At 42.1% G+C, this 139,073-nt stretch overlaps 4 protein-coding genes across 5 annotated transcripts; 2 read left to right on the forward strand and 2 right to left on the reverse strand.

Moving 5' to 3' along the window:
- The first annotated feature begins 15,798 nt into the window (after positions 1–15,798).
- ncln (nicalin) lies at positions 15,799–32,328 on the forward strand. Of its 2 annotated transcripts, none has more exons than XM_080769480.1 (15): positions 15,799–16,119; positions 17,148–17,338; positions 19,081–19,225; positions 19,892–19,986; positions 20,853–20,933; positions 21,295–21,398; positions 23,375–23,463; positions 23,812–23,951; positions 24,368–24,594; positions 25,129–25,216; positions 25,332–25,370; positions 25,591–25,754; positions 26,093–26,146; positions 26,643–26,721; positions 27,056–32,328. In XM_080769480.1, exons 1-15 carry the CDS (start codon positions 15,945–15,947, stop codon positions 27,116–27,118), a joined length of 1,734 nt encoding a protein of 577 aa, XP_080625606.1. In that variant the 5' UTR covers positions 15,799–15,944; the 3' UTR covers positions 27,119–32,328. The 2 variants fall into 2 exon arrangements, with proteins under 2 accessions (XP_080625606.1, XP_080625607.1); XM_080769481.1 differs by having other exon boundaries at positions 24,368–24,546.
- Positions 28,713–84,703, reverse strand: cers1 (ceramide synthase 1). The gene is made up of 7 exons (XM_080769482.1): positions 83,295–84,703; positions 54,665–54,824; positions 43,324–43,504; positions 41,075–41,236; positions 40,449–40,596; positions 39,925–40,082; positions 28,713–33,559 (listed from the first exon to the last, which is right to left on the reverse strand). Exons 1-7 carry the CDS (start codon positions 83,568–83,570, stop codon positions 33,517–33,519), a joined length of 1,128 nt encoding a protein of 375 aa, XP_080625608.1. The 5' UTR covers positions 83,571–84,703; the 3' UTR covers positions 28,713–33,516.
- A 490-nt stretch (positions 84,704–85,193) lies between these two features.
- On the reverse strand, positions 85,194–95,490 carry cope (COPI coat complex subunit epsilon). The gene is made up of 10 exons (XM_080769966.1): positions 95,372–95,490; positions 95,144–95,206; positions 94,610–94,710; positions 90,733–90,885; positions 89,737–89,790; positions 89,338–89,419; positions 88,492–88,647; positions 87,171–87,239; positions 86,012–86,086; positions 85,194–85,495 (listed from the first exon to the last, which is right to left on the reverse strand). The coding sequence occupies exons 1-10, from the start codon at positions 95,471–95,473 to the stop codon at positions 85,436–85,438; spliced, it is 915 nt and encodes a 304-aa protein (XP_080626092.1). The 5' UTR covers positions 95,474–95,490; the 3' UTR covers positions 85,194–85,435.
- A 1,679-nt stretch (positions 95,491–97,169) lies between these two features.
- On the forward strand, positions 97,170–120,966 carry tnfaip8l1 (tumor necrosis factor, alpha-induced protein 8-like 1). Its single transcript, XM_080769319.1, has 3 exons — positions 97,170–97,452; positions 118,163–118,442; positions 119,847–120,966. Exons 2-3 carry the CDS (start codon positions 118,171–118,173, stop codon positions 120,133–120,135), a joined length of 561 nt encoding a protein of 186 aa, XP_080625445.1. The 5' UTR covers positions 97,170–97,452; positions 118,163–118,170; the 3' UTR covers positions 120,136–120,966.
- The last annotated feature ends 18,107 nt before the right edge of the window (positions 120,967–139,073 follow it).

Raw genomic sequence — 139,073 nt, forward strand, 5'->3', positions numbered from 1 at the left:
TGGAGTTCAGATGAGGATATGGAAGAGTTGATCCAGGAGGACCCGACTGAGAGACCAACACTTACTGGCTGGTTTGCTGGCTGGGCGCAAGAATTATGCAGCCGTCTGTTTGTCTGGCTGCACGTCTGATTGATTATCTGCACGCTACCTGTCTGTCTGTCTGTCTGTCTGTCTGACTTGTTGACTGACTGGTTGGTAAACTTACTGTCTGCCAACTGGGCCATTTCAAATGAAGAAACGGTCGTCAGTGCCAGGGGCTCCCTGAGAAGTAGCCTACTACTACCAGAGCCACCCTGTCCTGTCCTGTGCTATCCTGTCCTGAGCTCTCCTGGGTGGTTCCCAGAGCTCAACAGTAGAGAGGAGGGAAGGCTGAAGATTTGTTCCCCATGTTCCCACAGCTCACCAGGAGGAGAGGAGTGGAGGCTGCTCTGTTCCCATAGAGGTCAGATGTGGAGTTAACACACCCAGCCAGCTGGCTGGTAACTGCTGCCTGCCTGCTACCGGAGTGTGTGTGTGTGTGTGTGTGTGTGTGTGTGTGTGTGTGTGTGTGTGTGTGTGTGTGTGTGTGTGTGTGTGTGTGTGTGTGTGTGTGTGTGTGTGTGTGTGTGTCTCTCTCTCTCTCTCTCTCTCTCTCTCTCTCTCTCTGATAAATCACTCTGGAGACACACAACAGCGTCCTACTCAGCCAGTCGCAGCCCAGAGACAGAGAGAGAGAGATAGAAGACACTTTCAGCGGGTTGTCCCAAGAGATCCACTGTCCATATAAGAGAGTGTGGAAGCAGCGCTGAGCGCTGCCAGTTCTCTCTCTCGATCCTTCCTTCACTCATACTCCCTCCCTCCATTCTCTCCTCCCTCGTTCCCACTCCTCTTTCATCCCCTTCTACTTGTTTTTTTTTCTTCCAGGCTCCGTTGAGACACTCTTATTGTAGCAATTGCATTAGCCTTTAGCCAGAGAGAAACGGCTCTTAGTGCCTAATGCACAGCTCTCTCTCTTGTTCTCTCTCTCTCTCTCTCTCTGTCTCACTCTCTCCATGTGTGTACCAGCTTGAGACACACACACACACACACACACACACACACACACACACACACACACACACACACACACACACACACACACACTGTACAGCTTTTCTTCTTTCTCTGCAAGTTATTCCTTAAAGAGACACTCTCTCTTTTCCCTCTCCGTCCACTAACGCACTCAGGTGTTTCTAACAGAGTCCAGGTGCACTATCATATTTCAGGCGGGGAGGAGGACGGGGGGACGGACGGGGAGGACGGGGGGGTCTGAGAGGCATTGATTGTGTTTCTCTGTGTGCCTTGTCATCACCCCAAACATTTACAGAACTGATGAACTAAGAAATGTGGTATCAATTAACTTTACAACCAACATACGGTAATGTTTGTAAAGACCATATTGTAACAGGCATGTATCAATCCTGTTGTGTTGTGCAAAACGTCCTTGCATACAAAAACAAAATGTGTACAATCTACAAATACACATCTACAAATATGCAGATATATAATTACGGTGCTAGCAAGAACATACTGTAGAGATCAGCTCCGCCAACAAAGACACACACCTCACTGTTGTCATGCAGAGACCTCTTTTCTCCATATTTTAAAAGAAAAATCTTCAAATTCATGAATTTGAGTTTGTACTGCTATTTTTGCTATTTTGGAATTTGAATCCTGAAAAATAAAAAAGGTAAATTGACATATAAGGTTTCCACCCGACAGCAACGATGTACATGTACAGTAGCAAGGACATTTTAGTTGATTGAATGCTTCACACCTCAAAGGCAGAACAGCAGTTGCCTGTGGCGTTACGGCGTACTGGCGTGACTTGTTCCCTGCAATAAAACTAGAATTATCAGAGTGCAGTCTTGAGGACTGTATTTCAAAAATATTATATTACACATTCACACTAATTAAACCTGCTGTGTTCTGTACTTCAGTAATGTCTTACTGAAGTAGTTTGCAGGGAGAGAAATGCAGTCCCTGCCATGTTCTCAAAATAGTCTTGTCTTCCTAAACGGAGAATCATACTGTTATGAGAGTGATTTTTCATGTGCTATATTAGAAGACAGAGTGTCTTTTAACCGCTTAATTTTCTAGTGTCTAATTTCTACACTTGTGAGATAATAGGGGGATTTATTTAGCACTACAAGGGATTGACATGGTGAGTCATCTCTCCAGTAAAAGACCAGCATGCAAGTGGCACACAGTCTGTCACTGTACTTCACAAATGAACAGTAATGGGGAGACATTAGGAAGCACTCTGAGAACGAGTAAGACGCGCAAACGCGGGAAGCGAACGCAGCTCGTACATATTTGGGTTTTGGACGTATAGCTGCTTTGGGGACTCCTTATATGGTGCCCCTTTTGTGCCCATATATGGAGCTGAGTGGACCTGGCCCCTTTTGTGCCCATATATGGAGCTGAGTGATTGCTGATGCAACACACTCCATATTTGGATAGCGGGACAGACACACGGACAGACAGACAGACACACACACAGACATGATCTGCTAGGTCTCATAGTAAGTGCTCACTGAGTTCGCAATCACTGGAAGTCTGCACGTAATTATGAGGACACATGATGGAATTGTAGTTGGGGAATCAGTACATGAGGGCATTTATCGTAATAGATATTTTCTCAGTACAACACAAGTTATTATATTTCATGTTCCAATCGATGACATCACATGTAGCCTCAAACCGACGTGCCCATGTTTATCCACTATCTTCTCGGGACTGTATTCGCTTTGTTTATCCTGGTGTTGATTATTCAAACTTTCCAGAAGTCTGCGCCAGGTCAAAGGAGAGAGGCAGCATCGCAGACAGTGATCCAACTCCTGTCTCAAATGACACGAGACCACACATCCACCAGTAGACCTGCTTCTATGTTATTTAATCACTCCAAAGCACATACAACATAGGGATTAAAAACAACAGACACTGTTGTTTTTCAGCATGTTTCCTACACTGCCATTGGCTATCGGTGCTGGCAAAACTTGAGATTTTGTAATACTCTGAATCGAAGCAGAAAGCTCTAACTAACAGTTGAGGCTGCTGCAGCAGTATATGACAGAGTGAGGGAGGGAGGCAGACAGCCTGACAGCCTGGGTCAGTTGGACTTTTCCAGGGTGGGCTGAACATGGTGCCAGAGGGAATGCCATGCACGGTGCAGTGCCGGGAAGGCAAGCCTACGCAAGCGGGCACCACTGAACCAGAAAGGGGGAGGAACACACACATAAACACAGGCATTTCACTGCACTCAGTCACAGTCCAAACAAATGTGGACACACACACACACACACACACACACACACACACACACACACACACACACACACACACACACACACACACACACACACACACACACACACACACACACACACACACACACACACACACACACACACACACACACACACACACACACACACACACACACAGTCACACACTATGCAAACGAGAGGTTCCATGGCATGTGGCAAATGCCCAGTTTCCCTGCCCACATCCTGTTTCCAGAGCAGACCAGAGAGCCTGCGTCTTCACATGGGGCAAAACGAAGGCCGCATGAGGAAAAATGACACCGATTAAATAGATGCTGCTTTCATTTTCTATTTAGCTTTTTTTGGAGGGGAGGTAAATATATATAGTTTGATTTCACCCCCTCTTTATTATAGTTTGTTTCACCATCCCATACTGTAAATCTCTGTCAGCGTTCTCATGAATGTGAATGTGCTATATGAGCTATGTTCAAAGTTACATGTTGTGTAAACCAGATCCTTACAGCAGGTCCAATAACACGCACATTAATCTGAACAATGTATGGTACAAACAGGGACTTTTAGCAAAAGCTGTTGGAGAGAATGCACATTGCATATTGTCTTTTTCGCTCTCTGACTTCTCATTCTGTTTAAGTGCAAAATGTCATCTTTCTCTTAGCTATGAAAGCAATATGCATTCATTTTGAATATGCTACAACATAACAATTCCAACAGTAGCCTTTTGTACTATACAGTAGACACCACAAGGCCTCTTTGGAAAGGTTCTTCGAAAGACTCAAATTAAAAACTATGCCTTCAGGGAAGTTCAGGCTGACAGATCAAATGTGTACAACGCAATATTGACTCATTAACAGTAGTAAATTATCTAAGGAACTCACCCGAAAAAGCTGCCAACATGCGCGCGCACACACACACACACACACACACACACACACACACACACACACACACACACACACACACACACACACACACACACACACACACACACACACACACACACACACACACACACACACACACACACACACACACACACACACACACACACACACCTATATCAAAGACACAGCACAACAAAAACACTTTACTCGCATGACCACGTCGCTCGACTAATTTAACTTTTTTCTTTTTCTTTGTTCGTTTTTTGTTGGATTTGTTCCCACATATTGTAGATCTTCCTCCTTTAACCATAACTCCCATAACCCACAAGGATAAAGACGAGGGATTGAGACGCTGCTGTGGAACAGCTGCGTGTCCTGGGATGGGTAGAAGGTACAGGAGGTGAGCAGGGCAAATGAGGGATAGTGATGGAGAGATGGCTGGAAAGAAGCGTTTGGCTTCCGGAGAGAGGAAATCCCTGAGGACTAGCTAGCCTCTCCCTCTCTCCTCAAGTTCCAGATGGAGGGAGATACCACATCTGGAGGCAACCAACCAACCACACCATACCACGCCACACGGCATCAAAGGATGGAACACGGTGGACAGCCAAACAGGTGGCAGGGCAGTCCAACACGCACACACGCACACACACACACACACACACACACACACACACACACACACACACACACACACACACACACACACACACACACACACACACACACACACAGTAGACAGATACATATACAGTAGACAGATACATATACAAACACTAACACATGTACGCACAGTATACAGTACATGTGTAAACCATTTGTATACTTATAATGAAGCCGGGCAGCAGAACATACTAATGACCACTGTTCATGATGAACTATAGTACTAGTTTGAACACTTAAAATTGTTATAGGCAACAGTGGCAGACAAGAAAATGCACCGGCCCATTTAATTGAACTCTGAGTTCAATTAATTAACCACTGTGTGTATACATGTATTTAAAAATATCCTGTCTGTTTCTTATCTCTCTCATCTCGTTCTACAGCTGCAGCGCAAGCGGACCGCACAGGATGAATCCATCAGCGTGAGAGACTACTACAAGACGTTTCCACGAAGCACATGTTGCGAGGCTCCCTGTTCCAATAAGCTCCACAGTGCAGCAGCCTATAGTTTAAACCCTGGTCCACCACCAGCACTTGTACTACATATGGCTGCCGATGTTGATGAAGGAGGTGTTTATGTGTTAAGTCCTCCTCAGATCTAGAACCTCTGGCCCTCAAAGTGGGGTCCGAGGACCCACAGGGGTCCTTGAGGTGGTTTCAGAGGGTCCCCAGCAAAACGAGGAACACTTTAAACAGCACGCAGATTTAATTACTTGATAGATTGAAGTTAAATAAAACTTGTCATTTACTGCCCTAAGCAAACTAAAGTCCATAGACTTTATGAAACATTATGTGAAAGAAAATGCATGGAGGTAGTCCTTGAGCATGAGCATGCACAATAAATTGATCGCTCCAGTGGTTTGCACGATTAGCCCCAGAAATACAGACAGATTCAGACCCATTTCTAGACGGCTCACCTCTTACAGAGCCCCAGCCACTTCACTGAAGTGAGGGGCCTCGGGCTTAAAGTCCATAGACTTGGCTGCAACGTGACGTAATCTTCAAAAGCCATACATTGGAGTGGTTAAGCACCCCTAAAAAAGCAAAACAAAATACTGTGCGTGTGAATATACTGTAAGACAAGTGATTCATTTTCATTCTCACAACTTGAGTCAGTCAGTCACTTTTTGTGCCCAAGGTGCACAAATGGGCAAGTTAAAATCACTGTTTGGGAACCACTGCTGTACTGTATGAGGTTCCAACTTCACACTCTTACTTTAATCATGGCAGCATGATTTCTTCATTTCCTGTGTGAGCAGATGAATCTGAGTTTGATCTGAGGCATGTGTGTCATCTGTACAGTGTGAATGCTTCTTGGTAGCTTCAAAGCCAGGAGATTTTGAGCTCTCTGAATCAAAGGGTGTCCTCAATATCTTGAATGCAGAGAGAGAAAGAGAGAGACAGAGAGAGAGAGAGAGAGAGAGAGAGAGAGAGAGAGAGAGAGAGAGAGAGGTTCTCGCTGAGGTGGTCAGATGATGCTTTTTAAAGTGTGTTCAGCCACACAGATGTTTTGCATTTTAACACCCTGAGCTGATAAAGTGTGAGCAGCTGTATTGATAAGCTGTGACTGACAAGAGGAAAGGGGGGGGGGGGGGGAGGAGGAGAGAGAGAGAGAGAGAGAGAGAGAGAGAGAGAGAGAGAGAGAGAGAGGAGGGGGAGATGTATGTGAGAAAAAAGTCTCAGTGCAAGCATAAACAGGAGCAGAAGGGAACCATTCGTTCCCTCCTGCATGCCTCAGACCAGATTACTTCCTGAAGGTTCGCTAGCATTTCAATCATGCTGCCCCCCTTCCTTTTATCTCTTTTGCTCACTCCTTTGCAATTGCTCGACTGGGTCTCCGTTATTTATATTCATAACAAACAATGTATTGAGGATGGGAGGATGGGAGGGCGAGTAGTATAGAACAGAGGAGGCTCTGTGGCTCTAAGGCAAACTAGTTTTTAATACTACCTCATCAACAACAATGGAAACTGCTGTGGTGGGTTATAAGCCGTTATAAGCTCTGTTATAAGCCTCAATCAATAGGATGGATGGAACACACCAAAGTCTGTCACAGTCACTTCAACCCATGGCCTCATCCTTCCAGCATCCTGGCCAATTACAAACCAGATGTGACTAAAGCCCCGGGATCAGGCCTCGCTGATTGGAGATGATCAGCATCACAGGTTTTGACTTGGTTTGGGGTCTGATGTCTGTGAGGTCTGTAGGAGGAACTAATCTGTGTTGAGGTTTGACTTGGTTTAGGGTCTGATGTCTGTAGGAGAACTAATCTGTGTTGAGGTTTCATTCAGAAACATCCGGATTATAAATATTGTACACAGACCATCCTGCATGTCTACAATGTAATAATGCATCATAAGATTTTACCTCCATCACCAAAGTATTTAGATGACTGACTATTTCATATGCGGTGTTGACAGGACAGTATGCCCCGATAAGTAATGTGACAGCAATTTGCCAATTACATCAACGCCTTTTGTCCCCACCTGTCTCAATATTTGCCATTGACAATGAAGGGAAAATGTACGTCATATGTAAACGAGCAAATCATCTAACGGCGGGGCTCCACCAGGGGCGTGTGACACGGGTCAAAAAACTAACCGGGGCAATTTTAAAGCAGTCACAGAACGCAGCGCAACGCAGGCAGTGGAGCCACCCTTCATTTGATTAGAAAGGGATAAGGGGTTTAGCATGGACAAAAATAGAGCCCTGTATGTATATTTGTTCAGACTATGACGTAAAATTCTCCATTCATTGTCAATGGGAATTTAATATTTGTGTAGGACAAAGTTTGTGGACAGACACAAAAAGCTGGATATAGAAGGCCCTCAAAAACGAAACAAGAGTGCAAAATAAAGATTTTCATCGCTGGCATCAATAATTGCTCTGTCATTAGTGTTACCCACCTCATGGCGCCTGTGGTATAGTGGGAGATGCAGGGGCTTCGAACAGATTCCCTTGGATCCATGGTCAGGGCTGTGGCCGGAGTAAGATGGCTGACGGGCTGAGCTATCCTGGCGAAGCACAGAGCGTTGGGGTCCATGTAGAGCTTGGCTGTGAGGTTTGCCTGATGATGTAGCGATGGAGGCGCTCTCGGAGGCAGGCCGGCCGTCACCTCGGACAGGGAGTTTCTGCGGGGTGTACAACCATTCATGGTTATTCTACTATGATCTATGTATGATAACTATGATCCAGAAATACTAATCCGTTTGTCGTAACCAACCCAATGTAGTATTTATTTATATTCAAAAACTTTTGGTCATTTGAATTTCATCATCTATTCAGGCTTATGTGAACACCCCAGACCGTGCTCCATTCAGTATTTAGATATTTGATATTCATTTTATCTGGAGTTTTAAGTTACAAGGGGCCTGTATAGGAATGGGACGGGAGCTAAAATGAATATCAAATATCAAAATACTAAATCGAGTTTCACACCCATTTGAAATGAGGGGCGCTGTAACCGTGGCCTAAACCTGGTCTAAATCATCATGACATAAAATAGACACTATGTCTATTTGCTTTGACGTAAAATTATCCCTGTTGGTCAATGGGAATTTAATGTTTGTGTAGGACAAAGTTTGTGGACAGACACCAAAAGCTGGATATAGGAGGCTAGCCCCTCAACAAGCTTCTGGATTCATCTCTATGCTTTGACATCATTCTTCCCATCGTCTCCGTGGCCTAAACCTGGTCTACACTTGGCCGACTATCAGTCAGTAATCAGCCCAATCAGGCCGGCAAACAACCAAAACAAACAGTAGGCGGGTGAGCGATGGTTGGACAGCACTCCTGTGGGGCGGACGTGACCTCAGGACAAGGTGGCCTCATGACTAATTGGTGTTTAAGCTCGATCACAGTCAGCACACTTCCTACTCCTGTGGGCCTGCTAAATGGCTCCATTCTCTCTGTCTGCCCCCTCCTCTCTTAGTCTTCTCTCTCCTTTTCCTCTCCCTCTCTCTGTCCCTCTGTCTCTCTCCCTCCCTCCAGGCCCCCCTGTAGCCACCCGTCTGTCTGTCTGGTCTGGAGGGAGGGAGGCACCGTGGGAGTTTAATTGCCTCGTATTTCCACGAAGCCAAGTTCATTACATTAACAGCTCTGGCCCACGCCGCATTCTTCTAACCTGCCGCAATTTGTTTTTGTATTTATTAGGCTGTCAGTTTCCCGCTCAACTCAGAGGGAGAGAGCGAGCGTGGCTGGGTGAGGGAGAAGGTCAAAGCAGGCTCTCAGGCACAGGCGCCCATTGTGATCTACTAGCCAGGCGGATGAAAACATGACAGGGAGGCACACAGGCGTGGAATGCAAGGCCTTCTCTGTCTGGGAGAAATCAGGGTCACTCTGAGGGGGGCGGGGTGGGCCGGTGACGGAGGGACATTAGGAGAGGAGGAAGGTCAACGGAGAGGTGTCAAGTCAAACTGGAAACATGACTTTGGGTTTTGATGGAGGATATCATTTTTCACAATTTAAAATTGTAACCTTCACAGGCTCATAGAACACATAACCCGCTAGCTGAATATAATACCGGTAGTTCAACAACATGGAACATCCTAAAGATGGAGTGCCGTGATTTTTGTATTTACCTGGAGGTTGAAACCTTGACAGTCAAACGTGCCAATGAAAAAAACTGTGATATAGTGACATCACAATATCATCGCCTCCCCTAACCTCTCCCCCTTTATCATACAACAACAGCTGTGGGTGTGGCTTCAGTTCAGGTGGATCAACGCCCATGCGGCCCATCACCATCCATCAGGCAAACCAGCATACTTAAATGCTATACTTATACTCTTATATCATGTGCTTGTGCATGTGCTTGTCTTAATTGGAGTTCCGCCACTAATGAATGTAATAAACCTGTGGAACAGGATGCTTGACCTACCAGATGACAGAATGGCAACTTGGCAAGTAGGATTTTCAGGTGGTATATTCTAATAGGAGGCTATTGGGCACAGAAAGTGTCTGATCTTTTCCAGGAGCATGGATTTGGGCATCTCTACATCCACAGACAGAATGTGGATGTGGGAATATTCAAAGAATTGGCCATGACAAAATACAGAGTTAACTGGTTGGAAGAAATCAATGACAAACCTAAACTACGTACAGATTGCCAGTTTAAAACTGTATGAATGTGAAAAATGTTGTGTATGATCTATCTAAGAGCTCTGGAATATTGCCACTACAGTAACAGGACAGTACACTGAAACAGATCAAAGACCATCTAGCTATTGTGAACTTGGTGAGGTTGAGGATGAAATCCATTTTCTATTGTAGGCTACTGCCCTTTTTATCATGATTTAAGAAAAACACTATTTGACAAAGTACATGTAGGTCTGTCCCTGGACAGCGCTTTAGTTAAATATTCATTTGATAAGCATACATTTGCAATCTCAAACATTATCCATAAAGCCTGGAACAGAAGAAAACATACAACATATGCATAGTGGCACTGTGATGGATCATACCAACTACCAACTCCTAAGCTGAGATCCGAGTTCTGTGTATATAAATGTATTTATGCGTGTAAATATATACACCTTGTCTAAGTTAAACGCAAGTCTGTCTTCTGTCCATTATCTCCTTATGTTCTTTTCTGTCTCTCTCCCTCCACTTTAGTCTAAATGGACTACTTGAATGTACTCTGATCAGAGTAATGTATATATTGTTTTGATATTTATTTTTGTTTAATATTTTGGTGTCAGCGTGTTGGCACAGGAAATATAATGTATTGAAAATTGTGTCCTATAAGGGATGGGCTGTGAAAGGCAGCCAGACACAATTAAATCAGTCATTCATTCATACTGACACTGTACACTTTTTAGAAGAAAAAAAATCTTCCTTATATAATAATACCTGATGACTAGATCATGCTGTAGGGTGGAAAAGAATCACGGCACTCCACCTTTAATAGGTCAGAAACCCTGCAGTATGTTGAATGTTTTGATACCTGGCTTAGACAGATAAGAAGGTCAAGGTGTATAGTAAGTATTAACCAAACTCAATAGGTATTCTAGAATAGCAATGCTGTGCTTCTATGTCACAGAAAAATGCAGTATGTAATCAATCGAGGGTCTCTGTGGTGTGTTTGTTTGATATAAACACATTGGTTTTATGGTATCTTAACTAGCAAAAGAGGTGGCTCTTAACATGAAGGCATGAAACATATGACCTATATACTGTATACTATATTCAGAACAGAGGTTTTGTTGCAGAGAAGTTGAGGTAACATAGTGGACATCCTTTCCTATTGCACAGTAGATTACCAGTACACATCACATCCTTTGCCCTTACAACCCTGGGTCTCCTTTCATTTCTTTATGTCTCACTCTATGTACATTCCCTGTCGTGGCACATGCAACTCTCCATTTCACAACCTTATTGCTTAGCTACATTTTGGATATGTGATTTCATAGACTGTCTTTCAATGAAATAGTCTCCTGAGAAAACAGGACATTTTGTGAAACTTCAAAAAGAATGACAGAAATACAACAGCTGTGGGGGGAAAAGGGGACATTCTGCTGACATTTGAATTGCAAAAGTGTGAGGCGGCCACAGAAATCCCAGGCTAAGGTTATTGAAGAAGAGCTAGTATCTTTACTCATCAATGCTGTGACGCCGACGGTACCGGCCCTCATAAAATGGATCAACTTAATTCTTCACTGGGGTCCTCAGGAATCATGGGGAAAAGGGTGAAGCCAAAAATCTGAATGAGTGCAAGTGAGACAAAGAAGTATTGTAAAAGGAAAAGAGAGTATTAAAAATAGGCAGGGATAATGAAATAGACATGGAAGAAGAAGGAGAAAGAATAGACTGAAAGATGGAGTGAGCAGGAGATGGGGCCGGGGAGAGAGAGAGGGAGACAGAGAGATATGACCAGTCCACGAGACGTATGAGTGAGCAGCTCTGAAAGTGGATATGAAGGCGGATGAGCCGCCACGCCAACCTCCTCTGACCACATTAACAAAACCTAATGGAACGGCTGGCTCCAATAGGCCTCGTCATCCATTATCTGACTGCTGCTGCACCAAATAGGCTCCCTGTCTAGCTGGCTGCAGCTCACCATCATACTGTTCTTCTCTTATCTTATCTAATTTCTAGTGGCCTTAATGAAAAAGATTGGTTGAACAAATTTAGTATCTAATTAGTAGGTACAGTAGCAAATACAATAATGCCTGTAATTTAGTGAAAGTGTAGTGAATTCAACTTTTGGGAATGCACCTAGTAGGCCTACTGTACCCATTGGCCATTGCAATCCCAGCCAAACCCTGTCACTCTTCCGCATACAAAACATCTGGGCTGACTAGAGATGAACTTTTTCCCCTTTAATCCGACTTTAATCCGAGTTTTCCCTACACGTGTGTAACTGCCAACACCTACTATACATTTGGTCATGTGCGAGGGTAGACGAGCACGCATCTTCTCTGATACACATACATTTGCCACGTATTTCATCTAAACAGTGAGGAGTTTTGCCAGGAGGGTGTAACGTGTGCAGAGGAGCATATGCTATGCAACCTAGACAGTTCTTCTCCATGCTGAACAGCCTCAGGTGCCCTGGCCAACCTGTGGGAGTCACTAGTGCAGCGACAGAGATCATCCTCCCTCCCTGCTCGGCTTCATCTATGAACACAGCCAATTGTCTTTGCTGGAGTGTCCGGCCAAGCACCGTGACACCATAGGATTCAAAGCCATAGTCTCTGAGGTGGTGGGCAGGAACTATACCCCTGCTCCAACCAAGTGCCCCTGACTGCTGAATTGCTTTCTAGGCGTCTGTGCCCGTTCACAGCATGTGAACTTTAATGCAGTTTCCATATTTATCATTTTAGTATTGCTTTGTATTATGAACTGAAAATTGCTACTCTTAAAGTATAAAATGAACCCGTAAGAGTGTAAGGTGTCTCAGAGCTGATTTGGGATTTTACAGTGCACCTACATTTTGACAATGATGTATTACGTTTATGGAACAAAACTATTAAAGAGAACCAGTGGTATCCTTTAAGGACCCCAATATGCTCAGTGGTTGAGCGACCTGCCAGTGTGCTGGGAAAATGACAGCATCCTCTGAGAATGAGAGAGATCAAGAAAGAGGGGAACACACACACACACACACAAACACACACACACACACACACACACACACACACACACACACACACACACACACACACACACACACACACACACACACACACACACACACACACACACACACACACACACACACACACACACACACACACACACACACACACACTACAAATTGCTTACTTTACTGCGAGCTAGCTAATCTCCCGTTAATCCATGGTACTTACCCACACACACTGACTGAACCTTTTGTGTGGTCATACAGAGGAAGTGTTTTTCTGTGGTCTGGGGTCAGGGGCAAAGGCTGGACTGATTCAGAACATTCCCAGGAGCAGTGGAAAGAAACGGGGACACAGTGAACAGCCCACACATTGTGTGTGTGTGTGTGTGTGTGTGTGTGTGTGTGTGTGTGTGTGCAAGTGTGCATCAGTTTTTTGAATAGCGCACTGTTTACTGTAAAGTACGTGGACATTCCCTGTGTCATACGATAATGTTTTATGTATTTGTACAAGGTCCGGTGACAGTAGGATGTTTCGGATATTTAATTTACCGTCCATCAGCAAAGTGACAGCTCACCAATCAAATCACCAGGTATAAGGTGCTGCCGTGCTGGAGCTGAAGATAACAGCAGCATGCGCTCACTCAAAACTAAAATCAAATTTTATTCCAAGCTTTCTATGACCGAAAGCTCACACTAAAATTAAATGTTTGCACTGGCTTGAGTGTGGGGATCGGGGGTTTGCTGCTTCTTTAATTTGACATGAGTGCTGCAGTGCAATGCAAAATCATACAAACAAAACATTTCCTACTAATGTGTTTTCATTTTGCCATTAATATAATCATAATGTTTTCCTGTGTTTTCGAGATAAGTATGTGGCTGTTGAAGAATCTCTTCAACAATAATAAAATAGCAGGCTGTCTGAGAATATCTCCAATTGATAACTATACCCAATAATGCAAAAATCATTACCACGAGTTTGTATGGTCATACCTAATTGGTTTTTCTCCTTTGTTTGCCTCTTGATCTCTCATAGGCCTGGGCAAGGATTACTCACACAACGGAAATAATGACGCCAAGGTCCATTAAGTGGGATGGCAGGACATCATATCAGCATTAATCTGCCACTTAGCTGAGGGGAGAGAGCTGGGGGCAGAGAGAGAGAGAGAGCGAGAGAGAGCGAGAGAGAGAGAGAGAGAGAGATGATTATGATATATATGACATCAGCTATAACCATAGTCTTTCCTCAGATTATGAGCAGCGTTCGAAATGTCTGAGGTGGTAATACTGTCTGTAATGTATTAACAATAGTGGGGTATTATAAAAGGGACACTTCACCCCTTTTGCAACCAGATCTTATTTGAATGATGTTTGGGAGACAAGAAACACTTTCCTATGGATTTTATGTGGGTAATATGTGTTTTTAGATATTTTAGAATTTCAAAGTGGGCCAACCCATAGTGATCCGGGTGGCGGGCCGGTCTGGGCCAAATGTTAAATTAGTTGTCAGTTTCAGTGTAGTTGCCTGTTGGTTGTGTATCATTTATGTTGTTCTGTAATAGTGTTGTATTAAGGGCTTATGAATTTCAAGTATTTGTATGTGCGCTCGAGTATCTGAGCACTGGTTGTGGTGGGCTAGTCTGGGCCAAATTCCATAGCACCTGCCCCTTAAAATGTCACGTCACTGCGGTGAAGTGTACCTTTAATGGATACAACACTAATTTTCTTTTCAACAACTTCAACCTAAAGCAACAATGTTAAAATAAAAATCACACCCATGTGAACTGAGTGGTGCAACTCCATGTGGGGGTCCCCGGTGGGTCCCCACTCCCCAGACAATCCAGACCCACAGGAACGTGCCCAGGGTGCCAGCCAGGGGTGCCAGCCTGGTTCCGGCGAGCTGCCCCGCGTCCGAAACGGTTGATAACAGAGTTACTGTGTGGGTAGCTCTGATCCATATCCTTCTACTGCTTCTACGATTCTGCCCTGCGCAGTACAAGGCTATGGGACTTCCAATTTTAAATCTCAAATCGAAATCAGACCAGCCTCTCCTCTTTGGCGTAAATAAAAAGAACGTTTTTGCTACTCACCAAAACAAAGGCGGGTTGTGTCAATAGAAAGACTACTTTCCTTAGTGGAAGCATTCTGAGCCCCCCACCACACGTATAAACGGTACTTTTTGGCCAAAAAGGGATATTTTTTCACCGGAGGAAAAATATCCTCTATGAGGCAGTTCTCTGGGCAATATCACTAGAGGGCGCAGCGGAGTAACTAAAAAAATTCCGGTGGAAACAAAATCCCTCTTTGCCCAAAACACTAAAGAGTAGAGGCTGGTCTGCATTCATGCGAGCGGCGGAAGTTGATAGTAACATGGACCAGAGCTATGGACCAGAGCTACTGTGTGGGGGAATTAGCAGACATCTCTCTCTCTCTCTCTGTGTTTCTAGCACAACAGCGCCTACTGGTACTCATAGGGACATAGGGATTAAGGACACGTACGTGGACTGTTCCTTGGAGTCAAAAAAAGAATTCTGCCTACTATCTTACCTTTCTTATCCATGGTGTGGTAATATCTGGTCTACAGCTCCATCTGCTGTTGGAAATGCATTGACAGTAAATAGCTGTCACAGATAGCTGTCCCAGATAGCTCCTGAAGGACCATAGATGTGCCATAATTCCATTGTATTCAGTTTAAAATATTTTAAAGGGGTCGTCATTTAACTAAATTAAATAAAAATGAAAGGAAATTAAACAATGCCCTTCATTGAGTACTTGTGCATTGCATGCGTGATAAATAAGCCCGCATGCATAGGAGATCTGTTGCAAGCTGAGGTGACAGTCATACGCCTGATCAAAAGGCGTGTGTCAATTGGTGCGGTTGGTTCCTCTTGCATTAGGGCTGCTGTTAGCAACAGTGGCTAACCTTCTTGTCAGTGCCTTCCTGGTTGTGGAGACAAACCGACAGCAACAAAATATACACATTCTCTCTGATTTTGTCGCGCAAATACAACCGCCAACATGTTTGAGGAGGCGAGCGAGATGTTCGACAACATGTTCAAGACATCGTTTCCGCTCACTTTCATTGTGTTCATCCCCGCGGTGCTGATCCTAGTGTCACCGCTCCCAGCCGAAGCCGCACATGAATTCACCGTGTACCGCATGCAACAGTACGACCTGCAGGGACAGCCGTACGGTGAGTGTCGCTCGCCGACAGATAGCAGATCTCATCTAGATGCTCACAGTGCGTCTCATCGTGAGCTTAAAGATCGGATACTCGTTTGGTGCTGGATAAATCATCGTGGCATGTTATGTGTAGTAACTGTCCCAATGACAGCTCGCAGTGTTAGCGTGGCTAGCCGAGTTAGCTTGGTTAGCCAATGCCTTCTGTCCTCCTGTAGCAGTCAGTCCCTCATGTGTTAGAGTGAGATTTATTTATGGTCAGCAGTGACAGCAACATTATAATTCACTTTATTCTCAGTATATGGGTTATTAAATCTCACATTTTATTTATGAACAAGAATCGATGGGATCTAATGGCAATTCAAAACCCAACTGTAGTGGTGGCTATTTTGGCTATAATAGTCAACAAAACCCACTGATGCACCTAGGGCTTATAGTTGTATAATTTATTCATTTTGGTTTGCATATTACTTAACTTGATCATCCATTAAAGTCCATTGGTACAACAGCTTCTCAGTTCCTTATGGCATGTTCTCTCTGTGCTGTGTGGCTCTCATAACCTGGTAAAAACCGTTTGTCCACCAATGTGCATACTACCAATCACCCAGGCCTACTTATGGTTTCTTTATCAATCAATTAGGCCTGAGGAGGCGTGCCCTTGGTGTCAATCAAATAATTGAATAACCCAATAATCTATCAAAACAGTAAGGATGACTTCTACACCAACCCTCCCCTGCCTATACGTAATGTCATCAAATGGAAGCATAGAATAGAACTCAGTAGCCCCTTTCAGGACCTTGCTAGCCACTCCAACTATCAACTATGTCTAAATTACTACGGCAATAGTGTTGGTTGATCACCAACTGTTACTGTTGAACACGCACACACACACACACACACACACACACACACACACACACACACACACAGCACCACTCAGTTCAGACGGGTCTTCCTAAATAAAAAACGTATAGGCTGCCGAATGATGCTATGACTTTGCAAACAAATGGATGTATTGAACAATATTTCTGTTGTCTCTAGGAACCAGGAATGCCATACTGAACACAGAGGCACGTTCTGTGGACGCGGAGGTGTTAAGTCGCCGCTGTGTTATCATGCGGCTAACAGACTTCTCCTATGAAAAGTACCAGAAAGCCCTGCGCCAGTCAGCAGGAGCTGTGGTCATCATCCTACCCAAGAACATGTCTGCTATGCCTCAGGACATAGTACAGGTATTTACCTCCAGTGGCATCATAAATGACTATCTTGCATACAAAAGTATAGACCATTGCAGAGATTGTGACTTGAAGTATAACTATTGAGTTACCACCAACAGAACAACAACCACTGCTCACATTGGGCTGCACTCAAATTACAGTTGGATTCATGGCGTGTCGCACCAGCCAATTTTGTTCTAGTCACCTTGCGCATTTAAGTAAATCATTAGAATAATAATATAATTTATATAGTGCATTTCATGAACCCAAGGATGCTTTTTACATCAAAACAACCAACAAAACAACAAATGGCTATTTGTCTCCATAATCCTGAGAGAATGGGTGTCTTTTCAAAGCAGTCTTAAAAGAGTCCAATGTTGGAGCATGGCACATCTCCATTGGGAGAGAATTCCACAGGGTGGGGGCTGCCACACTGAAGGCTGTGTCCCCAAAGTGTTGATTGCTTGTTTGGGGCAGAGGTCCAAGTCTGTGGACAGCAGGTTCCGTGACAGAGTAGTTTTTGAGTGGTGCAACCATAGGGTGCAGCCACTCCAATGCCCAGCTATGTCCGTCCCTCCCTATGTATGTATATATGTGGTGACAAAGTGGCGCTGTTGAGCTTCACACTGTGCACAGGTGCATGATGGGAAGCTGAGTTTTTTGCACCACTCACGTCAGACTGGTCTGATTTTAGAGTCTGCCTGAGAGTGAGAGGTACTGTGGAGCCAGGGAACTGTGGAACGTAACAGCAGACCACAGACTGTTGTCAGAGGTTGTACGTGCATTGTTTGTGTGCCTGACGAGGCGCGCTCTTGTGTACAACCACACCCTTGCAATTTGTGTTTTCAAGCGTAAAGTAAGAGCATGAAGGGTCGTCTTAATTGTAAGCGCAAAGTCTGTGGGGAACATAGCGTTACTTACAGCACAGTGAGCACACCCCATAAAAGATCAACAAAATTATCTTAACCCTCCATGTGCAAATTTGGCGCACAACGATGTTTTATCCCGCCCATTCTGGGCAGGAACCCCTTTTGGTGTTTTACCCCTTCAGGACGGGAACCTCTTTTGGGGTTCTTGTTGTATGTACAGTATATTGGCGGCATAACATTTTTGAATTAATATTTTTAGGTCAGTATTAAGGCGTTTTTAGAAACGGAATAGTCCTAAATGGGTTAAAAATCTTGAGTGCAAAGCAGTTGCGAGCAGTATATAACGCCTGTGCAAGTAACCAAGACACAAAAATAAGTGAAATAAGTTGGTTAATAATAATAATACAGCATTTTCTTTTTGGTTTGTGGACCTGCATTGTCAGGAAAACAGCTTTGAGCTTTTCTCTTCTATTATACAGTGATTTATGTACAACTACAAACTGAAATTAAACCAATGATGCTATCTCTTATCAGCTGTGCCCCACTCAAAACAAGAACAGGCAAAACCAGACTTCTAGGGTTCAAAGAGGCAAACGCGAAAAACGCTTGAATGTTTTCATTCCTTTTTATTGGTGTCATCATAAGCCCTTACGGACAAAATAATTCAAAGGAAATAGTTTCAGAGTTCAGAGAGACAATGGAGTCATTGATAGTTAGCACAACATGATTCAAAGGCACCGAAAGACATATTTGTCTCATACTCCATTTTGTATGATTAAATGGTGAACTACTCATTTATTTTCTTCATGTTTATTGAAACAGATTTTCTGTGATAACCATTGTGTACTAGTTGTCAAACCTACGCTCTTCTGTATTGTTCCTTTCTAGCAGTTCATGGAGCTGGAGCCAGAGATGTTGTCCACAGAGACAATTGTTCCTGTCTACTTTGCCATGGAGGATGATGAGCTGCTGTCCATCTACAGCCAGACCCTGACATCGTCCTCCTCCCAGGAATCATCCTCTGCAGCCGAGGGTAAGGACACTTCCATAGATTAGATAGACCTTTATTAATTAAAACCCATTAATACCCGAGGCCCATTCTACAAATGCCTTCTTTTCTGTTCTTGGGGGGCCTTTTCTACCTTTTTATTGATAGAGATAGAGATAGGGGGAGAGAAGTGGGGGAGTGACATGCAGCAAAAGTCGTTGGGATTAGTAGTCGATCCCGCAACACACTGTCAGGCAGCAGCCCAGACGGCTACGCCAGTCTAGGTGCCCAGACGGCTACGCCCGATCTCACACTTTCAAGATATTAAAAAAATGTTAAAGAGCAGATGAACAAGCTATTAGTGTGGCTAAGCATCAGATATACACCGATACTGTGCAGTTGTGTTAACTGCTGAATAGAATACATCAGTTTTAGAGTTCTGTGCTGACTTCTGTCTACTAAGCATAGAGGCGCTCTTGGGGTGGCGATGAGAAGTGAAACCATTTTCATCTGTTTTTATGTAACATAAATTATAGTTGTTATTATTACAGTATATAGAGAACAGCATATTTGTGAGAAATGTATTTACAGTAAGAAGATGTAGAGGGCACTGGCAAATGATAGTCATATCCTATCCTTCCACACCTAACAATGCATTTAAAGCTATTTTACTATTAATTTGTACTGTGTTCTGCTCTGCCTTTCTCATAGTGCTGATTCATACGGCCACAGCCAATGGCTTTCAGATGGTGACCAGCGGAGCTCAGAGCAAAGCCGTCAGTGACTGGGCCATCACCAGCCTGGAGGTGAGAATCCTACCTCCAGGCCATGCAATCTGAAATACCATAACCTTGAGAAAACATTATTACAGTACTTACGGCGTACTTACTTATGTAAGTATTTTGCCAAATATTTTAGAGAGAATAAAATCAACAGAACTACTGAGTTGCCCGCTGACATGTGTGTTGACCTAAGCAGGGTGTTAAACCCAGGGGGAATAAATGGGTTTTTAGTCCTACTGCAGGGGATTAGGAGACAGACAGAGGATTTCCTCTGAGGCCTAGTAGTGGGGGCAGGCGGTTACTCTTAGTTGACTGTAGACCACAACATTGCACAATAACGTTTTTTTTAATAGTCTACATGGTCCCATAATTTTAGGCTTAGTCACTGCTGTAAGCTCTCTATTCTTAACTTAATTTACTGCTTGGTCTCATGTGCCACATGCTTGACTTAGAACAGAGGGCACAGTAATTGAATTAAAATTGAATGTCTGGTGAACCCTAACTAAATTAATTATGTTACAAGTTTTCTAATCAACCCAAAATCTAATTTCTTAATGTATTGCATGGATATGTAAATTAACCACCTCAACAAGAACAAGTACAGTACATGGAGGCAAGGCCTATAGAATATTTTCCACACGTAGATACACATTTGTTTGTACTACAACTGCTTAATAGAAACTGTATTGTTCCTATAAATGGAATTTGGCTGCAAAGACTCAAACTAATCATGTCCTGAGACCTCAATGAAGGAGCTGTATCTTTCTGCAAAGTGCACCATCTGCTGTTGTAGTGAAGTAACAGCGCATTCTTTACTGAGCATTGCAGGATACCAATTAAAAAACATTTTAAATCTTTACAGTCTAATGATGATCTCCTATTTCTCTCAGGGTCGTCTGGCTGGGGTTGGCGGGGAGGACCTGCCCACCATTGTCCTTGTGGCTCACTATGACTCCTTTGGAGTGGCTCCGGTACGTCCTAGTCTAGGAATATTTTATTTTTGTCATATAGTCTGTTTCAGGGTTGTTTTTTCTTAATGCAAAGAATTTGAACGTTGAACTTTATTTCAACTTTGAAGTAGTAATACATTTGTAAAGACAAAAATATATATACATTTAGTTATTATACAAATTATAGTGTTTTTTACTTGAGACTGCAATGATGTGTTTATGACATTTCAGGAAAGCCTTCACACGATTTTAATATAGAATAAAAAATCAATCAATCCCAGTTGAACGAGATCTCGTAGACCTGACCAAAACGTTACTGTAAGGTGGAAGCATGAGGTTAAAATATGAAAGTTGACATCCAGCATAATGTTGTCCTCTCCAGTGGCTTTCCTATGGAGCAGACTCTAATGGCAGTGGAGTGTCCATGTTGCTTGAGCTGGCTCGTCTCTTCTCTAAACTATACACGTATAAGAGAACACATGCTGGGTGAGTAGTAAAACATTTATTCATTTTATTCATTTATTTGTGGTGACTAATAGTCAAGACATCTATATCTACTGTAAAGCCACATCTCTAGTGCCCATTGGCCTCATGGGGGAGATGATCTTTCCCCCCCCCTCTAAAGGTCTCGACAGAGTCCGTTTTGCCTTGCGTATGATAGAAAACACACACAAAACACAAGGTTATTTAGTCCTTACAGACTCCCTGCGTGAGTTACATTGTAGGCTTGCCTCGGTTTATAATGTGCAATCAACTTCATCCACTAGATGGCAGCTATGACATTAGATTGTACAAACTGTACTGACACATGTATATGAGTTTTACATTATATCATAATTGAAGTATATACCACTGCCTGTGCTGGCCAATCTACAAGCTCACACCTTGCAAGCCTGAAACTCGTTTATTACAATTTACAATTTACAATTACAATTTAGGCATTTAGCAGACGCTCTTAATCCAGAGCGATTTACATTAAGCAAGAACAAAAGCATTGGAATACATCACATAAAAGCATTTATCATGAAACATGCGTAAGCTATCTTATTCTAATTGAATTTACCTAGTTTGCGTCTTTTGCTAGTGATGTAATCGATTACCGGTAATCATTTGGCACTAGCTGTGTAAAATTCCATAGGATCTTTCTTTTAATGGCTTTCATATACTCTTTAGGCTACATATAAATATGTTGCGTCCACACGGGGCAGATTAAACAATGCTGAGTCTACCATTCATTGTCAAAGCATGACGGAAAACACGGTTTATTGGTCGCGTCTGTAAACGGCCAAATTGTCACCAAATGGAAGCATAGGATTAGGACAGAGACGATAAATTATACACAACTATTAGAGTATGGAAGCACTCGTTATCAGTAAAGCAACCTCCTGCTGCCTCCTGCATTATGTGCACATTCAAAACAGGTGGTACGCATAAGGCATGGCGCATTGAGTGATAGTCAACGAGCACTTCCAAACTCCAGCACTTAGAAAAAAAATCATCTGCAAGGAATTAGGTCATAAAATGTCTTATGAAACAAACACTTTACAGATTGAAAGAGGATAATTCAAGCTTTCCCTACAGCTGCAATGTTGGTGATTTTGACGTTGTTTAATATAATTGGAGAGGACTTTTCTGTTTGGATGAATGGGTTGTCAATGGGAAGTGTCGCCTAGGTATCACCTTGCTGGCAAGATGGCAGCCATGTGAATATCATCAATTTAGACAATTACTGTACACTAGAGCCCTCTGCTGGATGTGATGTGGAATGCCACTTTAGACTCACTTGAACTGAGAAGTTGCACACTTATCATTACATTACTTATCACATTACTTATTACATTACTTGTCATTACATTGAGGCTTGGACATATTTCTAAAAAGAAGCGAGGGGGTTCTATCACTCACAGTACTGCACATAAAGATGAAGTCTATCTATGCTAGCCTGTAGTAGTTCTGGACATCATCCAAACCCTTTCACAGAGCTTCATTAACTATGCACTCTACTGACAGGAACTGCATTGACTTCCACTTACAGTGGTCAATAATGTGGGATAGATGCTTTTTTGTTTACGTCGTAACCTACTTAGCTGAATGGAAACAGTTCTTTTAACTATTACGAGTGGCAGCTAGTATGTGTGTGTGTGTGTGTGTGTGTACTTTCATTTTGCACTGCAAATTGTCTTGTATCCCAGGACACTAACCTGATTGTGTCCATAATACTACAGATTACTAATTATTATTTGAACCTCAATGATGACTGTGACTGTTGAACGTGACAGCCTATAGATTTGGTGTTTCTATCATTCATCTATTCGTTATGATGTGGAGAGTCCGCCATCCATTTGAGTGAGAATTATTTTGATTATATCATATAGTGATCATCATTCTTGATGTGGAACTGTGGATGAGCCTTTATTATTACTCTACATTTGACTCATAATAATGTGTCTCTGTGTGTTTAGGTTCAACCTGCTGTTCTTTGTGTCTGGAGGAGGGAAGTTCAACTACCAGGGCACCAAACGTTGGCTGGAGGACAACCTGGACCACACAGGTACGGTTTGCGGGTTGTCAGCTGCCTGTTATACATTTGCTCAAACGGAACAGAGATTGAGTGGACAGTTGGACACAGGACAGTGTAAATTCTCAATCACACAGCATGGCATCTATGACCAGGGTGGTTATGGAAATCATCTAGGAACAAATGTACAGGAAGTTTATTATAAGCGCCAACATTTGACCAGTCACACTAATCTTCATATGGTGGCAAACTTAATTGGCATAAATCCCAGCCTCATTGAGCCCTATAGATATTCACGCAGGGCTCCGCTAGTCTTCTCTATACATAAACAATGCCTCATGTCTGCTTTTCACTCATTGTGTCTTTTATCTCCCTCTCCAGACTCCAGCCTGCTCCAGGACAACGTGGCGTTTGTGCTGTGCCTGGACACTCTGGGGAATGATGACACTCTCCACCTCCATGTGTCCAAGCCTCCAAAGGAGGGAAGCCCTCAGCATACCCTGCTCAAGGAGCTGGAGACGGTAGGAGACATGCTCCTCCTCAGAAACAATAGATTATGTTAGACTAGGAACCAGGAGACATGCTGCCTCTCAGAAACCATAGATGGACTATGTTCGATCAATGATTCTCCTTTGCTGAAGCCTCATTTTCGGATTTGATCTAAACGAAAAGCTTCCCTTTTTCAATTGACCAATTGCCATGTATAACATAAGGGCAAATCTGCTGCTGTGTGATATGGTCAATGGGGCACAATCATGTCCCAACTATAGTACACGCTTTTTCTTTTCTTTTTTAATCAATTTTTTATTTATTTTATATATTCTAACAAGACAAACATGTAAATCACCAATGCACATAGGTGGCCCAGGGATAAGGTACACGCATAACTAAACTCCTTTTTATATGTGATTGCTTTCTCCCCTCCCTGTGGTCCCAGGTGGTAGACAGCCATTACCCGGAGGTAAAGTTCTCCATGGTTCACAAGAAGATAAACCTGGCTGATGACACACTGGCCTGGGAGCATGAGCGATTCGGGATCCGCCGGCTGCCGGCCTTCACTCTCTCTCACCTGCCCTCACACCGCCTGGCTCAGCGCTCCAGCATCATGGACGTGCGGTCAGTGTCCCTCTCCTCTCGCCACGGAGCGGGAGAGCCCCCTGCTGGGTGGGTTCATTACTGCAAGTTTCGGAATCGCCGACAAACAACAAAAAATAACACGTGTCCATCATAATCACCATTATCATCTTGTTGTTCATTGTCGTGGCTTGTTGTAGTTGGTCGTCATAGCTTCGTCCAGTTCGTCCAACCTTTGGCCTCCCCACCTATCCCAACCCTGTCTTGCAGCACCATCCAAATCAATCCCCTTTGTACACTTGGACAAGCTGCTGTCATAGCTGTCTGTCTGTGAGTGTTTTGGTGAACCATTTATCTGTTTGTTAATGTGACATGGAACCTAATACGTCAGGCTATTTAATGGTTGTTCAGTATTGTTTTCCCTGGCAGGCTTTGTGTGTTTTTAGGCTGCCAATTTCACCGACTTATTTGAAGGTCAGGTTTATTTAAATATGGAAGCTCATTAATCATTCTCTCTTCCGGTTCTGACCGTGCTGGCTTAGTTTCTGACTGCCTTCTATTCTGTTGAGTTGTTTGTCCACAGGTCTAACGCTATGTATGTCCTTCTGGTCTTTGTGTTTGCAGGCCTCATGTTGACTTGAAGAAGCTGAGCAGGAACACAAAAGTGGTTGCAGAAGCCCTGGCTAGAGTCATCTACAACCTCACTGAAAAGGTACAATATCTCTGAAATAAAATCTATTTCAGTTCCTTGCATATATAATGAATTCCTAAATTCCGTGTATACCTAATCTGTGTGAATTACTCTTGTGTTCTGCCTGTCTGCACAGGGTGCCCCAAAGGATCTGCAGATCTTCACTGAACAAATGGTAAGCTTCTAAACTCTTTCAGGCACACGTCTGGCTCTGGCAGTGTCCTTGTTGAGATTTGTTGCTAGCTATAGTTGAGGCATGGCTTTCTGTTGATCACCCACTCACATGTGGCTAATACTGGAAATTCTCTCTCTTCCGGTGTGGACTATTCTATGTACCTCATACTAATGTTTGACTGTTCTGTCTGTGTCTTACTTGGTGTGCATGATCACTGTAGCAAGTACAAGAGGAACAGCTATCATCAGTGGTGGACTGGCTGACTGCCCAGCCCAGAGCTGCCCAACTAGTGGACAAGGACAGCAGTGTGGTGTCCACCCTCGAGTATCATCTAGGACGCTACCTCAAGGACGTCAAAAGGCACTATGTCAAAGCTGACAAAAGGTAAAGTGGGGCAGGGCTTTCGTCGGTGGCTAAAACAGACGTACGCACTTTTTTTTTAAACATAATGGTTACCAACACTGATATCCTTACAGAGTAGAAGTTTGATGATGTGAAATCGTTTGACATTGTGAGTCGTCATTTCTTCACAGTCTGTGACTCGCTTTGTTTTACGCAATGTAAAACAAAAAGGTGATCCTAAAACATAGACAAGGGAAACAAGTTTATGTTTGTCTACCTCATAGGCTAGTAGAAATCAGCTCAACGTTTAAGTAAGAGGTTTAAGGTGCGTGTTCGACCACTCCAGATCGCTCTAACAGATGCTTCCTTTCTCTCCTCAGGGACCCAGAGTTTGTCTTCTACGACCAGCTCAAACAGACTATGAATGCTTATAGGTAAGGGATAATGGGCCTGGCCTGCATTTCCTTGGATGTTGGGTGAAATACATGTCCAAAGATGTTACTTTTCAGGATTCAAATTCAAAAGTGGCAAAAAAATTGATGTACAAGCTCAAAATGCGGTGCAATGCATTTTGAGCTAGTATATCGGCTGTTTTTGCTACTTTTGTGTGACGCTAGTATGACGTAGGGCATTCATTTATTTAAAAAATCACACTTGTGTGAAGTGAGAGGCTCCCACTGTGGCTGCCACATGATTGCAGATTCACTGCCACTATATACGCTACGAGACTAACATTTAAAGTCCATAGACTTGGCTTCCATCCATATGACATAATTTCAAAAGCCATGTATTGGAGGGGAAATGTAGAAATGTAGGAGGTACAAGATTTCTGTCCGACAGCAACGATTCATATCTTCTGAGAGACATCGCTCCTCTGAGCTTTAGTTTGTTTACCCGATGTGTTTTTCTTTTTGATCTTCCCCACATCAGAGTGAAGCCTGCCATCTTTGACCTCCTGCTTGCTGTCTGTATTGCAGCCTACTTAGGAGTGCAGTATGTGGCCATTCAGGTGGGTCAAGTTCAAGTGTTCCGTTTGAGCATTTGATAGGTTTAATATTCTCTGTTGATTCTGTCACAGGTTTCACCGTCATCAATATAGGAGAGAGAGAGAGAGAGAGAGAGAGAGAGAGAGAGAGATATACTAAATGATTCATTAGAAATTGAAGATGTAAACTACTCTGTTGTTAACAGTGGCCGGTGGTAGTTCCTAGTTTTGCCGGTAACTAGATGGATGCATTCAGAGTGCTATAATGGGAGATATCAGTCATATACCGGTGTATGTATAATTAATAATTGGTACTCCTTAGTTGATTAATTGGTAATGTTGCCTCTGTCTATTCCAGAACTTTGGTGTCTTCTACAGTATTGTCCGCAGAATCACCCAGCCCAAGACAAAGACTCACTAAGCTCCACCCATTTCCTCTTCTCATCTAGACTTCATCCCTTTTCTTCAAGTCATCAACAAACACTAGCCAATAAGAACACAAGGGCTGGACAAAGCAGCTCTATTTGTGAAGTTTTCCATACAACTAATGCCCCCCTTTCCCCGCCTCAACCCGAAGAAAACTGATGTCAGATCCTTTCTTGCTGCCAACTTTTAGTGGTCTCAGTGGCCAAAATAGTTGGGATTTGTTCCTATGTCTTCTGTCCCCATGAACAGACATTTCACCGGTCATTATTCATCACAAATCCAACCTGTAGCCTGCCTGTTATTTTATTTGTGTCCAATCTAATCTGTGGATCATTGAGTAGAGGGTGGATCTAAGCCAGACCAGTTGTTCTCAAACCTTTTAATTTCAATGACACCCCCCCCCCCCCCCACCCCACCCCATAACTCTCACATTGAAGACCTGTAAGGGTCAAATTGGAACCCTTAGGGTCCCTGGACCCCACTTTGAGAACCACTGGTCTAAGCCCTGGGGGTGGATGTTTGTTTTTTTTTTTTTTTGTCAGAGCTTTTTTGGCGTTCCATGTAGCTAACCAAGTGGCTGCCTGAAACCTACAGTATCCAAAGCTCTGGGATCTACACTGTTTAAAGTAGGTTGTGAGGGCTAAACCATTACTGTACCCACTGATCACTCTGCCTTCCTCTCAAAGTGTTTATTCTGCCAAACTAATGTGGAGGTGTCTGTTGTCTTCAAAGGCAGCTAGGAGGAAGACTTGACTGTACAGGAATTACTCTGAAAGGAATAAATATGTGTGTTTATATACATGGTATATTAGAGTTCTATTAGCCAGCCCGGTTGACTTAAAAATGTCCTCTAACCGAAGAATTGTTTACGTGAAGGATGGCTTATCTAAAATTAAATGTGAAATACAATACTGTATATGCCATTGCCTTTTTAGTGAAAATTAGCAAGACCTGAAACAATGTCTTGCTGCTCTATCTGTGAATCCACCTTGTATTCATTCAGTACAATTAGAGATGCACGATAGTCTGCCCATTTCTGTCTCTTTTAAGATCAGCTGTTGGTGGGGATGGGGGGCTTACCATCTACATTCACCAGCTAAACTAAAATTTAAAATAAAAAAAAATCGACAAAGAGTTAAATAAAAATATAATTTATATATCGGCAATGATGCTGCAAATAATCGGATATCGGCCATAATTTCAATATCGTGCATCTCTTAGTACGACGATTACAGTAAAATAGGTCAAGGGAGGGTATAAATACTTGCTGCCATAAATGCAGTTGTAAATTGTGGTTGTGGTCACAAAGTTGGTCTACTTAATTACCCACTTTGACAGGTAACAAATCACCTTATGGAGAACCTGCTTCATAACAATCTTGGTGACTTGTAAAATATTGAAAGTTGAAGTGAATTTAGCAAATTACCAGCCACTGGCATGCAGACAAAAAAGCAAATGTCCTGCCCTACAAATGTATCTAACATTGATTGTTTAGTCTGCCTTCTTTTTTTTGGGTCACTTCTCTTTACTGTTGCCATGTGTGTGACATTTTGTCTCGTTTTTAATTGTTCAGGTTTTTTGGGGGGGGGGGGGGGGGGGGAAGTGAATTCACAGATTTCTTGTTGAAATCCACTATCTGCAATCTCACAGTAATCTTATGGAAGCAAAGGTGTATTCCACAATTGTCTGCATGTGTGTGAAACACATGACAGTGCCACATCAGACATCATGTTACAGAATGAACTCTTATATCAATAGACCTTCAGAAAGTGCTGTCTGCTGTGATGAATGTGACCCTTGTTTTTAGCAACACCTTCAGTCAAGTCTACGTTGCAGTATACACTAGTACAGTATACGATAAATTACATCAGCCATGATGCACAATTGTTTTTGGTTTAAAAACAACAAAAACATACCATTATGGCACATTTCATTGGTAGAAGTCATCGCTATTCTGGTCAGGTCTTGAAGAATATTCTGAAAGAAATAGAGCTTTTGGATCAGCTATTTTCAGTTTAAAGATTTGGCATAGGAGGAAGTATTGACCCCACCCAGATCAACAGGTTATGTAAGTTATAGTGGTTTAAGGAATTGGTGTTGATGGAAGAGTGTGCCGGTACAGCATGTATACTGCAATGTATGCCTTGATCAAGACTTTGCCCTGCCTTTTGTGAAGAGCGAGTGATGTTTGTTTTCTGTGCGTATTCCATATATTGCAGCATGACTGACGTCCCTCTCTACAACAATGGAAACTGAAAAGAATTGGTTAATTTAATTGTGGTAAATATCTATTAATTTATTGAAGCAGACGATGCTTATCTGTGCACTGACTGAATTGAATCTTAGACATGCGTTGTCTGTCTTAGCAGTTTTACCACCACATCCTTGCATTGGAAATTACATCAGTTATAACAAAATAAATGTATTTGTTAAAAGAAATCTGCAACACCCATTCCTTTTTCCTTAATTTGAAATGTTTATTTTATGGGGGGAAATTATACAATAACACTGGTTCAATGGAGTTATTAAAATTATTATAAAAGAGTAAGTACCTGTCTTATCAAGTGCTCAGATTCACAATCTGGTCAAATTTAAACTATGAGGGAGGAGGGAGGGGGCTGATGATAGACCTTACAGTGTAGTCTTATCATTGGTCCAAATAAAACATGAATTCTGAAAATACACTTTGAACAGAGATTGACATACATCATGATTTGTCCCCTCAAAGAAAGTCATAACAATTCCCACAGATTCTCTAGACGTTACTACTTCTTTAGCCTAATAATGAACAATAAAAATAATAGTAATAAATTACAGTGCAATTTGTAAGAAATACCTGTGGAGCAACTGCCCCTCATATTCACTACAACCTCTTCCTCATAACCAGGTCCCAGAAACACATAGGTTTGTGAATTAAGTTGGCACATTCTAGAAGCATTAATACATCACCCAAACTCAACATGTAAATGCATTGTCATCATAATGAGCTTCATCTGCCAAATGTTTCCCAAGTAGCATCTACCCTAGCTAACCCAGGATGAACTGAAGCTTAAGCCAACGTCGTATTGAATGCTTAAGAAAGACATGCCAAATCTGGACTGAAAGGATACTAGGCGGATAAATCGTTAATATTTGTCCCTTTATAACAAATTGTATTTATTTTATTTTTTTCCAAGGGGGGGCATAAGTGGTTTTCTCCTTGATTCACATTGTCGGTCATAGTGCTGTCTGTAGACAGAGGGAGCTGGGCAGAGGTGGACGGAAAGAACACTTATAAGCCTTTTGTAGACAGTACAGCGGAAAATTCACTAGGCCACGGTGAACCCCAGGAACCAGTTCTAGCTAAACAGAGATCATAGTTGTGGGTTTACAGCAAACTCTGCTCCCCGTTGGAATTACCAGTTAACAACTAATATAGGTCAAAACATTGATAAACTAGCTTCACAGGAGATACAGTATATCTCTTCAGGGTGGAGGTAGAGGAGATGAACTGAACAGGCAGGTCACCCACATCAGAATGACATGCAGCAAAAGTTGGCTTTCCTCCACCTAGAGGTTTAAATCAGAAAGCAATGGCTCTGAAAAAAGCTATTTGATGCCTTTGGATGATATAGAATCTGTCTAAATAAATTATAGAACATTAATAAAACATAGCATGATGTGGCACTACAGCACACACATAACATATGCATACTGTAGGCTGTAGGGTCTACAGTACCCCAGATAACCTGAACATTAACTTCTTCTTATCAAGTAACATGGAATGCAATGAAAAGGGGGAACAGGTTCAGGACTAAACCCAGACAACTGTGATCTATAAAAACAACCCTATCGTCTCCACCCACTCCTACACAGCAGAACAAAAGGGACACACATACGACTGGAATACAAACAGTGTTCTCAGAGGGAAAACAGCAGCAATTCCAAAACTCATCAACAAAGATGAAACGTAGGATCAGCAGCGATGATGAATGTAAATGTTATAAATCCCCCAGACCACTAACATGTTACAGAGCTCTCCGAGCCAGTTAGCGGGCCTTGAGGGGATGTGGAAGACGAGGCCATGTACTGGACAGTTTGGGACGTATCATCTGCTGAACAATAACAAGACATCTGTGGCCTACTCCAGCAGAACAAGCATGCCGTTCATCAAAACAAGAAGTTGAATTTGATCGAGAAGGTAGAGGACGGATACAACCCTTATTCATATTTCATGGTTTTCAGTAAAGGGGCCTCCTGCAGAGCTGCAGCATATGCCTACATATACTGTACATTCACTCAAATACAGAAACCATGCCTCACAGGGTTCGATTAAAAAGAAAGAAAACAGAGGAGAGGGACATTTTCTTAACCATTTAGGGTAAGTTTTTTTTTTTGCGGAAATCCGCCAATGGCAACAAACCACTCCATTGAAAAGCAATTCGGCACTGCACCCTTCAGCCCTATATTATTCACACAATTAGTGAAAATAGCCGATCTAGAAGCTCACACAACGCATCGTGGCGCATTGGGAGCTTGCAGATCATTTCACTAGTGAATAATAATCACAATTTGTCCAAAATAGGGACGGCAGGGACATTGTGTTTAGCATTATATTTTGAATTAAATTGTTAAATTGTTATATTATCAAACATAAATATCAAATATCAGACAGTCTACATTTCCAAAAAGGAAATGCATATATTTAATTGAGTCTGACCAGAAGCAGGGATAAAAACCTGTCCCCAGAGATAAACATGGATGACCAGAGGGGGGTATCAAAAGCAGAGGTGTGGATGTCCCCCATTCCCCCAGCAAATCCAACCCTGCAGGTCCAATTTTGGAAATGTGCGCGCACGGCACGCACACATACTGTATGTCCAGTTATCGCTGCAGCTTCAGGTGAGTTCACTTTCAAGATAAGTTATGCACATTGATAAAGAGGTTACGATTACATTGATAGTAGTTTTTCTTCTTTGTCATTTGTTTTTAAAACAACTTCATAGCGTATTTCCAAAACCATTCCAATGCCATGCATTCCACAATACCATAATGTGTGCATAATTATGTCATTTTTTCTTTTCTTTTTTTTTTTAAAGTCATACTTCATTGGTTTTTTTTTTATCAACTCTATATAAATTCAGGGCCATTGTTAAAGTTTTACTGTGAACCTGACTGCCACTACCCACAAATTGTTTTTGGATATTATTCACATTCATCTAAAAATAAATAAAAGAAGAAATCATGAGGATGATACCAAAACCCAATCAATCAATCAATCAAACTGTCATCATTAAACCAGCAATCAGCTTGTATGCCTTCATATAAGAGCTTCAACAGATGTCATACAAGACACAAAAAAACATAAAATGTTAAATTGCAGTAAAAGTTAATATTTCCAACACATATTCATTCCATTGCCTATTCCATCACAAGAGAGAAGAAAAACAAAACAAAAACATATTTGAAAAAGAAAGAAAAAAACTGCTGAAATTAAACAAAATGTGAAATGTTTCCCATGAAATGACCAGCATGTCCTTCACATTACAAAAGACTTTCTGTCAGCGCTCAGAGCACAGAGACACCCTCCCACCCCACGGACACAGTGGGGGGTCGCTTTGTGGTTCACAGACATCGACCTGTGCGATGATATGGAAAATCAATACGAGTTGAGTTGGTCAAACGACACCAGAGAGCGAGAGACCACAGCGGAGCCATTTTTGAACGATGCACGGCGCAACACCTTCCCTTTTCTTTACGGCCGGATCTTCAACCTCACATCTGGAGTCAAAGAGGATGATTGAAAGCAAACAAAATAAAAAAAATATATATTGCGTGGTCGGTGTTGCACAAACACTGGTGGTCAATCAATCCTGTGGAGTCAGTCATGACAGACAGAGAGAACTTTGAACATTGCTCGGCCCTCCAGCATGGGGTCATTATCGGTACTGTAGGTATAGACTGGATGAGCACTTTAACCCCTGTACGTGTTGTCCAGGGCCATGCCGATGATGATGATTATGATGATGATTATGACCGCAGAGTATCTACACACCCGGCAGAACTGTATATGACTCTGGGTTTGCACGTGACCAACGCCCCTCTCTGTCGTGCCTCTATGTGATCTACCAGATGTGATGATGCTAACAATAAGACTGTAAGGTCACCTGAAATAACATTCACAGTGCTAAAAAAAAAAGAAAAGAGAACACAATCAAAACCAACATGATGACAGAAAAGCAATCAAACCGAACGAAACAAAACTAAAAAGATTGCGTCCTAAATTATTTTTTCGTCCTTTTTCTGTTTCATGGAGCTCTGCTCTCAGCCAGGTTTGAGCGCAAGCCACACCAGATGAGCCTCCTCTTGCTTGTATTTGTACTCAAGTGCCAGGTGGTGGCGATGGGGAGGTCATTATAGATGTTTCTCCTTGGAGAGGCCATTCTGCACATGCTTCCTGCAGCAGGGAGAGAAGAGGGGAAACCGGAATGAGTGTGAATGAGGGAACAGAACAGGGGAACAGAGGAAAGCCAAAAAAGAGGATTAGAATGAATCAATAGTGTCGCAGTCCCGCCCACTGCGAGGGCACCGGAAGAGAATTTCCCATAAATGTTTTCATAGATGTTTCAAAAAGTATTTATTTAAAGACCTTTAAGCCTCGGACAAAGCCAACTCGGCTCCTGACAAATCATGACAATAAACACATAATTAGAACAAATAAAACACTTTTTTAGAGTCTTTCTAATTATTTGTTATTAAAGTCTTTAAATAAATACTTTCTGAAATGTCTAAGGAAAAATGAATGGGAATTCTCTTGTGGTGCCCTCGTCGTTCTGAAAGGGGGCGGGACTGCGACACGCGTAGAAAGTCATTGGAAAGCAACAAGGGTGAGCAAGGGAGTGACAGAGCAAAGCACATGAAGAATTCATGAGGATTGATCCTATAGTCCCGTTTCTAATCACACTTTTTTATAAATGATTTTAGCAGTGGAGTTACAAATAGTGCATTACATCTTTACACAGACAACATCATCTATTCAGTCTCAAAACCAAATGCCACCCAAACAATCTATAACATAACTAGAGAGGGGACTCCTATTGAAAGAGTCTCAAACTATAAATATCTGGGCATATGGATAGACGACAAACTATCATTTAAAATCCACATTTCTCAACTCATCACAAAACTAAAACCAAAACTAGCATTCCTCTATAGAAACAAAGCTTGCTTTAATTCAAACAATAGGAAGCAGTTGATTCAAAGCACAATCTTATCAGTTATCGACTATGACGATATTAGATAAATGCAGCTCCGTCGTCACTAAAACCACTCGACACAATCTACCACTCTGCCCTCTGGAGAGCTTGCTCTCAACTGAATAAATAAAGGTTAAAGAAAAAGAAAAGACTTGCAATAATCTATGTAACACAAGGAAATGACAGCCACTCACAACATTACCCAAGTAGGACGTCACTTCATTACAGCAAAGTATTACTGTTTACATTAAGCGCAAAACAAATGTTGTCGTATGCTTGGAATCTATTATTTTCAACGAATGAGACTGTCAGACTTCAATGTATAAATTAGGCTTTACTGTATATTTCTATCAGCTGACACACATGGCTGATGTGTCTTCCTCTGGGCAGAACATGCATGTTGGTTTGGTTGGTGATTAGCAGATGTGTGGCGTTAGCAGGCAAAGAGACTATCATCAGAGCTCAAGGCCAGGAAGATAAGATGTGGGGGAGGTTAACACTATAATCACATCTCCATATGGACATGGGGCTCTTTGATCCTATCTACCTATCTGGACAACTTACACAATAATCCCCTATGGCAGAGCTGCTCCTTCTGCCGTGTGTGTGTGTGTGTGTGTGTGTGTGTGTGTGTGTGTGTGTGTGTGTGTGTGCATGCGTGCGTGTGTGCATGCGTGCGTGTGAAGGAGTGAGTGTACATGTGAGAGTGCATGTGTTTGTTTGTCAGACTAGAGTCAAAGATTACAAAAATGTTTTTGTGATTTCTACTTAAATCTGTCCTACTCTGCGGACAGATTTAATAATAATAGCTTACATTTATATAGAGCTTTTCTAAATACCCAAAGCGCTTTACATAAAACACTAGGAACAATCTTTAATCAAGAAAACAAAACTATTAAAGCAAAGCAAGTACAAGATCAGTGCAGGTTAAAAACGTAAAAGGATAAACAAGGGAAGGGGGGACATCTTAACCAGACCTCAGCTGGGGAAAGCTATCTTGAAGAGGTGGGTTTTGAGTGAGGTTTTGAAGGAGAGGAGGGAGGGGGCAACTCTGAGATGGTTGGGGAGAGCATTCTAGAGGTCGGGGGCAGAAACGTAGAAGGCCCTGTCCCCCCAGGTGCGGTACCTGGCCTTGCGGACCTTCAGGAGGTTGGCTTCACTGGACCTGAGGGGGCGGAGGGGGACATACGGTTCGAGAAGATCGGAGAGGTAGGGGGGAGCCGGGCGGCTGTGGCTCAGGAGGTAGATCAGGTCGTCCAATGATCCCTGGGTCGGCGGTTCGAATCCCGGCTCCTCCTATCCACATGTCGAAGTGTCCTTGGGCAAGACACTGAACCCTACATTGCCTCCAATGAGTTGGTCGGTGTAAGCTTGCCACCATTGGTGTGTGAATGTGGGAAGTGAGGACGCTGGCCTTGACTGTTCACCGCTTCACCTCCCAATGTATGAATGAATTAACCATTGTAAAGCGCTTTGAGCACTTGGAAAAGCGCTATAAAAATGCAATTGATTATTATTAGGTGTGACTTGAGTTGGGAGGCGAATTTTGGAGATGAAGGGGAGATTGGAGATGGGGCAGGCGCGCAGCTACGAGTGGGCCTGGGTGGGCCATATAGAGAGCTGGACCACCCATCGATTAAAATAAATAAATAAATATATATATAAATATATATATATATATATATATATATATTTAATAAATACATAATACGTTTCATAATGTCTTTCTTTCTTTCAGTAAAATGTGTTTTTGTTGTGTTTTTTACATGATCATCTTGCTTAATATGAATAAACAGGCTGTCGGTGTCGGTTCTTTTTCACTAATGTGCCTAGATTACCCAGCTATGACCTTTTTCATGAAAATAAATGAGTAGTGATATGGCTGACAGAGTAAAATAAAACAATCTACCTGAAAATAGATAGCTATAACTGAAGAGCAATTTCCGCAATTTCCGCAATTACCATTTCCACAATTTCCGAAATTTCCATTTCCGCAATTTCCTCAATTTCCATTTCCGCAATTTCCATTTCCGCATTTCCCGCAATTTCCATTTCCACCATTTCCGCAATTTCCGCAATTACAATTTCCGCAATTTCCATTTCCGCAATTTCCATTTCCATTTCCAACTATTAATGGCAGCTGGGTTTCATCATTCAAATAAAATAGAATTCTGTCCGTTTAGCTATAAAATTATGTCAGGGAATAGGGATACACAGTATATGTCTTTCATTTGCATTGCATCTCCCCCCCCCCCCCCACTCTAATAGTATTACTTATAATAATGTAATTAAAGATAACTTCATTCAGATTTTTTTATTTTTATTTCATTTTCCAGATTTTTTTTTCTTCTTTTTTTTAGATTTTCATTGGTGGGCCAGTCATAATGGTCCCGCGGGCCTGATGTGGCCCGCGGGCCTGAGGTTGAGTATCACTGGCATAGAGAATGCATTGGGCGTTTAAGTTAAATAACTCAGAAACTACAAAACATTTCAAAGTAAAACGTTCCAGCATGTGTCTCCACAGTAAGCTGAATAATAAAAAGTGTGAGTGGAGTTTCTAGGTGAAAGTGCTTTTTTGACGTGCCAATGTCTGCCATTGAGCCCCATGTTAAAATTCTCAAATTTGAAAGCACTACCGGTATATTTCTATAGCACTATATTTCTTCAGCACTATATTGCTGAAGTTAAAGATAAAGACACTACCACTAATCAAGTAAACAATGGTTTTACTTGGGTTGGCATGTTCTATGCATGTTCTGGTTTATAGCATATGGCAGCAGCTTAGCTGGACTTGCCTATCCACATTTTTCATATAGCCCATAAGTCTTTGCGTTGGTGTGTGCATAAGTTCCTCCCTTCTCTTGCTGTGTTGTCAGTTTTGCAAGAGAAACAAGTGGCCAGGTCTATGAAAACAAGCACAAATGAAAATAGCTGATCTACAAGCTCACAGTGACACATTGTGAGGTTGTACATCCGTTATTTAAAAACACATTGAGAATAAATCGAAATATTTGGAATATTTTTTAAACATTTTAATAAAAAAGGCACAACATATGTTCAGATGGATGTCTGTGGACAATGACATAGTATTCATCTGGGTTGCCTGGTGAAACATGTTAACCAACTCTTTTGATCTTGTAGTTTGGTGTAGGGTACTGGCCATTCCTATGCTTTGGAGTGAGGAATTTGTCTCCACTGGCTGTGTACATGAGGTCCTGAGCAATGCTAATAATTCTCAACTTCCGTCTTGCTTCATTCTTATCATTGTCCAGTTCATCACCATCAAGTAGACGCTGACCACCTAGCAATAAGTTAAGGAACATGTAGAGGCTGTTAGGTATACAGTCTATTGCTCTCTCATCACTGATATCAATCCCTTTTGGTTTGGGATGTGACAGCATGTCACTACAGATATTCAATGCAACATGAACCATGTTCAGGAATATATCCTGATCCTCATGTTGGAATTAAGGAATGACTATTGCAATTGGTGGTGTCATCTTTCATCATTGCTGACACTGGAATATGCCGGAAGTTTGATGGAACCAATACAGTACGAGGTTCATATTGAGTGTGATCCTGCAGGACAACAAAATCATATATGCCCTCAAGTTGATTGGCTAATTTATCCTTGAATGTATTCCACCGACACAGAAAAGGTGGTACAGCTAGCTGAGTATCTCGAGCTATTTCACAGTATATGTCCCACACATCTACAAGATCCAATATATCAGCTTGCTTTGCTGAGTCGAACTCTTAGGAATTGATCATACTTTGCTGATTCTAATAGTCAATCAGCGAGGCAGAGGTACTGTAATCGTAGTTTAAACGAGCAAGAGTCAGAATCAGTTCTTAAAGAAGGATCAGCAAAAATGTCTTGAGAGCTTGAGCGAGTCACAGAAACAGTCACAGAAACAATCTGGCAAAAACTCTGAGCAGGGAGAGGGCTCTGGCTTAAATAAGGCTGGCCTGATAACTGGTGATGGTCTCCAGGTGTGTTCACTCTGGCAGAAGCTCCACCCACAGCCAGAACTAGGTCACACTGTGACAATACATTTTGTGTGTGTTTTTTTCTTTTCTGTGAGGTTCAACTCCTTCTGAGAGAAGAAACAAGGTGTTTGTGGCTGATATTTGAGTTAGGCCATCAGTTTATGGCACAGGCATTCAATATGCTATTTAAGCAATTTCTTCGCAAGTATTTTGGAGTTGGTTAACTTTATAACCTCCCGATGTGCTGGTTGGTTCCTTGCATGGTTTCTGCTGCCATCGGTGTATGAATGTGTGTGTGAATGGAATGCACAATCTCTGAAAGCGCCTTGGATAAAAGAGATATATAAATGCACCATTTACGATTTAATAAATGACAATTCTCACAATAAATATGAGTTTTAAGCAGTTTACTCACACTTGATTTCAATTCTGATTATTTAATTGGATTCCCCATATATGAAAACATAAAAAATGTCACTTCATTTTCTATCTATTTTCTACCTTTGTTTAGTAAAAATATAGGCGTTTTATTATGTTTCAGCATAGTGGTGGCCACCATCTTTAAATGGTCCATTTTGAGGGCTTAGTGGCCATTTTTGAGCATGGCATACAGCAGATTTGGATTCAGCAGACCTTAATACCCCTAGAAAACATGTATGCCATAAATTAACACGATTTGCCTTCAGGACTTTAAATAAACACATATTATGAAATGCTGCCTTGACTATTGTGAAGAAATGTGGAAGCAAGCCCAAATAAGCAACTACTATACACTTTAGAATCAAGCCCATAATAAGCAGACATGGCAACACGGCCTGAATGAAGCAAAGCACACACACAAGGAGCCCCAGTACAGTACGTTGGCGGGGAAAAACGTGGATACACAAACTATAGGTGGAAAGTGACATGATGGCACCTTTGGAACTATAAATGACACATTTAGGGGGAAAATGATAATGATCACACTCATGGTGCTAAATGCGGCATTGGTTACGCAATTGACTACACCTACTTTATTATGATGTCTTATCTAGTATCTGTAGCTGATAACAGGAAATCTAGAAAGTGTAAGTTTTCACTTTTTTTGAGCCATAAAGACAGGCTCCATTTTGAGTTGGAGAGCAAGTGATCATGTTTTTCTTTTCTTTTTTTTTGTGGCTTTCACCTTTTATTTTATATTTTGGAGTGGTGCAACCACTCCAAGGAACAGCAATGTCCATGTTCACCTATGTGTCCCTGTGACGTTAATGAGCACGAGAATGAGTACCAGTAGGGATGCTGTTGCGCCAGAAACAGAGAGAGATGAGAGAGAGAGCCGGGGGGGGGGGGGGGGGGGGGGGTGTTGCACCACTGAGTTCACAGTTGATTTTTATAGAGGGGCAGACAGTAGGCTGACGGGAAATGGGGAGAGAGATGGGGGGGGGGGGGGGGGGGGGTGACATGCAGTGGGGGCTAGAAGTGCAAGGTGCCTGGACCGCTGAGCCACGGCCCAGGCCAGTGATCATGGATTTAAACGGTTCTTAATCTGTCAATGCATGTCCGTGTGTCACTGATGTGATTACATTAATAGACTCACCCATGGGTGGAGTTTTGATGTCCTGCATCATTATTGTCTTCCGGCTGAGGCCGTTTGAGCAGACCTGCTGCTGCCTTGGAGCCCTCCTCCCACTCATACTCCCGAACATCATTCACCTCCTTCAACTTCAGGACCTTCACCACAAACAACACGATGAACTACAGGGGAGGAGAGGAGAGGAGATTATTTTTCAAGACAGCATTTGTGGAACATTAGCAAGAAATCAAACTGTCCACCAGAGGTGGACATTTACTTAAGTAAATCTGTTCTTAATTAAGTACAAATTCTGTACTTAAGTACAGTACTGTCCACCTCTGACTGTGACTGATCAAAACGGTTTCTGATTTAATCATTTTAGTCATTAAAGATCCAGCCAGTCTAATGCAGTGTGCTGTTTTACCAAGATAGTACTGTGTGTGTGTGTGTGTGTGTGTGTGTGTGTGTGTGTGTGCGTGCGTGCGTGCGTGCGTGCGTGCGTGCGTGTGTGTGTGTGTGTGTGTGCGTGCGTGCGTGCGCATCCTCACCAGGAACCAATAGATGTTCATTAAGAGCAGAGCCAGGAGCAGGGCGTTGAAGAAGAAGTAGAAGGGGATGTTGGGGACAGACTGGAGGCTGGACACACAGGTGGCATAGAGCACCTTCAGTGGGAACCAGTATAGACGGAACCAGAACCTGGCAAAGAGAGAGAGAGAGAGAGAGAGAGAGAGAGAGAGAGAGAGAGAGAGAGAGAGAGAGAGAGAGAGAGAGACAGAGACAGAGAGAGAGAGAGACAGAGACAGAGAGAGAGAGAGAGTGAGACCTTAAACGTTTGGTCTAAATCTTAGCTTGTCTTCACTGAGACATCAGAGCTGTGGAGAAAATACAGAGAAAGACAGAGAGGGGAACATATTGAGACAGAGAATGAAAGAGCAAGAGGCAAAAAACATCGCCAAAAAACCATTAATTGACGGAGTATTCCGTCAGAAGCAGACGACGGTTGGATTTTAAATGATGGAGAATTCTGTCAGAAGCAATAAATGTGTTAATACCATGCGTCATGGTGGATGGCGCACTACAGTTCCACCGTTAAAATAGGGCCCGGCAAAGAGACGAAAAAGGAGAACAATTAGAGACAGAAGGGGAATCATCAGAGGAGTGTACTGTGCCTCACCAGGTGATGCTGAAGCTAACAGAGCCCATGTTGGACAGGATGTCATTGAGGAGGTAGTAGCTTCCTCCTCTGGACTTCAGGTAGATGTTGAGCTTGCTGAACTCCAGCTGGATGTCGTTGATGTCATGCAGGAACAATACAAGAACACCTACGTTGTGATATCTGAGGAGAGATGCGTGCCACATGCACTATGTCAATTATTTTATAGACGTTTTTTTAAGTGGACAAAAATAACAACAGTGCACATTCTTTAACCCATTATCATTGCACATGAAATTTGCAGAGCAAGTTCCGCCAAGAAACTGAATCAATGCACAACGATCACATTTAATTGAAAGAAATGCAATGTGATTTCAAGGGGGAATGGTTAATCAGGCTAAAATTAGATGGGAGAGAATATGTTCATCAATTTGGGCATCAATATGTGCCTATGTCGTGGCAAGACTTGGCCTTGTCTGTGGCAAATTTAAGATTTAGTTTTTACATAACATCATGTTTTTGATCATAAGTCCCAATTACTGAATGATGAAGAGGACTGGTCTAGCACAAGTCTGTTCTGTTATGATCATAAAACTCTGTCAATCCTTCATTTTTGGAAGATTATTGAATCTACAACAGTACGATGACGTCACAGCCCAGCAAGAAAATAAGTGAAATTCAAAGAGCTCTGGCTGAACTTCACAATGGAACTTTTTTACAGACAGTTTGATGTATATGTGTGCACGTACCTGCAAACCTATACTGTATGCCTAGGCATGCCGTTGTTCAATCATGTTTTCTATCTATTCCTATTCCAATCCTATCTTGCCTGTCTTCTGTCTTCCGTATCAGTCACATGCTATATTCTGGTCACATCATGTGGTTTAATTGTGCAAAAGGTATATTAACCCATTTTGACCTGAGATCAGATTCTAAAAATGTCTTCTACATCCTGACAGTTTTCTGAAAAAGCTATGTTTCTATGTCAGTTCTTCTTCGATTTTTCAAAAATAGCAGACCTACAAGCGTGCCACCGACTTGTAGGTCTGCTATTTTTTAATAGCTAAAGCAATTCAAACTGTTCCCTTGTGGTCAGTGTGGAAAGAATCAGTCTGGCTTCCCTGTTCTACCAGAGGTGAATGAACAAAGAGGCTTGGCTAAACACAAATGCCACTGCTGTGATCAGTGTGGTAAACTCTTCACTACAATGTCCAAACTTAAAATCCACCAGAGAATTCACACTGGAGAGAAGCCCTATGGGTGTATTCAGTGCGGAGAACACTTCTCTGCATTGTCCGGCCTTAAAAGCCACCAGAAAGTTCACACTGGAGAGAAACCCTATGAATGTGGACAATGCTTCTCTCATATGTTCAGCCTTAAAAGCCACCAGAGAATACACACTGGAGAGAAACCCTATGGATGTGATCAGTCAGTGTGGACAACACTTCTCTCATATGGCCAGCGTTAAAACACACAAGAAATTTCACACAGGAGAGAAACCCTATGGATGTATTCAGTGTGGACAACACTTCTCTGCATTGTCTGGCCTTAAAAGCCACCAGAGAGTTCACACTGGAGAGAAACCCTATGCTTGTGATCAGTGTGGACAACACTTCTCTTAAATGTCAAACCTTAAAACACACCAGAGAATTCACACTGGAGAGAACACCAAAATGCCTCCCAATATGGGTTATTTATTCTCTGTGTGTGGCTGCTGAATAAACTTCAGAACATGTTGTGTGATGCTGGTGTCTCTTATGTTCGCCGAGCCTTACTGTACATACAGATGAGTAAGTCACGTTTAGGATCACAACAGTGTCAAGGACAGCCATAACCTTTGTTTGCTGAATGACAAAGAAAAACCTCATCTCAGTCCATTTCCTGTCGGTCTCTGTGTATTTTGGGGCGTTATTTGATTATACCAAGTAAGATCACTGGAGCATTTCACATCACCGCCTTATCGGGTTTCCTGCAGCTTTGCTGGACACCTTTGGTTCGGTATCGCACATTAAACAGATGGCTGTATAGCATCCATCAATTTGCATTAGGCTGTCATGATTTAACCAAGCTGACCATATGCTGCTTTCCCTAACCACACATTAGGCACATTGTAGTCAGGTGGCAACCTTGCAATTCAAATTTAAGCATTTGTCTATTATTAGATGTCATGAAACCCATCTAAAATACATTACACTCACGTGTGAAATTAAGTTATGTTTTTCTTCAATGTCATAAACGTTGAACCCAAGCGCCAAACAAACGGACCATACCTGAAGGCATAGGAGAAGCTGATGAGTGCTAGAGTGATGACATGGTGCACCACCATGACAGTAGAGTCTTTTCTCCAGGAGTCCATGTAGACTGTAGCATAGATGGAGTGCCCATAGAAGCTTCCCTGGATCAGGTAGGCTATGGCGATGTCTGTAGGTACGGACATGCCACTCTTCCAGTCTGTAGGGGACAAAGGCAGGAGACGTGTGGATGTTAGGGCCTTGATATGAAAGAACCTTTCATGTAATAAAGTGACCAGGGGGAGGCTATGATCCCTAGCTAGCTACTTTCATCCATGAAAATGAATTCAGTCATGGAGGGGAGACGAAGTGAAGGACGAAAGAGCCGGTTAAATTGAGATTCTAGGATGAAGGTTTTTGGGCATTTGATCCTTTTTATTTATAGTACAGCGAAGAATGACAGGAACGCTAGGGCAGAGAGAGAGGGAGGGATGACATGCAACCATGATCTGACTCAAAACAGAGATGCTGTGGTTTATAAGCCCTCTTAAGAGTTGGCTGTTTTTGACACTGAATTTATGCCGTGTGTCACTCAACAGTGTGTCAAATCCGGTGTGAAACTCAAACAGTACATGTAAAGGTCCTTGCAGACTGGACACGTTTTCCGGAAAACTGGTGGAAAAACGCTGCTAAAAATCCGAAAAACCCAGCAGTGTCCAGGGACCTGAATTGTTGACTGGACATTTACTCATGTACTGAAGTACAGTTCAGCCCAATTTGGAGGTACTTTCACTTTTTCATTATTTCCATTTTTCAATACTTTATTACTAAAAAATAAGTAAATATATTACTACTTTTACTCCACTACAATTATTTGACAGCGCAGACAGACTAGTTACTATTTTATTCAGAAAATAGATGATCTACAAACTCACAACATTGCATTGCTCAGTGGTAGAGTGGCCGGTAGATCGGCTGGATGGGAACCGAGAGCTTCCCAGTGTTGAGCAATACTCTGAACCCCTAATTGCTCCTGGTGTGCAGGTTGGTGGAATGAAATGCACAATCTATATAAAACGCTTTGAATAAAAGCACTATACTACATGTACATGTATATGTATATAAATGCACCATTTACCATTGTGAGCTAGTAGATCTGCTATTTTTGAATACGTTGAACATCTTTTACTTTGGTACGGTAAGTATATTTTGATGCCAATACATTTTGGACTTGTATTTTGAATACAGGCCTTTTACTTCTAACAAAGTGTTTTTATATTGTGGTATAGCTTTCACCACTGTCTGTGACTGACATAAACAGGTGTTACATGACAGAGATCCCAGTAATACTCCCTATAGATTATATATGTGGTTTTTAGGAAGGAACTACTGGGAAACGAATGTTATTGTTTCTGGAAAATCTCTGTAGAGCCATGAACTTGCTCTATAGGAAAGGTATAGCAGAGATGAATATACACCACAAAAATACATACAGTATAGATACGCCACCCCCCTCATACATTTTCCTAGAACTCATAAACAAGTACATAGGAATGGTCGCAAATCACATGCACGCACGCACGCACACATGGCCAGACATAGCTATATACAGTGACTTCCGGGGGGAATAGCAGATGTGAAGGGCCAGTTGGGCTGGCTGAGGGGGCATATCAGGTTCTCTGATCTCCTGAGGATTAAAGAACTCTGCTAAGGCCCTTCTGGCAGAAAGACCAAATGACTCTGCTGGCTGCCGGGGAAAGCTCAGTCCCGTAAACCTTATCAGATGGACGGAGAGGCGGAAAGTTCCTCCTTGGCCACTAGAGCAACTTTTGTCTCCTGTAGGATGAGGTTACATTCGGACCTTGTGTAATGTTTATTGATCGGACCTTCCGTCATTAAACATTGAAAGAGAGGCTGCTACCTGCATCGTAGCAGTGGAGCCACTCTCTCTTATCTCCTCTCCTCTACTACTATACACCATTTTCTCACTACTGTATACAACTCTGTCCACCCTCTTCTATTGCTAACTTCCATTTTTCTTTATTTTGCTAATTCCCTTGCCACCCCTCCCTATCTGTTGGCTCAGATCCATCTCTCTCTCTCTCTCTCTCTCTCTCTCTCGCATGCACGCACACACTATTCCTCTCCCTCCCCTCCCTCCCTCGCTCCCTCCTTCTCCTCTGTGCCTCTCTCTGAACGAGAGTGTCCGGTCACATTAAGTTGTTCCTGTACACATCTCGGGCTGACAGCTATTAGGAGTGATGTAGCTTTTAAAGATGAAGCCGGGTTGTCAGCTAGGATGCGTTAGTGCCTCTCAGAGGGGCTGGGGCCTGGATCGAAGCCCTCACACCTCCATGCCTGATGCAACAGACCAAGAGGCTATTAAAAATCATCAGTGGTTTAGGATTACCATCCTGAGAGAGTGGGAGCCATTGAGGACCTAAATAACACATGTCTATCCCAGGGGTTCCCAAAGTTTCTATGCCAAGGACCCTAAAATTACCACAGCCTCTGGCTGCGGGACACCTATTACAAAATAGTTTGGACAATAATGACACGCCCAAAAGAAAGACACCAGGTTGAAAGTACTTGGTTTAGTATAGTCTTATGGCAGCCCTGCTTTGAAGACCACTGCTGGTAAATCCTCAGTGTTTATTTTAATGTCCACACTCCTTTAGTTCTGCAGACGATTCATTTTCAAATGCCGCTGAGCCAAACTGAGTAGGCGTACAGTACTCTACTGTCTGTAACACCCCTTCTGAATGCCTGCCAACTGGCTGCAGGATCACTCCTCGTCGTGACTTTTGATGATTAAAAAAAGCAAAAGCATTTAAAATGTGCCATGCTCTGTATATCGCAACCCTCCACTACCCCATTCTCCCCTTTGTTCCGTCCTCACCTGCTTCTGGAATCTGGATTCAGAAGTGCTCTAAACCCATTCCCTCAACCACACACCCCTCCATCCTTTCTTCCCCTCATCCCTAATTCCTTCATCCTTTTATCCCAACATCCCCTCATCCCTACAACTCTTCATCCGTACATTCCCTCCTCCCTATATTCCATTCATACCTACAACCTTCACCCTCATTACTTCCCCGTATCTTCTCATTCCTTCATACCTTCATCCCCTTTGCCCCTCTCCCTTCGTTTACCTCAAATCCTCATGTAAAAAATACAGCCCAATTCGATTGACCGTTTTCAAGGTGCGGTCTTTACCAGTGGATGCGATTTAAGGCGCTCCCATGAAATATGAGAACAGCAATGCAAATCACTTTACACAAAACAAATGAGGCTTCTGTTTTGAATAATCAAAGCTCACCAACAACATTTTTACTACATAAAGTATCTGTGGGACAAGGCATTGACAGCTTTACTGTTAGATTAGATCATAAAGACTTTACAGTGCCATTAAATGGATGAACACTATTTGGAAATGGACATGGTGTTAGGTATTTTCTGTGGTTTTGTGGGTGATGGTCATGAGTCCTTTGCCCTTTTAATCTTATGACCCGGTGTCTCCTATGGTCTTGCCAAATTATGGATTATGCATTGCCCTGTGACTGACATTTGATGTCACGCTGTCCCACTGACTGTAAAATAGTATGGTTCTGGCCCCGCCAGAGTTTAGATAGTAACACTGCTCTCCTAGCTAGCGTTGGTAGATAAGAATTGTTTTGTTTCCATTTGCCATAACACCCAGCCTCTGTGTTTTTGCCCTTGAAGTTAGTATTCGCTCTAACAGACTGCAAACTGCACTCAATGACGTTATGCCCTGTCCCCCGGTTCCACTAACTTATATTGCATGTCCGGACTATCTCTGCCCCGTGAGATAGTTCCTGTATGCAATAATCGTGACGTCTTGCATTATCTGTCCATTTGTAAACAAATATGTTTATTGACCTTGTTGTTCAACACATTTTCCGGTGTATTGATTACGGTATGCTATATTAACCATGTTCAATTTGGACATGGTCAGAGATCCTTGTGGAAACGCTGTCCGGATTGCATGCCTTCTTCTCTCCCAATACAATGGTGAATATGAATATATCTGATTGAACCCCCTCCTAGCTCTGCTTGTCTGAAATTGTCTTCCTTGTGTCTGTCAAATTCATTCAAGGTATTTTGGTTAACTCTGTTATACTCTGACTTTTACTCATTATAGTTCAAAAGGTTTTTATAACCATTTCTGTAAAGTTACCAGCCTTCTGCTTCTATTCTGGTGGAGTATTTTATTGTAATTAGATTACTTTCTAAAAGTATTTATACAGTTCCGGTGTTCCGGAGCTTCTAGCTCTCTGCTATCGAAGCCTTTCCTTATTTATCATAGTCTTTATTTTAATACAGTCCTTTCAAGTATAATGGTGGAAATATTCCCATCAATTTGGTCCAATCTTGCCGTCCTTTAACGAGTATAAAGCCTAATTTATTTGATTAAGCTTATACTCCTCCTAAAGGCAAAGAATCAGTTCCCTTATATTAGCTGCTCTGAAAAAGAAAACAAAACTCAGTCCTGTAGATTCACTCCCTAAAACTCCCTCAAATTCACTTGACACACACAAGGAAGAGATCAGACAAACACTTTTTTTTTGAGCATGGGGTTTCCTTTTGATCAGTTTTCGCCATTGTATCGGAATGGTATGTCATCAGATTTCGACGGACAAGCGATTTTTTATTTTGGGGTCCATGAACGGCTCACGTCTCAACAGTAGTGAACACTTCATGGACCTCTCCACGGATCTGTGGACGAGCGATCGACCCATGGGGCTTGACAAGCTCGGCTTGTCCATGGTCGGATGGTCCTCCACAGATCCAAACCTGCTCCAACCCCGGCTGTCTCTCTGCTGCTGGGTCCTTCTTCCTACGGACAATGATTGTCTGCTCCGGTTTCTATACAAGTTAAGTAAATCAATGCTTGATGTCTTTCTCAGTCTACCTTTAGCTTAAATAGATTATACTGTCATTATAATTCTTCCCCTGATACCACCTCGAGCAGCGAGGCATTCATTTTTAGTTGTTTATCAACTTCAGACAAAGTAGCGGAATTATTTTGAGTTCTTTCTGTCTAATGTCATAAATTGTTTTTAGAATTGTCAGTTTGTGGACCATAACTACATATATAGACTTCCAGCACTCGGTTTAGAACGATCGCTTCATTGTGTGCGGGAAGTGTATATATGTATTATTCTATTTATTCTTGCTTTCTACTCTGAGTCGACACGGAGCGAGCGAAGCAAGGGTGAATTTTCTACCTTATAACGGTCCATAAACTGACTGGCGTTCATTCACAAGCTTTTCCCAGTGCTTAGCACTAATTAATTCATTCAATTTTTAACATCCCAAAACAATATAAGTTATTAATGATGCCATTATTCAATTTGACTATTTGATTCCCATTTTTAAAGATACATTTTGACTTTTTCTCTGGTATTCACATTCACTTGGTCTAAGACACTCTCTATTTTAGAGGGGGCTCTTCTTATCAGTGGTATTTGTGTGGGAGAGACTCTGTCTCCTCTCCTCTGTGTGAGCGTGTACACGCTATGCGGCCTTGTCTCATAAGAGTTTTCCCTCTCACTCTCTGTCCTGCTCCTGTTCGTCTATGTCTGGTCCTGTCTCATACGAGCTTTCCCTACTGAACACCAACAGGGATTTTTAACTTATCATGATACGACCGTTGACCATTCAATACTTTCATCCTATAATAATTAGGTTCAAATTATTTCTCATATCATTGACGCTGAGACGTTCTATTTCTTTCCCAGATAAACTTTTTAGAATACAGTTCAAAACATTTCTCCATCAAATGTTTGTGTGTGCATGTGCGTGCGTGCTTACTTTGTTATGTATCCCAGATACAGTCTTAGTGTGCGTGCGTGTGTGTGCACGTGTGTGTGTGTGAATCCACCCCTGCTGTATGTTTTGATTTACGAATCTCCCATTTCACTCCCGGTAGTGTTAAGGTGTGTGCGTGTGTGTGAGAGGAATCCTCTCACTCTGTCTGTGAGCCTGGCTCATACGAGCTTTCCTTCGTGACTGTGTGCAACGCCATCTTGTTTCATAACTTTAGAAGTGTTTTAGGTAAAGCCAATCTAATATCCTGACTTTTAGTCAGGGAGCCAAAGAGTACATTTTTCATATTTCCAAATGATAGTCAGGGAGCCTAAACGCAAATTTAAATTTTGGTATTTATACAGTTTTTACTGCATTTCATACATTTTTAATGGCCTTAGTACAAATTTCACTTTATCCTATTTCAACAGAGAGCCCCTCCATCTCCTTCATGTATGTTTGTGTCTGTATGGGCCTGTTTTGGGTCTCTCTCTCTCTCTGTGTTTGCATGTGTGCGTGTGCGTGAGTGAGGAACATTTCACTTTACATTTGGTTACAACTCTCCACTAATTTCTACATTTAATATTACATTATTAAGAAATATAGGATCGTGACGACAATTACTGTCAGACTCCGATTCCACCATTTCTCAAGTATAGCCTCCATTCTACCAAAATACAACTAAATAACATTTAATATTTCATTTTTAAGTTAGGTTAACTTCCCAGTATTATTAATTTATTTATTTAAATTAATTTTAATTTTAATTTTAATTTTTTCAATTTTAATTTTTAAGTTGAATTTTGAATTTGAATTTTGAATTTTATCTTAATTTTTGAATTTGAATTTTCATTTTAATTTCATTTGGAATTTGAATTTTGAATTTATTTATTTTTCTTTATGTTGACAATTCAGGTGCTATAGTCCATAGTACTAACACCAACTTATCACCTAGAAAAAAAAAAGCAGATGTCACAGTTAGTCTTGATATCTCACTCAATTAGTTAAAACAAGTTCCCTATTATAATAGTGATTATTATTCTATTTTTTTTTTTTTTTTTTGTACTTTACTCTCTTATCCTTGGTCGTTCGGAGATGTGCTCTCCCTCCCTATAAACTGTGTATATGCATACATGTGTCTCTTCATATGTATCCTCCCTCCATATAAAGGTGATATGCGCACGGTTGAAGAACGGTTACGAGAAGTACAAATATAAATATTATTATTCTATTATTTTATGTAAAATAAAAATAAAATAAAAAAGGAGAAGAAAAACCATATCCTGTTTTAAGTACCAATACTTCCATTTCGCGAGCTGGTGGACTGTTGACTTCCTGTAGCGCTACTCGATGTCACAGATAAACCGGTTTTCATTTTCTCTGTGGTTCTCACTTTTCTCTCTTTTGGCAATTTCTGTGACTGTGCGACTAGTCTCTCAGTTGATTAGCGGCAAGTAGCTAAGCCGATGTGCACGCAGAAAAGTACGGCATTACTCATGGGGTGAAGATCTCAGTTTCTTCACATCCATCTTTCACTATATCTCAGTTTATTTTGAAAGCCATACCAGTATTGTTTACTAAGCCCAGTATTGTCTTATTCAATACAACGCACCATTAATTTCTCAGTTGATTAAGGTGCCAATTACATCAGTAAGATCTAAGTTTCAGAATATCTCAGTTTATTCTGAAAGCAATATCAGTAAATACAGTTCTCTCTCTAATTTCTCAGTTGATTAGGGTACCAATTACATCAGTTATTCTGTATTAAATGCGGTCTTAACGCTCAGAAGTCACAACTAGTTTCTCAGTTGATTAGTGTGACATTTGGAAGACATAATTTAAGGCAAAACATGTGTCGTTCGGATTCAAACGGTCAGCAGTAAGATTGGAGAAATATACATACTTTCTCCCTAGACCTAAAGAAAAGTAGAAGAGTAACTTTTTTGAACCCACAAGACTTGAAGGGGAAGGACAGACTCACTGTTGCTGGGTAAAATAGATCTTCCCGATAAGGGGAGTCTACCGTCGATATAGTCTCTCTCGATCCTTCTCTCTTTGTGTACTATAGAAAAACATCTCTCTCTAACTGTCTTGTACCATGTGTTCATTATCAGTCGTCCACATGTCTGTTGAAGTTGAATCTGATATACACATACTTTCGATCTCTCTTTCTCTCAGGATATGGTATTATTCTCCTTGGTAGTTCTGCAATGTGCTATAAACTGTGATATGCGTAGATTGGGGGAACATCTGTTTCTCTAAAATACCCTCCCTCCATAAAAAAGCATGTTTGAGGAACGCGTAGGAGAAATATAAATATGTATATAAGTATTTAAGTATTTATTATTTTGATAAGACCCAGTTTGTTTATTATTTCATTGTTCTTATTTCTCCTTCGTCGATCTCCCTACGCCCTCCCTCCATCTTAGTAATGTACAAATGCGATGGGAAGAGCGCTCAGGAGAAATAAATAATATTTATTTTTAAGATACCTTTCTCTTTCTGCCTTTCACCTGCCCAGTGTATATGCGCAGGTGTATGAACCAGTTTGATAATGGGTTGTCAGAATTATTGTTTCATTTCATTCACCAGTTTGTTCTTTGTTTTTATGTTTTATCTTTAGATACGGATCTCTGTGCGTGGTCGTGGTCAAGGGACAAACCACGGAATTTCGACTTCCACAAAATACGAGGGAGATTGCTCTGCTGGTCTGACTGGTCTTCATTTGTGGTTGTGGACGTCGACATTCCTTCAAGGTTTGCCACTTGATCCCGAACCAACTCAGAACCGTCTGAATTCACTATGGTTAGGCCCAACCCCCAGAACAGTCTGCCCTAATCAGTTGCCCATAGATTTCCATATGGAACAAAGTTATTCCACTCACGTTTCACCAGACATTTGTTGTATGTGGTTTATTAAATGTTTTTCTTTTCTGTTTGCTAATTTCTGCTTCCCAAGCCATGTTCCCCTAATATTTACCTCTCTCTACCTAATAGTAGAATAATATTAGATTAATCATCCCTTCTCCCCTCTATTGAATAAAATATTAGTTAAAATATTCCCTTCTCCCCACAATTAAATAAATATCAGGTAATTTTGATTTGATTTGATTTAATATGTACTGATTTTATTTTGACTGTCAAACATAGACCATGTTCCTCTACTACCAGTAGACAGATATGACCAACTATTCCCTCAGCATTGACAGCAGGAAACTGATAGTATACCGGACATTGACTGATTGCTCGCTTATCCTGACGGGTAGACAGGTGACATTTGACTTGACTTTTTGTTTTACTTTTAATAAAAAGGTTTTAACCATTCCATTCTATTTCATAATAAGATCTGAAAGCCCATTACATAAATTGTGTAAACTGAATTATCCCATTTTTGGACAATCGATATTTGGACAATCTAAATTTCATTCCATTATGATTCATTATCCCACCTCATCATATTTTGATTATTTAAAATTTCATATTTGATTCATATTTCCCCTGAATTGGAATATCCCTCCCTTAAAACAGTTCACCCCTTTGACCTTAAATTGTTTAATATAGGAACATCTCCTTCTCCATTTTATTATTTTGGTTTTTATCATCATGATTTTGATTGAACTAGGCATTAATCTCCCCAAGAATCCACTTGATTCTATAATTGACCTTTATATGGTACTAAGGGACTCCCAAAGACATTGTTGCGACATCGCGCAGGAGCGCCCCACCATCACAGTACCCCATTACCCCCTCTCCAAGAACTATGATAGGACACCCAGCCAGTTTTCTCCCGTTTGCTGCAGAGATCAAGCATATCTGTACATTGAGAAACTAAGTTCATGTCGGGTCACCTATACAGGGGGGGGAGGGGGCGAAGAATGGGCTCCGACAACGAGCCAAGAAGAACTAAAGCAGGCAGTCCGCTCTGACCATGAGCTGATTGACTGTCCGAAGAACTCTCGCAGCAGTTCCGACCACGAGCTGATTGTGAGAATGAACATTTGTTGCTGGGTCCCGAGGGGACCCCGAAGACGAGCTCTAACGAACACTGCTGCCGGCCTGGAGGCTGCACCAGTTGCTGGGTATCGAACCCCGAAGACATCATCGCGAGAGAAAAACCATTCTCTCTCTCTCCCACAGTACCATCTAAATAAGGATTATATGCCTAGTACAGTCAATTATTATGTTTTTTTATTTTTCATTGTTCCTGTTTCGTTCCAGGTTTTGCCATTCTGTTCCATTTTGATTCATAGTAAAAGTAAGTTTTCCCCCTGAGGATATGATATTGTCAAAGGTCACATGACCCTTCGCCCACAAATGTGATGGATCTTGTTAGGTATTTTCTGTGGTTTTGTGGGTGATGGTCATGAGTCCTTTGCCCTTTTAATCTTATGACCCGGTGTCTCCTATGGTCTTGCCAAATTATGGATTATGCATTGCCCTGTGACTGACATTTGATGTCACGCTGTCCCACTGACTGTAAAATAGTATGGTTCTGGCCCCGCCAGAGTTTAGATAGTAACACTGCTCTCCTAGCTAGCGTTGGTAGATAAGAATTGTTTTGTTTCCATTTGCCATAACACCCAGCCTCTGTGTTTTTGCCCTTGAAGTTAGTATTCGCTCTAACAGACTGCAAACTGCACTCAATGACGTTATGCCCTGTCCCCCGGTTCCACTAACTTATATTGCATGTCCGGACTATCTCTGCCCCGTGAGATAGTTCCTGTATGCAATAATCGTGACGTCTTGCATTATCTGTCCATTTGTAAACAAATATGTTTATTGACCTTGTTGTTCAACACATTTTCCGGTGTATTGATTACGGTATGCTATATTAACCATGTTCAATTTGGACATGGTCAGAGATCCTTGTGGAAACGCTGTCCGGATTGCATGCCTTCTTCTCTCCCAATACAATGGTGAATATGAATATATCTGATTGAACCCCCTCCTAGCTCTGCTTGTCTGAAATTGTCTTCCTTGTGTCTGTCAAATTCATTCAAGGTATTTTGGTTAACTCTGTTATACTCTGACTTTTACTCATTATAGTTCAAAAGGTTTTTATAACCATTTCTGTAAAGTTACCAGCCTTCTGCTTCTATTCTGGTGGAGTATTTTATTGTAATTAGATTACTTTCTAAAAGTATTTATACAGTTCCGGTGTTCCGGAGCTTCTAGCTCTCTGCTATCGAAGCCTTTCCTTATTTATCATAGTCTTTATTTTAATACAGTCCTTTCAAGTATAATGGTGGAAATATTCCCATCACATGGACACTTTATTTAGTTGGCAGTGGCACTAAATGAATGTGTCTAATATTATGGACCAGGATATATAGGACAATGTTTGTTTTGTTTTTGTCAATGATTGTTACTCAACTGTATGGACACATTTTCTCTACTTGATACATTCACAAATACTTTCAAATACATACAAATACACACAAATACATTCACAAATGACAAAAATAAAACAGTGAAACGGACGTGCCCTGCTTGTACATATCACATGACGCCTCGCTCTGTCCCAACAGACCGCAAGTGTGTCTTACTCTTACCATAGAACACGGAAGGGGGGTCATGGAAAAAGTTGTAGGAGGTGAAGAAGAGCAGGTAGGTGCTGTAGGACCACGACATGGTGTAGAAGACCAGCTTCCACGCACTCTCCGGCATCTTGGCGGCATCTTTGGGCTGGAGGTTGAACCACCGTGCTAGAGGCTACCGAGGACAAGAGGGAAAATTCAAAGTCAGACATCCAGAGAGACGGAGACAGAAACAATGACACTGACAGAAAACAATGGTTTTCTTCATGTCTAAGGCCCAAACCACACCAATGCAACTAGTCGCGACTCCTTGCAACAACACGTTAAGGACATATGACACCATTGTAACTCCTTGCAACTGCCATTGTGGATAATGGTTACATCCAACTACATGCAACTACTCACAACCGTTAGGTCGCAAGGAGTTGCATGGAGAATCATTGGTGTGATTTGGGCCTAAGATTCAGGTGAGGGGTAAGAGCTAATAATAATAATAATCAACTTCATTGTCCCCAAAGGGATATTTGTCTTCACAGGTCTGTTCAAAACACCCACAACGAAACAACACATTGCACAGAAAAACATATCAGCAAGATAGTGGATTCAAATGCCATGAATGCATCAATGCACTGAAAGGGACTAAATCACATGTAACCAGAGCATTGAATTCTCTCAGTAGCCGTCTACTGACCTATCGCAACCGTCTCCAGCGCAAAACGTTATATTGTGAAGGTTTGGAGAAATTGCTGCAAGCATTCTGTGCGTTGATCACGGGTGGAGAATAAAACGGAATTCCAAGTTCCAAGCACTTTTCTTTTTCCAAAAGAGATTTTTCCATAAGAGATTCTACTCTGCATAGTGTTTTATTATTATTGAGCTAGTATAACAGAGTCAAGAGGCAGACACAGACAGTAGACAGGAGAGACAGATGTAGTCAGTGTACACACATGCAGCTTTAACTACTGGGACCAGCTGTTGACAGTTTTGCACAACTGTAAAATACTAGCTGTGTAAAACTACATGTGATACGTGATGATACTGTACCTGATGGTACAGTATGATGCTAAGTCACTGTATCTACAAGAGGTGTAATTCTGCCTGTAAAATGGCTGTAAAAAAAAATAAAACAGTCACGACATTCAACAGAATCAACACGCAGCCTAAATAAGGCAGTTGAGTACAGTATAGGTATTCACAGATCACAGCATATTGACAATTATTGACAAATAAGGCTGCCAGCTGGCAGTGGAACTGACGACGTCTGGGAGATCTCCAGATTTTAGAAATGATAAGAATAGAGAAGGATTACACACCACACCGCTTAACAAAATAGCAGAATTCTTTCACTCTAAAATTAAGTACACACTAGTACACACTCGGCTGTGGGTAGCATGTGATTTGTCACGGAAACGTGTCTTGTGCAATTCAGTGACTATGAGGTTTGCTATGCAAGCAAAAATAGAGGAAGTCAGAGGCTCAGAAGCTTTGTGTGTGTGTGTGTGTGTGTGTGTGTGTGTGTGTGTGTGTGTGTGTGTGTGTGTGTGTGTGTGTGGTGTACGTCTGTGCATGTGTGCACATGTGAAGTGAACTCTGGTAATATTCCCGACCCAGCAATACCTACAAATTACGTATGTTATCGTCTGTCTTTCTTATTTGTAGGACCGGGCTGAAACATGCATACATTTCCAATGACAGCGTCCAATGAACGGCCCAGTTGTAAATAGGTAGTCAACAGCACATGTCTCTGTGATGACATAAACCTGCAGAGTTACATTTGAAAGACAATGCAGGGCTGGGGAAATGACGATACGTCTTTTGTCTTTGATACATAGAGTTGAAGGTGTTGGCTTTTGCACCAGTTTAAAAATAGTATATCAAGTATATCAAGTATATCAAGTATGTGCAAGTATTACCAACGAAGTACAATCTGTAAATCTGGTATCCCGACATGTACACTCCACTCTGTATAAACCATCATGATTCTGATCTGAACAACACCTAGAATCCATCACACACATAAGAAATGGATGTAGTGTTTACAAAAATGTGTATATTGCTCGCCACGACCGTATTGTTGACCTAGTGTCTGATGCAGTTCGAAAATATGTACCATCCAGTGCAGCAATGTATAAACATTCAAGAGTGTTACCAGATTGGTTTAGTTGTGCATGCAATGTCTTTGCTAACATCCCAAATACACCTGATGTTGTTTTTGTTGACCGGTCACAAGGGGGTCCTGAAGGAGGTGGGCTGTGTCTTTGATTTGTACATGGACCAGGCATTCCAAGTACCAACCATTACACCGGGGCTCCACCGTTGCGTGCGTCAAAAAACGAACCGGTGCAATTTTAATGCAGTCACGCAACGCGGGCAGTGGAGCCACTCTGCATTGATTAAAAAGGGAACATTCCCTGCCGGTGACGGAGACGCGACGATGACACGCCCGGTGGAGCCCCGGTGTTACTTGGAATCATAACAAACCTTATTGGGTATCGATGTAGATTCGCCATACTGATTGGGCCATGTACACAAACTGACCATGAGTGGCCTAACAATAGCTGGCATGACAAAGAGCAAAGCCAAACAACTTGCCAAATACTGCTGTTTCGGCTGTTATAGGCAGTTTGTCTGTGTGGAGGAGAAGGTGCCATGTGTATCCTTAGGTGCCCATGAACTGTCAACCCCGTTATATTTGTTTCCCTGTAAAATTAATTGTAATTTGCGGATTCAAATAAAGAACTAAAATGTGATGATGAACTGTGTGTGTGCGTCTCTGTGTGAACTCTGGTAATATTCTCCACCCAGCAACACCTACAAATTACTATGTTCGTTCGTCCTTCTTATTTGTAGGGCCGGTCCGGAACATGCATAAATTTGCAATGACAGCGTCCAATGAACGGCCCAGTTGTAGATAGTCAACATCACATGTCTCTGTGATGGCATAAACCTGCCGAGTTACATTTGAAAGACAATGCAGGGCTGGGGAAAGGACCGTACGTCTTTTGTCTTTGATACATAGAGTTGAGTTGAAGGTGTTGGCTTTTGCACCAGTTTAAAAATAATCAACCACAGGGCCGGGAATGATTCATCATCATCATGTCTCTGCGTTTTTAGTGAATGTACTTCCAGCTTAGCCTGGCTAATAAGCCAGACTCAAATCACACTGTCGGCAGGCTTTTTTTTTGCCAACGGCTGATTCGGTCTGGCTTATTAGCCAGGCTACTTGCCTGCGTTGGCTGATCTGTATACAAAATCTGTATACAGAATCTAAATGAGTAATTACAGAACACAGAAGCAGTAAATGAACACCCTCACTGTCCTCCATTGGAGAGGGTCCAATCAACAAAACTAGTAAGCTAGTGACAAGGCACCAAAAGTTGGAGATACGTCCCCTACCAGCAATAATAACAGTCCAGCTGCAGGCCCATTATTGGTCCGCCCACTGCACATTTCTCCCGTATGCCGGTCAGATACCCAATCCACCACTGGAGCAGAGGTCACACAATGAAGTATAAAAAGCTTCATCCATTTTTTGCCTCCTGCGTTGTAGGTTGTGCTTGTGCTGCATTAAGAATTTCAAGTGAAACATTTTAGAGTGTGACATGTGAAATTGACTTTGTATGTGTATTTTGAAGTCCCATACTCCCCAAAACCTAAGCCGCGATGCTCACACTGTTGACTACACATAATGGCAGACAGACGGTTGAAAGGATAAGCTGTGACCGACTCTCAGCAGACTAGTTAGAATAGTAATACCGCTTGGGAGCATAATAATGTGGTAGACAAACATACTACTAGTAGAAAGATAGTTGGGAGGACAGACAGACAGACAGACGAGTTAGGTCTCGAAGAGACATTCAAATATTCAGCAGCTGTATGGTTGCTGTTGGGCAGAAACCTTGTATATCTCCATATTTCATATTTTCTTGAGTGCCCTACTTCGTCATAGAAGAGAGTGTAAAGCAAAAGTAGCGAAGATAGCTAAATCTACAAAGTTCGCGTCACATTGTGATGCATTTAGATTCTGAAATTAATTCCGTATGTGGGTTTTATATAATTCAACCAATTGGGAATGCAAGGCTGACGTCACGGTAGGCTGTCACGCCTACCAGCGCCATTGTGATTGTATGCATGTAGTAATGGATCCATTTTGAACACAGGTACTTTTGTCTATTTCCTGAAAAGTAACGGTTTTGGACATACAAGGTCCCCCCCCCCCCGTCCCCCCCCCCCCCGAAAGCGTCGATAAGGTTCCAAACACATGTGTAAGGACAAACTATTGGAAACAGATGGAGAGAGACATGCAGGCATACACTGTACCACAGGCAAGTAGGCAGATAGGTGATCAGAACAGACTGTGCCAAGATAGAGAAACTAAACCCCGGCTCCTTAGCTTACCTCTTGACAGAGGAGAAGGCTCACAGGACACACACACACACACACACACACACACACACACACACACACACACACATACTCTCTCTCTCTCTCTCTCTCTCTCTCTCTCTCTCTCTCTCTCTCTCTCTCTCTCCTCTCTCTCTCTCTCTCTCCTCTCTCTCTCTCTCTCCCATGCTGGACCACAGGTAAGGTATGTAACTGGAGACAGGAAAGTGAAAGGAACCTGTTTCACTGATACACCTCAATCACTTGCCACTGGGCTACCAGCCTGCAGTGCAAGGCAGGGCCAAGTTCAGAGGATACCTCCAGTGGATTTCAAATAAACGTAAGCATTCGTTCATACATGATTAATGTTTGAACCAATGGAACACAATCAAGATTACCAATACCAACGCTGCCGTGGTTGTCGATTTCAAGCTGTGGTATTTTCTAAAATATCCCTTCTCTCTCTTCCTACTTAATTTTGTTAAGACATTAACTGCATTTGTTTTCTGGCTCTGTCGTATAGGAACATCATTGAGTCAGCATGAGACAGGCACAATGAGAACAAGAGGAAGGAAGCTGACTTAGGTAAGAAGATAATAGACCTGCCAATCAAAATGGGTATGTTTAACACTGTACAAAGTGTAAAAGGAGAAAATAAAAGGAAAAAAGCAACAAATATGAATAAATAAAGAGAGAGAAAGTGAGACAGAGAGAGAGAGAGAGAGAAAACACATGATATCCTTTGTGGCAACGCATACCGATAGGTGGCCTGCTTCATCACCTGACCAAAACTGGACATGCTGATTGGCCAAGGCCACGATGACACATGTCTAGTGAGGCATGAGTGGGGAGCGTGGCAGAAACCACACTGCATAGTGCATACCTCTCTCTCTCTCTCTCTCTCTCTCCCACTAGCATTCAGGCCTAGCTCTCTCACACTTATCAGCCCTCTCCTCCTCCATCTCTCCAGTTATCGTGACTTGTTCTCCCGGCCACTGTTCCTCTCCATCTCTCACTATGCAGCCCTCCCTCCCTCCCTCCTTCATTCCTACTTCATGATGTCGCTCTACCCTGCTGCCTTGTTCTCTCTCTCCTCCTCAGTGTCTCCCCCCCTGCCTGCAACATTTATTTATAGAGGGCAGCTGTCAGCACAGTGCATCCCCTCTCCTCTATCCCGCCCACAGCACCCTCACGTGGTCTCCGTCATTATGAAGCCACTGTGACTATGGGTCATATAAGTTTATCGTCACCCCCTGCATCACGGACGAGCATACAAACACACACACGCACGCACGAACGCACGCACGCACGCACGCACGCACGCACGCACACACACAAACACACACACACACACACACACACACACACACACACACACACACACACACACACACACACGTGCGCTCGCAAACACACACCCGGCAGAGGGTAACGTACACCATTGGGTTGATTGGCTTCTACAAACACTACCAGTCTAAGCTCTGCAGCCCATATCTTATTCATTAATCACTATTACAGTATGCTGTACAGCTTCTGCACTGCTGCAATGTCCTCTACCGCCGCCAGCCTTCTCACGTCTAATACCAGGCTGTCTCCCGAGCCGAGCCAAGCCTTTTGGGGTCTCGGGAAGAATTTGATTTTCCCCCAAGCTTTCTCTCAACAGCCGGTGAGATAGAGAAAGAGAGCAGGAGGGAGAGAGGAAGATGGAGTGAGAGCTGTTCCTTATTAAATTGTCTGCATTTCTATACCGATAATGGGGCAGTGGCTCAGTGGCCACATGGGAACCAAACGGTTCCCAGATAATATCCCCAGCTCCTCCTGGTAGAGTGTTGAAGTGTCCTTGAGCAACACACTGAACCCCTATAGCCTGCAGGTTGGTGCTTTGCATGGTTGCCTTGAATGTGTGAATGCAACAAGTGCTTTGGAATAAGCACTAAAGCTTTAAAGCAGCGGTTTTCAACTGCTTATGAACCAGGGACCACCACCCTGACTGATTCATTGCAACTTATGTATGCTCAACTAATGGTCTATATTATAAAAACAAATCTTCCATTTCCTACGCCATATGCAATACCTTCACAGACCACCAGTGGTCCACAGACCACCAGTTGAAAACCTCTGCTTTAAAGCATTTACCACAGTCCAGCAGGTTTGTGCTCTGCGCATCAACCGCAAAGCATATGTTTAAATTGATCTATCAATGTATTAATTGGTCTACAATGAATAAGCTGCTGTTGTGTTTGAGTTGAGTGTTGTTAAATGTTAAGCAGTATGCAGCTGTAAATGTTGAATGTCGATAGCTAATGGGCAACACTGAACAGTGCTATGCTTTCTCTCACCTAACACCCACAATGGTGTCACCCCAGTCACACTGTACTACTGCATTATATCACCCAATATCAACTTGGACAGGCTCCAAAGATCCAAAGGTTTGTTGACTTTTGGATGTTAATTAAAACGTAATGAATTATTCATTTTATTTGTTTATTTTCTGGCTCGTGACTCCTCATTCTGCACTTCTCTAGCTGAGAGGATACGGAAATGGTCTGTGTGCTTGTACTGTATGTGCATTGTGCAAATTAGCAGATACATACACAGAGATAGACAGAAACATGGCTTTAGTTTCCACAGACACTGCAGGACGATCGACGCAAGTTAATTCTGTCTATCCTGGACCTGGAGTGGTTGGCAGATACAGTCAAAGGAGTACAGAGGTGGAATAACTGAACTTTATACTATGCTAGTTATCTTAGCATCACTAACAGTGTTGCTAACAACAAAGAAGCGACATAGAAAGGTGAACATTAACAAATGACGATTAAGAAACATGGCCTGTCATCACAGACCTGGACACGGATACGCTCCGCCACGGCACGCTGGCATCAGGATGGCACCACGTCACTCGCCCACAAATAAATAAATAATTAAATGAAGGTTCGAAGGTTCTTTAAAAATTTAAAATCACCAAATAAAACATTTGAACCCCAATAAATGGCTTTGGGGCCAGGCCTAATGTGTGTCAACCAAACATTTGAACCCTAATGAATGGATAATGTGTGTCACACTCCTGTATCACCCCTCGACGACACTCACTCACCCTGTCTCACTGGTGTAGGCTATCACCCTACCTGGTCACACCGTAGCCTACTATCACATGGTCACACCGTAGCCTACTATCACCCTACCTGGTCACACCGTAGCCTACTATCACCCTACCTGGTCACACCATAGCCTACTATCACCCTACCTGGTCACACCGTAGCCTACTATCACATGGTCACACCATAGCCTACTATCACCCTACCTGGTCACACCGTAGCCTACTATCACAATACCTGGTCACACCATAGCCTAATATCACCCTACCTGGTCACACCATAGCCTACTATCACCCTACCTGGTCACACAGTAGCCTACTATCACATGGTCACACCGTAGCCTACTATCACCCTACCTGGTCACACCGTAGCCTACTATCACATGGTCACACCGTAGCCTACTATCACCCTACCTGGTCACACCGTAGCCTACTATCACCCTACCTGGTCACACCATAGCCTACTATCACCCTACCTGGTCACACCGTAGCCTACTATCACAATACCTGGTCACACCATAGCCTACTATCACCCTACCTGGTCACACCATAGCCTACTATCACCCTACCTGGTCACACCGTAGCCTACTATCACCCAGCACCCACTTTGTCACCCAAATAACCTTATAATGTGTTTCCTTTGATATGTGTTGTTTGTAATGCTTGTCTCAACTGTAATGCTTACTGTAATGTTGAGTGTGAAGCACTTTGAATTGCCTTGTTGTTAAAATGTGTTAACCAAAACCCTACCAACTGTACTGTCACACTGTACTCTATCACCCATATACACTGTATCACCCTGTAATAACCACCTAGCACCAGGAGGTGCTAGGGAGGTCCTCGACGCACGCAGGATCACGTGCACGGACCATCGTGCACTTGCATGCACACAGGCATTTGTTCCAATACCGCTGTTGTAGCCTAGCTGCATGCATATTTGTTGTCGGTGGAGTAGCTACTTAGGAAAACAATAGCCAGCAGTAGGCACTTCACATCCCATCGGATGTGCAACCCAACCCGTGTGGTCTCTCCATTCAGTAGTGCGTTGTTCTTTTCTCCTCTTCGGTGCCTGTGTGTTCATGGGAATAATTAAAACTGAACAAACTGTAGGTAGGTAGGTAGCTACAACAACAACATACTGCTTTTGTTTTTACACCATCACCTCTATTGATAGATTGATCTCATCTACTGTCCCTACGGTCTGTTTCCTCTATTTCTATATCCTCACATTACATTCTATATAAAAACATATTATCGCTATACCGCACACTCTGTCCCCTATCCACATAACCAAATGCTCTGACACTGCCTCTTAAACACACACACACACACACACACACACACACACACACACACACACACACACACACACACACACACACACACACACACACACACACACATGCACGTGCACCTTTTACAGATTTTACTGAAAACAAAATGCAAGAGTGTCAAAACATTGGCTTACAGTATACAGTACAATCAGATAAATGTGATTGTATATCCATGCAGAGATTGTATGCATTCCTACAGCCTGCTGTTTTGTTACAGTAAATACTGTGTTTAAAGACTAGCACATGTGACTGTACAGAATAACGTATATTGGTCAAATGAATGTGAATGTGTGGACCAGGAGGGACAGGGACACTGGGTCAAGGGCGGTGAGATAATCCTGTGGTCCTCTGTCATGCAGGTGACAAGGTCTTGGATTACACTCCACTGTGTTACTGAATGCTGCGACCACTCAATACCCCCATTCTTTCTTTCTCTGTACCATCCTTTCTCTCTCTCTCTCTTTCCCCCTTTATCTCTGTACTTCTCTCGCCTCCCTACCTGGCGCCCCCATCTCCCTCTGTCTAATCCGTCTATAGCTCATTCTCCTCCTCCGTTTCTAACTCTACCCCTTTCTCTCTCTCTCTATGACAAGTCTTAGCTGGACTTATTCGATTTTATCGAGCAAGTGGAGAAAGTTAGGGAGGAATGAGGAGGGGGCGGGGGGCATGAGACAGAGAGTCGGAGAGTCTTCACAATGAATTAAGCGGTTCCCGTAGCAACCATGCACGAGATGGCAGCTGCCAGGATCCAGCAGTGTGGCTAAAGCACTCTCTCTCTCTCCCCCTATTTCACTCCCGTCTTCCTCCTCTCAAACATCCCTCCTTCCCACTCTTTCTATGCTCAACCGCCACCAGCTGTACCCTGCGGCTGCCTCGTTCACCACGCACGCACGCACACAAGCACGCACACACACACACACACACACACACACACACACACACACTCTCTCTCTCTCTCACCATATCTCAGTGTCTATCTCAATGTCTCTGCTGGAAGCGAGGGATGAGAGAGGAGAGGAAAGAGCCTGAATGGACGCTGCTGACATGTTATATAAACAAATGAAGCAAGGCCAGTGAGTCAAGCTTATAGTGTGGATCTATTCAATATGACCCTGTCTGTCTGTCTGTCTGTCTGTCTGTCTGTCTGTCTGTCTGTCTGTTGCTTTCGTTTCCCTCTGCTTGGTCTAGCCTTTGTCTTACCTACTCAGTCTCACTTTCTAATACCGTTATAGTTTCCCCTCCCCTACTCTCTTCATCCTTTGCTGGGACATTAGGTACAAACAGCATGTATTTTAGGCTTTGTTAATCTCTTTGGAGCACCACGGTTGGGTTAGGGATGGTGAACCTGGTCCTGCACAGACAGAACACTGCAATAAGTTCTGGAAAGTTTACACTATTATCAGAAAGTCATCTGGCACTAGTAGCTCTGAAGGTAAAGAGGCTGTCTGTGAGACAGAAGATTCCCGGTTCGATCCCAGGCTTGGTGTCAAAGTGTCCTTGAGCAACAAACTGAACTCCTAACTACTCCTGATCAGCAGGTTGCTGCGCTAATTGCTAATTTGCAAAGTATGCGGTAAATTTGAATGTATATTTTCTGACCGTAATTTCTAATGCCACTTGTTTACACACTGAACACACTGAACTGCCCTTTTCACACATCCTTTCTGGAGTATTTAGTTTATCCATTAAGTACCCTCTCATCTGTCCTCTCTCACCAAGGAGAATCACTCCCTCTCTCCTCTCCTGCAACTTTCCTCTCTTCGGTTGTAGATGGGGGACAGCTGTCATGGGGATAATGAAGCATGTCCTATGAGTCAGACGCAGAGGTGAACAGAGTACCTCTTTGTTGTCCTCCTGTTCGACACGCACGCACACACACACACGCGCGCGCGCACACGTGCACCATGGCGTGTGCGCGCAACCTTAAATCAAGGCAGTCTGAGTCACAGCTGTGGCCTTCTATGGCTCACGAGTCACGACATGCTGTGTAATGCTGTTTTTTTAAATATATTTTCAGCCCCTGTCACCATATGCCTGGTTCTGGACTGTCTGGGTGACAGACCGACAGACAGCAGTTAGGCTGTGTGTGGGAGATGAGGGAGCTGTTCATTTCTAAGTGACTGACCGAGGGAAAGGACAACAGATGAACAGTGTGCTGCTGGCCTGTGTGTGTGTGTGTGTGTGTGTGTGTGTGTGTGTGTGTGTGTGACTGTGTGTGTGTGTGTGTGTGTGTGTGTGTGTGTGTGTGTGTGTGTGTGCGTGCGTGAATGCATGCGTGCGTGCGTGCGTGCGTGCGTGCGTGCGTGCATGCATGCATGCGTGCGTGCATCTCAGTGGAGCAACACAGAACACACACTTACTGTAGCCAAAGCTGTAGGGAATATTGTCACAGGACAGGACAGAGACACAACACACACAACACAGACAATTTCACACACAACACAGACAATTTCACACACACACACACACACACACACACACACACACACACACACACACACACACAAGCACACACTCAAGATGCAGTGATTTGACATACACACAAAGTAAGAGAAATAGGCCCACACATCAGCAGCAAATATTATGACAAAGTGGAGCCACAACAACATAATCATACTACATGTTGAGAGTGTCCCGTGTGTGTACTTTATGTGCTGAGTGTGTGTGCAGTCTGTGCACCTCCTGTGGTATGACAATATTTACAAGAGCGTGTGTGTGTGTGTGTGTGTGTGTGTGTGTCGTGTGTGTCATGTGTGTGTGTGTGTGTGTGTGTGTGTTAGGGGTGCAACGGTTCAGTTAGACCACGGTTCGGTTCGAACCTCGGTATGGGGGCCACGGTTTCGGTTCGGTTTCGGTACAGTAAAAAAAAATACCCCCTTGTGAAGTGATCCCCAGGAACGCGCCCTACTGTACCCTCTACTGTACTGTACTGTACCTGTGTCACTGTACTGGCACACACGAACTCATCATATATACAGTTAATAATGTGCGTGTGTGTTAGGTTGTGCACAGGTGGTGAAAAACAACCACGCTGTTTTCATGCTCATACCCAGACAGCCAGCCAGGCAGTGGCTTGCACCACTCAAAAAAGTTTATTTATAGCATTTTCTTTTCTTCTCTTTTTTTAGCATATATTATTTTATTAGGCATTTCTGCCTAAAGGGGGAAAAATACCTTATATTGCTATTTTAATGTGCCTTATCATTATTTTCAAGGGGAAATAAATGCACCTATGCGCTCACACGGGGCATTAAGCACATGCAGGAAAGAGGAGAGGAGAGTGCCTCCTGGGAGGGGAGTCATTCACAGTGAATGCGTCGTGTCTCAGAAAAATAGCCTACAAAAGTTTACAATAAGTCTACATGAGGATTTAAGGATATTATGCTTATATTATTAGAAGAAGGGCTTCTATCTACAGTCATGGATTGGACATGGGAGTATTTTGTTGGTACTTTTCTGACGGAATGAATGTCCTGCTGCGGGTTGTTTATGCTCTCACTCTCCCTCTTAATTAGCACTCAAACAGCGAGTGCAGATGCAGAATCAGATCTGAACAAACTTACAACGACCGTGCTTAGAAGCCTGTTGGCGCGAGGTTACTCCGCTGTGTGTGTCTCTGTGTATGACGATCAATAATTATTCCAAGAACGACGTTTAAAGACGAGTGCTGGATTCTCCTCATCATGCCGTCTCTCTCTCTGTGTGTGTGTGTGTGTGTGTGTGTGTAGGGGGTGGGCCGACAGAGTGCTACACTTCTGTGACCGAAAGAGTGCTAGACTTCTTAGTAGGACGGTGTGTGACCGATAGAGTGCTAGACTTCTAAGTAGGCCAGTGTGTGACCGAGAAATACATTCTTCGCAGCTGTAATAAATGAATTAATGCAAACCGAAATAGCGCGGTTCATTAGAGCGCATTGAACCGTGTATGTGGAACCGAACGGTTCGGTTTTCGGTTGAAAACCGTTGCACCCCTAGTGTGTGTGTGTGTGTGTGTCGTGTGTGTTGACTAAGCAGCCGTGAGCAGGTGTACCTACAGTACAGGAGTAGGTGGCTATTAGGAGGCTATCACACTTCCTGCTCTAATTGATGCCTGGAGCATCACATTAAAAGGAGACGTCTTTAGAGACAGGATTAGGCTAATATGCACATGCCCAGTGGCCCCAGTATGCATGCACACGCTGACATGAGTGGCGTCAAGGGAGACCTGGCCGACATGGCAATAATCATTATAAACTAAATACCTGTACTACATTTCAAACGTTTATGGTTTTCAATTACAAATTAAGATCTAGATATTTAGCAGACGCTCAGCTGACAAAGAGACAGGCAGACTTGGCTGCTCTGCGAGTACAAAGCGATTGACGCCGGTCACATTGTTTTTTCATCATCAATATCGGTGAAAGTACTCTACTACTCTACTATTTTGAGAGCAATTCGATAACGATATGGCACGATATTCGTGCAGCTCTACTACTCTAGTATCCAGACAGAGCTACTTGCAGTACAAGTGCTGGATGAGAACACATACTGTAATTAGAGTACAAAGACAACAATGTGGTGCTTCAGATAAACTAGGATACAACTTGTGTTTTTGGTTTTTTTACTGTATGTGAGACCATATTGTGCAGTAATGGTCTGTTCCCTCTGGGCAGAGTACATTAAGCCATGCGGTCTGTCATATCAGAAACCTTTTAACTGACTGGATGTCAAACTCCATCACACCGTACATGGCAGACAGCCCGAGGCTATAGCTATAGCTACATACAAGCTAGTCACAGGACTGCCTAGCTACAACAGGGTGGGTCATTTGATAAATGGTGCATCATTTGATAAATGGTGCATTTATATAGCTCTTTCATCCAAAGCACTTCACATATATTGTGCTGCTTTGTGCATTACATTCACCCATTCACACACACATTCGTACACCGATGGCGGAGGAAACCATGCAAGGCACAACCAACCTGCACATCGTGAGCAATTAGGGGTTCAGAGTCTTGCTCAATGACAATTCGACACAAACTCTGGGGGAGCCTGGGATCGAACTAGGAACCTTTCGGTTCCCATCCAGCTGCTCTACCAGCCGCTCCACCGGCTAAGTCCTTTGATCGGGACGGCTGTCATTCACTTTTTGTATCATTATTCGGAAACACAACATTTAAAAAGGTCAATTAAAAAGGTCATATCATTGTAATAAGGTCGCGAATACAAGCGGCCGAAATGAGTTTTCTTCGACGGGTGGCTGGCATCTCCCTTAGAGATAGGGTGAGAAGTTCAGTCACACGAGAGAGACTCGGAGTAGAACCGCTGTTCCTTCGCCTGGAAAGGAGCCAGCTTAGGAAGGTCCTCGACGCATGTTCCACTGGGAGGAGACCCCGGGGCAGACCAAGGCACAGTTGGAGGAAACACATCGACTCACTGGCCTTGGAATGTCTCAGAAACCCCCAGGAGGAAGTCACTAATGTTGCTCTGGAGAGGGAAGTCTAGAGCACTCTGGTGGAGCTGTTGCCCCCGCGACCCGACTACGGATAAGCAGTAAGATGAAGATGAAGACGACAATGATAGTTAGCCTGGGGACCTGACAAATCTGCAAGCTCATGTTTCATTTGCGAGGCTATGTGATAGAAACCCTGGGGACCCCCACACGGAGTTGCACCACTTACTTCACACTAGTGCTGCCAACGAATATTCTATATCCGAATATAGATTCGAATCAAAAAAAATAATTAATAACCGAATATATAAAATTAAGGTTCGAATTAAAAATAATAAAAAATATTTATTTATTTATTATTATTATTAGTTTTCGGTGCCATGGGTAAGCGTTGTGACTTGTGAGCTTGTAGATTAGTTATATTTGCCACGCGACACGCCGACAACGGCATACATTGAAGAATAAATCATTTCCTAAACACAGACTATACAGCGCAGCGCAGTTCTGATTGGCTGCCTCGTCTCCAGCCGTGTTGCCTCAGAATTCTTTAGGGTCACTAATTTGAGCATAACAGCGGACCGCAGGCGCTAGCCAGCTAAAAAGTTTCATAACGTCGGCACTCGGCAGCAGACCCACAGTCCACAGATAATAATAATGCAGCAGAATTAACACTGCCTCCGTGCCTCGTTTTGATAAGGCTGTGTGGTAGGATTGCTCATTTAAGAAAAATGTTTTACTGGAGAAGGGAGAATGTATGCGTTCCGTTCCATCTCAGTTTTCAGCAACACCAATGCGCGGAGAGAGAGAGAGTTGCGCCAGCAATGCGATCTTAAATGTTATGTCTCAGGTTGTATTGGTGTAAATATAATTATTAAAAAATCCGATTGGCTCGAATTGAAATCCGAAATCCGAATGGCTCGAATTGTTCGAATCCACGTGGGTTTTTAAAACGAATATCCGAATCCAATTTTTGGACAATTACGGCAGCCCTACTTCACACGGGTGTGATTTTCATACTTTAACATACATGGACTGCCTTAAATGTTGTCCCTACAATATCATGATGTACTGCTGATTATGATCATACAGGAATCTCCCCACAGCACCATGTGAAATAATGAGCCATTTGTAATTAGCTATTAGCCGAAAGCAACGCAGCTTGTGATCTGTGGTCATATGGCTTGTGTTTAAGCATCATGGCTATAACACTAGTGATTTATTTGAGACAGAGGTACTGTCAGGAATACTATGGATACTGTGCAGAGAGTGAGAAACGGACAGAAAGAGAAAGCGTGTGTGATAGAGGTACTAGAGCCAAAAGGAAACCGAGAGGAAACCAGCAGTGTTCCTTGATTCTGTCTCTGTTCACACAAGCTGCTCTCAGTGAATCCAAATGTCATCTGTGAAGAGGCATATGGTTATCATTCATAATGCAACAGTCATGTCATTGGCATCCCTGGGAAAAGCAGTTTGCATGTCTGTGTTAACGGTACACTAGAAGAACACTTGTTTACAGATTCACACTAATTATCCATCCACTGATCATATAAGCCTAGTTTAGTGATTAGTGAGTCTATCATTATACTATAGGTGATGAACTGAGTGAGAGAGAGAGAGAGAGAGAGAGAGAGAGAGAGAGAGAGAGAGAGAGAGAGAGAGAGAGAGAGCATGCTCTCAGTCATGCCCCGGTAGCCTAAATACTCTATGTAGAAGCTTAACTCAGGGGACAGACAGTATGTTGCTTCTATCTACAGTAGCAGGCTACATCTTGGGATATGGCCTTTGAAAACACCATTCAGCCTAATGAAGCTCAATAACAACTTTGGATGGGATTAAGGTTATCTTTATCTTAGACGTCAGGGGAGGACAAATAGACATATACAGACTGACAAAATTCTATGATGAATTGAAACAACAAAACATGTGCAATGCTTTATCAGTGTGTCGTCCACAGTAACAGTTTTTGTATTTGAGTTGTGCTTTCATGCATGTGAAATGTACTCATTCTGCAAACTGTTAATAAATACGTCAATCAATCAATCAATCAATCAAAGAAAATAGTTTTTGCCAACTTGTGCTCAGTGGTTTAAAACACTGTTCCATACCAAGCAAGCTCGCCTCTGCCTCCTTGCAAACCTTATCTCTGAGCCACCCTCTAAATCTGTCCATCCACTCTGCTTTTGCCTACCATGTCTGTGATCTTGGGACAGATATCCACCAAACAGCGGTTTTGTAACTTCAAAACTGTGCCAAGAAAGCTGCGCTGCATTAATCATTTTCAAAACTACAGAATGACACCTTAGTCATCCTTGATCACACTGACATGGTTCCTGTTCCAGTGATTTGTTATAACCTCACTGCTGTGTCATGATGTAACTGTTTCCGGTGGGGTTTAAACTGATACCAGGTGACTGTGTGTGTAGTGTGTGGTCTGCCTTTACAAACACTGTGGCTGTAGCGTAGCGCTGTAGTTGGACCAACTTGTGTAACTGATGCCAGATGTCAGCTGTTAACAAGCACAGTGCTACGCTAGCCAATATCTCAAAGGAGGAACAGGGACGAGTGTGCAAAAAAAAAGAGAAAACAGGAAAGGTTCACAGGAAAGGAAGAGAGTATGAGGATTTGTACACTTAGGGGATACGAAAAGGGAGAGGAAGGGAGGAGACGACAACATTACAGAGTGGTAGCAATTATAGAAAAAACAACCAAATTTCCATTGGTAAACACATGCGGATGTAAGCCTTTTCCATTGCATAACAACAAACGGAAGGGGGAGAAAAAGAGAGAGAGAGAGAGAGAGAGAGAACAGAGGAAGAGAAGACATGGAACAAGAGGGCGAAACAGAGAAGTGAATGAATTGTCATCTCAAGGAATTCCTCTTCAATCTTGCCGACAAGAACCCCAAAAGCTCAACAATTATTTATTTCTCTCTCTCTCTCTCTCTCTCTCACACACACACACACACACACACATACACACACACGCGCGCGCGTGTGCGCACACACACGCACTGCGCACGCACACACGCAAAACAATGAGGCCCCTTGGGCTCATGAGCTAGCGAGGGGAACAGCCACAGAGTTTTCAAATGTCAAATTGCCATTGAGAATGGCCTCGTTTGAAGAAGGCCAGTTGCCAAGTGAGACAAGCACAATGCGCTTTTTATCAGTAGAGTGACCGTCCAGCTAGTCCATCTGGAGAGAGGGAGAGGGAGAGGGAGAGAGAGAGAGAGAGAGAGAGAGAGAGAGAGAGAGAGAGAGACAGAGAGAGAGACAGAGACAGAGACAGAGAAAGGAAGAGAGAGAGAGCTCTACAAGAGCCAACAGCTCTGTAGCGGTCAAGACTACTCGACACATTCCGGATGAACAGAAGAGATTGACATTGAGTCACAGTCAACACACACAACTCATTCACAGCCCTGGGTTGTAACTGGGGCGTCTTTGACTGCGGGCTATAACCCTGGCGTAGCTCTGATTCATTCACTGCTTTTGAAAAATGGACAGTCTGTCCTTTTCAGAACAATCCATTGACCTGTCCTATACTGTACGATGTGACCCTACCTATTAATAGCTCAACACAACACATTATGTAGTACTGATTCCATGATAATGAGCACTTACGTGTATAATCACTTACTATGTGTGTATGATAATGATCAATTAATATTATGCTCACTTGCTGAGAAATGACCACTGGAAGCTTGTTAGCCTGTTGTTGCAATGCTAACGTAAAAGCTAATGATATCAGCTAGCCAGTATCCGTTGACCCCCTACTTCTGGCGCCCATGCTCAAACCGTCATTGCACTTGGTCTTCCTTATGACACACCTGTAACGTTGTGACTTCATGTTGCACAGTTGTGATACAATCTGTCCTTTTGTTATCTCCTTCCTTTAGCCAGAAAAAGGATGGAGAATTCATTAAGCTTTTAATATACACTGAATATTAAAAGCTACATTGTATTGCCTGGATATTGAAGATGTGGTGGTGTAGATTCTGTAGAACTGTGCAGGAGCAAGGAAACACTGTGTGGGCTGTGTAACCTCAAACATGCAGGTCAAGGCAGTAACTATTGGTCAGTGAACTTGTCATGTGGTTAAGGGGTAGATGTGAGAGCGGTGCAGCTGTGTTTTTCAGGGCAGATTCACACTATGGTCCCGGGATTGCACTCTGGACCACTTGGCAGATGTTGTGGTAAATGTGAATGCTGCATACCGTTCCCGGGAGCGGATCACCCAACCGTTCCCGCAACTGCATGGGGAGGTAGTCTCGGGACCGATTGATGGGGATCGCTGCAATGTGAAAGCCATACGTACTAAAAGGCCAATGTGAATCATGGTCAGTGGGGACCATGCAGGCAATCGTATTCGGGAACAGTTCGAATCAATCAGACTCAGTGTGAATCTGCCCTCAGTGAGGCTAGAAAATGTGCTAAGAGGAGAGGCACGACATAACATCAAAATCAAAGCAGTCGCTTTCAATTATTATCAAAACTACACAGAAACTTCTGTGAACAAATATATGCAGATCTAGGTGATGATCCAGTCTTCTCCATGACACATGACATAATGAGTGTGTCTTGAGTGTACAGAGTTTGATGAGGTCAGATCAACATATGGAATGAATTCTGTATTGGCCATATATCACGAGGTGTGACAGACGCGAGATGCAGGTTTTCATCGTAAACTGTGACCTGGCCTACAGTAAGTCAGTTTTTTAGGTTTTCAGGAAAAAAAGAAAAAGCGGATCCAAAACAAAACTATATGATATTTCTTAATAATTTCACCAAAAACGTTCTGATTGGCTGAAGGGGTTGTTTATCAACGCTGTAGTCCCGAAACCAAAGTCAGACTCCATTCGCATGTATGGAGAATATGCAGTTTCTGTAACGGAGTCACGGGACACAATACAAACACTACACCTGCTCTGAAGGTCATAGGACAAACAAACTGATTAAAGCAACTAGACTGAGACGTAACAGATTCTCAGAGACCTGACAGACTTCAGAGAGACCTGACAGACAAACCTGACTAAGAGACGTGAAAGAAAATCTACAAATCTACAAATCAGTAGCCTAATATTGGTATACAGAGCCATAACAGTGCTATTGTGCTTTTCCCCTTAAAATACAATAGGAGAATTAAAATGCAACTGTCATTAGATCAGTGTGGGTTTTAATTAGATTCTACCCAGGCCCTAGGTCAGTCCGAACCTGTTCATTCCTGTGTGGTTGACAAGGCGCGGGTAGACGTCAGTTTTTTTGGTTAGGCTGATTGGCTGAAGGGGTTGTCTGTCCACGCTGTAGTCCCGTAACCAGAGTCAGACTCCATTGGCATGTATGGAAATGCAATTTCTGTGATTTCTGCAAAACAATTAATAATCTAGAGATCTAGAGGTCAGAGGTTTTTTGACGAATGTGTGAGCTTCAGTTCCTGAGGGATCCTCACAGCCCTCTACCATATTGTTCGTGAAAAACGATAGCTCAGAACTACCAAAACTGCTAAAATGGTGGAACTTTCACGATAATGAAACTAACTACGCCCTTTGGCGTATATACTATAACAAACTACGTATATACTTTTAAATCATGGTTAAAAGAAAGAAAGAAAATAAATCAAAACATCACCTCCTTAGAGATGGATAGCTCGTGAAGCTCTACAGACAGCAGCACCCAACAGCAGCAGACAGTGCCAGAAACACCCCAGCTCAAACGCCCCTCCCACCAGACAGAACCAAATAATAGGTGATCTACAACATGTCACGTCTGTTTAGAAAATCTGCACAAAAGACATTAGGAACATTTCAATTCATTTAAGCTTGTAGATCTTGCTTTTTCAAAGTCCTGTCAAAGTCCAGTGTCCCTCTGTGACACAAAAACCTTGTCCACATAGACAATGGTTTTCAAGAGTGTGCAACTCCACCAACTTGTGCGCTGTATAATGCTTATATTTTGTTACAAATCTTACTCATGCTGAGCCATTAACACCTGTAACGTTTCTTTTACTATTCCTTGCACAATTGAGACAGAGGGCTGTATTTTGCGTGTCTTAAGTACCAGGTCTTATTCCCTAACTTGAGTAAACTAAAGACCTGGAGGCGTGAACAATGCTCTTTGGCCACTCAGAATAGCCAAATGGCATTGATCACGCCTCCAGGTCTTTAGTTTACTCAAGTTAGGGAATAAGACCTGGTATTTAAGACACGCAAAATACAGCCCAGAATCTGTTCACAGCCATGAAAGCATCTGGGTTCCACTGGCCTAGCGGTTAAGGTGCTTATAGGCTCTAATGCAGCCTGATGTAGGTTCAATTCCCTAGCCCGTCGACCTTTGCTGTGTGTTACTCCCTGTCTCTCTCTCTCCCTTCGGCTTATCCTCCTCATGCATAGAAGGAAGCATGAGGTCAGTCCGTTGCTCTCCCCAGATGGCAGAGGGAGAGTAGCTTCCCAGGATTACAGCGTAGACAATTGGCACCGGGTGAAAAAATGGCGTACAAAATCGTGGGATAAAAAATTATAGATTAAGAAATAAACGTTCATACATGTACCACTACTTGCACTGTGAAAGTGAACAGTGGTTCAATGGTGATATGAGCTTGAGCTACCAAGGCTGATATTTACTTTGTGCTGACCAATTAAGTGCTGATCAATTAAAGCAGATTTTCTTTTGTTAGGGGAAAAACACACCAAATGACACATCGACCCGCATTTGACGCTTGGCTGGTGTTAATTTCAAACCCTATATGATATGGCTGAGAGACATGCACGCACTTTCCCTAAAACCACTGAAGTGTGCTCCGGTTTCTAATTGTGGTTCTAATGGACCACACAACAGAAGTGTAACCTGACCCGAGACCCGTGGTGGTTATTGGCCATGTTTGTCAAACCATGTGCTGCTTTGACAAGTTCAACAATAGCAAGACACGAGCCACAAGAGCCTCACTTAGGACGATAAACCCTGCACCGCTGCAGGAGCTGGCAATCTCACTGTTTCTCTTTGCTCTGTGTGTGTGACAGGAGCAGTTTATATGAGAGGTTAACTGCTTCTGCTGAAAGGGTTTGACCACAAGTTTGACCACAGCAGGCCACTCCCTGTTGTGTTTATCTGGTTTGAAAGGCTAGACAAGGGCAGTGTGTGTGTGTGTGTGTGTGTGTGTGTGTGCGCGTGCTCGCGTGTGTGTATGTGTGTGACTGTGTGTGTCTCTGTGAATACGTACAGTATACTGTACGTCATGCCTCCATCTTTGTAGTGCATGTTTGTGCAGCCAGGCAGGTCATATTAGCACTGTATATTTACTTGTGCAAGCAGAGTGTGCAAGTAATGTTATCAGTCAGGTGCTACGATGCGTATGTCCCTTAGCAGCATATGATATGACGTCATATGCTGGCACAAAGCAGACCGTGCAGGTATGTTTTCCGTCATGCTACGATGCGTATGTCCCTTAGCAGCAAAAGATATGACGTCATATGCTGGCACGGGACATACGGAAGCAGACAGTGCAGGTATGTTTTCCGCGTATGTCCCATGATGTACCAATGCCAGGGTATAATTGGTTATCGATGGTGACGTAACGATGACATGTTTCAGTGTCGGGTGGACTAAAGATAATGCCCCTATGTATACATGTATGACTGTATGTAATCATTACCATACTTCAAAATACTACTTTTTTTCCTCCAAAAGCAAGGTACGTAGCAATTAGCTAAACCTAATAATACAATATTGCAAACGTTCTTTCAGAGAGGCTGAGATTTGAAAGTTTGTAGCGGTCTACAGTACTTGCATGCTCTGCTTGCGCACTAGTAGGCCATTTATGGCCTACTTGTGTGCAACAAGCAAGTAGGCACTCGACAGAGTGCAGTTCTAGTTGAGTCTGTTAATGATGGCTGCTGAATGCTGAGCCAGCGGATTTGAGCACCAAGCCAGTCTCTAAACAAACCCCTGTTCCCACTCTCTTCCTTCCTCTCTAGCTCTCTTTTTGTTTTGCCTCAGTTTCTCCCAATTGCCCCAGCTGTCCTCCAAACCCTCTTTCAAGTTCGGCTCTGCTCATCTTTGCCTCTTCCAAACTCCTTTTCTTCTTCTTTTTAAAAAAAAACCTTTCCACCCTACCCCTCTTTCTACTTCATCCTTCATCCTTTGTCTTTCCCGCTCCCTCCCTCTCTCCTTCTCTCCATTATCATCTCTGAGCAGCTCCAGCCTACCCCAGGTACTGCAATGACATACTGTATAGGACGTGACACACACACACACACACACACACACACACACACACACACACACACACACACACACACACACACACACGAATACACAAGAATACACAAGAATGCAGAGAATCTCATGAATGTAATCTTCACATCTTTGCCCCAAAACTCGGGGTGATTGGACAAAAGTAACTCTATTCACAATGTTTTATTAAAGAGATAAGCTGGAATTTAAGAATTTGGTCATCAAATATTATTCAGTTGGTATTTGTCAAATAGGGGAGGAAAGACATTTTCACATTTTCACTTCACAGAAATGTCACACTGTTTCCATGAGGAGACTTTTTTAGTATTCTATTTACAAAGTACGCTGTTAGATAAAACCTTGCCTTGAGCCCTGATATTTTTGAAATAGAAAACCCAAAACGCCAAGCTGTCCCTTTAAGTGTTTAAAATATATATTAAAAGTGCTCGTTGTTCTTGATTATTTTATGAATCAAAAGAATAATTGCTAAGAAGATAGTCTTTCAGCCTTAATCACGATATCCCTCTATACGTTTACACTACAGTGCACTGACTCACTATGACTCACTACTTGTTGCTCACTACTAGTTCCACACTGCCTTGTGACATCATGTGACATCTCAGGGATGGAGATCCCTGGTGTCATCAATATTAAGCCCATATATGGGAAATTTCAAATTTCAAACCCTTAGATCTCCATATATGGAGCTGCCCTGTTCTGACATTCCATATGTTTGATCCTTCCCCATCCATCCTTCCTCTTCGATGTCTCCCTTTTGACTGATACCTGTCCATTAATTTCAAACTCTAGACTTTAGAGTTCTCAACAGGCCCGAAGATTAAGGTCTGGCCCGACCTGGGCCCTCATTAAACCCTGTACACTCAAGACACTGCCCCCGCTTCCACCCTTAATCTCCATATATGGAGCTGACCTGACATTCCATATGTTGATTTGACCTCATCAAACCCTGTACACTCAAGACACGCTCCATATATGGCCAGTACAGAATTCATTCCATTGTTGATCTGACCCCCCATGCCAAAGCGCCAGTGCTTGTCCAGCAGTCTGCTGTCACCCGGGCAGATGCGTGCACGCGATCTCAGGCACCTTACTGGTAGGCTAAATAAGCTCAACATATTAGGCGTAAGGCTTCTATCACACAAAAGGTCCAAATGATCACATCACTCCAGCAGCAGACATGTGTCTGTCAATAACCAGGACAAGACATCAGTCTGCTAATTATTTGAAACTGGATTAGAAAGTCACCTCAATTAGTATATAAATGTAATATAGATATATAATATAAATGTACATTTTACATCTTGTATTATATTGTATGTAGTTTTCTAACAGAAATCTCAGTATCGTGCCCTTTGATCTGACAGGCTAATATTGGTATATGGGCTACCTTTAATGTATGGCAACACCGGGAAGTTGCTGCAACATCACTGTCAATGAATGAACCATACAAATCTGATCAACAAAATGGAGAAGATTTACCATCCTAAAGTGGTCATAAAAGACAAAAAGAGTTTTTCATGTTAAGTTCTTTATACTGGATACCCTTAAAAGGGTAACAGTTGTCAGGGGACATAACATGTTATGTCCACGCTTCACGTCACATGACCCCCATTAGCCCTCCTTCATAAAACAAACTGCCTACTGTATCTGTCAAAGTTATCCTAGAGAGGAAAGCCTCACCTCATTGTAAGTAAATTATACAAACATACACAATGTTGTGATTCATTTAGTTTTAAAAACGCCAAATTCTTTTTTTTTGTGCCACTGAGAGCCTGTATAGCCTCATTCAACCATCATTCATTCATCCTCAATATTGCCAATTCATTAATTCTTTTAACTGCCCACAGATTTATTAGCTCAACCACAATGCCTGTCACTGAAACTGACTATTGTGTTTTCCATCACACAGACTGGATACGGTATCTAATCAGTGCTGTAGATTAGAACAAAAATACAATGCTTTATGTGTGATTTACATTTGCTATTATCTTTGCTATTTGCGTGTTCTCTTCATACTCGTTTTATTTCAATGAACTGAAACCAGAGATCATACAGTGTTAATGCCCAAACCCTTCTCAATTATGATGTATGACTGTAATTATCATCTGGCATTAGTTCAGAACAGTTGACCTGGCACTGAACCCATCTTTCAATCCCTAATGTAAGCACTCTATACTGTATGTAGGTGGTATTACATGCATACACCACATAAATGTCATGAAAGGGGGAGACGTTCCCCTCAACATTAGCAGCCCATATACTATCCATTCCATACCTCATGCTGTATATAGCCCATCTGTTCCTTTCCATTCCATAGGGGTCATTGAGTCACATCATGCACACCGCCACACTATATGTAAGGGAAAAACAGGCCCCATTCCTTGCATTCTCAGGCCACATCTGGCTTCACACGTGGGGCCCTGAGCTGCACTAATAGTACTATAACATTGCCAGAGCATCTACCACAGAAATTACTTCTCCCCTCACCCACCTCAATGGTTGAATTACAAGACAGAGGCCACGTCATGTTAGGCTGCAGGCCCGTGCACGTGCAGAGAGCATTGGTGGGGTAGGGCCCAAACTCCAGAAAATGTGTCTTTTTGGGGGGTGGTCTTTTTGTGGAGTCCTTCCCTTGTGCCATTTCATGTCATTGGACAGTAAAATAAGCAATATGTTCTCATTAGTCTGAAACTAAAACTGACTGATGGCAGATTAAAAGATAATTCATTATGATAGTAGAATTTATCATTACTTGTCAAATGTTCGTCTTGAAGGGCCAATGGCACTTATTGGCCACCCACACAAGCCCTTATTGGTCCCCCACACAAGCCCTTATTGGCCCCCACATAAGCCCTTATTTGCCCCCACATAAGCTCGTATTGGTGTGTGTGTGTGTGTGTGTGTGTGTGTGTCCCAAAAAGAAACCCCCTTTCTTTTTCTTTTTGTTTTTTTGTTGAGAAAGGGCACTTTCTGCAAAAGGGCAGGTGCTCAAGCCCCCCTAGCCCCCCCTCTGCACGTGCCTGTTAGGCTGTCTGTGGGGAGAGCTGTATTAGAGTTGAGCCCCAATACTGGATACCTACAACAACAACAACAACAACAGGGTGGAGCCATGGAGGCACCAAAGAGTGGGATGGGTTAAGATAAAAACAGGAGATCTGGATTCTGGGCCAAAAGCCAATCTCTCAAAGCAGAGCCCTGAGGTTTGGTGAGCTCTATCTGTCCCTTTAGTATGCACACACAGTAGAGTAATTTATTTGCTGAGTACAATAAATACAGTGTTTCCTTAATGGTCTTCTTAGTGCACATCATACTGTACAGAATCACATGATAGAGCTAGTCCTCGTGGAGAGTGCACAAAGTCATTATCTGAACTGTATCATGCATCATTTATTCAAACCTTTATTCAAAGACTGATTTATAATTATTCAACCAAAAAACAGATAAATGCAATATTATTGATGCGAGTCATTTGAAAATGCAGTGGTAATATAGTGCGGTGTGGTTTTGTGACTGTGAAATGCTGCTGCTGAATGCTACAAGGATACAAGTGACTGCATGGCTTACACTTGTCCAATCTGTACAGTCTGAACTGGGAAAATCTGCTTTCTGCTTCGATACCCCTATTTCATGAAACACTCTACATTATACAACAAACACTAAAAAATGAATACCCCGATATCCTGGGGGACTATTTAATAACGTGCTCTTAAACCGCTCTACCTCACTATGTAATTGTTTTGAACGTATTCACTTTCCATTGTTTTGTTTCACTGTTTCTGTGATTTATTTCTGTATATGCCTTAATTGTAGATTAGTTATTGTGTTTTATATCTGTACATGAATATATCCTCACCCTGAATAGAAGAAGGCAGTATTATCTGTCCGAAACGTTGTTGTCTCTAACTGTGTCCTCATTAAAACTTATGCATTGGCAGCTATGACTGTCCTTCATCTGTCCATCCCGGTTCTCAGCCAACACTTCCAGCTATGACTGTGCGGCTATACATTTTTTTCATTCACTTTCCCGTTGGCTGGCACCTCACAAGGACCGGTGTGCTCTACTGTGCTGTGCATCCTTTTGCTTATTATCTGTACATGTCTTAATTGCTGATTGTGTATGTGATCTCGGCAGCATTGCAAATGAGGGTGAGCCTCAATGCTATTTTCGAGAATAAATAAAGGTTTCAATCAATCAATCATTCAAAATAACCTTGCTGGTTAACCTACTCATGCATATACTCAGGCCCATATTAATGCATGGTAAAATTAGCTTTAATAATAATAATAATAATAATGCACAACCCAACTTCCAGTAGGGACTCTAGCCCTCTGCACTGCTTCAGAATCCCTGACGGCCTGCAAGTGGCAATCACTGATGCTCAGTTGTTTTTTGTGTTTTCTTTCTGAAAATTGCGACAGTCTTTTACACCTTTGCACATGGGCAGGGGTGGCCGGGTGGGGGGTGTTTCTATCACTGTTATATCCAATTACATGTAGGTTGTCCGCCACAACTTTGTTTTTTATGAAAATTGGCTTCTCATCTGCGATTCTGATCTAGCCTATAGTGAACTTCCATTTTAGCCAAATAGCAGCAGCTACATTATGTCTACTGGATGGCAAAAAATGAAATATAGAAAATAAAATAAATGTAGTGCACTAAACCTAGTTCCAGCAGTTCACTAGTGGTGCCTGTGATGCTGATGCTGCAAGTTCATTGATCAAAAACCAAATGAGATCCACTATGGGACTAAACAGAATCATCTGATTTCTATGTCTTTAGCCTGGTCAAAGTACTGAGGTCTATCCGGCTCTACAAACACTCACACAGACACACACTGACACCAAGAAAAGCATATATATTCTTCTCATGAAGTAATCTGAGATAAAATGTGTAAGCATGAGCCAGCCAGGAAATATCTGGCTCTAAACTGGCCCCACTAGCATTTTTGTGCTAGCTGTCACTGCATATAAGGACAATGATAGCTGATCTCACAATTATTGATTTACTCAGTGTTTGTTGTCTTTAGTCATTCGATCGTCGTGGAATGCGTGGATTAAATAGAGTACACTTGATGTTGATGACTATGATAGTGTAGCGCATGTGGGGCAGGAAGTGAACTTCTGAATGCAATAAAATATACAATGTTTGTCACATATTAACTAACCCACCGCAAATAGAAAGACATTGCATTACGTTCACAGGCTCTTTTCCATACAATAATTGCATCCATGCTACATAACCTGTGAACATGTGGGCTGTTGTTGTTGTGTGTGTGTGTGTGTGTGTGTGTGTGTGTGTGTGTGTGTGTGTGTGTGTGTGTGTGTGTGTGTGTGTGTGTGTGTGTGTGTGTGTTTTGTGCAACAGGTTAATATTTTCTAACACGGTTTGTCTATCCGACCAGGGGTAATGGCTATCCATTCCCATTTCCCAATGACACTGAGTTACCTGCTATAGGAGAACAACTTGGTTAAAACATGATGCACACACTTGCATGCGCGCGTGCACACACACACACACACACACACACACACACACACACACACACACATGGCAGAGTGTGCGCACACTGACTGCACACACAATATGAAATACTTACAGTATGGGACGGGTACATTTTTACACTCTTGAGTTAAAATATCACTGAGTACTCTTACTCTTACCAAGTGCTGCAGACACTCTCTCAGATCATCTCACTGTCATTCTGGATTTTAATTGCCACTTGCATGCACTTGTCACAGTAACAGCTCTCACCCTGAAATATGTATTTTTCCATGCCTTCCCTATACAGAAATAAGGGGAGGGGGACCTTTTCATGCCTTGTGCAGCCAGGATATAACAGATTGTTTTATTCTTCTAAAACTGTGTGACATGATGATGATTTATTCAAGCATGTGCCTTGGATCAAATGTAGTCTTGAGAGCAGGCACAGAGGTTGCATTGACACTCAACTCAAGTGCTTTGATACCAGGACCCTATAATTAGAGTAAAGGAATGAGCAGAGATATTAGGCCAACCAGTTAAAGAGGGCCATCATTATCCGTGCTGCTGGTGTGGAAATGGGTTTTGATATGGATGCACATGAACTTCACAAGGATGGATGAACGCAAGGATGGTGTCCCATGACCATGAATGATGATGGACCTGAACTTACCTTGAACAGTCTTTCTGTCAGTCCCCATCGTATTTGAGTCCATAAGAAGGCGCAAAAGAAGAAGAGGCCAATCTCTATCCAGGTAATCTTTGCGTTCTCCAGGAGAGTCCGTCTGGAGAGCTCAAGCCCGCACGCACTGCAGTCTCTCAAGGCACCGTACATGACAGTGGACGCTTTGGTGATGAGGTCCACATAGCCCGGCATGGGTTCCACTTCCAGCGCCCCCCTCATGCTGTCACCCATGCTGTCACTGTCACCTACAGGATGACTATCCATTGCTGCACGGCACAGTACCAAAAAAAAGGGGGGAACTGGGAAAAAACTGACCCCGATTCAGGGATACAGAACGATGGGCACGAGGCAGCCGGTCCGGGCTATGTGTCACTAATCTCTCCCAACTGGCTGTTAACCTCAAAACGCGGAAACCAGCTTAGCTAACAAGCTTAGCCTCTACAGTAGCCTAATTCTTTGTTTTCTAAATTAAGACACGGGCCCATTCTTCAACATACAGGAACAATTCAAAATGATAGACCCAAACCGTCGCACGAATGACGCCAAAACGCACCCGCCTATACGACGGGGATTTCTATGTACAGTTTTAGGCCCCGCGCTATTAACGAGCGTTATGGCAATTAATGTGGCCCGGCATCAATGATTGGATCTAATTCTGAACACACCATTCCGCTACGCACGCTGCTGCTTCATCACTGGCCGTTGCGTCGTCGCCGTTAGCCGCTTGGCTAAATCAAAAGCACACAATACTGAACAGACCAGCATTTGCAGCAGCTTGAAGGATACTGTAATAATTGAATGGTATCTACCTACCGCAACAGTTATAATAACGGCGATAACGGCGCTCCCACGCGGCAGTAAAAATATTCAATTCAGTCTAATATAGCATGCTCCCCAGGCAGCTCATGCACTGTAACATACAATACGTAGCCTACAGTACAGCACATGCGATTATTGTGCCATGTTAAGAGCTTTCAAATCCATTATTCGTCGTATAATAGTCTAAAACGTTTCTCTTGGTTTATTAAGAGTAGTCGTAGCCTATATATAGGCTATATATTCCTACCAGACCCGCGGGCAGCGACACTGAAATCGTTTCTACAGCAGGGAAAACGTACTGTAAAATGATGAAGGAGAATTATTATCCTTTGAATATTCGGCGGCCTCCTCCTCTCCTCTGGTCAACGTGTCCTGGGGAGTCTGTACTGTCAGTGTGACAGAGGGGGAAATGCGCGCTACTTCAATGGGAGCCTATATTGTAGAACGTGACACACACACCACCATACGGCTGTCTAGTCGGGAGTCGGGACTCCAAATTCTAATGTCGGACAAAAAATAAGTCTACAAAAATCGTTTGTGTCCGTCTTCCGTTTGGAGGACCGCTTCCATCGGCCGTCCAGAAAGCCATTGATTTGAAGTTTATGGGAAACGAAGAAAAAGCCGAAGACGCGTGACGTAATTATGGCCCGCTATCTTCTTGAACTGCTGCGTAAAAGGATGATTTTTTTTAAAGAGACAGTACAGTACATACTGCCCACTGTGCCCAGCAGGGCAGGCTGACTAGACAACAGATACTATAGCCTACACATTATGCAGTCTCTCTCACACACAAATATATGCACTATATATATATATAGTGGTGTATACTGTACAATTTGTACATCATACATGTGGACTATACACACACCCTATCTCCCCCCCCCCCCCCCCCCCCACACACACACAGTGCATCATGACATTAATACATATAATTGTGTTCTTCAGAATTCTTCTTTGTTAGGCTATAGATTTTGCTGTCTCAAACGTAAATTTGGAGAAAACAGTATACAGTAGATATTGCTTTCAGTTACACTTGTATGTCACAAGCAAAGACACAGGACATCCATATGATGGTAAAACATTTATTACCAAATCATAGGAATGCTTAAAGAAAACAGAAAGATAAATGCAAATACAAAAGACCAATGAAGTTGACCATTATGAGGCTAAATACAGTAGTAGTAGTTTAAAGTTTAAATAACTTTTAATTAGTTTAACAATGGTCCAGAGTGACAGAACAGAAAACATATACAAAATGCATTGTTTGGGAATCCCAGAAAAAAAACGAGGAAAAAAACCAGATGGGGTTGTTATGCCACAGCCATGGTAGTGGGAGCATACTGCATCGTTAGTCTGTCGAACTCATTTTCCTGCAGAAAAAGGAGAGGAAAGAGGAAATGGTTCAAATCAGAAGGAAAATATTTGACTAGTGGAGCAGCTGTGCTCTGCATGGTTTGACTCAATATAACCTAGGTTTTCAATGTTTATTTACATACCGTCTTGTGTAATTACTATACTGTGTGTGTGTGTGTGTGTGTGTGTACACAACAGGGTTATAGTATAAGTTTCAAAGTTTAATGGCTCCATTCCAAGGACACCTGCTTGCCAGCCATAAAAAAGAGCCAAGCTGGTTTATTAACTTGTATGAAAACAAATGTCCTCCACCAGCATTGAATGCATCTGGCGAGTGGTGACCCCAACTAGCATGGCCTGCTTGGCATGTGTTTATCACATTCCCTGTCTCTCTCCTCACACACCCCCCCTGTTTTTATGTAGTAAAAGAAACATAATACAATCATTTTACCAGAGTGAGAATACCAATCATGAAATGCAAACATGATGTGATTCCACTTTTTCATGACCAGATCCAATCAACAGCACATTACCTTGGCTAAATAGTCTTTGAGAAATGGGTGGGCTCTGTGGGCATCTTTCAACTGCGAGAGGTACCGATTGGTTACCTGAGAACAGATGTACATAGAGCAGAGAAATGTCAGAGATCAGACAAGAAACAAGAAATGATAAAAATGTACTTTTTATCTTAAGAAACTCTTACGTTTCTCCTTGACTTCTCCTTGACTTATCGTGCAGAAGATATATGTTGTTCAAAGTAAAACAGATAGTTGGGCCTTTATCTTATGACCTATGAACTCCACGTTTTATTATTCTCGTGGAGCACTGGCTTGTGTAACTACATTAGAGTTTACACCATTATGCCATTTATTTAAGTCGCTCTGGGATACAAGCGTAAGCTAAATGCCCAAATTGCTAATTATACATCAACTGATAATTTGCCCTCAAGGATGAAATTCGTTTCCACAGTTTCATACATACATTAACGGGAACATATAATACAGAACTGTACAGAATTATAAAAGATACAGGATTTTCAGAAGACTTAAAGCTGCACTACCTAACATTCCTGTTTCTAATAGAGCAAAATTTGTGTCAAACCATAAATAGGATTGTGTCAACTGTCAAAGGTCGTGTCTAACCTAGACAAATGATCTAAATGTCTCAATAGAAGAGCTTAGCCGGGACACCAAATAAAACCACCTCAATTGTATAAGTTATTGTATATTAGCATACTGTACCATACAGAGTGGACAAAATATAATTTCATTCACTAAACAATTTACATAATAGAGCTTTAATTACAGGGGTCACACAACAGGATTGATACGCTACGCAGTACACACCACAGGCTGGATTTCATGTAACTTAAGAGGAGTTTACTTATTTAAAGCTTGTATGTCTGTGGGAACAAAGCTCTTGCGAAAAACATAAAAAGGAACTACACCCATTCATATTTCTGTTCTCCCCACAAAAGGACCTGTGGAAACTAGACTGCACCTGACCAAATTCCACGTTTCGTCAAACCAGAAAATTAAAACGGGTTTATGTAGGACTTCATGTATAGGCTGTGAATGTATGGATCTTCATGGATTAAGTTAGAATCTTGTTTGACTAAAGGCTGGGTTTGTCTGGTGAACTAGAAAAGCTCACAGCTGTCTCCTGGTAACAGCTTTAGGTGCAAAGTCTCACCTCGGGAGCTTTGCCCAGGTGCTGGGTCAGCACTATGAGGTTGATCAGCGTCTCAGGGTGGCTGCTATCCTAAATTTCAGAGTGATAGATAGAAGGACGGGAGCAAGAGGAGAGTGAGAGGGAGATTTAACCACTAACCACACACAAGCACATTACACAGGAAAATAGATGAATAAAAGTGGAGAAATTGTAAGAAAAAAGGTACACTTCAAATGCAGACATTGACTGATTTCTATTTATTTATTTTATCTCAAAATACGTAATTTGGAGCACATGACTGTATGAGTGCATGTAGTTGGTACATAATTTAATGTAGCACACGTGACTGTAGTACATTAGAGTATGTAACTGCATGGACAGTACGTGACTGTGTGTAGCATATGACTGTATGTACTGTGTGACAGCATGTCGAACGAGATTGCATGAAGTATGTGACTGCATGTTCTACTGTGAAATAATGCATATAGTATGTGTAGTATTTGACTGTATGTACTGCAGTATTTGACTGTTAAGTAGTGTGCGACTATGTATTGTAGTATGTGACTGTACGTACTGTAGTGTGACTATGTAGTATGTGACTGCATGCATTATATGAAATGCAGTGCAGCCTAATCTCTGACACTGCCTGACTATATCTCATCTTTGATAAAGATAAACACTGAGATCTCTATGGTCACGACGACTTACAAGTTAATATTCCACTAGCCTATCACACTGAAATGATAGTAATGGTATGCGTTACAATATGCTTTACGACCAATAAATAGTACTAACAAGGAGCACTTCAAAATAAGTTTTAAGGCTGAATTATAACAATGTTGCATTTAAACTGTGGGAGGATATGAGGTATCTGAAGATACTGTCCGTATCTGAAGATACAGACAAGATACAGGCAAGTGTGTCACCTTGGAGAATGCCAGCAAGGATGGGGAATGATTCTGTAATAATTTAACCACTAGTTTCCTGCCCAGTGTCTACACAGAGACCCTTTCATGGATCAACTGTGTGGTATGCAAAAGACAGAAGAAGAAGAAGAAATGCGTTCTGGTAAATCAAGTTTACCAAGGGTAACTGGACTAAGCATCAGATACTTGTTTACAGCCAGGCCCACATGGAGCATTTCATGGTAGAGGTTCAATGCCTTGTCCAAGGGCACTTCAACGGTGGTAATTTTAACGTGAAACTAATCATGTGGCGGCATCTACTGTTCAAATGTAGGAAGTGCACATTACAAATGACTGACATAGAAACATAGCTTTTTCAGGATGTAGAAGACATTTTTAGAATCTGATCTCAGGTCAGAATGGGACAAAAGTGTTACCTTGTCCAATGCCTCTTGCAGCACTCCCTCTGCCTCCTCCCACTTGTTCTGAGCCATGTAACAGGCTGCCTGCCCGTTGAGAAGCAACAGAGTGGCAGAGTACTTGTCTGACATCTCCTGGAAGATGTAGTAGGCATCCTGTAACTTCTCCCCACCCTGGAACAACACATGGCAAATGTCAAGGGCTTGGTGAGAACCACTGTTATCTAAAACCTTAGCAAGAGAACTATAATGTGAGAAGTGGACTGCAGAATATTAATAGAATTACATTTCAATAGTTTAGTGATGCATAAGGGATGATGCATAGTGAGGCGCTCATTAACTCTTTCCCTATATAGTATACTCCGTCTATATAATGGTTTAGTCCTACAGAAAGATTAAGAATTTGGTGGCATTTCACATTGCAAAAGACTTAATTTGGATAATGGTAATGGGATATTGTACAAATTGTCACTTTATTACTCCCAAAGGTTTGGACTGCATTTCATTTTCAACACAAAACCTTAAACTGACTTTCTGTGTGTGGAATATAAATATTGCCTTTATTGACTGAGTGACTTTGTGTTGGGTTGAAACCATCTACAGTGTTTTGAAGTATAACCAGGTAGGTTGCTGTTTTTTACACAGTGACCTTTGTAGGGGATCTTATGATTCAAACCTTTAATGGTGGAAACCACTACATAAATAAATGGCGCCCTATGTGGGGGCATGATAAGATAATGTATTAATACGACGCTATACAAAGAAAAACAAATTGCTACCTAATTTGTGGTGGCGCTACCAAATGAAAAGGTAGGTGGCACCAGTGCTACCTGTGAAAAGGTTAGTCTGGAGCCCTGCACTCACCACAGCGATATTGACCCAAGCCGTGGCTAGCTGGGTTAGAGTAGCATCTTCATCCTGCTCCTGCATCTTCTTCAGCTCCTTCCTGTCGACAGGATAAGCACATCATGACAAATTGACATGTTTAACTCAGGGAGTGTTGGCTCTCCTGCACAGTGTGCGAGTGCATGCTGAAATTCATGCAAGTAAGCATTTTTGATAAGCAAGTGCAGACTCAGCAATATGGGGCTACCGAAAGGTAAGATATTGGGTAGGCAAAGTGACAGCTTGTGATTAAGAGCACATCACTGGTCCTGTGATATTATTCAATGAATTAAGATGCCACTTGGAAACTTCACATAAAAACTACCGTTAAAATTACCGTTAAACCCATTTCATGGTGATTTTGTAATGAATCCATACCTTGCCAGGTCAACACGATCCAGACTCAGCAACACCTGAATGGTCATCGCCATGCTGAAAAAGATGGACACAGGATTATTTCTTGATTCTTAATATTTTAAATTCATTTCTAAACACACATCAATTTCTCGAGTTTTCTCAATTTATTATTATTTTTTTTTTAAGAATAACTGAATAACCTTTTTTTTTTATAGTGTAATTTATAGCATTTGTTTGTAGAAAATGACAACTGTTTAAAATAATAAGAACGTTCAGACCAAACAAATTTTACTTTTTTACTATCGCAACAAATTGCCCAATTTGGACTGAGGCCAATTCTAAAAACGCCTTCTAAATCCTGACCTATGTTTGCTGAAAAACTTCAAATATTTATATAGCAGCATCCCATTTTAATTATTTTTAATACTGTGCATATTGTACAGAACCCCAAAAGGGTTAAAACACCAAAAGGGGTTCCCGCCCAAAATTGATTAACCATTAAGCGTTAGTATTAACCGGTTACCAACGGTTACTGGTTAACGGTTGGCCATCACTAGATGTAGCTATACCTAGTATGAATGGTTCAATAGGTAATTCCACAACTTTGGTGCCCTAAATACAATTATTTCATTAGTGTACTAAGTATCTGTACTCAAGTTATTTCTTTCACCTTAGATTTTAGGCATCTACTCACTACATTACAATCCAATGTAAATTATACGCTTCTAGTCTAAATGACCCAATTCCTAAATGGTTGATATTTAAACTGCTTAAATACCATTTTATCATACATTGTTGTGTGATGTTGTTGCATGGTGAAAATAGCCAACGTACAAGTTGTAGTACTTGTGTCGCATTGTGTTGCACTTGCAACACATCAGGAGCTTGTAGAGCTGCCATTTAAAAAAACTAAAACGGAGCCAATACAGAGATACCAAAAATAGGAACGCCAATTTCAAATGGTTTAAGAGTTGTAATGCAAAGTGACTTTTATTGTCAACATTGATCCATTCTTACCACTCCAGGCTCTCTCCCTGGTGCAGTGTCCTGAGAGCCGCATCCGTGTTCATTTCATGGTAATAAATGGAAGCAGCCATGAGGAGAAAGGCAGTGTTGGCTGCATCCACATTCTTTGCCATCATTTTGTCTAGATCAGCAACAATAGCATCCCTGGACACAGCAGAACAGAAGGCAACAGTAAATGTCAGTGACAGGGACTAGAGAGAGTTGGCTAGAATTCAATTCAGATGCTGGCTGAACATGGCTGGTGACGTCAATACAAGTTGAATCAAATATGTGTTTTATATAAACTCGGCAACAAAAGTTTGGAAACTTAACTTTGGTCCATTATGTCTCCACTTTAATACCAATTGGTATCGTATTGTATATAATATTAATCGTTGATTAGTCATCTTTACAACGAGGTATAGATTGTAAGGATTGGGCATTCGTGGAATGAGCAACACAGCTAAACGTGTGGGTAGCGCCTCCAAACAATTTGCCAAAAGTGGTTGATATTCAACCCTTGCTATGAGTTGATTGGATGATTGCACTCTTCCACAGTAATAAGGGAAAAAACACACATATTGGCCATTTTTATATTTTATTAACTTTACACTCAGTGTTAGGGAACTCGGTAGCTGGTGGAAGATCCATACACAGCCACAACACTTGGCATGGTATGGGGCAGTATCTCTCTCACAGGCAAGACAGAACTTGAAGTTGAACTTGAAGTTGAGTAGCCTACCTCCAACATTTTTAAGTGGAGAGGATAGAATTACCTGCCGTGAGTGACCTCAACCAATTTGAACACTTGTGGGATCAGCTCATGCTGTACGTGCTAGAGTGATCAACAGAACCACGTTGGATGATTTGCAACAAGACCTAGCCGAGGAATGCGTTTCCCCCCCCCCTTATTACTGTGGGAGAGTGCAATCATCCTAAGCAACTCAAAGCAAGGGTTGAATACCAAGCACTTGCCATTTTGGCAAGTGCTTGGTTGCTCATTCCACGAACGCCTGATCTTTACAATCTATACCTCGTTGTAAATGTGACTAATCAACGATTAAAATTATATAAAATACAATACCAATGGTGTTATAAAAGTGGAGAAATACCGGAACAAAGTTAAGTTTCCGAACTTTTGTTCGTACTTCACGAGCGTCATGGCGCAACTGCCTCCTGTTTTACGCGATCACTACATTTACAGTCCAAACGTGTATATAAACATTCCGATTTCAAATATAAAGTACTCGCCACATGTGCCACGGGTGTTGCTGGTACAGCGATTAGCATTGCTGCATTCCGCGTTGTTTAATAAAAAGCATTTTTATCCGAGCTGTTATTTTGCCATTGGCTTTCAACTACGAGCCCCTATCGGTCGGGAGGAGGGTGGCACTCGGTGTGTTCGATATAGGCACGCTGACCGCACTGCCAATACAGACTAATAGGCGAGTGCGCTCCCGGTGTGCAACTGTGGATTTCCCAAACGAACCCCGTTTGAGAAAAGTAGCCGGGGCGCTCGGATAAAAATGCCTTTTATTAAACAACGCGGGATGCAGCAATGCTAATCGCCGTACCAGCAAATGTCTAACACCCGTGGCACATGTGGCGAGGACTTTATATTTTAAATCGGAATGTTTATATAAACGTTTGGACTGTAAATGTAGCGATTGCGTAAAACAGGCTGCAGTTGCGTCATGACTGTCATGATAATCATGACAGTCATGTTTCAGGGCTAATATATAATCCCTTCCCCCGAGCAAACATGCAGGATCTATTAGCGCAGTGGTACAAACTTCAGCTCTTGTGCAGGAGACCTGGGTTCAAGAGTACATCTTGAGCTCTACAAAGAGTTTACCCCCTTTCAGTCAATGCCTTCTCTAATTCACCCGCTGGTACCACTCTCTGGTCTCTGACAAATATAACGTCGGACTCGGCACTGATCAGGGTTGCCATTAAGCCGTTTAATAATAATTATTATTTAAATAATTTGTTTTGCCATCTCTTGCACTCCATGTCCCACCTCCCACGTCTTGTGATAGGCTGGGCAAATAAAAGTGTAGCAAGGCAATCACAAGACAGGAGAGGTGGGGCATCGAGTGGAAGGAGGAACTTTTTAAATGTGGATTAAACATGGTTAATGATGTTTAATGATCAACACAAACTTCTGTGGGACACTAATGCAGGGGTTCTCAATCTGGTGGTTGCGGCCCCTCGGAGGTCGCCAAATTATTTTGGGGGTCCCCAGATTTTTTTAAGAAAACAAAATGCAACTGAATGGCTGGAAACGGAAATTAAGGGTTTACATAGTACATACATAAACTTTCCTTAATTATATCTGGCTTCAGTATTTATTTATGATATTATTTCTCTATTATTAAGGTTATTGTAACAGCCAATTTGTATTTGGGGGTGTGGAGGGGGGCGGGGGTCACGAGACATAGCCAAAGCATTTCCGGGGGTCCCCAGTCCAAAACGTTGAGAACCCTTACCCCTGCCCTAATGCAGTTCAGAGTATCTTTGACATCTCTCTGCAACACTTTAGACGAGACCTTATATCCGTTAGAGACCAGAGAGTGGTACCAATGGGTGAATTAGAGAAGGCATTGACTTTCAAGGAACCATGGATACCGTCATCCCAAATACATAAAGGTATACAGGGTTCCGAAAGGGGCTACACAGAGTTGAGACCTTAGACGTGCGTGTGTGAGTATATATATATACATACAAGTGGTGCATTTATAAAGTGCTTTTATCCAAAACGCTTTACATAGATAGATTGTGCATTACATTCACAGTTTTCACACACACATTCATACACCGATGGCGGAGGAAACCATGCAAGGCACCACCCTGCACGGGGGAGTTCAAGAGTCTTGCTCAAGTACACTTTGACACTAGCCGCAATTTGCAACTCTAGATTTTTTTTATAATGGGATGAATCTAGAGTTGCAATACCCTCCAACAACAATTGCAGCTCTAGGCCAAGCTTGAATTATTCTCTTTCAATCTGCCAACCTGTTTTTCATAAGAATTCCCCATAGACATGTTATGAGCTACTTCCTGTGAAGAAATTCTGTGCAAGTGATTTATTTTTGTTGGAGTTTGTAAGCGCTCGTTTTTGTTAAGGGGTCGCGCTGCTGCCTCCTGCATTATGTGCAAATGCGAAACAGATGGCATGCAGGGCCGTTCAGTGACTTACGGCGAGTGCTTCCAAACTCCAGCAGTTAGAAAAATAATCAGGACTACAGCTGCAATGTTGGTGAGTTTAACGTTGTTTAATACAAGCAGATCGCAAACGCAAATTGGATGAGTGGGGAGTCAATGGAGGGTATTGCAACTCTGGATTCACCACATTATAAAGAAATCTAGAGTTGCAAATTGCGGCTACTTCGACACCAACTCTTGGGGGAGCCCGGGTACAAGCTGGGAACCTTGTGGTTCCCATCCGGCCGCTGTGTGTGTATTAATACACACACACACATCAATTTCTCGAGTTTTCTCAACTTATTTATCAGTAAGAATAACTGACATTTCGCTCAATTTCCTTTTTTTTTTAAATAGTGTAATTTATAGCATTTGTTTGTAGAAAATGACAACTGTTTAAAATAAGAACGTTCAGACCAAACACAATTCTTATGTTATGATATGGAAAAATATCTACATTTGGTGGAATAACCATTATGTTACCATCCAGCTGGTCCTAATTGTAAGATGACAGTAACAGCCACAGCGTGTGTGTGTGTGTGTGTGTGTGTGTGTGTGTGTGTGTGTGTGTGTGTGTGTGTGAGAGAGAGAGTGAGTGAGAGAGAGTGAGAAAAAGAGTGTCACACTCCATCGGTGTCTACCTATTTTGGAGACAAAATGGGTACTATATAGTGCAGGCTCTGACCTTTTGCTTTCGCTGAAGCGATATTCAGCAAACATCCGGACGGCCTGCAGTTCAGGTGCAGAGCTGGGCTTGATGTCATCCAGGACTACAGCATACTTCCTCTGCAATAACACAATCAGGTCACATTTTGTGAGACAATAAGACAATACATAAGATATAGCCTACCAGTAAGACGCACAAACGCGGGAAGCGAACGCAGCTTGTACATATTTGGGGTTTTTTAAGATTTATTTTTAAGTTATTATTTTTTTAAGTTACGTTTTTAACTTAGCCATAACCATATAAGGAGTCCCCAAAGCAGCTATACGTCCAAATATGGAGTGTGTTGCATAAATCACAAACAAATCACTCAGCTCCATATATGGGCACAAAGTTGGGACACACACACACACACACACACACACAGACAGACAGACAGACAGACAGACAGACAGACATGATCTGCTAGGTCTCATAGTAAGTGCTCATTGCATTCGCAATAAGGCCCTGCCTAAGCCATTTATCTATCCGTAATAGAAATAATGAAATGGTTACCTGGGCAACGTATGCTCTGTACAAGAACATATCCCTCTCAATCTCCTTCTCTTGTGCTGAAGGCTGTAAAGATTAAAGAAACATGTTAGGAAACTCATTCAGTCCAGACTCCAGTGACAAGATGCTAGCAACGTTAGCTCACCTTAGCATGAAGTAGAGAATAATAAGACAATCTGCAAGCCAGAAAAACAAAACAACCTTTGTCAATATGTACAATCCAACACTTGCCTTAACTTTCTGAGCCTCGTTGATACATTGTTGATAACTACCAATGTAATAAGCATTTTTCACATCGAAGAGTTCATCAACATCACCCTGCTGCGCCGCCATCTTGACTGCACTGGACTTCCTCCAGCTGACACGTCAACACGGTCGTCGTCATCTGCACGCCTCGTCATCGTCTTGCTAAGGTTTGTGGGATGTGGAGTTTGTTTACACTCTGTGTAACCTCGCCTCACCAGGCTTTACACTCTTATGATCTTTGTCAAAAATAGAATGGAAACTAAGTTACGTATTTGAGAGAATTTCTAATCATTCACTTCCGATTTTACATTTTAAAATCCCTTCCATACGTATGATGTTGTGTAATAATATTGTAATATCATATAATTGATTGTGTAGACAACAGTGACGTGGTTCCTAAACCACAAGATGACAGACAGACAGACAGACAGACGGGATTTGCACAATTTCTTAGGAAAAATATTATGTATAGCTATGCTTTAGAATGATAAACGTAACTGTAACAGCTAACGTAATATTTTGTTATATAGCCTATTTTCGTAATAGCCTAGTGCATGTCCATGCATTTCCATGCAATTATCCTCAAGATCAATAAAGGTCTGTCTCGCAAAGTGCCCAGTTTTCCTAATAATCTTTGTTCCCAGAAACTATACTCTGACAGAGGCTGAGCCTTAGCCCACTAGTTATTCCAGTCATCTGCAGTATGCAATTAACCCGATGTGACCACTAGATGGGGTACCAGTACTCAATGGAGAACGTTTTCTATTATAAAGCAGAATTACAAGGAGAGACAGAGCCTACAATTATATGTTCATATATTAGATTAGATTAGATTCCATTTATTGTCAACTGCACAGATTATACAAATACTTTGACAATAGTGCAATTGTCTATGTCCTCCATAGACTACTAGTACTATGCCTACTCTAAGACTTCAATGTGTCTTGTTTTGGCAATGTTAATATTATGTTCAACAAATATATTAATTAAATACACTACTGTAGTCTGTATACACAGCCTACGGGTACATATAGTTACAGACAGTATAAAACGTTGATTACAGAGGCTGCAGCGCAATACAAACTACCATTGTCCAAGACCCAGCTGTGTTGATGACGCATCCCATTGGTGTGCATAAAACCACGTTGATTGTTGACACCCATGGAGCATAAATAACACATGTTGAATCACAATGGACATATTTTGACCTCAGGAATTCCTGGTAGGAAGTGTTCATTAGACTGAAGGGGGGAAACTAACCCTGTCTTGAAAACATCCGCAGCCAAGCATTTTTGATTCAAACATGTCTGGTGTGTGTGTGTGTGTGTGTGTGTGTGCGTGTACTGTAAAGGCTAACATTCAGGACAGCTGTAGTCATATATCTATTATCTAGAAAGATTAGAATTAGCCAAATTGATTTTGAATAAAGAAAAAAATAAATTGTGATTTATGATTTAACGAGGCTGTCATTTTGCTGGTGACTACACTGCTCCCCACAGTTCCTGCTCATTGTTCCCCAAACACCATTTCCTTTGGGAAATTCTCAACCTTGGGATTGTCCAGCGCTGGACGAGGATAATTACTGGAAGCCGTTTTGGGGGCAGGGAACGTCAGAGCACCAAATGGGCCTTTCTACTGGGTTGGCTGGGTGTGGGCTGGTCCACTTCTGTTGTGCTCATTCATTGGCCGAACTCAACATCAATCTGGTGCCGTCTGGGTCCCTCAAGTTTGAAACTTTTTAGCTTGCCTTGAAGGAATCGGGTTTCAAACTCCTGTAACCGATCTCACGGGCACGGCAGCGAGAAGAAAACACTCTTTCAATAATTTACACATCACATCAGTACCTGATACAGAACACGGTCACACTGTGGAGGAGAGAGACGACACCGTTTCCTCGTATTATACAAACGGGGAGATACGGTAGAAAATGCTGTGAAGTGACCTGTTATGCGTTGCCATAATGAAGACTTGAGGTTTTGCCTTGATTAAGTTGTCAACGGCTGCGTTTCTACATCTCTGTCCCATTCACGCCCCGCGGCCCGCATCCGGTCGGAACAGAAAGAAAGGTAAGTTCAAACCGTTATTGGCTGTAGTGATCTCTAGATCTGTGCGCTTCAGCAGTCTTTACTGAAACATAACATCAAGAATCGGAGACCTATAATGTAGCCCGTGGTCAAATTACAATCAGGGGAGATTTACAAGGAACCAGCTGTATTTTATTTCAATACAAGTTTTAAGATGTAATGGGTCTCAAGTTAAAACTTTTATTGAAATAATTTTCACTTCGCCTCGTTATAAAATGAGGGGAGACTTTTTTTTTTATATAGGCCAATTTAATTTCTGATTTACATCTCTGTCACCATTTCACAATTAGCAGGCTGTCTTTTTAACTAGCCTACACAGAAACAAAAACAACAAACTTTTGTAGCAGTAGCTTGATGTTATCACAATTTTGAGGTAAGCTCAATTTACTTTAGTTGCAATCAATGCATTAGTAGTAGGCTATCAATACACAGACTGAAAGCACAGCCCATATGTTTTGCCAACAAAATTAATGTTTTGCAACACATTTCTCTGTTTACATTCTATAGCCTCTGCTCCGAACAAGGCTTCATTCTGGATGAATAGCCCCACTGTGTAGGTTATGTTCTGGCAGGTAGCAAGACAAATTATCAGGCATAGCAGCCTTAACAGACATGTCAAGTGAATTACGACCTTGAAATGGGAGTCAGAGTTGTGTCGCTGCTTAAATCAACTGTGTTGTTGGTGAAATGATTTAGTGTTGCTACCACCCTTGTTGTCATTTGTCTCCTGCAGCCCAAATCTCAGTTGGTACTGCAGTAGCAGATAACCAGTAAGTTGGGGTTGGGTAAGGTTGGTTAGCTTTTGTATTTGAGAAAAATCCAGTTATCTGAGTTTCTGTTTGTCTAAACTGACAATAGAGTAAAGCTGTCACCTTCCTGCACATGCTCATTCTCTCCTAAGAAAGGGAAAACATTTATCTGCTCAACAATGGTGTCAAAGTTACTGTTGTTCCTGCTGAGGTGGATCCATGGCAACTCACTGACAAGTACGAGAGAGGTGTCTGACCTGCTTTTACTGGGCTGCAAAGTTCAGTTGTCTGGCCAGGTGGCATTCTGTTGCCTTGGAAACCTGAAGTATTTTCGCTCTAGCTGGAAAGAGCAGACTAGAGCTGTTGGGCAAGCCACCGCTGCCACCTTACAGACATAATTTCATTATTGTGATTGTGTATGTGAGATAGGGAGATATTTGACAGTAGACAATCACACATTGTTAACCTTTGTTCTGGAGAGAGAATGTAATTGCTCCACAATAAGTTACTTTTGTAAAGACGTAAATCAAATTAACAAATTATGTTTTCTGGGAATGAGGCGAATAATTCATCATACTGTGCCTTGTACTTATGGTGTATGGTGAGGATAATCTAAAGGTTTTGCCCCCATACTCAAAGATCGGTTAATGCTTTCATTATGTTGTGCATTATTTATAATGCTTTTGAAAATGTGCTACTACTACTGTGCGTGTGTATATATATAACGGCATACTGGTTTAGATAACAGTTAAACTGTAACCACATGACAGCAGAGTAGACTTTATGTTCAACATCCTCTCTTTTTCCACAAATACATTATAGCTGAGTGCCGACTGCCGAGACACCACAATTGTATTGGTACTTAACAAGAAGATACTGCTCAGTTCAAAATCTTCATGATAAATTGCGAGTTTTCGTTGACGTTGTTCAATTGGCCCCAGGGCACCGTAGGAATGATTTTTCTACTTTATTCCCGGCCTCATTGCACATGCATGAGAATAAGTTGATGTTACCAAGTTTATTTTGTGGGCTTTACTTACTGTACATTTTAGTAGTCTGCCCTTTTATCCCTGTCCTACATTTATTGTGCCATACCTGTTGCATCATGGCAGACTTCAACCAGCCTCCAGGTCTATTTTTTCCAAATCGGCAAGCTAAATTATTAATCCATGATCCATTATATACCGGCATGTTAATTATTAATTTCTCAGAGGGCTTCAGCAGATCTGCAAAGACTGTAAAAAAGGACAGGTTTCTTAAAGAGGCTGATGAAAGACTCCACATGGTGCATTCATACAAGCATACATACTGTTGTACGTATGAACCAGTACCTCAGCTCATTTCCATTCACATTGCATGGCATTCATACAGTATCATGCCACAATGAGATACACGTATGCAAGAGCAGCAGTACATGCACCTGTACACCACATAGTAAAGTACAGTCGTATTTGCAGTCAGTATGTTATGCAACAGTTTGAGAGGGGAGAGGGAGAGTAATACTACACAACTCGACATAAGATTAAATTACAGCAACAGCATTCAGTATTCCTCAAAAGCTGCTGTTCATTTCCTGTTGAAAGTGGTTGTGTTCAGTGAGTGGTTACTAGTCCTCTTTGAACACAAAACAGGCATCTACCAATAGCAAATATTTTTGTCTCAAAGTGCAGAAAGTTTGTCCTAGTAAAGGGGAAAATCAAAGTTTCTATTACAGTTTTTCCCCCCTGTCATATAATGTAACATGTGATGTTCTAGTTTGGTTCAAAGTCAGTGCTCTTCAAACACTGTTGCTGTTACTGGTTACTTTTGACCCAGAAGTAATTTTTCAGGCTACTGTACAAAGTAGGACAATAGAATTTCCTCTGTAAATAGCTACTGGCTACCAATATTGATTCAACCTGTCTGTTGTAGAAACTAGCTGACATTTGTGAATAGCTTTGTGTACCATGATCTGGGGAGTTTATTTGTTGTTTGGAAAAACAATCAAGAATTTTGCCCGGTACACGTGATTTGACAAAGGCCCAATTTCTAATCGCATTATGGTACTCAAGTTTGAAACACTGACAGCCCATTAGTCTTTTTTTTTTTTTTGATTAAATTGGATAAAATTTCCACTCTGAAATTCTGAGCTTTTGATATAGTGTAAGTTATAACTGAAAGTGAGAAAACTGAGCGGAACAATGTATTTTTCTAGTCACAGAATAGATGTTGTACTGTACCTTTTTGGCCCAACTTTTCCATGGTTGCCAGTAGTTCCCAAGAACAGTTAATTATCGCAAGTATTCATCCTGTTTCCTCGATAATATAAGAAAACTGAAATGGATACATACTGTAGTATAGCACTGTACCAGCAAGTTCATGTTGTTCTGCTTGTTAGTACTCTTCTTAGTGAGTGCAGCACTAGGAAACCAGGACAAATTCCTTATACTGTAAGACACTTGCCAAATAAAGGTCACTCAGATTCTCAATGTAGCCCCACTGTCCTGATTACCTTTCTCACAATTTGTATATACTACCATACAAACCTTCAAATGTTTGTCCATTCCTCCTTTTATTCAGAACCAAATTCTTAAGTGATAGTATTAATAGTTTAGGAGAAATAAAAGTCCAAGTGACACATGGTATTCAACTAAGACTGTCATGTTCTTTCTTCTGCCTTCATTGATAGTTTACACAGTATATAGACAGGAAATGGGGAGAGAGAGACTGGGAGTGACATGCAGCAAAGGTCGTCGAACCTGCAACATGCTGTCAGGCAAGTGCCCGGAACATATGGATCCGGGCCTCAGTCATGCTATACAACACAACAGAATCCACGCTATGCTCTGTTGTTTTCATGGTGGCCTTGTGGTGCAGGTGTTAGCATAAGTATAGCTGTGGAAAATGGAGTTTTGAGTCAAGACAGTGTGGGAGGGGGTCGAGACCGCCGGGAGGTGAGACCAAGTCGAGAACGAGACCAGATTACTTTTCTTTTGTGACCACTCCAAGGAACAGCAATGTCTGTGTCCGCCTATCTATGTGACGTTAACCCACCCATGCGCCTAGTAGCTATGATTATTCGTACCAGTAGGGGCGCTGTTGTGCCAGAAACAGAGAGAGATTGCTGCACTGTTGCCTGCTACAATTCATAAGAACATGTTCAACTGTCTCCTTTTCCTGACACCCCTCACATAACCCAGACTGATGTTTCCCTATTAATTCCAATGTTTTATTTAGACCACTGTGCACTTAATCTAGTTAATACTACTTCTTCTCTTCTCTGTCCACTACCCACTCTTTTAACTTTGACACTCTTTTGAGGAGCATTATATAAATGTCTCCCTTTCACATCACTATCACACTGTTCTTGCTACATTAGAACTTCCTCCCATAGTATACACTTAAATTCTGCCTTGCTAGAAAAAAATCTGAAACACTGCTATTATATTTTACTGATTTTGGAAAGGCTCAAAATTAGGTATACAAGCTGGTCAGTTCTATTATGCCTGGCTTACTACAGTGAACTCTATTCAAAAAGTATGCATGTTATATCCAAAGCTTGACCACAAGAGCAGGCAGGCGTGTGACAGATGCGCTCTTGGCAAACATCCTTGAAAGAACTAAAGATCAGTTAATAGTTATTTGATTCATTGTCCTTACATATGATGTAAATATAAAAGAAATATACCATAATCCCACCCAGTGGTGCACAGTAGCAAAATACATTTACTAGAATACTCTACTGTAGTGTACTTGTAGTGTAGAATATTGAGGATCTGTATGGAGATGCAGATTTCATCTTCCAGCAGGACCTGGCCCATGCCCATACCGCCAGAAGCACCACAACCTGGTTTGATGCCCTGCATGCCATCACAGTGCTTGACTGGCCAGCCAACTCCCCGGACCTAAGATTGAGAATCTATGGGGTATTGTCAAGAGGTAACATGGTAACAGATTGGCGTGTGCCTTTTGATTGGTCCATATAGCCATTACCTGTTGCTTGTTGTAAACCAGATACCTGACGAAACGTTGTCATCTAATAAAACTACTACTCTATACGTGAAATACAGTGTGCAGGACCCTTTTATTCTCGTATTGTCAAGAGGAAAATGAGGGGCACCAGACCCAAAAACAAGAGCTGATAGCAAGCATCAAGGAAACCTGGGCTTCCATAACTCCCGGGCAATGCCACAGGTTGATTGCCTCAATGCCACAACGTATCGAGGCAGTGATGAAGGCAAAGGGATTCCCAACCAAGTATTGGAGATTGACATATCTGTTTTGAAAGTACCATATTTTGATTGATTTGATGTGATCCTAATTTCTTAATGTGACATTCAGATTAAAACATTCATACTCTGCAAAAACTGAGGAGTAAATGGTGATTTCTTCACAGTATTCAAATTCTTTGAAATTCTGTTTTAGTGGGTTTTATGAGCTGGAAGCCAAAATTGACAAATTAATACTTTAAATAATTTATGTTGTGTGCACTGAATCTATAATCTATGAAATTATAAATTTTAAGATGATAAATGATCTTCGTGGAGTTCTGTCCTTTATTGGATTATAAAATTGATATCCTTAATTCAATTTTTATTTTATGGCTGGGGCAGCTGGCGTAGCAGTCCCAGCAACCTAGGCTGCTAATCCCGATTCTGCGTACCAATCCCCCAGTCAGTCTACTGTATAAGATAAGAAAGTAAGCCATGAGGCCCATAGCTGCAGGAACCTATCTCCTGTTTCTTTAGTGTGAGGCAGCTTGATGTCAAAGTATACCCCCTGGACATGACTCTAGTATGTCGCAGGGACTTGCCCCCAATCCAACCCTTGATGCTGAGTGCCAAGCAGGGAGGCACTGGTTCCCTTTTTTGAGTGGTGCAACCACTTTTATGTGTGTCCCTATGGGTCTGTCCGAGCATGAAAATAGCTTTATAGCGTTTGTTCACCACCAAGTGTCACTGTTGCACAGCCTAACACACAGACACACAAAGGCCAGGGAGGGCGGAGGAGGGCATGTACAGTACAAGTACAAGTACAGTACAGCACCACTCACTTCAGACGGGTCTGATTTTTATTATAGTCTTTGGTATGACCCGGCCGGGGATCGAACCCCGACCTCCCAGTCCCAGGGTGGACACTAACCACAAGGCCACTGAGCTGGTCAATATAGTGTATACTATATAATAAAGGCAGACAAAAGCTCACAGAAATATCCTTAAAGATTTTTAATTTTATGTTACACCCTTTTAAGAATGTAATCTCTGATTTTAAATTTTCATTTGAATGAAAAAAAAATGAAAAAAAACGAATGATTTATACTGCGAAGGAAAGCAAACCACACAGACCTATACAAAGGGGTGAGTGTGCCAGAGCCAGGCGTAGTCATTGGCTATCACTAAAGAGAGCTTTGAACAGCACTAGGGTCCAGTTTCATTTCCATGAGTCATGTTTGCCTTCAGCTGTAGCCTGTATGTTGTCATGGCTGAATGTATACTGGCCTATTCTGACTGAGGTGTTAGTTGTTGGTTTTCCTTTGTTTGTATAACACAGTCTCTCTAATTATGCTGAGCATCTGTTGGCTGGTTGTCTGATATAATTTGATTCATTCATCATTCAACCAGCCAGCCAGGGCCCATATCAACGTTTTGAGGTTTGTCAATGCACACGCACGACTGTGTATCTGCATCTGCTTTTTTGTTTGTTAAACGTGATGGTAGACGAGCTGCTGACCGAGGCTTAAGTATTTTGCCTGAACACAAAGCAGTTGTTGACGCTGTCATGTCTCGTTCCGTCTTCAATCGATTCAAGTTTGTCACCATAAATACGGTGAGAGATGGGGTGTCAGGGTTGGCTGAGCTCTTTCCCTGGGCACCAGCCTACTTATATTAGATTTGGCACTAACAACTCTCACGCTGCAAAGTCACTGGAAAAGGAATCGTTGATCAAAAACCTTCTCATCATTCTAAGCACAGGGCCCTTTTTATGAAGGCTTTACCCCTCTCCCTTTGCGGAGCAGGAGAGGGAGAGTGAAGATGAGCAAAGAAAATGAGAGCTCGAGGGTGAGGATATCTGTCAGTCTTTTTCATGATGCCACCAGGGAATGTGTTATGTTATTCTTTTGCTTTGAGTAAAGGCTCAGACAGAGTCGCTCCTAAGTGCCAATCGCATCACAAGTTGAAAGTGTTTAGATTGAAGGCATGAAAAACAAACACTTCCTTCGTCCTTTTCTCTCCCTATTTCTTCAGCCCACCCGTCTCAGGTATTATTCGTCAGCGTTGTAATGTTGACAGCTTTGACTGTAACAGCCCTTGGCTTGAATAAGCAATATATTCTGAGAGTCTGACTCTAAAACAGGTGCCTTTGGTTTTATTTCTCTTCATAATGTTGTCAACACCATTTGAGAACCATGACGTCTATAGAAAAATAAACGAAATACATAGACCACCATAGACCAGTGTCACAGTCATTACATAAGAGCATTTTGATAAAGAAGGTGAATTAATTGTTGGTTATGAGCATCTGGTAAGCATCTGCTGCTTACCAGTAGCCTGTAGTGTTACTAATATCGACATATTAGAGTAATTCAACTTTGAGTATGAGTTAGTGTTCTCTAGTTTCCCATATTTTATCTTTCTGACCTCATGATAACAAGCCAAACGACTGTGCACTCATGCAGTATAAGGGCATTGCCACACATGCATTCATTAAAATATTTGCTTCCGGTGGCAACCAAATTCTCATATTCTACATACAAAAAACATACATACAAATATTCTGTTTCATGTGAAGTTCGAATTTGGTGGACACTGGACATTGACCGGGCCTCAGCCAAGAGCAACAGCCAAGAGCAAAGAAGTGTTTGTGGTTGACCCCACTTGGCTGACATTGGCTATAATTTTCTTACCACGTGACCAAAAACCACAACCGCACAAACGGACTACAAAGCAGCAAACCGATCATCAGACCCTGCTCTGCCTTCATTCACTATAACGAGATGTGAAAGTTTTAACCTCTGCAGACGACGATCATGAATTTGCCTGCATTCACACATCATGTGTGACCTTGCCCTAACTAGGCAGAATGCGACAGTGCATTGTTAATGGGGTTTCCCTGCCATTTCTGCATGGGCTGATTACGATGCTCCAGCAGAAGGCACAATCTGCCAGTAAAATTACAGGCAACTTGAGTTGTCTAGAGATCATAGCACATAATCTTCCTATTAAAAACGAATGCAAGAGATACCAAAATGGTAAACAAAAGAAAATATTCATCAGAATTAAAAAATGTATTGATCATTAGTCCAATAATCAATAACTAATGCAATGTCAATGTGAACTAGTATTGCTCATTTACTCCCTGAGACAGTCTGGAAATGATCCATAAGATGGAGGAGAGAGAGGGATACAGGAGAGCATCCCTTCTTGTAGCCTTTCTTTTCTGGATAAGAGGATCTAAAGCTTTTCTCTGATGTTCATCATGGTGATCCCAGTTCAACGCTTTTTAGAACCTTGATTACAAGTGCACCATTCCATTGAGGCGAGGAGAAAGGGACACGTACTGTGTAATTCAACAGGAGACTTGGTATATACATCACCTCTGTTTTTCAGCACGTTTCAAGATAGAGGTGTAATGTTCTGTCTTTGTCCTTTTTCACTAGTCTCTTCATACTCTTTGGGAAGCATCCCGCTGCCTCCCTCCAAGGAGTCTTATTGATATTCGTAGAGAGGCAATGCAAAGAGAGAGTGAGAGGAATGAAAGTCATTCTGCCTTCTAGTAGGGCGGCAAACTACTGACAAGAATAAAAATCACAAGGCACCGGCGCCGCAGGGGTCTCTTCTTGTTCACTTTGTCTGCTGAGCTAAATAGTGCTTAGTTTATTACTTGCCTGCATACAGATAAGCAATTTGTCAGACATACAGATTTTAACCCATTCTGACCTGAGATCAGATAAAAAAAACGTCTACAGTTGACAGTTGACAGTTTTCTGAAAAGCTATGTTTCTATGTCAGTCATTCTTCGATTTTCAAAAATAGCAGACCTACTGCGCCACTCGGTGGCGCGCTATGAGCTTGTAGATCTGCTATTTTTCAATAGCTAAAGCATAACATAGTGCTAACACCAAAAGGGGTTCCCGCCCCAAAATGGGTTAAATAATTCTAATTTGCATGTTATTTGCATGTGGGGTAATATTATTTCAAATTAGAAAATGTGCCTGTCATCTGTAGTGTAGGTACATAGCACTTTATTTAAAATGGGTGAAATGTATTGACTGCACATCTATAGGTTTAAAATAATGTAAAATTGCATTGATTACATGTCTGCACGAGTTTCTGATTGTGTATCTGTATAATGAATTGTTGTTGCTGTGTTGTTGTCTGTTATGTTGTTTAGTCTAGTGTTTCTTGTTGATGAGGACCACAGCAGAAATAAGTCCCCGGGCTTTATTGTGTTTTCATCGTTCCTCGTGATGCATTGACTGCATGTCGGAAAGTGCTTGTGCTATGTCACCAAATAAAATCAACCAATCAATCAAACAATCTAATAGGCTACATTTAGCAAATTATTGACAAGGAAATGCATCAAGAAAAGGTTGAGCCCATGGCGTTAGATCCCTGGGGCATAGGCTAGTTGTTCCTGAATGCCTTGTCTGTATTTTCGATATAGTGAATGGCCAACATCCCTCTCGTCTTCCACTGTATTATGCATTGCATAATGCACATAGTTGGAATTTGGGAATCTGTAATCCTTAGTGCACTGAATGGCACAGGATCTACTCTTTTTGGACTGAAGACTTTGGTGCCTTAGCTCAAGTCCACTCATACTAGATTCATTCATACCCAATTCTTTTTCATTAATGTGTTCTCCCTACCATGTGTTTGCAGTTAACTTAATAGTGTGCACATGTATGTATGATGTTCACTGTTTGTGCTCCAGGCTCTGGTCTGACTCTGTGCAAACACTTCGTGACAACTGGAAATTAAATGTTGTCTAATTGTGTGTGCGTGTGCGTGCGTGTGTGTGTGTGTGTGTGTGTGTGTGTGTGTGTGTGTGTGTGTTTGTGTGTGTTATAGTTGTCACTATAATGGAAGTCCACAATGTTGCATAACAAAACTCATATATTGATTATTTTGCTGAATGTTGTCGTATTCTGAGATGAATAGCTTTCTATACACAATACATTAGCATTCATTGAAGCCAAGGATTCTCCGCAGTGCAAGAAAACATACAGTGTACTCACTGTTTGGGGCCATGTGAAATACTTTTACTTCTAGTTGAAATTTGGAAATTGTAGTTATTCTATTCAACATAGCTTTTAGTCCTATGTTTCAACCTTGTATCCCACTTCACTTTGCAATGTTGTTGGAAGTGAAATGCTGCTTTCTTTCAAACTGTTTGCTAGATGACTTGGAGTGGGTGTACACAGCAACATACTCTAAGAGTAGTGGTGGCAGAACTTGCAGAAGTACCTGTACTGTAGCAATATCAGGATTTGCAATTGCTGTTACAAGTAAAAAGCCTCTCTTCCCGCTGGGGACGCTGGGGGCGTGTTCTCTTCTCTGCGTCATCAGTGCCCTTACCCGAGGCGGGGTTGGCGAAGGGGCCTTACTGTGTGGAGTTTGCATGTTCTCCCTGTGTCCCCTAGCGTAGGTACCCTCACAAAAAGTTGCAGTACTCCTGGTCTCTAAACTAATGAGCATTTGCGCCTGTCGTAGACATGCGCAGAGCAAGTTCAGTCAGGGAACCTCAGTCAGCGCGCCGGCCGTTAATTGGGCCACCGCAGCATCAGGCTCTCATCCACATGATTCACTCAGCCAATCACACGCTCACCCCATCTCATACCGGCTACTTTAACCGAAGGTTTTGCATTCATCCTCCTGCTTGCTTGCTTGCTGCTGCTTTATTGTATACTGTGCGCTGCTGTATACAAAGTGCTCACCCACCTCCACCCCAGCTACTGATGGAGGGGAAAGGAACTGGTCGGAATAACGTGTTCCTTCCATGTGCTATGTCCGGCTGGGGTAGGTAGGTAGTGGGGTAGAATATACCGGTAGTCCCGAATATGCCGAATGTTCTGGACTTTCGGGACAGTGAAGTAAAAGTAACTCATTATATGGTTACGTTCCACCTAGGGATGGGACGATGTGAAAATTCCATGTCTCGATTATTGTGAGCAAAATAATTGTGATTTACCATATTATCGTGATTATAATTACACTTGTGTTAACCACTTGAACCCCAGCATCTATATTCTGGGGAGGATTGTTTGGCAAAAATAGCAGATAATGTCAAATTCATTGGGTAGAGAGCTGGAAAAAAGAACGTTCTTAGTACGTTCTTTACACGTCCGTTTACCAAATATACCGTGGTGGTACCGGATAAGCGGTAATAGAAGGTTAAATGATCCCAGTGCATGCCATGACAATAAATGTAATCTCTGTTTTTTTTTATCACGATAAATTATAATAACGAATAACGATCATTATCGTCCGATCCCTAATCTCACCATTGTCTGAGTGTGTAAAACATTGATACAAATGCATTTTATGCTCTCAGAGTTAAATCAGTGTGGATTTTACTTTATTTGAAATGGGTCTACAATTTGGGAGCTGAAGAAGTGATCAGTGAAATGGTCCTCCTGGCTCATTTGATGGAGGAAGTTATAGGGATGAGAGCCCACGGTTCCTCTGACCCCAGTATTTATGAGCTGCCATCAGGACAGCCTTCCTCCGAGTCATTTTGCATTAACACACACAGAGAAAACCGCCACATGCATAAATAAATCGATAACCGTGTGATGTGTGAGTTGGCACTTTCTCTTGTGCACTTTCCTGCACACACAATTATAAAACACTTACTGAAGCATTCCTATTGGTATCCTGTCAGATTTAACTCTTTTAAATCCATGTTACATGGTACCTATGATGATACAATATGCTACATATGATATAATAACTACCTACCTAGTACAAGATTCATATACCCAGAGGGATATTTGGACTAATTTGACAGCTAACTAATTTGTCCATTTGACAGAAGGATGAGGCTAGCAGGGCACTGCGTCAGACACCCAGAACTTGAGGCAAGTACTGTAAACCCTATGGGAGCCAACCCAGGGCAAAGCCAGGAGGGGAAAGAAGCGTACCACCTATGTAGACGTGCTGTGGCGCGACAGCTTGGCTGACAACACTGAAGAGCTCAAGAACTTGATGTTTGATAGGAAATTGTGGAGGGCAGCGATCCAGGAATCCCGACTTGGTGTTACTCTCGCAGCAACTAACTAATTTGATAGCTACCGTGACTCACTGTCTGATAAAGGAAACACTGGGTGGCTTTGTGCTTAAACAGCAGTGGGTCCTGATCACTTTGATGCCATACAGTACATTATTTTAATGTAAAGCAAGGATGCTTTGCGTAAAGCATTGTTTTATTATTCTTATTATAATATTATTATAAACACTTTTTAATTGGATATCTGTTGTAAGAAAAAACACTCCTTCATCGTGTCTTTGTGGTTGTGTACCTTACTTTTCTTGAACAGGGATTCTGCATGTACTAAATTGAGAAAGGACACAATCATGTCACCATCATGTCACCACCCGGGGGTCCTGGGATGCAATACTGTACAGTACTGTACTCAATACTTTACTCTGTACTGTACTCCAACGTTGAAGTAGGACTCATAAAATGTCCCTGGGACCCATCTAAAAGACCACCCCCGGGACCCATTACATTGAAAACCTATTTATATCACTGATGGTTTAATGTAGGGGTTGTCAAACTTTTTTATGCCACCACCCGATTTGGTGGAAGAATAAATATAATAAAATAAAAGCGCCCAAATGTAATTATATTTAACAATCACTGCCCGTCGTGGTTACCATGAGGTACTTTCACAAGTACAACCAGTTGTGTAGCCTTTTCCTGTGGGAGGGGAAACGACCCAGGATCCGTCTCAATACGCCTCCGTGGTTTGACTTTGATGTGAAAGGATATCAGTGCTCTGCAGCTGCTCTTCCTTGGATGGCCTCGGCCTCCCTACCCTCAAGTGTAGGCCTACAATCTCATCCAGTGTTGTCATGTCTTAAGGGGGTCTGGAACAAGGGCTGGCAGCTAAGTTTCTTAGCTTTGTTCCTTTTTTAAATAGGACTTCTAGCATATAGTATGTTTTAATCCTCGTATACCCATTTGGTAGATCTTCCATTTACTGGACGGAATGGGTTGAAAAGGGTATAGCAGTGCTTGTGCTTGGTGACCTCTACAAACCAGAACCTTAAATCTTTCAATGACTTACAGGCTGAATTTAACCTGCATAGACAACAATACTGGCACTATGTACAAATGCATAGTTTGCTGAGAACAATGTTGAGAAGCTCCTTGGTCGCTCAGTATGTGAAGACTTCCTCTTTTATCATTACGACGGTAGGGGTCATGAAGCATCGCTAGTACTCAATGTTGCTGGAGAAAGTCAGCACTAACAGTGCTCTGAAAATGGTATGGGGAAAAAAAGACGTGCAAACTACCTTCACAACAAGAATGGGTCAACATACTACGCAATACTCGCACTAGGTTAATTCAGTTTAAAATCGTCAAATAATGTATTGGACCCCTTCTGAATTACACAGAGCAAAGCTTAAAAACGAATGAAGGTACGATGACCCATGTCTTATGGGGGTGCCCTAAGGTACAAGACTTTTGGATAGCAGTACATGATTGCATTGAGAGAATTATCGGTCAGGGTATCCCTCTTGATATCCACTTATTCATGCTGGGAGATCACTCCATTCTTAAAGACATAACTCCCTCCACATAAGTAGAATGGATCCAAACGGCCATAATTCTGGATAGGAGACTGCTAGTCCAACTATGGAAATCAGCCCATGTACCATCAATCACAGAGTGGCATAACCTACTTATAGGACAGCATCATATGAAAGGGTATCCTTCTCTATGAAGGGCAGAATAGACCAGTTCCACCTGAAGTGGGATAGATTCCTTCTCTATGCTAATGCTTTGTAATGACAGACTACTGGCTGTCCCCCCCCCCATACTGTAGATCCTTGCTTGCTCACGTGGTTTCATTTTGTGCATAGCACAACCTCCCTCTGTCCCTTTTTGTTGCGTGTGTGTGTGTGTGTGTGTGTGTGTTTGTGTGTGTGCTCGACCCTTACTATTTTCTATTTACAAGTAGTGTTTGTAAAGCTTTACAAAGAACAGAAATGAAATTGAAACTAGTTTAAATTTAATTCAAATGTGCACATTTCTGTGCTCTCTTGTATGTTTATCCTGCTACCCTAATAGACAGGGGTGCATGAGCACCTGGCCGTTCATTCGTGCTCTATCTCCGACCAAGCCACACTTCCACCACACATCTCTCTATGCAAAATAAAACCTGCACACTCCCACAAAAGACATAGACTACATTGCATTCGCCAAAAATGTCTTCTTTACTGTTTAAATATTACTTTTCTGAAACACGCTATTCTTGCTCAACCTCAACAGCCTACGTCAGAATCGTCATGTTGGCGTCTACTACGCCAACTACGTTCACTTAATGGGGCCAGTCCTTCACAGTGACACACGCGTTACATCAACCACGCGACCGGGATGGTTTCTACCTCTCAATGTCGTGCCTACTCTACACTGCCATCCCAAGTCCCCTCCCCCTTTCACTGCTCCTGTGTGTGACCTGTGAACTACTCTCTGACTGCACTGTGGCTTGATTTATATGTGCGAGGTGGAAATGTAATGCACATAAATTAATTATAGGTCCAGCAAGCAAATCATGATTGTCTGTTTGTGCTCAATAGGTCACCATCACATTCCGATTTTAGGTGTTGTGTTTTTTATGACATTTATTTTGGCCAGTAGTTTCATATCTATCCTTTTCCCTTTCACCAACACAGACCATGCTAACGGTGTTAGCGCGTTAGCATCACACAGCTTACAGCGTCAGTGTTGCATGAATACTTTCAACCATGACAATGCCGACTACTTTTGCTACACACACTTCCCAAGGATTATGGAGATGTCTTTATTTATTTTTTAAGGTTGAGAAATGAAATAATTATGGTCGTTTCTAATCTCAGCATTTCACAAGAGAAAGACGTGGATGCCTTTCGCTGCTGTTGCCATGTCTCATAGAAACAAGTAAATAGGTCTATAAAAATAATCCCAAAACAAGCGCATATAACAGGGGTCTGTAACCTATTTTAAATGAAGTGCCATGTTTTCATTTTCTAGATAGTCAGTCAGCCACAAGCTCACATCACAACAATAATCCATGTAATAATCACAATAACAATACTAATAATAATAATCATAATAATAATAATAATAACAATAAACTTCTTTGTAAACTCACTCATTTACAAACAAGCTCACATCAGAACAATAATGCATGTAATAATAATAACAATAATAATAATAATCATTATAAGAAAAACAACAATAACAACACTAACAACAGTACAGTACAGTACAGTACAGTAAAGACGTACAGTAAAGTACAGTACAGAGGACAACATTACAGTACAGTGCAATACTAAGGAGTGCAGTACAGTATTATAATAATTTATAACCCATCCGTTACTACATGTGCAGGGCACACTACTGAGTTTAGACTTTTTATGCAGGGCCTGGGAAATAAGGCAGAATCTTTTGTTTGTGTAAAAAAAAAAGGGAATATCAACAAAACATATCTGTTTATTGTACACAATGCAATATTGAATGCAATGATATGGTGTGTCCTGTAAGCCCATGTGGGCTGGGCGCCTTTGGTGCATGACACAAAAATAAAGAAATCTATCTATCTATTCAGGCCCATCCTGCTACCCTAATAGACAGGGGTACATAAGCACATGGCCGTTTATCCAACAGCTTTCTCCGACCAAACCACACTTTCACCACACATCTCTATATGCTAAATAAATTCGCCACACTCCCAGAAAACATATAGACTACATTGCATTCGCCAAAAATGTCTTATTTACTGTTTAAATATTACTTTTCTCAAACACGCTATTCTTGCTCAACCTCTACAGCCTACGTCAGAATCGTCATGTTGGCGTCTACTACGCCAACTACGTTCACTTAATGGGGCCAGTCCTTCACAGTGACACACGCGTTAGATCAACCACGCGACCGGGATGGTTTCTACCCCTCAATGTCGTATTTGCTGCGCCCTTCTAATGCTGCGCCACGCCTACTCTATACTGCTCCATAGACAGCGACTCGAAGTCGAACAGCAGCAGCAGCTCGCCTCCGTCACAATTTAAAGCCCACAGCACTGCACAGCCCCACACCCAAATGAATCGAATTAATGAATAAGGCGCTTATATCGCTTTTGCTCAGTGGATGGGACATTTACATTAAAAGCTATCGGATGGACGCGTGGACAACGGCATGGTTGTGTGCACTCGGAGGGAAAGGTTCCATATAGCTTCCATGCTAGCTGCTTCAGACACAGGGGAGGGGAGTGAGATGGCCCGCCTCACGGGACTCCAGTGCGAAATAGCGCTTATGCAACAATTACCCTAAAAACAACACCACAACTCAATGTCATTGTGAATAAGAATTTCGAGCAAAAAAAATATTTTTGGAAGGACACTTTCAACCAGTATGAAGCTAAATGTGGAAGCCGTGTGTGTCACACCAAAACGGGTGACCTATATAATCCTGTCACGCCGTGCATTCTGTGCTTGCGTGCGCATTTCCCAAATCTCAGTCATTTATCCACACATCGCTCTCTGTGTGTGTGTGTGTGTGTGTGTGTGTGTGTGTGTCGCGTCGCCCTCCAGCTGCAATTGCGAGTGTGCGCTTTGGCAGACTTTTTATGCAGGGCGTGGGAAATAAGGCAGAATGTTTTGTTTGTGTAAAAACAAAAAAGGGAATATCAACAAAACATATCTGTTTATTGTACACAATGCAATATTCAATGAAATGATATGGTGTGTCCTGTAAGCCCAATTAGCCCATGTGGGCTGGGCGCCTTTGGTGCATGACACAAAAATAAAGAAATCTATCTATCTATCTATTCAGGCCCATTCAATTAATCTATCACTACATTAGTTGCCTGTTCAAAACTAAACTACACTTTATGAAATCATTGTTGCAGCCTACAATTTACAATTTACAATTTAGGCATTTAGCAGACGCTCTTAATCCAGAGCGACTTACATTAAGCAAGAACAAAAAAGCATGGGTATACATCACATAAAAACATTTATCATGAAACATGCGTAAGCTAAGAAAGTAACAGTGGAATATCTATAATGAAACTATACATATAAGCTATACATCTATACTACTATGCTATACATATGTACTATGACGTGCTATGACAATAGCACATACAATGCACTTATGCTGTCTACATAACATGCTATAAGACTGTATCAAATGCTATCTAAGTCTACAGAATTGCTATCTAAGGGGGTGGGGTAAGTGCTATGGGCCATGATGGAGTCTGAAAAGGTGGGTTTTCAGACTACGGCGGAAGATTGGGAGTGATGCTGCAGTTCTGACTGCAATGGGAAGTGCATTCCACAGTTTTGGAGCCAGAAGGGAGAAGAGTTTGGGACGTGTGGAGTGTTGTCCCGGCGTTTTTAGTGAGGGTACTTCCAGCTTCCCTGCGTTGGCTGATCTGAGTGAGCGGGAGGGTTTGTAGGGTTCGATCATACTTGCAAGATATGGGGGAGCCATACCTTTGGTTGCTTTGAATGCCAGCATCAGAGTTTTGTATTCTGTGCGGGCAGCGACCGGGAGCCAGTGGAGGGAACGGAGCAGGGGGGAGACATGTGAGAATTTTGGCTGGTTGAAGACCAAGCGAGCTGCGGCATTTTGGATCAGCTGGAGAGGTTTAAGTGCACAAAAGGACACTACACACATATATTCAGGCCCATTCAGAACACATTTCCCAAATCTCTGATTTATCCACACATCGCTCTGTGTGTGTGTGTGTGTGTGTGTGTGTGTGTGTGTGTGTGTGTGTGTGTGTGTGTGTGTGTGTGGCGTGTGTGTGTGTCGCGTCGCCCTCCAGCTGCAATTGCGAGTGTGCGCTGTGTGTAGGGCACACTACTGAGTTTAAAAACACAGCTGAAACATGAAGTGGAGTCTGTCAACTCCTGCAATTTCCTTCTTCCCATATTGCGCTGCAACGACACTGGGATGAGCCCGCCGAAGGCGGGCGAAATTCTAGTTTACATTATTTGTGCATGTGTGATGCATTCAATGTGGCTATAAATAGGCTATTTTTCAAGGGGGTGGGGGGGGGTTGCATCAGCCCAGGATGTAGAAGGGGTACAATGCAGAAACAGTCTGGGAACCACTGAACTAGGACAATGCCCACTGTCCCCATTGAGAGCGTATGCCACTCCGGTTATGCAATACCCCTTGTACCCATTGTGCCTATTGTCAGAGTACTTGGTGTAGTAGTAGACATCATCGTAGCACTTTGAGTCCAACCGACTTCACTCTGGGCACTTGTCTGCAACACACGGCGAGTTTGAAGTTTATTGGTCAGACTGTTCTTGAGATATGCAGATTCACACTCACTCACAGAGGCAATACCCGTAGTACCTGAAAATTTGATTTTTCGAATATCCGTGCCAGTCTCCAAATTAGATTTTAATATTTCAAAATCAATTTAGCATTTTGCAAAATGTTGCTGTTGGGAGGATACCACCCAACTCCATTTTTTAGGTTTTAGATTATTATACATTTTATTTATTTTTGCATAAATCTGTGATTTTGAACACTGTTTACTTCTGTGTGTAAAAAATAATTGAACCAATGAAAAGTAGTAAAAAGCGCTTCGGACAAAACCTCTTAACTCCATTGGATCCTCAAACTGTGCTAAAGCAGCTAACTCTACCACCTCTTCCCATCTCATGCAAGTAATTGACAATATATAAAGTCACAATACCAACTTTGATGAGGCATATCAAAATATAAGGTGAAAACTTTATATTATTCATTTCCTGAAATGTTTATATTTTGTAATTGGGTGGTTTCTTCCCGACAGCATGCATTCTATACATATATATACAGTATATAATATTTTTTTACAGCCACAATATAACTACTTTACATAACAGTCAATTGATTTATTGTCACTCGAAACGAGGACTGAGAGTGACAACATCTGCACAAAGGTTTATTAGTTATAAAACTGTAACCATCAGGTCATTCTATGAGTACTATGATGACATGACGATGACGTATCATATCAGGGATCTCTATTATGGGCATAAAAGGGGCATGGACAGATTGATGACATCAAGCCACCGTAGCCACAGATCTCATTCTCCAGGATATATCGATTATTTTTGGGAGAACCGCTGATCTCACGGACTTCACACGGGCACACCGCACTCCCTTGGGTTCCTTCATTGGCAAGTTTGAAGTCGATCGGTTGGCCGGTTCTTGAGCTACACGAAGGACATGCACACACCCACACACAGATTATATAGAAGGACATGCACACACCCACACACAGATTATATAGAAGGACATGCACACACCCACACAGTACACACACAGATTAGTGTTATATAGAAGGATTTCCCTTCCTTTCCTTCATCCCTACCATTCTATCCAGTGCTCTGAAGTCTGTACGCCCTACTAGGCCTAGTAGTGTCTCTCACTTAAGACAGGTTTGATTTTTGTTATTGTCTCCAACAGGCCAAAGGCATGGGGAGACACAGGCCATTTCATCTGCGTAAAACGTTACACCCCAAGGAAAAAAATCTGGCCTGCATTTTTTTATATTAATCCTTCAGATTTTATCCAAATATCAATCCTGGTAGAGACCTGTGCCCTGAGGGGCACTTCTTCTAATTGGTCATGTTTTCAAATTTTTTGGGTGTTTGTTTTTAATCAATGGGGAAAAGTCTTGGTACATTTGGCAGGTAGTTAAAAAGTGCAACTCTGTTATCCACCTCATTTTGTGTGTGCAGTAGGAACACAGTCTGTCTTCTCTTGGGAGCCAGGCCTGCCTGTGGCGGCCTCTCCCCATGGCAAGGCTGTGCTCACTGAGTCTGTACATAATCAAGTATTTCCTTAGGTTTAGATCAGTCACGGCACCCGGATACTGAATTCAACCGCTGTGTATCTGTATTCTCTGTTTACAGCCAAATAGCATTCCAATTTGCTGTGAGTTTTTTTGGTAGATTTTTTCCAATATGTCAGGTAGTATTTTAATTTTGTTTTCTTATCATTTGGTTCAGTCTAGTGGGGTTTCTGTGGGGTGGCCTCTCCTTATGTTTGTGAACAGAGTCCCAGAACCACCTGGCAGAGAGGGCTCTCGGTAGGTGCACGGGTGCTTTGTTAATGGATCACTAGGTGACACTGATGATGAAATGTAAATGCTCTCTTTTGAATGTTGGTAATTAGTGGATATCTCCCTCTCCCTCTTAGGGCTGTCATGATTATGACATTTTAGTTGACGATTAATATTGTCACTCAAATAATTTACGATTAACGATTTAATGTGTTTCTGGCTTTGAACATTATCAATAAAAAATACATTTCTGTTTGGCTTTTAGGTTTCATAAACAAAAGGTTGTTAAAAGGTTGTACAGAGCAGATATGACTGAAATTAATATTTGTATTAATAAAAAATAAAAATAAATCTGTTTGGCTTTTAGGTTTCATAAACAAAAGGTTGTAAAAAGGTTGTTAAAAGGTTGTACAGGGCAGATATGACTGAAATTAATTCTTTATACTTTAAAATTAATAGTGGAAATAGCTGATCTATGAGCTCAAAACGCATCGCATCAAGAAGTGTTTTGAGCTTGTTGATCTGCAATTTCCACTGTTTTTGAAAATGTTGTGAAAAATATTTTGGAATAAATGGAAATAATTTTGACGATTTTTATCTCAAATAATTGCTATTAGACGATTATGTAATAATTGTGCCAGGCCTGCTCCCTCTCTCTCTTCATCTCGCTCCTCTATCTCTGCAGATCTGACCATGGACTCCTTCAGCACCAAGAGCTTAGCCTTACAGGCGCAGAAGAAGCTGATGAGCAAGATGGCTACCAAGAGTGTGGCCAACCTGTTCATCGATGACACCAGCAGCGAGCTGCTAGACGAGCTCTACCGCGTTACCAAGGAGTACACACGTAACCGCAAAGAGTCCCAGAAGATCATTAAGAACCTCATCAAGATGGTGGTGAAGCTGGGTGTCCTTTACAGGAACAACCAGTTCAGCAACGAGGAACTGGTGCTTGTTGAAAGCTTCAGGTGAGGAGGAGGAGTGAACAAGCCTAATAGTCTCTGTCGGGCGGAAACCTTGTATGTCCAAAACTTTGCTTTACTTGCTTTTCGGGAAATTAACGAAAGAACCTGCGTTCCAATGGATCCAATGTACTGTAGGTATTATTTAGTCACATGGTCTTGATAATACTTTATATTATTTAGTCACATGCTCTTGATAATACTTTATACAGTATTTATAATACCTACACGGAAACGCTTTCACAAATGGCAAATGATAGCAAAAAAAAGCATAATGCCAAAAGTAAGTAAGTGCCATCCAACCGTTTCTCTAGTTTCTTTGAAAGTGTCCATGTCTCAGAGCCATAGAGTAGAATCGACTCAACGGTCGTCCTAAATATCTTTTACTTTTAACATCTTACTAAGCTGGGATGACCAGATCTTATGCATGTCATTGCAGGCTGACCAGGCCATACACTTCCTAGTTTGAAAGCACACCTGTACTAGACCCTGTCTACCTGTTATTATGTATACATTGTCTCATTGTCTCTGTCTCATATATTTCTAGATTTAATTTCTACTAGGGCGATTCCCATTTGGAATGCATGTCCCTTCGGCTATGCTATACCTGTTTTCTGAGTACTATATTATTATTATTATTCTATATTCAAGTGTCTGTCACTCTGTGTAACTCAGAAAAAGCATCAGACCGTTTGGTCTCAAACTTGTCGTGTTTGTCTCGTATGTCTACGAGGTGTGCAGTGCTGAATAACAATTCGGACAAACTAATGGTTTCCGATAACCGGACAACCACGACTATCACGAATATCTGTCAGCTTGCGGGTCTGAGGAGAGTGCAGAAATTCTCAGTGTGTTCAGACACAAGCATGCAAGACAGGTTGCATGCATGTCTTATATGACGTGTGATAAAAGTTGAGTTCTCACTCAACTTTTATCACATCATATAAGACACTTTTTCTTATGTAACCAAATCATGTATTAAGATGTTTTAAGAACTGATGAAATTGCAGGAAGCTGGAAGCAAGAGTCTAGACCCCTAAGTGGGCACCCCAGAGGAAATATTTATAATTGTGGGGCTTTTTATTGTATGCTAGCAGGAGAGGGATTACAGAAGTTCACTTTTACCATTACTTAGTAATGTTATACTGTAGAAGCAATTTGTGTGTTAGGCGTCATTGTAAGACATTATGAATGACGGGAATGCTATAGGTGTGGAAAAGGATGGTTTTTATTACCAATATGGAAATTACAATGAAATGATATTACTTAAAGCTGCTTAAGTTTGAGAATAAAATCAAGACACCGCCATTTTTAGCATTGCCCCACAGACTTCATATGGCTTTGGATCACACAGATGAGGGTAAGCCTGGATTAGTAACTGACCACCTCTCATGTCCTTCACTTTCACAGGAAAAAGGTCCACACTCTTGCCATGACAGCGGTCAGTTTCCACCAGATTGAGTTCACCTTTGACCGCCGTGTCATGAGCGCCATTTTGAATGATTGCCGCGAACTGCTTCACCAGGCCATCAACCGCCACTTAACAGCCAAGAGCCATTCGCGTGTCAATCACGTATTCAATCACTTTGCCGACTGTGACTTCCTGGCAGCTCTCTATGGGCCCTCTGAAGTTTACCGTGGCCATCTCCAAAGGATCTGCGACGGCGTGAACAAGATGCTGGATGAGGGAAACCTCTGACCGCAGGCTTTCTGCTGACCCCTGACCTTCATCCTAATTGTAGACTTTGCCATCATAAATCTTCACCTTCGGTCACCTCCAAAACGTTCCATTCCATTCAGTTTTTTGTTTTTTTTATGAGACAAAAAAACTGAATGTTGTATTTCAACATTTTTAGTTTTTGCCATTTATTGGGATTGTTTTGTCTATAAAAACTTTACTGTAATTCCGAAGTCCATCTGGTTAGTCATAGTCCAAAGTCTCATGTTCTTCTTAATTTCCTTGCAAACAAAAGCCAGAGGATTTATCTTAGTGAATGTAGAACCTTGTGCTCTTTTTAAGTACATTCTTTCAGCTGTACTTGAAACTGTATTTTTACCTTTCACTCCAAGAGCACTGCACCCCTCTGTTTTAATTAATGGTAATCATAATGAAATGACTCGAGCCTTAGGTTGCATCACTTATTGTTGTTCTAATGGGCTTGAAGTTGTTTGGGTAGCACCAGAAAGGAAAAAAAGTGAATTTCCATATACTCTGTCTCCCCAAGGACATAAAGAAAGGGACTTTGTTGCTAAAAGCAGTAATGCACTCCATACCGAACAAGCGCTGTACTTTCTTGCTGAAATGAATTAATGCTAAGCACAGCAGTTGAATAATCCTGCTTGGCATTAGAAAATCTCTCAAACATGCACTGAACACCATCCTACACATATTCAGACCCGTGTTTTGTTATGAGGCAATGTGCCTATAAACCCTTTGTTTTCCCCGCTTTGATAGTCTTTATTTTATAGCCTTGACAACAAAAGTGGTGTATTTAGGTCATGGGGGGACCATAAACGTGAAGGAATTTGATTGTGCTGTGTATTGTTGATTGTCTTTGCGCTGACTCAGGAGTCTCACTCCTTGTAACCTCAACTGAGTTGTACAGAAGTAGCTGCCACTTGGAGGAACTTCAGTGGTGTTTCCATTACTGTGTCATGATGACATGCAAAAGGTTGCTTGGGAGTTTTTTTCGGGGGGGGGGGGGGGGGGGGGGGGATAGAAGGCACACAAAAGCAAAGTAGATGTCAGGGATTTAGCGGGGGTCATTCAAGGGCCGTATGTCTGGCTTTTCCGAAACAGCAGTCAAATTCAAATGTAAATTCAAACGGATGTGTACATTAAATAGTGTGTGCTGTCGGATGAACGATACACTAGTGACTAGAGCACACCAAAATTATAAAGCATCGCCTCTCCGACAACCTCCCAGAGGGGAGGTTTATCACTTGTTTTGGTCAGATCACAGCACTGCACTGACTGCAGTGATGTGTCTCTGAAATGGGCCATTTAGGCAGGGTGAGGTTAGATTAGTGTGGACACAAAACAAAACCTAACTGTATTATCCCTCTACAATTATAGCGCCCCACTTGGGTTGGTAATGGGCTCAGCCCGTCAACACCTAGCAGGCAGTCCACTCCATTTTCACACTGCAGTGGCCCCATGTAATGTGATGTAGATAACTATTGCTATTTGTGCAAAGCGAGTTGATTCTATACAGTGAAGGTTGTTGATATATTTCTTTTTCTTATAAAGAAGCATATGGATTGTTAGGCTTAATTTATACTTAAGTACAAATTAGCCTTTACTATTCTTCTTTCCTCCCTCTGCATAATAGATGGATTTCTATCTGTTTTGTTTTTTGTATCACTGAAACTATCTGGGAAATTGTGTTGCACCACAGCCTCATTTGGTATTCTCTGTGTGTATGTTTGTGTGTGTGAGTGTATGTGGTCCCTGTGAGTGAATTGGAAATAGAGCCATGTAATGGGTATTGTGCTTTTAAAGGTAGAATCGCTGAGACTCTTAACTTCATCCACAGCAGCTCTGCCAAAGAGAAGGAAAGCTGATGTTTTTCCTCAGCTGCCCTGAAAGCAGTCATTCCAAAGGAACATGCAAGAAAATCAGCACTTGGGTGATTATGGCCCTGATGATGAAGGTGCTGATTTGACCCCGCTCACTCAACCTTTCATTTTTTATATACTTTCCCTCCCTATTCTCTTTTTGCCCAATTAGTTTGAACCATCCCATTTGGTATGGGAGGATAAATTAAGTCAATGCTTGTACATGGGTTTAGCAAACGGGTCGTGCTAAATGCCTTTAAATAGCTTTCTCTCCAATCCCTTCACATCTCGTTTAGGTTAAATCTCCCCTTGCTGAAGTCCACTGCATACTTAGAAGAATGAACCACCACAGAATGTTTAAGTACCTCTGCAACAGCTACACTTATTTTACTTAAACTCCCCAACGAAGCATACTTTTCATGTTGGATTTTTACCATGTTGATTGTGAAATACATATAAATATTTTTTTATTTTCATTTATGTACATATGATCATCTGTTGTGTACTTTCTGTGTACTGTATTGTGACATTGCAAATATATAATACAATTTACTTTTTGTAAAAGAATAAATGGTTTGTCTTTTTCTCGCTCATTAAAGCACCAGGCCCCCTCCTGGAATTTGTCGGCCAAATCAGAGGCTAATCTGACTGTTTCTGACCTGGATTTAGTCTTTAGTTGGCCAAATCCTGTCCTCCACCCAGCATTGTTGGGTCTTTGTTTAGTTTAATAGCTTCCTACTGTGTATGAATGACAAACACGTTGGATTTTAGAGTCATTTGCCTCCACAATCCCCATGACCATAATTTCATAGTCCAGCCTGGGGTCAAATGTGGAACAGCATATTGGTAATGCGGTAATGAATCTTCATGCTTTATTTTTATATATTGTTTTTATTTATGTTTTTATGTTTAACTTGTCGTGGCTGCTATTTAACATTATGCAAAAAATAAAAAACAATATATTCACCCATCAATCAATCTTCAACTTCAAAATGTTTTCCATCTTTGTTATGACACGCCCACATTCCTCCAAACATTTCAATTATAATTGTTTTTATTTTGTTTTCTGTGAGTTGTCACTACTGGCTCACGCTCACCTGCCAGGCAGTGAGGAGCTTTTTGTCAGTGTACATTTGTCACATTTATGAGTTGTCACAACTGCTCACCATTCCAGTGAGGAGCTATTTTGTCACTGTAGTTTATCTCATAACCTGTCTATGGTAGATTTTTATGAAACAAACGCTTTGCAGATAGAGAATAATTCAAGCTTTTCATACAGTTGCAATGTTGGTGAGTTTGATGTCGTTTAACCCATTGAGACCTGGAACGCATCTGTGTCACCTTTATAGCTCTTAACCACTTTAACCAATTATTTTTTATTTAAACTTTAACTTTAATTTTTGAAAAGAATCCGTGAATATATGTGCCGCAAATCTTTTAATTTTATATTCTTTCACAGCGAACGTTTTTAACTCAAATCTTTGCTTCTGGGGTGAAGAGGGTCCCTGCAGGTCAGGAACAACATATTTTGAGATGGGGGTCGGCGGATAATTTTTACATATAATTTTGGGGGTCCTTGACATGAACTATAGTTTGAGCACCAGTGTCAGGATTTAGAAGACATCTTGTAGAATCGGCAGCCTCAGTCCTAAATGTCTTAACCCATTTAGACGTGAGAACGATTCTACAAAATGTCTTCTAAATCATGACAGTTTTCTGAAAAACCCTATGTTTCTATGTCAGTGGTTCTCAAACATTTTCATGTCAAGGAACCCCAAAAATTATATGTAATTGGCCACCGACCCCCATCTGAAAATATGTTGTTCCAGGGACCCCCGGCCCAGAAGCATAGATTTGAGTTAAAAACGTAATAAGGCAGACGCTCACTCTATTCTGTGATGTAGGTTATTGGCAGACACTCCCTAAGCAGGCTTCACGCGCGGGCTCACGCCCCCCCCACACACACGCCTGCTCTAAACTGACGAGTGTTTGTCTGACTCAAACTCCTTCGTGTTTGTTAGTAAAACAAATAAACAAGTTAAAACGTACCAACTTCCACCTCATGGAAGATGAGGAGAGTTGTCAGTGTTGTCAGGGAGTGGAAACTGCCCAGAGACATGACGGTGACAGCAGGAGGAGAAGTTTAATTATCGTCCTTGGAAAAAAAGGGAGTCCATTCCCCAAGAGACCAGGTTAGTTTACCTAGCTACTACCTACAGTTAATTAGCATTAGCATTCATGGTTAATAGAGGTGAATTGTTTGTTTGTGTGTAATGTCATGTCACTCATTATATTTACAAAAAGTAAAATTAAAGAACTAGTCAGGATATAAAGCATTGTTTGTGTGCAAAAAATAGCAGACCTACAAGTTTATAGCGCGCTATGAGTTTGTAGATCTGCTATTTTTCAATAGCTAAAGTATAACATAATGTTTAAAACACCAAAATGGCTTAATGCCCTATACTTCTTCATACAAGACTGTCACACTAAAGTATGAGAATAAGCATTTATACATGTGCAAATTCAACTATAATTATTATTATAAGTCAATGTCAAACAATTTACAGTAATAAAACCATACAATGTAAAAATAAATACTCTACTATAGTATATTCATGAAATAAATTGCATGTTTTTGTTGATGTAAAGTGTCCTTGTTTTTTTAAGGTGCTATATAAATTCAAGTTATTATTATTTATTATTTATGAACCCCTAATGGCTCCTGATGTGCAGGTTGGTGCCTTGCATGGTTTCCGCCGCCATCTGTGTATGAATGTATGTGTGAATGGGTGAATGTAATGCACAATCTATGTAAGGCGCCTTGGATAAAGGCGCTATATAAATGCACCATTTACCATTCATGATGTCCGCTCTCCTATATAGCTGTGAATGCTGGACCCTGAAGCCTGCTCTACCGTCCCTGGCCCCACTGTGCTACACCAGAATGCTACGTGCAGGGCTAAACATCAACCAGGATGAACACGTTACCAACATGCATCTGTATGGAGTGATACCGAGGGTGGGTGAGAGAAGATGGCCTCCAGGAGGAGGAGAATGAGGCTGGTTGGTGCCATTGACACTGGGATTAAATGGTAAACGGTGCCATTTTATAGCGCCTTTATCCAAGGCGCTTTACATATGCATTACATTCACACACAAACATTCAAACACTGATTGCGGCGGAAGCCATGCAAGGTACCAACCTGCAGATCGGGAGCAATTTTGCCCAAGGACCTGCTCTACCTCCTGAGCCACAGTCGCCACAGTCGGGATGTATGGAGGATGGAGAGGACTGGAGACCCCGCTGGAGGGCTCATCTGAGGACGAACTAAAAGAGGACTGCTCTATCTCTCTCTATCCATTGGTGGGTTCCAAACTTTGACCCTGCTGGCCGCCATCCCTTCTTCTACAACTGAAGTAGAAGACAGCTCAAGGTACGAACCCTTTTCCCCATCTTTGCTGCTGCTGCTTGTGTTGTAAGCAAATTAAGCTGTGTGTACACTTCAAGCTGTTGCTGTCATTTTAGGACGCAATGATTGCGTGGCAATTAATGAAACATGTTCAGTCAGTGACTGTTTGTGTCTCTGGGATTGGATGCTGCAGTCTGTGTTGTGTTGTGTTTCTGCTCTGGGATTGGACGCTGCAGTATGTGTTGTGTCTGCTCTGGGATTGGGTGGATGCTGCAGTCTGTGTTGTGTCTGCTCTGGGATTGGGTGGATGCTGCAGTCTGTGTTGTGTCTGCTCTGGGATTGGGTGGATGCTGCAGTCTGTGTTGTGTCTGCTCTGGGATTGGGTGGATGCTGCAGTCTGTGTTGTGCTGTGTTTGCCACTGAACAAACTGAGTTGTTGTAACAGAGAATAGTATTATCATGTGGATCTTGGCCACTTCAATTAGCCTTTTAAGTTCAAGCTAGAGGTTTTGGGCTTTCACAAAAAATGAAGACTGATGTTCATCTACACTACAGTTAGTAGATAGTTAGTGTTACTAAGTGTGCGGCTGCTGTGTTGTGGGCGTGTTGAAGATTGTGTGTTGTGACGGCTATTGTTTAATGACTGGCTTGGCGCCAAAACTTATCTCTATGTACTGGTCAATTCCTCATGGCCATAATTATTTATTTATTTATTTTCTTGCTCTCGCTCTCTCTCTGGTTGGTTGGTTCATATGACGCTGGCTTGTGTCAACACCTCTGTCAATGTAGGCCTTTTCTTAAGTCCTGCCAAGCATGTAGCCTCATCCTTCTCTCTCTCTCTCTCTCTCTCTCTCTCTCTCTCTCTCTCTCTGCATGTATCCTCATCCTTCTCTCTCTCTCTCTCTCTCTCTCTCTCTCTCTCTCTCTCTCTGTGAGAGAGCGACACTTCCTTTGTCTTGTATGTGTAGGACATGTTAGTGATGCGTGAGTTCATACATGTCCAAGCACCCAATTATGTGTGACAATTAATCATAAACTTATATTTGTAATCGTTACAGCCCTACCATTTGGTGTAAGAGCGTGTGTCCTTATTATGGAGAGAAAGTGTGGGTACCTGAGGAATAAAAAATAACATACTAAACATAGCGGCAATACAAAATGCCATCCTACAATATTTAATACAATTAAGTTTCGAAATACATTTTAAACCCATGTCCTGCTTTCCTTTTTAAATATGCTTTATTTAAATTATTCATGGCACTCATATTACATTGAGTTTGGCAGTACAGTTGTAAGGAATTGCAATACACACACAGAGTGTTGGTATCAGTTTTTCTGTCTTGAGTCCAGGGTTCTCTGTCGTTTCATTTCAGTTACTATTTGTATAAAGACCACCTCTCCAGAGATGGCCCTCCTGATCACTCCTGGTGTTCCAGATCTTATTGACCACAGTGAAAACCACAGCCCAATAAAAGTCTTGTTCCATACAATACTGCATTATAAGTATAACGTTAATGTTAAAAACCGATCTGTGGCATTTTCCCCCATACATCTCTAGACCTCTGACAGTCCACTAGCAGGTTCTCTATGGTTTCATCTGGGTTACAGTTTGCATCCGGGCATTTAACAGTTTTTACAGTTTTTACAAAACAACTCCAAAACAACTCCATTTGACCACCTCCCTTACTCCCTTAATGACATCCCTCTTTTTTATGGATATACTTTTACTACCAATGTTCTTTAAACATACCTGTTTTTGTTTTTCACCAAGATTTCTTTTTTTCCTAACTTGTATATATATATTGCCATTATAAGCTCATTTACAGGCAATTTGTTTAATTTTATGAGACATGTTCAATTTTCTCTCGGTTCATAATTTAGTTTTTCAGTGTGAAAGCAAAATAAGTGACATTACACTTTAACCCATTTTGTTATACGTTAGCTATTGAAAAATAGCAGATCTACAAGCTCATAGCTTGTAGAACTTGTAGGTCTGCTATTTTTGAAAAATCGTAAAAATGCGGCACAAATCTTTGAATAGGTAAATCTTTCAGAACGTTTTTTTTATTTCGAGTCAGGCCTGAATGGGTTAAAACATAGGACTTTTCTGTTTGAATGTATGGGCTGTCAATGGGGAAATTGCAGCTAGTTACCACCCTGTCATTAACTTAATGGCAAGATGGCCGCGGTGTGCATATGGTAAAAAAAGAAACAGCGACCAGGGAACAAATACGAGGTTTATGCAATGCTCCGGGACACTTCGGCACTAATCTCTCAAGAAAGACAGAGTCTGTCAGCACCACTGCCCTAAACATGTATAGTAATGAAGTTGTTAGTAGGAATAAACACAGGAGCACTCAAGAGGAAGGGGACTAAAAAAAGTTAGGAGCCAAACCGAGTTTCTACCCTTTTTCTTTTTTTTTAAATACCGGTAGGCGCTATTTTATTTTTTTAAATAGCGCCTCCAACACCTGGCTTTGTGTGTTCCGCTCTTGACATCATTATATGTGTGTGGCCACTGACCAGGTCTATGGACAGATTTCCATGTTTTCAATTGGAAATCTGTAAAGAGTGCAATGAATCAATGAACACAATTGGTCTGTGCAAGATAAGACCTCGGTGGGCCAGTTGGGTCCATAGATATTAAAATAAATAGATGCCTCATTGGCTGCTGCAGTTCAGCGATGTGTCTCCAGCGAAGCTAGGAACATCCTAGCATTTAAGGCGGAAGTGACTACTGGCCAATCACAGCGTGTCTTTTCCGGGACTTATCAATTCAATCCAAAGGAGGAAACAAACGTTTACATTGCTGAAGCAAGTGCCGCTGGGAGGGAGTCGCGCCTCTGATTGGCCTTCCGAACTTCCCCTTCTGTGACCATAGTCTGTGACGCACACGGAAGGTTAATTGGCAAGCTTCCGCTCATATTTCAGTCATGCTTCCGCTATTCTTCACAAGGAATCTCGGGAAAGTTTTGCCTTCAGCACGCTCCAAGCCGAAGGAGGTAACCCAGGCTTTGGCCCTACCTTATTGGTCAGGGTCCTTTTCAGCAGGGAGAAAATTTAAAGTTATATAATATATACTGAAAATATGATTAGTAATTCATATAGGGTACATATTGCAGGGGCTATGTGTATAGAAAAGAGCACTGGGCCAAAAGCCAAGTCAAATGAGTTCAGGATATGATTAGGTTGCTTTTTTAGAGTGTAATCTTCAAACTTTGAAAATTAAAACTTCGACATCATTCAATTTGTCACGACTTGATTAGTTGATATGAATGAAGGTTCTAATATGATTTGGTGTGAACCTGCCTTTCATCAGGGCATAATTATAATTTCTACATAATGAATTGACCACAATGAAGCTGTCTGCGTCTTAAGGAGTGAGATGAATAGATGAGCAGCAGCAAGGAACCATTACTTATGCCATGCATATTCAATCACACTTTACTGAGTTACAGTCCCTGATGGTCCTGTTAAGTGGATCTGTTCCAAACCAACCAAAGCAGCATCCCACACACCTTAAAGGGACACATCACCATTTTAGCAAAACAATAATATGTTAACGACGTTTAGAAGATTTAGAACACTTTCCTGGGGGTCTTTACATGTGTGTAATATGTGGTTTTAGATATTTTAGATTTTAGCAGTGAGCCCAGTGTCTCTGATGTCATGGACACTGCAGGGCTCACTTACTTCCTGGACTACAAGTTGTCTCAGTAAGACAGCCCTCCTATCCACAAGGAGGAGCAGTGTACCCAAGCATTATGGGAATTGTAGTCCAGGAAGGAAGTGAGCCCAGTGTCAATGACGCTACATACTAATTCCTACACGGGGTGTGCTTATAACCACGCCCCCGGGCAAGTTAAGTTTACTGAGGTTAAGGTTAGGGTTAGGGTTAGGTATATAGTTTTACTGAGGTTAGGGTTAGGAAAGTGATCTAAATCATTAACATATTTTTTTTTGTTGCAAAAAGGCAGCAATGGGCCTCCTCCTTTGTAATTGTGTTGCTTCGACTTAAGTATGTAAAAATGCAATTAATCTAATGCAAATACCGGCGGTATATTTATATTTACATTTGTCAAATGGATGCAAGCTGATTCGGGGAATGTTCTTTTTTTTGCATATTATATTTCATGGCAATTAAGTCAGAAAAAAAATCTATACATCAAATTCCAATCAGTGCTTGAGTTTATAATAACAAATCAATAAGCATGTTAATTGCTATACAATAACTGTAGTAGCAGCTGTAGTAGTATAGTAGTCTACATTGTCCCACTATAGTGGGCGCTACTGCAGTGGTTCCAAAACTACTAGGGGTCAGGACTCCCAGGGGGTCCCCAAATCATTTTTGGACGTCCCCAGATGATTAGCTTAAAGTGCACCATTGTTTTCTCACTCAACAGTAAACAAGACGTGCGAACGCGGGAAGCGAATGCAGCTGTTGTGGCAGTCTGACACAGACATACACAGACTTTTTTCAAATATTTAGTGAGCTGAACCCTTGTCATTTGTGGGACGGATATGGCATAGACTACGGGCATAGGCATCATCTTTTTCTTTTGGCTATTTCTAATGCCATTGACAATGAATGGCCAGTTTTGAGTGTGTGTGCAAACATTCATTCGTTCATTCATTCAAGTTTTATTTATTCTAATACTTAAACTAATTTTCAGTGTCGTCGAGTAACACAATATCATATAGAAAAACATCACAATACATCAGAAGGTCAGGAAAAGAAAAACAAAAGCTATACAGTACATGTGAATTACATAGGTTTATAACACAAACACAAACATTGAATGTCATTAACAAGTTTTTAAGGGGCCTCTTATAAACACCTTTTTCCCCACACTTGTCTCAAGATTTGCCATTGACATTGAAAGGGGAATTCCGGTCAAATGTTCGCTAGATCTTGTCCCCGCCCGTCTCAAGATTTGCCATTGACAATGAATGGAGAAATGATGTCAGAATTCCGCTAAATATAATATAAATTAAACATCAAAACATTAAACGTTCCACGCGCTACGTCCGGCCGGGGAAATTCCCCTCTGTCAGGTGAAAAGAAGCAGCTTGGACTCCTCATGCATAGAAGGAGGCATGAGGTCAGTCCGCTGCCCCCCCAGGTTGGCAGAGGAAGTGTAGCGCCCAGGATTACATTAGATAATTGGCACTGGGTGAAAAGAAAACTGGGTTACAAAATCGTGGGATAAAAAAAAAAAAAAAAAAAAAACATTAAACGCCATTGATGGGGAGAGAATATGTTTTACTACAAATACATCAAAACCAACTTTTAGCCCTGACCCGGTTGCTAGGCAACGCCTTGCTCTCCCCCACATGCATGCGTAGACTACTGTTATAATTAGGATCTTCTCTGGCTCTTTTCTCCAAAACTACGTCGCTGTCCGTTGTGCTGATCAGACATCCGAGGTTCTGCGTCTGCGAGCGGGGAAAACGGAAGTACTTGAGTAGTAATCTCCCCAATTCCGGCTCTGCGCAAGCTATTTACCACTTGTGGCCACACGACCGCAGTCTTAAGGGTTAAGACTGAGGTTAGGGTTTGGGATAGTGTTAGTGTAAGGCCTCTTTTCCACTATGGGGTGGAACAAGAACCAGAACTAGAACTTTCCAGATCCCAGAACTACCAGGAACCTGTGAAGTTCCAGAACCAAGTTCTGCTTCTGTTTCCATTATGTTTCCAAGAACTGTTAAGTCTGCCCCCCCCCCCCCCCCCCCCCCCCTGAGCTGAGTAGCTCGGCCGGCACGGACCCCCCCTTGGCACGTCTGGGGGGGTCCCGCAATACAGAGATATTTATGTTTAAATAATGAATGGTTGTTATTCAACAGTGGTGGAAAGTAGCTATGTATATAGTATTGTACTTAAATACATTTCGGCCATTTGAAAATAGACAATCTACAAGCTCGATGAGACACATGTGAGCTTGTAGATTGTCTATTTTCAAATTTATTTGCTTTATTGTACTTTTCTAAACCAATAATATGAACATTTCCTTTCCATGTGGGGAGTGGGAAAACAGTAAAACACCCGTTTTAAATGCATCAGACCAGTAACGTTCTCCAACCTTTACCTGTCTAGAATATTTTTGCTTAAACTGCAAGAGAAAATAATATCTCGTAAAGCTCATATGATGCTGAATGATAACCCACCTTTTTAATATAGCATTTAACATGAGTGTGGGTTGCAATTATAGTGTCAGTCTCTTGAGCAGATTGAGCAAATTGTGCCATAACATCCAGTCCAGTTGTAATGTCAATATCAAGAAATGTGCAAATACAAATCATTTAACCGTTGTGCTAGTTGAATTTAATTCTTCCAATGTGTAGTATTGTGTACAGCACATTTCTAGTAATGATATGCCTAATGCCTTGCTCGGGTATAAAACAATAGACTCTCCAGTAGCATTAGCCTCATAATACTGTGCTTCTGTTCTCACAATTTAGAATAGATCATGGCTCTCTCGCACGCGTGCGCGCACACACACACACACACACACACACACACACACACACACACACACACCCCTCTCTGCAGTTAGCCTATAGCTGTTAGCTGTAGAAAACAAACTGCAAGCAAACAATTTGTGCGCTAGCCTTCTCCTCGCTCCGGTCTCCTCCGTGTTGTCACCTCAGCTCAACCAATCGAGAGCAGCAGCGCTGCTGGCCCCGCCCATAGGTTCCCAGAACTCAGTGTTAGTACTACCTCAAAAGCAGGGCCGAAAAAAGGTTCTGAGAACCTGGTCTGAAACCGTGCCGTACCGCGCTGTGCGCTGTGGAAACAAACCCAGAACTAAAAAAATTCAGGTTCTGGAAAGTTCTGGTTCCACCTTGCTAGTGGAAAAGGGGCCTAGTAATCGGTCGGGCTAACGGGAGGTCGGAACAATGACATGTCACCGCCCAGACTGTTTTGCAGCCTGACAATGTAGTAGCACTGATCAGAGCAATACATCAGGCGATGCTTGACCTACCCACAAAGCTGATGGGTGTCACAGTACTAAAACCGCCGGACCCAAATGCAGACAATGTTCTAAAGTTCAAGGGTGTTCAAAGTTCAAACAAACTTGGAATGAATGAGGAGGGAAAGGTGGTCGGCAGGCAGAGCAGAGCAACAGCCAGGCAAGTAGACACTAGACAGGAAGCGAGCAGGCAGGTGAGATCTGAGGTGGAGCAGAGGAGAGAGAGAGAGATGAGATGAGATGTACTTTATTATCCCCGCAGGGAAATTGATACGTTACAGCAGCATAATGTAAAATGTAAAAATAAACAGACAAACAGAAAACACATTGGACACAAAAAGAGCAATGTAATGTGATGCAATATGATATGACCTTATTACCAGCTACCATACTTTTCTTTTACTTATTTTATTGTGTGTCTGTTTTGGTCCTTTATTTCTGTCTTTTCTATAGTATTAATCTATTTTTCTCAAGGTGTTCTTAATGTATTGTATGCTTATGTGTAGTCTAGTGGTGTATATATGTATAGTATGTATGTCTTGTGTGTAGAAAAACCAATAAAATAAATTTAATAATAATAATCAGAGACCAAAACCCTCAGACACAGGACCAGCATTGGGGGAGAAAGTTATTATGTGTTGTATATGGCGGTTGGCAGGAAGGAGAGTCTATACCGCTCTATGTTCATTCTCGGAGGGAAGGTGAGCCTACGACTAAAGGTGCTCTCTCTTAGCCTGCAAGTCACCATAGAGTGGATGGGAGGGGTTAGCCAGCATGGAGATCAGTTTGTCCCTAATTCTCCTGTCTGCGACTGACTGCAGCCCCTCCATCCTGAGGCCCACCACAGAACTGCATGGCCTTCTTTGTGATCTTGTTCAGCTTGTTCAGCTTCCAGGCCTTAATACCCCCACCCCAGCATACCACTGCATAAAACAGAACGCTGGCTACAATGGACTGATGAAACATTTTCGGTAGCCTGCTACACACATTAAAGGAGCCTCCTCAGGAGATACAGTCTGCTCTGTCCCTTTTTGTAGACAGTCTCCGTGTTGTCTCTCCAATCCAGGTGTTTGTTCAGGTGGACACAGAGGAACTTGTAGGAGTCCACAATGTCATCCTCTTCCCCCTGGATGGTGATGGGTACTGGATGGTGATGGGTACTGGATGGTGATGGGATGGTGATGGGTACTGGATGGTGATGGGTACTGGATGGTGATGGGTACTGGGGTCGTCCTTTTGCTCCGCCTGGTGTCTATCACCAGCTCTTTGGTCTTCTTGATGTTCAGAAGAAGGTGATTTTGTTTGAAGTTCTCCACCACACCTCTGTACTCTGTGTCATTGTCCTCAGTGATACAACCCACAATGGAGGAGTCATCTGAGAACTTCTGGAGATGGTATGTTCCTGTCTTTGAAGCTGAAGTCAGAAGTGTAGATGGTGAACAGGAATGGTACTCCAGTGCTTCCCATTACCACGTCGGAGTGGCATCCTTTTAGCCGGACACACTGTGGCCTCAGTGTGAGGTAGTTCTTAATCCAGGCGTGCATCGATTCGTTGTTAGCTTCAGATACAGGCAAAATCCAACATGCAAAAACGAAATCACTAGGAATACTGACAGTCACATCACTACAGTTTACTAGCTAGAATCATACTACTACCACTGTCGTTGTTCAACAATCTGACAATGCGGCAATAGAAGACCAGGGCTTTATAGACTGGAGGTGATGAGCTCACCTTCCAGCCCCTCCCTTCGTGGGGCAGAAAACTGGGTCGCGCCTGGGATGCAACATTCTAAACTCTGTTTATACGGCTTGTGCTTATAACCACACCCCGCTTCGCTTCACACCCACAAGGCCATTTTAATATAGGATTATACAATACCATTATGCAATCTAGCCGAATACTAGGTTTTGACCAGCCTAGTCCTGTTTTTCTACTCCAGTGCTTCTGACCGCTCCCGAAATGCTGCTCATTGATACAGGGTGACAATGGTGATAGTGTAGCCTCGGCCGGCAGGCGAACCTGGGTTCCCCATTCCCCAGGCAAGTACGTTACCAGTCGACTAAAGAGCCATGGCTCAATGGGCGAGTAACAACGCAGCACCGTATAGCCTACAGTCGTCCCCACCACCTGGAAGCGCGTCCGCGCGCGCCAGCCAGGAGCTCAACTCGACTGACTGGGGGGACCTCCGCCCCAGGGAGACTGTTGACTACTAGAGTTAAGGTCTATGCCGACAGGGAACAAACATGCAGAGGTTACCCATACACACCGCTACCACCAATGTAGCCTCGCCTGAGTTGCCCGGGAGGCGAACCCGGGTTCCCCATTCTGCAGGCACTTACGTTACCAGTCGACTAAAGAGCCATGGCCCAATGGGCGAGTAGCAACGCAGCACCGTATAGCCTACAATAGTGGTCCAGTATTCTATGTCTACTTCAGTGCATGGGCCCTACAGTATCTACAGTACTACTATTATTTTGTACTTTTGCATTTGACAATGATGGATTGCGCACAGTAAGTAAGTGAAACCAAATGTGAAAAAACACCACCCGGAACCTTTAATTTGAGTCAGTGGAACAAAGATGACAAAGCGATGATTCTTGCAGGGAAATGTAATGTTCTCTGCCGGACTGTATACATTAGGAAATGTGCTGGGAAGGGTAATCCTTAATTTATGTTATATAACAGTGTCACAAAATAGGTTTAAATTGAACTGCAATTTCATAGACCAGTACTGCGGGCAATTTGGAAGGGCATAATACGGAAACCTGTTTATCGACATGGCTAACAACAACCATGTACTTAGTTTTTTCTTCTCTTATTTACCATTATTGCACCAAGAATAAAGCATATTGCATTGTGTTCAAACAGAAGCTGCTGTATTCAAAACCCATCATGCCCCACAGCGCTATTTCTATCTATATCAATGGCATAACATGTCTTTTAGTAAGACATTTTACTAAAAGCTGCAGTCAAAAGCATAGTGGCATTGGAAAAGAAAGAAAGAATGTTAATACTTTTCTATGATAGCCCCTTTCTATTTTCAGACAAATCCTGCACAGCAACTTTAATTTATTGACCTATCTCTGTATATAAATTAGAAGTTTATAGATCCTGAGCAGAATTCTGAAATTCTGAAACAGTGTCTCTTGTATCTTGTGAGAATAAGTGATCTGTCGTTCTCACACATGCAAAGCATGTTATTATTACAGTATGATACGGTCAGGTGAGACACTTTGATGCTGTAACTTATTTCTATGGAAATTCATCTGCGGCGGTCCAGCATTGCATTGTGCAGGCTATAGTATACACTCTGAATCTGATTAGGCCATATGCACTGTGAGAAAAAATGGAAACCAGTTTATATGAAACCTGTGTTGAATTTTCAAACGGCATCAACAAGGTTTTTGTTTTGTGCGTTGCTTTATCTCATCAGTTCCAATCTCATGCAGGTTATCTGCTTGAGAACACAGTAAAACCCTGAGTATATTATATATACCCCTTCATGGTCAATTTTTACACTCTGTGTTAAACTAACATGGAAGCCTTTAAATGTTGGCGTTACTCTGTAGTCTCTTCACATCGTCTCTCATCTTGTATGCGTAAAGGTGCTCTCCCCTCCAGCAAGCACGGCTATGTCTAACTTTTCTATTTTTTTTATAGCTAAGTCTAACTGCAACTCGGAAGTCTTTTAAAACTCCTTTTCTCTTACACTCTTTTCTGCACTTGACTTTCTCTGCTGCGTAATTTATACTTTGTCCTATAACGTGCCGCTCGCCGGAAATAGCTGATCTATTAGACTTGTGTCTTTTGTTCTTTCTTGTGTCCCCCGCATATCTTGTTATCTCACTCACTCTCTGTCTGTCTGTCTATCTGTCTGTCTCTCTCTCTCTGTCATCACACGCGTGCTATTTCCCGCCTCTGTTATGTCTCTTGCTCAAGAATCCTCGGGGAACACCTGACTGACATGTTATTCAAGGATGAAAGGCATATGGTGGAGACTGGAGAGGAACCCAAAAGCAAAAACAAACATATACGTATGAGAGGGCATGAGACACTGTGTCACTGTTAGAAGAACAAGCTGTGCCTCCTCGGCCCTGAAAATGTTCCCCACCACAGTGGACAGAATCGGAACCTTCATTTTCACTTCCATTTATATCAACCAACACTTTTCACTGTAAGACCCCCCCCCACACACACACACACACACACACACACACACACACACACACACATACACACACACATGTGTGTATGTATCTATATGCACATGCCACATACACACTCTAGTCTACAGTCTACACCCAGGCGTTTCTGCTGTCCGAGGCACAATGTAAAATTAGCACGCACCCCAGAGGCATTCACACTGTAACTAAAAAGCCATTTTGCACAGAGCTTTTGACAGAGACGTGGGGTATCATCATTCAAAGGGGTACATGCAGATCCATCTCTACCAGTGAGTTATGTAAGCCATTCAATGGTGTGCTATCCTCTCTCTCTCACGTGTGCTCTCTCTGTGTCTGATGTCTCTGCTTGGGGAAACTGTGTCGGGATACTCTATCTGCAGTGGCTACAAAGTTGTGCAAGCACACACACACACACACACACACACACACACACACACACACACACACACACACACACGCTGGTTCTCAATGGACAGGCAGCCTAGATGTAGCTGAAAACGACAGGGTGGAGGCTACATGCTCTCTCTGTCTCTCTGCCATGGCAAAATATATTGTAGACGTGCATGTCCAGGGTAAAACATATACTTTAAAATATAGAATTAAATTTGGTCAGTCTTTGCACATGAAATTCAAATATACTCTGTATACATTGGTGTATCTCTCGTTTCCGCCTCCTCCAGTAGTAGTTCTGAAAAACACTTGCAGTGGCCGAAAGCCCTGCTGTGTGAAACCCATTTGCCCTGCAGGGATGCAGGCAGAAGGAGAGGAAATGAGAGCATGGAGGAGGAAAGGAAGTGAGAGAAAGTGCAGAGTGGCGTGATTAGTTAAATGACTGGTTTTGTATTTTGTACTTACGGCTCATGTACTGTATCTACGCAGTCTCTCTCTCTCTCTCTCTCTCTCTCTCTCTCTGTATGTCTGTCTCTCAACAATAGTGACACCTGTTGTGGATTGTCACTAGATTAGACTACTAGAAGATTAGGCATAAATGAATTAACTTTAGTTATGATTGTTAGGCATCGTTAGACATTTGGTGGATTTGGTGTGGTAAACCTTAGGCCTTAACGGGACATTTGGTGTGGTAAACCTTAGGCCTTAAACTTAATTTATTTTGTTTGGGCATTCTGTCTTTTCAGGGTGGCCATTGTGACAGCTGTGGCTGGAACTGATTGGCTACTTGCTACCAGATGAAGGTATTACTATGAGAACCAGCATTTCCCGTTTGTTCGTTCATTGCATCACCCATGCCTCTATATATGGTCACGCCTTGTGACATCACGCCTCCATATATGGTCATTGGTCACGCCTCATGACATCACGCCTCCATATATGGTCACACCTCATGACATCATGAGGTGACTATCATCACCTGGATCTCCATATATGAAGATCACGACACTGACCTCATCAAACCCTGGATAGCCATATATGGAGAAGACTGGATCATCACCTGCATGGCGTGATGTCACGAGGCGTAACCATATATGGAAGCTTGATGTCATGAGGCGTGACCATATATGGAGGCGTGATGTCACGATGCGTCATGCCACAAGGCGTGACCATATATGGAGGCATAGGTGACGCAACGAACGAATGGGAAATGCAGGTTTTCATAGTAAATTCTTTCTTCCGATTGGCTACGGCCCGATTACATGACACGCGCGTCATGCAGTGCAATGCATGTTGGGTTTCAGGTGCTGAGGTGCATGATGGGTAGGCGGACTGCCATGACCTAATTTTATGGGTCACATTTGTTTGTGTAACACCAATGTCTTTTATTTTTTTGCATGGCGTTACACGTCTAGTTGTGTACAGTTAATATAGAAACAATGGATGGAGTGGAGGCAACTGGTCTGGTGGATCAGCTACCACTACCTACGCAAGTGTTAGATGAACAGCAGCTGCGACAGGATCTCATTAGTCCACATTGACTTTAAAATGAGCAACTGTTCTGTTTCTCTGCCGCGTTATTTATGGAACTCGCACAGTGGGTGGCTGATTGTTTTGAAAGCTGAGAATTTTAAAGAGGTGCATATGGGCCAAGGTCCAAGATTCCCTCACACACACACACACAGTTGTTTTATACGGTGGCTACATTAAATTACCTGCTTAAAATTCTAATCACTGTGTTATCCATTGGATCACACCAACTCAGTAATATATAAAATTATTACATTCGGTAGCCAATATGTTAATTTTCCTCGTAAGTGAATGAAAGTCAAGGGGACAATTTATGTTAATTTGCAGTCTATAATCTGAATAGCCTCTATCATTGATTACCTTACCTGCTTATTGTAATTAGCTATTATTTCCAGCATTGTAAAAATGTCTAATTAATAATTATACATCAGTTGAACTGTAATTTCCAGTCACTAAGGAGTAACAGCTACGAACTATAGTGAACAGTGATACTTGAATCAACACACACACACACACACACACACACACACACACACACACACACACACACACACACACACACACACACACACACACACACACACACACACAGA

This window comes from Protomyctophum bolini (assembly GCF_963924005.1).
Source record: "Protomyctophum bolini genome assembly, chromosome: 8".
NCBI classification, from domain to species: Eukaryota; Metazoa; Chordata; class Actinopteri; order Myctophiformes; family Myctophidae; genus Protomyctophum; species Protomyctophum bolini.

Bases quoted from the DNA above. Each gene is read 5' to 3' on its own strand.
- ncln (XM_080769480.1), top strand. From the start codon at position 15,945: ATGTTTGAGGAGGCGAGCGAGATGTTCGACAACATGTTCAAGACATCG. The intron at 21,399-23,374 runs GTGAGTAGTAAA...CTGTGTGTTTAG, and splicing joins TATAAGAGAACACATGCTGG to GTTCAACCTGCTGTTCTTTG. The intron at 24,595-25,128 runs GTGGGTTCATTA...TTGTGTTTGCAG, and splicing joins GCGGGAGAGCCCCCTGCTGG to GCCTCATGTTGACTTGAAGA.
- tnfaip8l1 (XM_080769319.1), top strand. From the start codon at position 118,171: ATGGACTCCTTCAGCACCAAGAGCTTAGCCTTACAGGCGCAGAAGAAG. The intron at 118,443-119,846 runs GTGAGGAGGAGG...TCACTTTCACAG, and splicing joins GTGCTTGTTGAAAGCTTCAG to GAAAAAGGTCCACACTCTTG.
- cope (XM_080769966.1), bottom strand. From the start codon at position 95,473: ATGGCGGCGCAGCAGGGTGATGTTGATGAACTCTTCGATGTGAAAAAT. The intron at 88,648-89,337 runs GTGAGTGCAGGG...GTGTTGTTCCAG, and splicing joins CTTGGGTCAATATCGCTGTG to GGTGGGGAGAAGTTACAGGA. The intron at 86,087-87,170 runs GTGAGACTTTGC...ATCTGTTCTCAG, and splicing joins ACCTGGGCAAAGCTCCCGAG to GTAACCAATCGGTACCTCTC.
- cers1 (XM_080769482.1), bottom strand. From the start codon at position 83,570: ATGGATAGTCATCCTGTAGGTGACAGTGACAGCATGGGTGACAGCATG. The intron at 40,597-41,074 runs GTGAGGCACAGT...TCTCTTTGCCAG, and splicing joins GTTAGCTTCAGCATCACCTG to GTTCTGGTTCCGTCTATACT. The intron at 40,083-40,448 runs GTGAGGATGCGC...CCTCCCCTGTAG, and splicing joins TGAACATCTATTGGTTCCTG to TTCATCGTGTTGTTTGTGGT.